This window comes from Acipenser ruthenus, chromosome 46 (genome assembly GCF_902713425.1).
Source record: "Acipenser ruthenus chromosome 46, fAciRut3.2 maternal haplotype, whole genome shotgun sequence".
Lineage (NCBI taxonomy): Eukaryota > Metazoa > Chordata > Actinopteri > Acipenseriformes > Acipenseridae > Acipenser > Acipenser ruthenus.
In genome coordinates, this window is record NC_081234.1 from 7,854,008 (window position 1) to 7,986,238 (window position 132,231).

The 132,231-nt window shown below is 40.0% G+C and overlaps 3 protein-coding genes across 3 annotated transcripts; 1 reads left to right on the top strand and 2 right to left on the bottom strand.

The window, feature by feature from the left end:
- Positions 1 to 1,426: 1,426 nt before the first annotated feature.
- Positions 1,427 to 58,911, top strand: LOC117397837 (lysyl oxidase homolog 2B-like). Its single transcript, XM_059013507.1, has 14 exons — positions 1,427 to 1,579; positions 6,390 to 6,793; positions 8,526 to 8,701; positions 22,879 to 23,090; positions 27,403 to 27,616; positions 33,469 to 33,652; positions 38,420 to 38,571; positions 42,512 to 42,679; positions 44,299 to 44,464; positions 47,456 to 47,696; positions 52,433 to 52,548; positions 52,843 to 52,979; positions 54,763 to 54,874; positions 57,067 to 58,911. Exons 2-14 carry the CDS (start codon positions 6,439 to 6,441, stop codon positions 57,135 to 57,137), a joined length of 2,304 nt encoding a protein of 767 aa, XP_058869490.1. The 5' UTR covers positions 1,427 to 1,579; positions 6,390 to 6,438; the 3' UTR covers positions 57,138 to 58,911.
- Positions 54,934 to 66,642, bottom strand: LOC117397763 (R3H and coiled-coil domain-containing protein 1; the record flags this gene model as incomplete). Its single annotated transcript, XM_059013575.1, has 9 exons — positions 54,934 to 56,655; positions 59,526 to 59,648; positions 60,310 to 60,405; positions 61,037 to 61,107; positions 62,423 to 62,598; positions 62,836 to 63,415; positions 64,031 to 64,168; positions 64,697 to 64,811; positions 66,576 to 66,642. Coding segments are annotated over 8 exons (1,356 nt in total), but the record flags the coding sequence as incomplete, so codon positions are not given.
- A 10,663-nt stretch (positions 66,643 to 77,305) lies between these two features.
- On the bottom strand, positions 77,306 to 90,976 carry LOC117397917 (golgin subfamily A member 7). Its single transcript, XM_059013610.1, has 6 exons — positions 90,869 to 90,976; positions 88,380 to 88,505; positions 86,811 to 86,963; positions 82,917 to 83,018; positions 80,385 to 80,444; positions 77,306 to 78,730 (listed from the first exon to the last, which is right to left on the bottom strand). Exons 1-5 carry the CDS (start codon positions 90,941 to 90,943, stop codon positions 80,397 to 80,399), a joined length of 504 nt encoding a protein of 167 aa, XP_058869593.1. The 5' UTR covers positions 90,944 to 90,976; the 3' UTR covers positions 77,306 to 78,730; positions 80,385 to 80,396.
- Between the last annotated feature and the right edge of the window lie 41,255 nt (positions 90,977 to 132,231).

Below are 132,231 nucleotides of genomic sequence, written 5' to 3' on the forward strand. Positions count from 1 at the left end.
AGAAAATGAATGGATAAATAGACTAGATAGCGCGAAGCCTGAAGGTTTAAATAGAAAGGCACAGAAGATCGTTACATCATTAGCTATATAGTGAATGACATCACAAAGACATTCGATTTAAAGAGAAATAAATGTGTGGTTACCATGGCATCAAAAAGCCTATAAATACCTCCAGTGTTTGTTTTCAAACACACTTTCCCCTGACAAAGGCATGTTAAACACAGCGAAACGTTGGGAATTTGGATCTTTGAGAAAAAAACAAAAAAAACAAAAACGTATAATGGTTTATTTTACAATGTCAAAAAACATCAAAAGAATTTAACCAAAAAATGTATTTTTTTTCTTACTGTCCTATAAAAAATAGACAGAACATTTATGTCAAAGACACAACGAAAAAAAAACGATGCATAATTCAATACTTTGTTGCATTGCTTTATTGGTGTTCTAAAGTTTACAGTGAAGTAACTGAAACAGCTTAAGAACTCAAGCAATGACAAGGGCATTTGCTGTACTGTTTTACCCCTTGTATTTCACTGTCACACATACCCATACAGCTTCAGCAGGTCTGTCCTATGAATGGCTCTTGAGTCACTGCTACTCTCTGTTCAGCTTTTAGTAAACCCATCTCTCTCTCTCTCTCTCTCTCTCTCTCTCTCTCTCTCTCTCTCTCTCTCTATTAGATATACAGTATGTATTTTCACTTGGCTAGCATGGGATAATTTGGAAAGTAGCTAAGCATGACTGAATGAATAGAATGCGTTTGAAGAATTTGAAAAGTGAGGGCGTCATGCAATAGGAAATTGCATAGTATCTGCTTGGAAGAAAGAAAAAAAGACGTTTAGGAAATGATTACGTTGCAGAGGCAAATTACAGCGCAGAGCGCGGAATAATGCTATACTGTTGTAGAAAAACACAATTGGAAAATCACTATCTGTTTTTCTTGTTGTCTTGTGGGTAAAAGATTTTGCGTGACAATATCCCCCACAGAAAATAGTTAGTTCTTATATATATATATATATATATATATATATATATATATATATATATATATATATATATATATATAAACGTATGGAAATGTTGTGAGCTCGCTGGAAAGAATACGTGCGTTATGCCTTAGGGGTGAGGATATCAATGACTGTATTTCATGTTATGTGAACGTGGTTATGGAAATAGCTTGCGGTAGCGCCGTGGTGTTTGTGGAATGGCTTGCTGTAACCGACTCAATGGCTTGTCTAGCTGTCTTCTGTTCTTGACAGGTATGCACTACATGCCGGGTGCCCGTCACAGATTTCCTCGGAATTCCGGCAAGGTCTCACGTTCCATCCACCAAAGAGCCGGTTGGCCATGATGAGCTCATTCTTCCTGCCGAGAGAGGGGTGTCCTAATGGGCGTGGTTTCGCCTGCAACTCCAGTGAAATTTCAGGAGGTGGTGAAAGTTTCAAAAGAACTTCAAGGCTGGAGAGCAAAAGTAAAGACGCTGCAGAAGCGCAACAGTTGCAACTCAAATGTTATGCAGCATTCAGGGCGATATAGGAGACTTGGGCAAGACAAGTGATCTGGCTGTATATATTTGAAGGTATGTGTGCGTGTTTTAAATCTTTGTTTCTTTAATAAAATAATAATAATTTGTATTTATTTATGGTATGTGCTCTCTTTAGCTTCAGCAATACACTACATGCATATAGTCATGCTGCCGAATGTATTACCCTTGAGATGAACACTAACTGCGATGGATCTAACTGGGAATAAAACATATTTTGCAAATGAACATCGCTTTCTGACTGCAAGACACACGTTTACTTCTTATTAAATGAACGACACGTTTATGTATTTAAGTTTTAGCACATAGCAAATACCGTTTCAAAACAGTTGGAGATCTTATATAACCACCCGTTTTATTAATCCTATACATTATTTTGACAGGGCAACATAATCCCCAATAATTAGAAGGGGAAACAAAAACGCTTTTAAAAGGCTGGATACCATGTCTTTATTAACGCTGGCATGCAACACTATGCAGTTACTCTAGTTCCACGCGTGCTAGATTCGATGTGCGTGTCGTCCTTTGTATAACTATGTCAGCCAGGAATGGCATTCAGTCCAGTTTATGAACAAAGAAAGCTGTCACCATTTCACGTTGCGAGTATAGCCCAAAGCAAAGACCGTGTAGCACAGAAAGTCCGTTCTTCAGTAGGGCCTACAGTACATCATGAAATGACACTAAACTCCGCAGAAAGCATTTGGCTCGCTTTAACACACCGCTGTCCCCCGACGCACTCACATTTCTTTCAACAACATCTGTTAGCTGCGTTTAATTTAAAACCGTTTGGGGCGGAAACTCTGTAGGCAATGGATTATCAATTATATCATGTCAGCAATCCTGGTTCACAAGGCAGGAAAAAAGGGTAGGTGGTTGTGCCGTTTGTATTAACCCTTCCCCGTGTGTGAAGCAATTTCCACGGCATTGAAACACGCTTTCACTCGTCGCTTCAAGTACAGCAAACCGCATCTGCGTTTGGCATGCGCAAAACTGAACGGCAATCAGATTGTGTTTTTACAAAACAGTATACATTATACCGTAATTAAAAACAAAATCAGGATATGGCCGGCAACGTATATAATCCATAACTAATAGTGAAGCAGACTGGGCTTGTGGGTGTTCGTACTCATCAATCATTACTGTTTCTGCGCTCAGGGATATTTCGCAAACGTTTAAATAATAACCGCAGCATATTTTTCCTTTTGGGAGGATTATTATTATGTTTTTTTATAGCATATACTCGAGGCGCAGTAATGCCCCGTTCAGGATAGCCGTGGGACATTTTTAGCTATCCAGATGAGTAAGACAACTGTCCCACTTTCCAGTTTCTACTCCAAAGCGACCCTGCCAGAACCTTCTCACGGCGCCTAATCGGAAACTGTTCTTCTAAAGGGGTGCTGACGGGGTTTTAACAGCCGTTCAGTGAGTTATCGATATATTAGATTGGGTTCTCTGTCGATTCCATGGTATTTCAACTGTTTGGTCTCTAATGAGTCATAAAGCTAAGGGTCCCCACGGTGTTAAACCTCTGCATTGAGTTTCCTCGTTAGGTTGGTTCACACTCTGTATTGACAAGCACTCCGGTTACATGTTCAAGTCTAGGCAAGCGGGATCTGCTAAGTGCTGTTAGATATTACACATCCATCCACTGGTTAGATAGTGCTTGCAGTGTTAATTAAATCCCTGTGAGGCACTGTAAAGTATATATGCAATATTTCATATGTATGTTGAATATGTTTATTAAGACATATTGACTGCAAACATTTAAGACAACTTAAAACATTGGTTGTTAAGTTATGGAATAATAATGGTAAATGTTGTTATTATATGGTTACATTTTCTATTACATATCAATTAACAGTTAATAAACATGTAATTGAAATAAATGGGTAATTGCATATAAAGAGTGTGCTACACATGGCAGTGTTTTTGTTGGTCCGTCACGCTGTGTATTGCTGCTATTTTACCAGAACCCCCAGTTTTAACTACCAGTTAAGTTAACTCAGTGTGAAACAATTATGTATCACAAAGCTTGGGAAAAAAGTCAGTGTGTGAGCTGTGTGCTGTAAAAATCCAGCTGGCTCAAGTTACAGTGGACAGCTAGGAAAAACTGCAGCTGACTTTGTTAAGTTTAATGCACTTTGGAGTTGCAATACACCAAAACTATCTGACCTTTGAACTTCCTGCCAACTCTGACTCAAGCCTGACCGTTAAAAACAAGCGATTAGTATTATTACTGAACGAACGCATAATTACTCAAGTTCAAACAAAGCCTGATTCTTCTCATATGGTTCCAGCCTCAGAGGTGATATGGGGTCTGGCAATGCAGTAAGTCACATATACAATGAGAACTCTGCAGTGAAACGGGGCAGGCTTGTATTGTAATGAAGAACTGTACATTCTAATGAGATTGTTGAGCCTTCCTGCCAGTGGGAGACACCCGTGTTCTAGAATTCCTCTGTTTGGTTGCTTGGATACCAGCTGACAGAACTCTCGGTGTTTCCCATTTATCAAGTACCATGCCAAAATCCTTTGTGTTTAGTGGATAGTATAGCTGTATATACTTTTACAACCTTTGCCCTTGTGGAGCATCTAAGATCCAACGTTCGACCGAACTTTCTAACAAAATGCATTACAAACAGCATCTCATTCTCACGTTGTTGGCCATTTCATTAAAACAAATCTCCCAAACGGCAATTCGAAAGGCCTGTGAAATGTGTAGCACAGGATGCATATTTTTATACAAATCTTGTGAGGTGCATCTCCCTGTTAGCAGGCAGTGTCGGTCATGACATGTGATCTATCAGACTGATAAAGATCAATGCCGCCTGGGCAGCCCATGGAGGCCTCACACCCTACTGACAGTGCTGTAGCCAACCTTTAGAAAATGGATACACTGTGTGCCTTGTTTACAGGGTGTCCATTTATCAGGGTTAGGAGGAAGTGAAATCAAATTAGACAGTGGAAGAGGAATTTAACCAGGCTTGAATTTTTGACCTGTGTTGAAAGTTTTTAAAAGTTGAAAGAAGTCGTACTATGCACAGCCACACAGTAATGTGACATCTGTTTGAGAATCAAGCCCTTTATTTTCCTGTGACCTGATTGGCACTAGAGCTGCATTGTTCAGCACCGAAGGGGTGTGCATATCTGAGGCTGTGTGTTCATGTATTTGCAGTAGCAGGGTTAGAGCGTTCAGTCACACTAGGAGACTGGCTCGGACCACCTACACACCGCGTGCTTCCTGCTGGGTGAAAGGGGTCAGCCACACAGGCTGACAATGATTCCAGTGACTAGACTGAGCAAACAGAAATCCATCTCAAATAAAACGTGTTACGAAAAATGGATCTGATGTTTAATGGAGTGCTAATCGAGGTAGATAGAGAAAAGGCATTTCATTTGAAAACTCAACCAAGCTCTCTTCATAGCTGTGTATTCCCGGGGGTATTTGCAATTTAAGAAGGAATGCATGTTAGTGTGCAAACGGAGGGTTTGATTCTGGGATGTACTGTCAGTGGCTTACAGTTAGAGCTACTTTGTAACACTTTAATAGTCAGTTAATGCCACTTCCACACAGATTATCTGTCGTCACCTTTAGTTCTAAGAGTAAGTCCCTGTCACACATTGAGGAATGATGCGCTAAAACCAATTAACCCTTTCCTAAAACACTTACTGTTCACAGACCCTGGTTAGCTCTAGCTAAAGCTACCTTAGGCAAGGTAATCCTGACTATTGATAATCAGGGTCTGTGAAACCAGCCAAAAGACCACATCACAAAGAGGGGAGTTCTGACAAGATCAACACCATGACTCCAGCCAGTGCCTAAGGAACCCGTTGAGCACAAATCTTGTCCTTTTCCTACAGCTGTTTCTGACTTCAACCAACAGTTTGGCAACCTTAGTCTATTTTTGTGGACAAGGAGCGAGTAATGAAAAATTGGTGCAATTTAATATCCTTCCATTTAAAATGGGTTTGCATGAAGCAAGAATTGGTATGCATTTTAACTGTTGTTTACTAACTAGTTTGTGGTTCTGTGTCCTGAGTAAAATGCAGAGCCAAGAGCCCCTTGGTGCCACTTAACACTGCTCTGTGTTTAGTTTCACTTGAAAAGGAAACTGTCGTAGGAAAGCAGTAATACCCGACTGAGCGCTTGCTCCAGAAAGAACCGGATTATTGCAGGAAAAGAATTTGAATTGCATGAGCAGCATGGAGTTGTGCAGGTTTTAAATAACCCTGAAGACTTCAAAATGTTAAAAAAAACTTGTTTTTAAAATACACAAAAGAGAGAAAAGCTATAAACAAATACCTTTTAAGTGCTTGACATTTTAACGTGTATGGTATCTCTCCAGTGCACCAAGTGACAAAAAACAGTTCTTGTATGGGTACCGTGATTCTGCCATTGGCTCACAGGGAAATTATGCAGACTGGTCTGGAACTGATCTTGGGGATAAAGCTGAGGATTTAGTTGTGTGGATGATAACTTGGAAACAAACCCCCAAAGGAAGGAAGGGAGGAAGCTTTCTGTCAAGTTGCTTGTTCTGGAGAGGGGGGGAGGGGGGGAGGGGGGGAGGGGGGGCGGGGTGTTTTGTGCTGCCGGGGGAACCTTTGACCCCCATGTATCATTTTTTTTTAACACCCTGTTCACAGCGTCAAGTTTCAGTCAAGCTTTCAGAAGTTGTTGGATACAAGAGTAAAGTTTTAGATAAACAAGTCAGATTTTAAACCGTATGCTTATTACGTTATACAGTACCTGCTGCCTTCTACTGTACATGCCAGCACTTTCTGTACTCAGAGGGCGGTGACGAGATTTAACAAAGTGTTTGTTTGTCTGTTTGTTTGTTTTCTTCAGGAAACTGGAAGCTATCCCCACAGTGTACTGCCGGAGTGCTGTCTGAAGAATGCACGCCTCTGCTCTCTGTCATGCAGCGGCTCTGCTCTTGCTCTGGGGAGAGTTGGGCTTTCTGTGTCTCGCTCAATATGAGAACTGGCCGTACCCTGAGGGCTACCCGGAGCCGGAACAGGAGCAGTACCAGGCTCCGCAGCTATCTCCCGACACCCCCAAAATCCAGCTCAGGCTAGCAGGCGAGAAACGCAAGCACAACGAAGGCCGTGTGGAGGTGTATTACAGCGGGGAGTGGGGCACGGTCTGTGATGACGACTTTTCAATCCACGCTGCCAAGGTGGTGTGCAGGGAGCTGGGCTACATGGAAGCTATATCCTGGGCACCTTCGTCAAAGTACGGGAGAGGAGATGGTAAAGCTGGCACTTTCCTTTTGTTACATTCAGGGTCATGCTAGTCCTGTACCCAGTCCTGGGCTTCAGAACTGGTTTGGAAAGACGGATGCCAGGAATTTGAGCAAGCATGAAGTCTCATCATAGTCTGTAGGTTTATTTATAGGAGTTATGCCGCTATAAGGAATTATTTATTTCACTGGGGTCTGATTGCTCAAAACTCTGAACTCATGTACAACTTGAATGAGTCATAACAATGTCTTGTTTCCTAATACAGGGATGGATATAAGACTCCCATTGCACAGCAGTTTGATCCATTCCCAGCTTTTACTAGGATTTTAATAAGACACACCTGAGCTTGTTACCCATATGCTGTGGCTAATCAAGCTCCTAGTAAAACCTAGAATGGGTGACACTGCTATGCAATCAGTGTCTTATTAGTATTATTCCCATCCCTGCCTAATAGCACATGCAACATTATCACTGTGTCATCGTTTTTTGTGTCGTTTTGCTTCTTTGCTTGTTTGTATAGTTTAATTTGGAGCATGCTGCTGAAGGGACATCCCTTGAAATCACACACTGCTTTATTAATTGACAACAGCTTGCAACCGTATCATAACAGCTGAATAGCCCGAACACCGTAAATCAGCAAAGAGCTCTTAAACACAGCACTCGGGATGCATTGCTCATTGAAGTATAGCTTTAATAAAACACAGATGACGCCGTGAGCTGCAACCATTTGTTCATCATTTAATGTGAGTGGGACAGCAACTAACTAAGCAGAGCTTAGCCATCTGTTAGGGACACGTCTGAGAGCTGTAGTGTTTTGAGTAATACTATCCCTCAACAGGATATAGCAATCGCTGAATTTTCTTTTCAGGACCGAGATCATAGTGATCTGCTTATTATAGATTAATCAATTACTGAGGGCCATGGCTCTTAGTTTGCAAACTTCAATTAAACATTGATCACTGATCAATTAATCGCCCTGTTGCCTGTTTTGGAGTCTCCCGCATATATGTCATAAGCACATGCATGTTTTCAGTTGAGTCGAAGTTAATTTGTTGCTTGCTTTTGATGCATATATTATATTACAAAGGATAATAATAATAGGCACATACATGTTTTCAGTTGTACTTGCAGATTTCTGTGTTGAGACACAGACTCCTGGGCTGGTAATTAAGAGACTGCAGAGGTTTAAAGATCTGTGATTCTGTAATGTGCTTTATGAATGTAGAGAATGCTCACTAATCGACTGACCAGTCTGGGTCCATTCCCAGACTTTCAGAAACAGTCTCCTCTGCTCTTGTAGGAAATGTTGCGCGGCACAATGCAGCACACCAGTTGGCCCTCCGGTTAATGCTCCAGCTTGCTGAAGGAGACCGTCTGGCTCCATAATTTAAGAGAATCATTCAAGACAATGAGCTACAGTCTCCAAAGCCATGTTCCTAAACCATCAGACTAAAGGGGATTTGCTGGTCAAATTGTTGGCAGCCATCGTTCCTGTGAGTTCTGTGATCTGATCCCACATGTTTTGAATAAGCATCCTAGGACTAGTTCCGCAACTCCTAATATGTCTGGCTCAGTCACATGAACTTGACACGAGAATCACATTTTCAGCGCACATCTCTTACTTACCATTAGACTTTTCAGCTGGGGTTTCGCATGATTACAGTGTTAAGCTGTAATAATGGTTGCCAGCTTTAGGCACGAATTGTTGACTCCTGTGCTCTCCCTCTCCATCATTCCACAGGTCGTATCTGGCTTGATAATGTCCACTGTACCGGTAAGGAGCAGACACTGGCCCAGTGCTCCTCCAACGGGTTTGGGGTGTCGGACTGCAAGCATACTGAGGACGTGGGCGTGGTCTGCAGTGACAAAAGAATCCCAGGCTTCAAATTCATCAACACTCTGACCAACAACATTGAGGTAAACCCTGAACTACTGCAGACAGTTACACTCACTAGCCCAGGACCTTGTTCCAACCAGGTCCTCGTTTGCCTAATGGAACACCTGCAATCAATACCCTGTTCACACTACCCTCAGAATATAAGTTTATCCCATTTTGAAATCTTGATTGTGAATGCTATGAAGGACAACCCCATGTTTATGACCTATGAGATTATGCTTTTGTTTGGGTATTGGTTGGAGCAAGACTCTGGGCTGCAAGGAATGGAATGGGATGAAAGAGGCTCAAGAGAGTGCCACTGAGTGTTGATTTATTTAGTGTGCTGATGCACAAAGGGTTGGGTAAAACAATGGAAATGCTTGCACAGCACTGTCAGCAGGGTGGAGAGCAGTGGTCATGATTTTTGGCAGGACATGAGGTCGAGGGTCTGATGATTTTGCTCCTTTGGGATTTAACTAGATACTAAATGTAAAACGAAATGATGTACAATTGTTAGGAGGCTGTGTGGTCCAGTGGTTAAAGAAAAGGGCTTGTAACCAGGAGGCAAAGTCTGTTCTCCAGAATAGCCTATAAACAGAGTCATCCCATTTGAGACTTTCTGACTCTCTCAATAATGCATTGCTGAAGTTGACGTTTCACTTAACACATGAGAAACAAAAAATAGAAAGCTATGAAAATCTGTGTATGTACAATGTACAAGTGCTAGGTTTGCCAGATGAGAACCCATGTATAAAAATAAAAAAACAGTAAAAATAAAAATTGAGCATAGGACAAGTTAATGAGCAGTTACCTCATCTCTGAGGCATTCAGGGGCTATCCGTGTGAATTAAGACCACGTGCTTGCTGTGATGAATTCCTGTTGAAAGGTTAACACAAGACCTTCTCTGTCTGATTGGGGAGTCCCTTGTGCAGTGCATGCCTGTTCTGCATTAGAATGTTTCAGAGAGATGCTTGTTTAAGATTCTTGGGGAAAAGGGTTTAGTGAGAAATATAAAACAGAGATGTCTAGACAGGGCTTCCCTATGAAGTCAAAGGGAGAGGTATGCATCTGCAGTGTTTCCACTTATCATGCAGTAACGTGGGCAGGCTTTTCTAATGGATAAAACAGTCCCATCCTTCTAGATCTGTGGATTTTAAAGGAGTGAATCACTCTCTGCTGTTTCTTACCAAGGAGCTAATGACGATGGCCTTTTGTGGTCTAGTTAGATTGCTATGAGCTGTAACTACCAAGCTTACGTTTGTGGAAATTCTCCTGAATGTTTGTGGGATGACAACATCAGATGCATCCACAAAGCGGTTTTGTGATTTATAAATTATTTGGTTGTACTAATAGGCTCAGTATAGTGCAGGACCATCCTCCGACTCAAGCTTGGGGGAAATGGCTTATGAGTTGAAAAATGTTTCCAGTATAAACACAAGGAATAGGAGCAATTGAAACACTGTTCTAGTGAACTTTTTCAGACATGTTTCTGGTTGGTTTTGTTACCATCTTCAGTGGCAATGGTTCTATACTAGGGGACAGTAATAGCGTAAAGGCAGCTGCAGTGATGGAATGGTAGTATTTTCAGAACCAATACAAACTGGTTTCATATCAGGGTGGAGGTGGTAGAGCACGGATGAACACAAACATGCTGACAGTCAGCTCCTTTATAGAAAACCCAAAGCACTAGCATCCAACAGCATTTCCAGCAATGACAACACAATGGATACGGAACACAAACAGTATAGCTCAGTACAGTCCTGGTGCTGGAGCACACTGTCTGGTTCTGGTTTGATAAAAGTGTATCAGTTCATAGAATGGTGGTACCATCTGTAAGATAAAGCATGAAGATGAGCCACTGTGGCACTACTGCTATGGCGGCTTTATATTCTGTACAAAACCATTGCCTTTACATTGCAGTATCGTAGACAGATTGCGCGATGATGATCATTTAGTTTTAGTGTATCTACTCAGTTGAGCAGATTAAAAACAATGTTTTCCGGACCAGTTTTTAACTGAGAATCCCTGCAACTTTCTGCATAGCTTTAAGTTAGAGAAGCGACTGGATTTTTCAATATGTGACCTTGGCTTAACCCTTGACCTCTTGCTGCCTGAATCCCAGCCCAGCTCCAGGGCTGTGAGGAAGCAGGAGGTGCGCACAGACTAGGAAACGACTCATCTCACCTGGGCTGGGCTGCCCTGGCTTAGTTATATCTAACAGACCGGCTAATAAATAGACAAGCCTTTGTTAAAGGCCATTCGAGAAACACAATGGAGAAGCTATTTTTCAGTGCAGTTTTACTGGAAGACCAGACTGTCCTTAAGTGATCCTTTCACATTCCTGCAGTTTCCTAATACTAATACCAAGAATACCAGGAACCACACACACGCACACACTAATGGTGCTTGGCAAAATGCAGATGGAAAAATCTCCACTTCCTTAGTAGAAGGCTCAGTGGGGTGAGAGGGGGACTGAGAGCGCTATGCTGAGGATGCATGAACTTGTTTCATAAATGCAACAGAATTCATTTGGAGATCTGTTTGATTTTCAGTACCTAGTCAAGTGCTGTGATATCGGCTTATTCCATTCATTTCAATTAGTCCTGCGGCAAATATTGGAATATTCAAACCAACTGCTCTTGAAATGTATTCGGTGGAAAAATGGACCGTGTTCATACTGGTGTACGAACAACTGATAAATGGCTGTCAGAAAGATGACCTGCAGATAGACCCCAATGCGTAATGAGGTCAGAAACACACATTCTGTAGAAGAGTGTTTCTCTTCTTTCTTTAATAGGTCATTTCATGGGGTATGGAGTTTACTCTCATGGGATTTTTTAAAGATTATAATATGTTATGAATTCTAAAAGTATAAAATGACCTGACTAGTTCAGGGTGTAATAAAAACATGTAGAATTGAGATGAAAAGATGTTCATATGATTTCAAATTACAGTATCTTGTTTACAAGCCATTTATTATTATTAGTTTATTTAGCAGACGCCTTTATCCAAAGCAACTTACAGAGACTAGGGTGTGTGAACTATGCATCACCTGCAAAGTCACTTACAATTACGTCTCACCCAAAAGACAGAGCACAAGGATTTGTGGGATTTGAACCGGGGACTTCCTGGTTACAAGCCCCTTTCTTTAACCCCTTTCTTTAGTGCATAAATCACCATTAGAAATATTGGCACTAATTATAAAGAAACGTTACCCATGCAATACAAGCTATTCCATGAGTCTGAAATTCCGTAAATATAAACACATCTTGAACTGTTTATACACTCCACAGTGTGTACATATAAGCTGCAAATTTCCATGTGTATGTTTATATCAATATTTATGTCCCAGAGAAGCTAGTTTGCATTGCAACAGTACATTCCAGACTTAGGCAAATATTTTCCTTGATTAAGTCTCCATCAATGCAGAAGCAGGGCTGGCCAGCCATGCTGAAATATACAATCAGGTCTTGTTTATATAGGAGAGGTGGACCAGTGCTGAATTATGTTACATTACGTTCTCAGATAACTAGAACCTTTCTGAAGCCATAATCAACAAGGACGCCTCTTTCACAGGTTTTATTTTTCATTTACTGGTAACGTGCATTTCCAAGAAGCCAAAGCAGGCAGTGGCTGGTTGTAAATGAGGGTCTGTATGCATGTGCATCCAACTCTATCAATGAAAGCAGTCTAGTTTTATCCTTTTTGTTGACCCAGTTAGGGCTAAGGATCGAAGAGAATGTTTATAGGGACCGGGTCATCTTTTCACCACTGGAAAGTTTGGGATCCAGTGCCATGGCAAACTCTGTTTTAGAAGTCTAGAAAGTGAAGAATCCAGAACAGTTTTTAAGCTTCCGCGTGCAGCATGGCATAGGTCCCGAGTTATTCAAATGAATAAAAGAAAACAACAGCATTGGTTCATTTAAAATGCTATAATAAATCCATCTAATCTTGCATTTCCAGGACTTCACTATCTTAGCAACTGCTATACAATACATGAAACCCTCTAGAGTTCTGTTTTCAGCCTTAGGAGTGAGTGATAAAACAAAAGCTCCACTAACAATTGTCATATTGGGCAGTAAACCTTTCTCACTGAAATGGTTCAGCCTCATAAACTATGCTCATCTTCAGATCGATCTTGAAAAATGTATTATTATTTTTAGTTTATTTAGCAGACGCCTTTATCCAAGGTGACTTACAGAGACTAGGGTGTGTGAACTATGCATCAACTGCAGAGTCACTTATAACAACGTCTCACCCAAAAGACAGAGCACAAGGAGGTTAAGTGACTTGCTCAGGTTCACATAGTGAGTCAGTGAGTGAGCTGGGATTCAAACCGGGGACCTTCTGGTTACAAGCCCTTTTCTTTAACCACTGGACCACACACAGTACTGCACAAATCCACTGCAGGCTTCTTGGGCAACACGAATATCCACATTTATGGTTTTGTTGCTGTTAAGCAAGTTTACAGAAACAGCAAAGTGCTTGGGACAGTAAACACCAAGCTAGTAACAGACCGAGTGGTTTATTTTTGTCCCCTCATCTGTTTGCTTGCTCAGGATACCCTGCACCCTTAATGTTTGCGTGAGACGTTTGGAAGGACGCAGTGCAAATGGTCAAAACCAGAGCCGTCTAAAAGAGCTGTAGTGATGACTAGGAACTTCTAAAAAGGCCATAGAAACAAAATATACCAGTCACTAGACACAATACTGTAATCTAAAATACTTAAGCTAAGAAGTTAACTTAGTAGTAGCAAGGAAATAAAAAAGCTCACTGGGCTTCACAAGGCTTAGTTTTGTTTTATAGCGCTTTCTCTATACTCTGTCACACGTTTTTATGCTTTTGCTATGGGAAAACTGTCATAGGGAACGAGCCATGGTTGGCCTAAGAGCCATCCGCTGTACAGTCCTGGTCTAAACATAACCGACATATCAATAAGACACATCCTGTTTGACTTTTCCCCAAATTTGTAGAAACATTTGGGGTTTGTTTTTGTGCTGTTCTCAGGGATTAAAATAAGACTCCTATTGCACAGCAGTTTAATCCATTCCAAGTTTTAATGCGAGCTTGATTAGCCACAGGGTATAGGTAACAAGCTCAATTGTGTCTTGTTAAATTCGTAGATAAACCAAGAATGGATCCAACTTCTATGCAACGGGAGGCTTATTTCCATCCCTGTGTTCTTGTAGACTAGGCCCAAGGACAATTAAAGTAAGCATGTCCTTTCAGTGGTAGTCTCTCATCCAGTTTAATTTGCAAAGAGGAGTGCAGTGGTTATCAATGGCTTCAGTGCTTTTGAAAGCTAGTGTAGTGGGTTGGAGGGCTGAATAATTTTGGGGCATTTTGACACAGGTCTTATTACTTAGTTCAAATGCGAATAACCCAGCTTGCTTTCCAAAAAGCTCCCCTATTATCTATTTAATACGGTTGCCTTAGGTGAAGATTAGACAGTAAAGGAAGAAATTCAAAGCATGTCCAGGAAAGCAGAGCACAGGGGAGAGCACAGGGGAGAGCACAGGGGAGAGCAGTACCGCACTACATGTGTTGCTATTACAAGAGGACCAATGAGAAAGCTGTTCAGAGAAGGAGGAGAACGCTGACGCACCTAACGGTAGCGTAATGATCCCTTTATATATACAGTATATACAGCTTTAAGGTTTAGGCTTTGTGGAGTCGGAGATCACCTCCAAACAGAGGACATGCATTGTGTGTGTGCGATTACAGTGAGTAGAGTTAGACTCACAGTGACTAAAGCACACTTCTGTTAATTGGCAGCGAGTTAGTGAGATGATGTTGAGATTGAACAGAAATGAAGAACAGCTGAGTTTAGCTATCGAAGCCCTCCTCCCCCACCTCCTCTTGTAAATGTGTCCCTACATGACCGCAGAGCAGCTCTGGGCTCTGTAAGGACTCTGGTAATTGGAGTAACTGCATGCAGTATCATTATTGCAGGGCATTCTAACAGACAATTAAGTTTCAATACCTACAACCTTGTACACCATTGTAGTTAGGAACGACTGTGCAATGAGTGTTAAGACCTCATGCTAATCCCTTTAATTACTTATACCTAGGCAAAAAATGCAGGGGGCCTTATTGTAATGTTACAGCATAGGTAGAAAGGTATGGCAAAGCATAATAAAGAACATGGGTAAACTATACAGCTATGGCCAAATGTTTTGCATCACCTAGAATTTTAGGATTGCGACACAACTTAAGAACCATTGGCCCTAATGTAATAAAAGTGCTGGTCAGTTCTTGGAAGCTGTCCAAAGGCCAGACAGTCACAGTATTAGGAATGCCCAGCTGTGCACACACACAGCCCAGCCCTGAGCCAGCTGCTTCTAGCAAGGCACGTGCTGAAAACCCACCCCTTTAATGTGAGCCCTGTTACTGCTCAGTGCAATCAGGTGTGCTCCTGCTTAGAGACTGCGGCAGGCATTCAGCGCCGTGTTTCCCCTTAACAGCTGCAGTCTTGCCTGTAACCGCACAGCTATTTAATTAAAATGTTACAGTGCGGTATGACTTATCAAGCTGGTGTTGAAACAGAAGGACGGTTTGTAATGATAGCTTTCACGGGAGGCGCATGCGTTTTAGTATTTCATCAGTCCAGCATTCTGGGACGGTTAGTGTGGTACCTGGGCTGCCATAGGAGTTCCATATGTTTATCTCCTTTTTACAATGTTTCTAGACAGGTTTACAATGCAATTAAATGCTTTACCATGCTTCAAATGGGATTTACTGTGCAGTCTCTATGAAGGCTGAAGAAGAGTTTGTTATACATCGACCTTTTTGCTTGAATGCATGTGAAAACAAGCTCCTTAATAAAGAGTTTATAGACAGATGGGTCGACTTTACTTGCACCAAAATGTATTCAGTTAAACATTTAGCTTTGAGATCGTGCATGCAGAATCTGCTAATGTAAAAGGTACAATATCCTAACATTGAATTTCTAGCCTGTTTAATGTCCTGTATGATGTTTCTGCTCAGATCCTTCATATTTCCCAGGTTTACTAACTACAGCACCGTGCTTCACCTGCGGGCTTCAGTGCACAGCGTATCGCTAATATGCTGCCCCGCCTCACTGCCTCAAGCCTTGCAAAGTCTTTACTGAAACAAGTTTCGCTGGCATAGTTAGTGAACATGGCAAACTAATAATGATCTAAGCAGAAGCATACAGAACACACACAAACAAAGATATTAATTAATCAGGTCATTAAAAGCCGGATGCGTAATTCCTTATTAAGTTATCAGAGTGTTCATTTTGACTTCACAAAAACTTTTTGTTATAATACATAAAGCACTCAGTCCCATATTTACTATTTCATAGCAAATGGACCATTTAGGAATGTGTGTGCTTTCCATGAGTATACCGTTACAAGACTAACACAGCAGGGCTGCAGTGTGTCTGGGGGGCGGCAGGGTGCTGTCAGTAGACTAGGGCAGAGAAACAATAGCAAGGTTTTCAATTAAACATCTATCACCATGAAAAGTTTAAAGTGTGAGAGCTGAGCGTAGGCAGCACACTGCAGCCTTGTACGTGAAACACTCTCTGGTGTTGGCTGGCATATCAGATTTATAAAACAGAAGTACTCTTCCCTTTGTCATTACCATCTTCAGGTGTAGAAGACGTTCAGTCGTCTGTTATGGAAAGGGCGAAATCATCCAAAACTTCAAAGCTCACAATTAAAATTCGAAGGTGAAAAAGTCAAATAGACAAACTTTTCAGCTTGTGCCTTCTTCAGCGTGCAGATTGACAATTGGATGTGGTGGTCTGTGTCTGCTGGACTTGGTTTCTTATAAGTTTTACGTTATGGAAAGGACACAGGTTAAAATCCACTGCCGTGTCACTGAGAGCATAAGGTGTATTGAGAAGGTCTTGTATATAGTTGTGACATCTGGAATACAGTTTTAAACCAAAGCCAGAGCATAATACAGATGTGGAAGAAGAAAGCTCACATCTCATAAATGCTTCATTATATTTTGGCAAATCGGTAACAGATGAAAGGCAGCAAACCTATTTATATTCTCCCACATTTTTAATTCTAGTTAATGCCAATTTCATTTATACACAGTCTAATCATTCTCATAATGTGTGGGGTTAAGTTTGAAAACCCCCATTCTCACGTGACAAACTAAATGTTGTGCAAAACATTAGCTGGATATCACTTGATCTAAGCCATTAGATAACCCTGATTTTCAGATGATCATATAACATACATATGTATATATATACAAAAGTTTTATATGTATATATATACAAAATGCTGTTTTGAAGGCAAAGGGTGGTCACACCAAATATTGATTTGATGTAGATTTTTCATCTGTTCACTCACTTTGCATTTAGTTAATTGATAAATATAAACTATTAATATGTCTATTTTTGAAAGCATTCTTACTTTACAGCATTTTTTCACACCTGCCTAAAACTTTTGCACAGTACTGTATATTTATACAATTTAAGATGTATTAAGTTTCCAGCTAATACATCTGATTTGAATAAATCAAACTTTGCCTCTAGGGCTTCCTAAACTTGGAACGTACTACCTCACCTAGGTTGTATCATGAGCACACAGCTGTGTAACAATTTAAACCCTTCACACTGGCCTTTTGTATAGTCTCTTGGGGTGAAAAGAGAATGTTTTTTAAATATACAACAACACTTTCAGGTTTAAAATACTGCACAGCAGTTCATTTTGACTGGCTGCTTTTGCAATTTTGTTATTAGCTATTTTTTGTATTTAGTTAGCTCTGTATTTCCCCCAGTTTCTTTGCAAGGCTTTCCTCTACACTGCAGTAATGCTGTTGGGTCTGATGGTAGACCCAAAAAGTGAATGGTGCCCATATGGAACCACTTCACTTAGACATGCAAAAAAAAAAAAAAAAGCATTACAAAACACTGGTGTCTGACACCTGCAAGGTTTTCAGAACCAGTGTTAGACCATGCTCTCCCGGTGCAGAACATGCTGTACAGTTCACCGTGTCTCTTGCATAACACAAACTGCAAAACACTGTCTGGCCACTTTATTAGGACCTGCCGACCGATTAGCTTTGGCATCGCCCTGGTGTGTTCTCCTGGTAAACCCTGGATCCCTTGATTACTCTGGAAGGCCGAACAATTTATATCGTTAAACCTTGCTGTGGATCTAGTCAACCCGACAATGCCACACTTGCCGAAAACTACTTTTAAGACAATGATGCACCCTTCCGCCGTTCCAGAACTGCATGTGAATGGTTTGAGGAAAAGGACAGAGACTTCAGGAATCTTCCAGGCCATCACTTACCAACAGAGGCCATCAATAGAGCAGAAATTGGAACTTGAGCAATCTCAATCCTCTGCCTACCTCTCTGGACCAATGGATTGGATTAAGGTTCCTCGAGATGCCTTCCAGCACCTTGTGGAGTCCGTGTCACGTCGCGGCAAGGCGTAGCTTCAGAACGCTCAATCAGAATTCTAAAGGTAGAATTCTAAGAAAGTCAGTTGTTCCGGCTGATGCCTTCTTCGTTGTCCCAGTGTCCCGATATTTAGAACCGGTCATAATAAAGTGGCCAGCCAGTGTAAGTTTACTGCTTGCTCCCACAGAACCTGCTGTAGAGATGAGATGTGTAGCGTGCTGCCTACTTCATGAGTCTCAACCCTGCTGTGAGGGCCAGTATAGGAGTAGATCCCCCAGCTGTGTGCTTTCATTCCCCATTCGTCTCAGACCAGGGGCATGGGGATCGGCGCACCACACATGGCAAAGAAATCCCCATCTGTCATTACAAAGCTGTACCGTCTGGGTATTCCACACAGGCAGCCATGCGTAATCTACAGAAGGAAAAGTTTAAAGGAAAAATAAAAGCCTGGTAGCTAGGAAAACTTAATAACACTGTTAGTGCACAGTGAGTCATGCCTCAGTTATACACACACTGGGAGAAATATGCTACAAATGGAAACATACCTTCTCCCTGATTTAGCAGTGCGAGCGAGTTTATTTTAACTGCAAACCTCAGTGGGGGAAGAAGGTAGTTTTTTTCCTTCCTGTGGGTCCAGGGTAACTATAAATAATGGCTGGAGTTTTCTGTCTGCTGTGTTAATGCCTTGCACTTTTAAGAGAAATGTTGCACCCACCGACCGTCGTCAGAAAACAGACCTTGTTTATATTCAACCTTGTTTAGTTGTGTCTGTCAGCTTCTGGGCCCCATTGTGATTTGGATGAGTCACGTAATGAAATCATCACCCTTCCGAGTCTGGGAAAAAATATAAGGATCAGAACAAGCAGTTTTGGTAAAGCAAAGTGATGAGAAGGTGTCTCAGTTCTGATTGAGACAGCAACAATAAATGCTAACAAAACTAGATGTGCGAAGAGGATGGTCCATGAATGTTTCAGAAATGCTATAGTTATACCACAAAGGAGCCGAATAACCAACTAAAATATAGCGAAGGGGTTGTTTACGGTTATCCTCTTGAGTGAAATAACTTCATCGATGCTCATTTTTATAAGAACATAAGATCATAAGAAAGTTTACAAACGAGAGGAGGCCATTCGGCCCATCTTGCTCGTTTGGTTGTTCGTAGCTTATTGATCCCAGAATCTCATCAAGCAGCTTCTTGAAGGATCCCAGGGTGTCAGCTTCAACAACATTACTGGGGAGTTGGTTCCAGACTCTCACAATTCTCTGTGTAAAAAGTGCCTCCTATTTTCTGTTCTGAATGCCCCTATCTAATCTCCATTTGTGACCCCTGGTCCTTGTTTCTTTTCTCAGGTCAAAAAAGTCCCCTGGGTCGACATTGTCTATACCTTTTAGGATTTTGAATGTTTGAATCAGATCGCAGCGTAGTCTTCTTTGTTCAAGACTGAATAGATTCAATTCTTTTAGCCTGTCTGCATACGACATGCCTTTTACGGATGTACAGGATGTACATGTACGGATGTACAGTATATGAAGTTTGAACCTAAATTAAACAACTGAATTGGGAGAACTACTTTCCTTTAGATCAAACTGCACTGAGCAATGTGGTGTAATCTGGAACGGTGCGATTCGTTGGAATTGCATGAACACAAAAATACCATGGATTACAAAAAACAAGATTACAAAATATTCAATCTGTACCATTGAATACGGAAAAGTTATTCAAAGTTAGACCACTCTACATTATTATCCCCGTTTTAACATAAATATAGAGAATCAGTGGCTCCATTTGTGATGAATTGGAGAACAGGGATACATGGGGGCAGGTGTCTGTCCGTACATATGTTTGACGCATGGTATACTATGGGTTACCTGGAGTTATAGATGCTTTAGTATCATTGGCAAAGCAGACAAATCAGCCTGCAATACAGCCTGTAAATCTCATTTAGGAGATGGCATGAAGTGGGCAACGTTTTGCTATGTTTGTTTCTTTTCTGCATTCAATTTACCAACTCAATTGCATCCCCCATGCGGCCATGATTTAAACCAATTATTGTGCTGTTGAGATCAAATCCAATAAATAAGTACAGCACCACCAACGTGCCTTCAACACTCATTGCAGTGTGTGGGAGGACTGGACCTAATTGAAATTTACTTGGGTATCCGCAATAGGCTGTCTAAGGAACTGTACAGTCTGTTTAGCCTGTAATTGAAATTGATAGTTCTGATGGTGTCATTAGTTATTAGTTCCATCTATACAGGGTCAAGTGTACTGTACACTTATTTCAACTGAGTTAGCAGCTGAACCACACATATGTAGCACAACTAGACACACAGTGTTGTCTCTGATTGCTCAAACGTGTGTCGTCTTGAAGTGTCTTTAGTTTTCCTTACACCGTAGTGGAAGTACATGCAGTAACTCTTTGCTCAGTGTGCCAGTGAGGTGAGATGAAGTGGATCAGGTGGGGTGCCCTGCACTGACGCGTCGGCAGTCTCGCTTCCAGCTGTCTCCTTCACGCTTGTTTTGTATGAAGTTCCACCAGGGGGTCAGTATTGTGTTTCTGTAAAGTTTGCTTCACTCATTTTTTGTTCTCGTTCGCTGGCTTGGAGTCCATCCTGCTTTTCTAACCGTTCAATATTTTGTGCCAAACCGGAGTGTAGTTTGGTTAGCCGAGGGATGAAGTCACACGTGTGGAGGCCATAGATTAGTGGCTAGGTTATGATATTTTTTGCTGAATGGGTGCATTTATATTGCTCTGAAGTGAGCTATTTGTTTTATTTGGTCTTGCTGAAGTTGACTCTTTTGAGCAAAAACTATGTACGTATATGCTCTCTAGCTTACCAACTATATATTAATCCAACAAAGTCTGCTTTCTGAGTTCCCAGAAGGCTAAACTATGGACAGATGTAGTAAAAAGACGTTTCAATCTGGACACATGAGAGATTTCAGTGCTGAGGTTTAACAGTTACACCTGTTAAACCTCTGAGGTGAGGTTTAACAGTTACAGGGGCAACATTGTGGAGTAGTGGTTAGGGCTCTGGACTCTTGACCGGAGGGTTGTGGGTTCAATCCCAGGTGGAGGACACTGCTGCTGTATCCTTGAGCAAGGTACTTTACCTAGATTGCTGCAGTAAAAACCCAACTGTATAAATGGGTAATTGTATGTAAAAATAATGTGTAAAAAATAATGTAATTGTAAGTAAAAATAATGTGGTATCTTGTAACAACTGTAAGTTGTCCTGGAGAAGGGCGTCTGCTAAGAAATAAATAATAATAAATAGTAACAGCTTTGCAGAACTCACTTTCGTCTTTCCTTTTTTGTATTAATTTGTTATAGAACAGGCCTGTCTGAGATCTGTGAGACTAAACACTGCAACCCTTTCTGAGAAACAGTTTCTCAATTGTGAACTTTCACTGGCTGCTGGATTCAATTAAACACCCCCCTCCACCCCTCCCTCCCCCCCCCCCCCCCCCCCACCACTGCTTGATGTGGACAGTAGGAATCTAATTTCATTTTAAATCTGAGCTGTTTCATTCTACTAGCCTTTGAGAATTCCACAGCCCTGGTGTTACTGCAGAAAACCAGCCATTAATATTGTAAAACTTTCTGAATCTTGTTAGAAGGACCCTGAACGTGCAATTGCCCAGTCTAATCCCTGTGCTGTCATGTACGGCAGGAATGTGGGGCTCATTCTTGGAAAGCACTGCTGGAATTATGGAAAACCAATGGGCTGAGTGACAGGGTTAAACCAGCCTAATTATCCTCCACGGAGCATGTTAGAGAAGCCAACTACAAACTTAACGCAGGCAGTGAACACAGTTTAAACAATGTACATTTACTAAGATTACATTGACATATTCAATGCATCCTTCCATAAAAATATACCAAGCACATGTTGTTCTGTGCAGTATATAGTCATTTAATTTATAAGCCAATATCCCAGCTCAAATTGCTCAGCACACAACAGAACCCTGCTTACCAAGGTCATGTGATTGAAATGGGGCTGCGGTTGTGTAGAGGCACTTTTAAAATGGTTACTATAGCAATGTATAGAACATCATGTTATTATAACCTTTGTATGCATAAGATAATACTATTAACACAAAATGAACGACATTTATTCATGTGAGCGAGTTGTCAATGGTTATTAACTTTCAAAAGAAAAAAAGCCCTCGCCAGTAACTCCAAAACCCAGAATTCAGGTTAAACTTTAAGTCCAGTAGACAAACGTTTCGGCACGAGTGAATGTTTTAACTGGTGTTTATAAACATTAAAAAAAAAAAGATCACACTGACATGACATGAATCAATGGTGTTCTTAATTATGCCTCCCAGACATGATTTTAAACTATAGGAACTGCTGGGGATCTCTTGGGGAAGAAAGCGGCCCTTCACCTCTCACATTTTTGGGCTTTCTGGTTTCTTATCATGGTCATCATCAAGGACAGTATTGCAAGGTATGCAGCCAGGCAGATCTTCTCTATGGTGATATCTGAACAAGATTAATGCAGCATGTCCCACTCTGATCCTAGGCTTTGCACGCACCAGCTCGGAGCACAAAGTTCAAAGAACCTGATCACATGTGCTTCCAGTCAGAGAGGTCATAAGAGCTTCTGATTCATTATCTATACAATATATCCAGACAGCATGTCAGATTATATAAGCAGGCAAGTTCATAGCTAACCCCTTATGGTCAGATATCATGCTGCCATTACAGCTGAAGATCGCGGGGTCACCGGTTCGCGCTCAGCCTCCTCCCTGTTACAAAAGCCTAGAATTCCGTAAAGGCCCAGTCCTGGATCTGACTGTCTCCTTGTCTCTTGCAGAGTCTGAATATCCAGGTGGAGGATGTCAGGATCCGGGCGATACTGGTCAGCTATCGCAAGCGGGTCCCAGTGACGGAGGGCTACGTGGAGGTGAAGGACGGGGGCCGCTGGAAGCAGATCTGCGATGAGAACTGGAGCCCGCTGAGCAGCCGGGTCATCTGCGGGATGTTCGGGTTTCCTGGGGAGAGGAAGTTCAACACTAGAGTCTACAAGTAAGAGGGGCTTGCAAGCTACTGCACTGGTGACATTATCCAGGCTATACAAAATACATTTGTATCTAGAGAGATTCGCTTATCGGATTGTGAAGAAATCTGGGTAAGGTGTTCTTTAGCATTGAGAGTATTGGGATCTGGGGATGATTTCTGTAGGTATTTCCACAAAGTGTCTTTCTCCATCTTGTCAGAATGCCTTACTTTACGTTTCTGTGTGTCAGCGCCCTCTTCACTGTATGCCATTCCGGGAAGAGCTTTGTTTGTGGTTGTGTCTACAGTCCTAGTCGACTCACTGTTGCTGTCGTCTTCGTCAGCCTTTTTAGTCTTCTTAATGGAGAATTTGTAATAGAAGAAGTTTCTAATGCTGTTTTCATCGCGTGAATAAGACGGCTGACTGAATCAGACAGGTGTGAGGATAAGGAAAATAGGATGTGATATATTAATGAATCTGTCTGATTCCTGATAGCGACCAAAAAACCACAGTCAGAGAAACTACGCTCGCTATTCGCAAACAAACAGATTCATTTTTCTGTTTAACCTGGGATACTTTTGGTCAACGCTGCCACTGCGTTTAGGGACGAGACGCTGCTAATACTAGACTCATCTCATTGTCCTGGGCTGAGAAATTCAATTAATCACAAAACAAACCACAAAAATAAATGATGATGGATTCAGCTCATTTTATTGTTGATGTGACTGAACAAAGAGGCGTTTAAATAACTGGCTCACTCAAGGCTGTTTAAATAAGATCATACATTCCCATCTCCTGCTGATGAGCCATTGGTCTCGGCCGGTGCAGAGGAATGGGTTTTAAGGAACACCAGGTTCCTTTCTAGCTGCCATTGGCTCAGACAGGCTCTTTTTATTCTAACAGTGTCAGCATGAGGAACGACTGTGGTTCAGACTTTCCACCCTGAAGATAAAACTTTCCGTGGCTTTGCATGCTGCACGGCTGCTAGTTTTATCAGACGAGCACAGGGGCTGCTGAAATCCCAGCTTAGCTAAGGGGGCTCTGTGTTAGTTTATGGAATGAGTCATGTTTTATAAGTCAATGGAATATACTAGGAAGTAGTTTGTGTGAACGTACTGTCTATTAGATCTACTTGTATCATTTGTTGTAGTATATATTTTTAAGTTTAAACAGTAGCATGGCTTGCTCATGCTTGCAATAACACTTCTCACAATCCCAGGAATGCATGCCTCATACCTGTGATCAACATCATTTGTTACAGAGGAATATATTAAATCCACATGAATTAAAAGGGCTGAATTCAAAATGAATTACTTCAGAAATCAGAGGAAGTGCATTAGACATGTGGGACTCAGATGGAATTCAGTATGATAAAGTAACTAAGTCCTGTGCAATGAAGAGTAAACTATTCTAGGGAAGGAAAGAGTTTCAATGAGGGGGCGTCATGAGTCAGAAATTATAAACAGAGCTGCCTGTGTAAGTTGTATGCTCTTCAGGGGCTATATATAAATACTGTATATTGAAATATTAAGAAAGCTGTTCCAAAGCCCAATCGTATTCATTTTTTACAGCTCTTGGCTAAAGACTTGTGAAGGATAAATGTTTCCAGATGAGCAAAGCATTGCAGGAAAAAACAGAACCGTAATCTCTTCAAACACAACGTTCAGAAAAATCCCATGCCTAACTGGCTGCTAGGGTTTAATGAATCACTCTTGTAGCTGTGTGCATGGATTCTGTCATTTTTTAATAAGGCTACGTAGACAGGCTGCCAGTCAGATATAGTGCAGTACTTCGATTTTGTTCAGTAAAGCAGCAAGGTGAAAAATTCAATGAGGCTATTTTATGGTGCCTTGGAATGGAATTAGGTATCTGTCAAAATTCCAGTACATTCTGTTCTGCTTACAGGTGATCACTGAACCTGCTGTAGCGCATTGCTCCAGTCTGCTAATGTATGACAGTAGCTGCTCCGCTAACAGAGCTACAAAGATAAATCTGTACATGTCAGTTTCCTTAAATGGTTAAGCAATATAATTTAGCATTAGTCCATGGCAGGGATGAACTGCACCCTCCCTCACCCCTAAGAGAAAGGGTGCTTCCTCCAGTCCAGGGCAGGCTTGAGGCACGGAGACTGAACTGCTCCCTCCCTCACCCCCCTAAGAGAAAGGGTGCTTCCTCCAGTCCAGGGCAGGCTTGAGGCACGGAGACTGAACTGCTCCCTCCCTCACCCCTAAGATAAAGGGTGCTCCCTCCAGTCCAGGGCAGGCTTGAGGAGAAGTTTGCCCTGTCAGTGCTTTCTGTGCTATGTGGGTTAACGGAGGACTCCAGTCTCTTTGGGTCAGATTGCGGGGGTCATTTTTAAGATCACTTTTCAGCTTTTCATGTTTGTCTCTTGTCTACTCATATAACGCTTGTGTACTTGAAGTTTGACCCAAGGGAGGCTGTTACACTAAGCTAACAGTCTCCTTCTGCTCCACATCCATATGGGGAAAAAAGGCCGGCATGAGAAATATAAATAAAAAGGACACATTTACAATAACAGGAAGAAATGTAAGAAAAGACTTTACTTTAAAAGTCAAAATATCTTTAAGTGCATGAACAACTTGAGAGACCCCATCCTACAATGTTAATAACAGAACAAGAAATCACTTTCTGAAGTTGTCTGCAGGGCGTGTAACTTGGCATGCACCAGCAGATCACTTTAAGCAGTCATTAGCCTCCCTTGGATCCTTCAAGACCATAAAGTACAGCTATCTGAAACTAGATCACGTTGCTGTTAATTTGTGTTAGCATGCGCTTGTCATGTCATGCTTGAGATCCGATAAGCTGTTTCTGCGTGTCATATCTATATTAAAAATCTCAACACTTATGTTTTTAAATACAATACAATCGTTTGATGGTGTTCTGTGCCAAACTGTTCTGTCATTTTAGAGGTTTTTGTTGCAGTTATAAGCCAGTTAATATAGAAACGTTTGCTTTTATTGCATTTGGCTGTTTGTAACTAATTTAATAATAACCTCCTGATAAGCCCCAGCAGGATTTTAATAGCACATTTTACAACTCTAGGGATTCCCCCTGGATTGTATCAAGCGCTTATCTGGTTATCCCCGCGTTACCCCTAAAAATAAGTGGTTGAAGAAATCAAGGTGGATTTTATCCAGCTGTGGGTGATACCAACAGGGTCTGAGTTGATAAGATCAGACCCTAAGACACAAGAATCTTAATCCCTGTTCAGTTAGAAACCTGATTGAAATTGAGATTATTGGTGCAGATTTCAAATGTAAAACAAGGAAACCAGGAAGCATGCATTACTGATTTGTTTCTGTGATGATTCCTGTTTGTTAATATTTCTGAGCATAACTGTATCATCCTGTTTCAGTATAGGGAGGAACTTCTGTTAACTGTGTAAAACTGTATAAGAATAATGTTAACTAACAACAGGTAGAAGAGCTAGTTAGGGGTACTGAAGTGCAAAAACTGTGGTTAATTTAGTACAGCTCTGTTTCACAGTCAAATTCACAGCTGAATTCAAGAGGTCCACCAGGGAGAAAGCATGTGGTTTATATTAGAGGGCTGGCGTAGTGGCTGAAATACACTCTAAACATGTATCCTCAATACGAAATGTTAATACCAGCAGGATCTGTTACTCCAGCCTGTGCTTAAAGAGCTGCTGGGGATCTGGGTTCGACAGACATTCCTTAAGTAACGTAAATGAAAAGTAACGGACTTGATAATTCCCAAACCGAGGAAAAACTTGAAATTCCTCCAGTAAAAATGTGAACCTCACAGTATAACATTGCTTCATAGAATTGCTAGTTAATTGAATCCACCACACTGTATTAAGTGCTTTTTAAAGCATTTGTAAAAGTTACTACAGTGCCACCACATGGCCACATGTTGTTATTGCGGTTAATTTTGAATTAATTTATTTTTGTCCCCTTCATTAGTGGCAATAACAGAATGAAAACCGGTGCTGGATAAAATAAGTATACATGCAACAAAGGGTATCTGCAGTCAGAATTGGTTCACCAGATTATGTTTTACTTTTATTAACGCAACATAAATATTAAAAAGTGAATACGTCAAATCAACGTTTCGGTGCCATTCACCTTCATTAGGATTTACAGACATACAGTCACCTGCCAATGTATTCAAACACCTCAAGTTGTGTTATTAATATCCTTTATATACCTACCTGCATGAAAACCTCTGGGTGCGAGAATTTCAATGTCCGGTCAGCAATACATTTGCAAAGTCAGTAATCAATCATTATTTAAAGAAAGAAAGCGTTGTTTTGAAGTGCTAAGCATCACACTGAGCTATTTTTCCCCGCTTGCTGTTCAGGATGTTTGCGAGGAGGAGGAAGCACAGTTACTGGGATTACTCTGTGAACTGCACTGGGAATGAAGCCCACCTCTCGAACTGCAAGATGGGCCAGTCGGTGGTGCAGAAGAACAGCAGCTGTGTCGGGGGCATGCCGGTGGTGGTGAGCTGCATCCCGGGCAGAGCCTTTGCACCCAGCTCCATGACCGGCTTCAAGAAGGCCTTCCGCCAGGAGGTAGGACCCCAGGAGATACAGCTCTGGCCCCGATAGAATTAACACATTTTGCTCCATAAAGTCGAATGAACCCTGCTGAATAATATTACGTTAACATAACGACTCGCATACAGCTTTGTAGTTTTACCAGATACTTAATCAAAGGCTGACAAAAATGGAAAAATGCAACATTTCAGAATCTGAAATAGTGACTGCACTGCTATTATAATATGGCTTCCGGTAGACTTTTTGCGATACCATTTTGAAGTTTCTTTGATTACATGATGTTTTTATTACACTGCTTAGACATTTTGCACATTTTGGGGTGGGGGGTGGGGTGTAGAATAGAATCAACCCACGCCATCTACAAAACGTCATGTCATGTATACATTTTAAATAAAAAAAAGCTTTTGCTTCATGGAGGTTTTTTTTTTTGACGTTTCTTGTGCCCCCCCTGTTGAGATCCACTGGGTAAATGTGATGGATTAGCTACTACAAGACTTCGTATCAGCTGCTCACGTATAGTTTTCTTTGAGTTGTTGTGATCACAAGTTTTTGAAGATTCTGATTAATTAAAGATTGCTAAATGACAAGCTTGGTTTCTTCTCACCCAAACTAAGCTGCATTAATAACAGTCAAAGTTGTTATAATCGTGGAAAACAGTAGTGGAGGCTTTGAGGAAATTGTTGATGCTCATAACATCGATATATATTGTAACTCCTGAATGTGTCCAAGACTTTTGCACAGCAGTGTGTATGTGTGTGTGTGTGTATATATATATATATATATATATATATATATATATATATATATATATATAATTCCGTCTCAATCCTAAAATTCTAGGTGATGTAACACTTTTGGCCAGAGCTGTACAAGCAGCAAAACCTGATTTCATTTTATTGTTTCAAAGTCAGTTTTGATTTTTTTTTTTTTTTGGATCAATACAAAATGTTATTTTATCCATCAAAAGCAACTTTAAAATAACAGCCATTTCTATATTTTCTCACAAATAAGTTTGATATCTAACATAGTTATTTTTGTAATGAGGTGCACGGAACAGGATTTAAAATGTACAGACAGGTCATCCAAATTGTCAGTTTCATCTTCGTCATACTTGAGTCTCAAATGTATTTTAAGAAGTAACCGTTTGAACAAGCTCTCAGCTCCTTGTGTATGTTAAGGGGTAACTTAATAAGTCTTTTTTTATTAAATAGTACAAACTCTTCTTAGGTTTTTTAATGAATGGCAAACTTTTTTAATCAGCCTCCTTCATAAATTCAGCTTGACTGGTTTCACCCCGATTAGCCTTACCTTAGGCAATGTAATCCACGATTTAAGTCTGAGGGAAACCAGCCGATTCCTATAGTTTTACCTAAGACTATGACTGAGTGTTTGAAAATTATGGATAAAGATCAAATATACAGCTTTCGTGAATGTTTGGCATCTGTCTACGAAATCAGGAGCAGGAATTCATACACAGTGCTTGGGGCGAATTCTGCAATTAGTTTCAAGTCCACAGTGTTCTCTGTGGCTATGGCACAAGTTCAGATAAGGCAGAAACAGTTCACAGCTGTCAAAGCAGTGAATTGCATAGTCACATACGGCCCAGAATACTCGTTTGAATCAGTTTCTTAGTCTTGACTATAGTACTTGGAAGTGAAAATGTGTTCCTCCCTACTACTACTATACTACTAAGACTACTACTACTGATAATAATAAGGAAATTAATGTAAATGTACATATGCATTTCAATGTATTCGTTTCTTAGTAAAATAAATAAATGCGTAATACATATTTTTAGTCAAGCCCTAGACTATATATCCATTCCCAGTGTACAAGAAGAGTTTTGTTTTTTTGTTATGGAATAATACGCGTGCATTAAAAAAATTCCAGGGTTAAGAGAGAGACAGAGAGTTTAAATTGTGCCAGGAAACTTTCAACCACAATGATTTGTAAACTGAGGGTAACTGGGTAACCAAAGCTATGCAGTGCTTATATATATATATATATATATACTTTCCTTCTTGGCGTTGTCATCGTCAGTGTAGGGCTTTCTGAAGCTCCACTGGAAAGTTTGGAAGAGATACAGTCTGCGGAACATGTGAATAATAAACTAAAAGTACTGTAGACAGCAGCAGCTTTTGAGAGTGGGGGCCTCAATTCCTAGCTAAACTTGAATACTGAGGGGAAAGTGACTGACATGCGCTAATAACAGTGTTCGTGGTTAGTTTGAGAAACATGGAGTTGTTATTTTTACAGTTTGAATGGGCCTCGTTTTAAAGAAAGATCAACGGAAAGTCATAGTAAAAAAAAACAAAAAAACACTTTGCACAAGCATTCAAGACTGCCTGGTGAATTCTTATTTTTAATTGTCTGTTTATTAAAAATGAGTTTCTCCATGGCTGCTAAAAACGTAAACGATATCCAACACTTAAATACCAGAATGTCAATGTGGAAGCTGTTTACCGTGCTTGCTAATTTTATTTTACTAGGCAAATGCAGATGGAAACTCTTGCTGTTCTAAACGTCCCCGAAATGCAATGCTTTCATAAGTAATAAAAATGAGGATTTCTTTTTTTGCTGGCAGTCTTGAGCTTCTGTTGTAACTCTCAGCCTCTCCTGAAGAATTTCACTGGTGTTCCAGACTAAACCACACCTTTCAGAACGCCCCCTCATGAGATGACATAACTGCAGACATCTGACATGCTGCACGTATTCTAGTTTTTTTTTTCTAGCTAGCTGTGAAAAAAAGGAATGTACCACATTTTCCACAGGGCTCAGCTGGTGTTAGAAATACTTGTTTTTAATAGGAATAAGATTGAAGAATCTATACTCATTTCTTCCCAGTAGATTCTCACATGCACTATTAGATGTTCAATTTTCATAATCTTGGCTCCAATTGTGCTTAGATCCATCACTTATTAGATGACACTGCCAGGAGGTGGAGAAATATAGATTCCAATTTTTTTTTTGTTTTGTTTTGTTATAAAACCATTTCTGCAAGCATCAAAAAACAAGAGATCGAAACTAATTGCTGGTTCAATAAATATCAAATTTCTCTTAAAGCCAGCATTTTCTAACATCTTGATTTCGACTGCCTAAATGCAATCCTCCATTCGTTTTCAGAAACAAAACTCCACGCTAATGATTTTCACAAGAAAATTGACTTCCGTAGCATTAAACCCTGTGCGCTGTGCAGTTTCAATCCTTCACAGTCACTTTGACGCTGCCACTGAACCATAATTCAACTGCGGAGCGCAGCTAGGAAACCTCTCAATCATAACAGTCTCCTAAAGCACAAAACACTCTTCCCATATGGATTCCTTCAGCAGCTGCTATACATCACCTTGCTGTCCCCCAGCCCTGTTTACTGGCCAATTCATTCTCAGTGTTTACCTTCCCACCTTGTTATTTGAAAAGCCTAATGGGACGACCTCATTATACCCTTTAGGGTGTACTTAGGTGCTCTTCCCCAAGGAGGAATTCACTGTTATAGATCAATAAGAATTATTGACAAACCAAGAAAGAAAACTGTCCATTCAAACTAGGAGTGTGAGTTTTTAACATACTGGGAATGCTTGTAATCGGTCAGAAAAGTAATTTAAAAGCCAATTAAAGAATGGAGGAAACGGTTTGAAAATATGGGCCTGTATGTTCTGGCTAACGTTTAAACTCTATTCACAACGCTAAATAAAACATAAGTCTGTTGTGTGTTGGCTTTCACACAAACCAGCCTTGTGTGAAGTTTTATGTAGGGTAACAAAACTACAAAGACAAAACTTAAAGATCAAAATCATTGCTAATAACGTTCCTTGTGTTTTATTTAAAACATGTAACAGCTACTGTTATATACATTCCCATTTGCCTTCCTTTTGGCCAGTTTGAAGTGGGGAAGCGATGTTGTCGCAAGGCTCATGGAATTCTACTCTTGTCGCTGTCTCTGATTTCACATGTTGAAATAACCAAGGAAAATAGTGTGGTTCAGTTGCAGGCTGCAAGACATTTCTGTCTCTAATCTCTCTACCACTCTTTCTTATTGTGTCCCATACTGCTTCACTCCTTCGTATCGTATACAGAATGACCCAGAGAGACTTTAAAAACGCAGGCACCTGCCAACCAAGCACCTCACTTTCCGATAGTAAAAGCATAGAAAAGTGTAATAAAACATGCTGAAAGCATGATAAAGCATAGGTAAGCATTGTGAAGTATAGTAAAACATATTAATAAACATGGCAAACCAAGATAAACTATGATAAATGCGTAGTATAACCATGGGAAAAGAATGGTAAAACTGAAAAAAAAAACCGTGGCAAACTTTTCTAAGGGCTTGCCCATCGTGACTGTGGAACTTGCAACAGAGTGATGGAGCTGTCATATATTACAATAGATGTAATGCCTTGATCAATGTATGCTAGCTTGTTTCTTGTAGTAGATTTGAAGACTCTGAACAGGCTAGATTAAGAATGAGATTGTGTGCGAGGGACAATACCATGGGCTTATTGTTAACAAGGGGAAATTCTAAAAGCCAGTTACAGTTGGTACCAGACAGAGAGGCTGGAGGAAGTGTTCTGGTGAGTGTCCAGACGCTAATCTCCCCTTCCCTTCCTCAGGACCTCCGTGGCTGGTCGAGTCAGGGCTGAACATGCTTGGCATACTTCCCTGCCATGGCTTTATTGTCTTTGGAGGAAAGCAGACTGGCTTAGAAAAGCCATTGAAATTGTGGCCAAGCCATTTTTAGACAGTGGGAACATAATCCCACCCATTATTGGTTACTGATTACCTTTGAATGCTGTCTGAACTGAACATACTGAATAATACCTCTAACTCACAATGAAATATACAGTATCTTCCTTTAATGATCTTCATAATCATTGCATATATTCTTGATTCGTTCCAAGTTGTGTAGCATTGGTCAGAGGTTATATCTTAGCACCCTTACAGAAAGAAACATTGTAAGTTTAGCCTAAAATAAATCCTAGCAGGACCAAGAGCACAGCCAGCAATGTAATCCATTTGCAAAGTAAGCCCGTTGTGTATTAATAGTTCATATCAATGTGATAAGATTGGTATGTCAAAACATGAAGCACATTGTTTCTAATGCATTGTACAAGCCCTTGTGCTATCATCCAAGGTGATTTGTCCTTCGCTGCAAGACGGCTCTCTGTTCAGATTCCGTTCTGTTGGCTCAGTGTTCCGTGACCATGGAATTCCCTTGCTGGCTGCGTTCTTTTCTTTATTGTTATTATCTGGGAAGCTCAGCTTTAGCAATACCTCCAAGTACCACGAACGCCTCTGCAACACTCCGCATCAGGTGAATGTAAGAAATATAGGAGTAAGAGATATCATATAGAATGGCATTTTTTACAGCCACTAGAGTGTCTGTCTGTCTGTCTGTCTGCTGTCTGGAATAATCATGCATCTTTTCCAGACTTTTTGTCATAGACCCCACTTGTTTTGATAATTAATTTAGAAACACTCAATCATAAATTGTAAAGGTCAGATTTACGATGGCCTTGTTTGTCTGCTTGACTAAGCGTCTTCTTAGTTTTACCTTTTAACGTACAGTACAGTGCTCGCTCTATTTCACTTTCAGTTTGCTTTCAACACAGTCTAATTGCAAACCTGTGAATTATTTTGAGCGTGAACCAATATATCCGATAAACTGTTGACTAAACAGAGATTTTACAGATATTTAAATTATGATGGTGTAATTATATACTGTTGTTTTAACAGCTTCAGAGTTGCTACGGCGTCAGTGAATAGAAGAAAGGAAAAAAGGCCCTTTTTTCACACTGGAAATATGGTAACCCTGTGCCTGGTTTATTGGATTTCTCCTCAACCTGTAAGCTGTGTGTCTTTGTTCTGCACAGCAACCCCTGGTGAGGCTGAAGGGAGGAGCCAACATCGGCGAAGGGCGGGTGGAGGTGCTGAAGAAAGGAGAGTGGGGCACCATCTGTGACGACAACTGGAATCTCCTCTCTGCTGGCGTGGTGTGTCGAGAGCTGGGCTTTGGGAGTGCCAAAGAGTACCTGACAGGAGGTGTGCTGGGACAAGGTAGGAGGGGCTGGGGGGAGGGCTTTCTGTCTTACCAGAAACTGTGGTTGCCATCATTGCCGGAGTAGTATGTTACTTTTTCATTCAATTACTGCTTCTGAAGTAGTTTAAAAAAAAAAACTAATATTTTCCTACCCTAATATTCAAAATCAACATTTATTGCAGACTGGTAATGTCGGAATAAAGAGAAGGCCGCTCCTGAGTGTTTTACCCACTGTAAAACTCAATTAGACATTAATTAAAGTCTTTAATGAACTCCTATTTTTATTAAAAGAGGTAAAACACCTGTTAATTTTTTTACAAAACTAGAACCAAACAGCAGCCGGCGTTCTCTTAAGCGCACTCGAGTTGTGCCTTTTGAAAATAAGGCCTATTATGTTCAGATCCATATGCAGCACAGTAGGGGTATTTTCGGAAATTCACAGTATTGGAATCTGACCGAGCTGCACGTTTCTTCAAGGCTAAAGATTTGCATTTTTACAGGTAGGCAGTTTTGCTTTCAGGTTCTTTAATTGAACTGGACTAATACTGAACCAGTGATATTCTAGTTCAGACACACCTGTCCCAGCCCATTCTTTTGACAGGCTGCATGATGTATGTTAAGTTTAAGGTCTCGATTATTTAACATCACCTCATGCAACAAGAATTAGGCGAGTTGTGACCAAAACAGGATTTGTAAACCTTCACCCTGACAGGCTAGCAAGAAGTGTTAACAGCACTGCAACTTCTAAACTACAGAGGAATATTTCCAAAAAACAAGATCACTTTACCACTTTTGTAAAATCAAATAAATCTGGAAGTGCAATTACTGAATCTCAGCTTCATTTCCTGTTTTGACTAAACCTGCAGCTATGAAACTTAAACCCTTTTTCGTACGAAGAAAACCTTTGATGTGTGTTACATAAAAGACTAGCAGCAAATTCTAAGTATGATAGCTGCTCTTGTGTTGATTGTTGTACAGATATACAGTATTGTTGAGATTTACCAGAGCACCTCAAGATCTGTCATTGATATCCTTTCCAGACCTACCTGCATGAGTACCTCTGGATGTGAGAATTTCAGTTTCTGTGTAATACATTTGCACACTCCTGTAGGAGCTTTTAATTTGGCATCTTAAACAATTTCTAAAAAGTCTCATGCATTTGACCATTTGTGGCTTTATGTTTATCGGATAAGCACTTTTCCAAGTCACCCCTAACCAGGGATTTCTTCCCCTGCAGGGTAAAAAAATAATGAGTGGTGAGTTTGTTATAGTTCCTTCTGCTCAGTGAAATAATGCACTTTATAAAAGGATAAACACAACCAAGACCTTGCCATAGAACCACAACCTACAGGGGTTTTCTCCTCGTCATTTGCCCTGACAACCGCAGTGTCAAAACAAGCAAAACATACATAACTGCATAGATTTAGCAGATGTCCTAAAACAATCAATCATGGAGCAAATTAAAAAAAAGCCAAGCTTTGGCTCAGTTAAAAGGAAAAACGCAACTCGACACTCTTTTGATCCACTCCTCCTGTCGTTTCAGAAAAACAGATGTTAGCGTCTGCTTCCCAAAATGATGATAGGCAAAAACAGAAACCCATAAGAAATGTGAGCGAGCTGTATAGTCTGCTTATGGAACTGCATGTTCTGTAGCTGTGTGAGGCACAAGCTTCTTTTTTCCCCACAGCAGAAATCAGTTAGGAGCTGTTTTAGTTGGACTGTCCATTTGAACTTGCCAGTTTTTTTTGGCGGGGCGTTTCTGTCATATGTTCTCAATAAATAAAACTTCCAAATGACCCGAAGTCATGAGCAATTGTCACACACTCAAGTTTGTGTTATGCACTTTCACCCAAGCTTAGGAGCAGCTCTTCAGTTCCAGCTGATATATGTAACTTTGGTTAGATCAGTGTTAGTATAGCGTTCGAGAGTTTCCTTTTAGTTTTGCTGGCACTAGATGGTGCAGCTGCTTACTGATAAGACAAACACTTTGATCTAGCCTATATTACACATGTCTGTGGCAGGCACTAGAACTGAAGAGCAACTCCTGAACTCCTTTTCCAAGCACTTGAACATGGACTGATCAAAACGAGGTTGAATAAAGAATACAGAAGAATGGCTGAGAAATGACTGCACAGCAACCCAAGAAAGAAGTCCTTGCTTACTTTAGCCTTGGTCCCCTCTCGTTCTCTCAGTTCAAAGGCAATGCATCTCTTCTAGAAACATAATCTCTTGCACTACGTAGGAATACGGCCAAATGTTTTGCATCACCCTATGGAATTAACTGAGTTTGCTTCATAAAGTCGAATGAAACCTGCTGAATAATGTGACGTTAACATATTGAATTCCACACCGCTTTGTAGTTTTCCAGATACTTAACGAAATCTAACATGAAATAGTGTACTACTGGCTTCCGATAGACTTTTGCGATATCATTTTGTAGTTTCTTTGATTACATAATGTTGAATAAATGAGCTGAATTATGTTCTTATAGTTTCTTTTTTTAATGATGTATCAATCAATCCTAAAATTCTAAGTGATGCAACACTTTTGGTCAGAGCTGTAGCTTCTTGCTTTGATTCAGCACTTTAAGAATGCCTGTAATCTCTTGGGGCATGCTGAGAGCCCCCCAGTGGTGGAGGGCTTTATTGTTCCCTCTGCAGGCTGATTGAGCTCCACAGCGGTCTCCGAGCTGCTCAGTACAGCAGTGAGTTGATAACAGCCTGGTTTGGCCTCGCAAGGTCAGGCAGGGAGGGCTGCTGATGTTTGGTATGTGGAAAATATGTAGCACAAAGGCAGGTTAGCTGTGCAGAAAGACTGGATCTTTGTGCAGCCTTCTTAACAACTGTCATGACTGTGATGGAAAGGGGACCATGTAGCACTTAAATAGATTTCAGGGTGCCCCACAGTACCTACCACTGTAATTGTGCATGTTATTCTTGCAGCTTTCCCATACTTTCCATACTTTCCCATACTTTCCCATACTTTACCATGGCTTGCCATTTTTTTTAATATGCTTTATACTGCTTGCCTACTCTTTACAATGTATTCACTATGCTTTCTCACACCTTGCTATGCTTTATGGTAAACGTTTATCTGGTTTGTCTCGAAGACTATATTTTGGTATAGAGAAAACATATGGAAGCACAATCATGAATTACAAGGGGAAAAATGCAGTGAATTGCATGTAATTATTAGAACAGCAACCGTGGTGAAATTCGATACATGGAAAAGCTCATACAGCATTTCCCATGTGCAATGTTAATTTAAAGTAAAAGAGAGTTTTATGTAACCAAATGTTCCTGCTGCTTTCTGAGCTTTTTCCAAGTGCATTAGCCTCCCTCTAACATAAAGAAATCCTCCTACAGATTCACGATAATCCTAATAAATAGCCTTTTTTGACTCTTGCGGTGGAGTGGACCTAGCATATGAGATCATTCCGTGGGGTTAACCATTGGTGTTCCGCAGCGTTTCACCCTTTTGGTTCTAATGTTTCCAAGACAACTCCAGTGTGCCAACCAATCAGAGGTGTTCTCATATCTCCATTGGTTTTATTTGAAAGCGTTCCAGCCAATCAAAATGAAAGAACTACATCAGACATTGCACGTCATGGACAGGAAACAGCCTGCAGAAAGTGTGCAGAGGCCTCTGTAGGGTAATGTTTTTGGTTCCCTGTCAATATGTTGGTTAAATTCTTAATGAACTGTTTTTAGAGTTTACAAACACTCTTTTGAGATACATAGTTGTTTGAAAAGTAGTTCTAAACAGATTTTGGTTTTGTGAACTTCGGAGTTAATTTATTTAATCTAAACAGGCGTTAAAAAAAAAGTCACAATCAACGTATTGCTTCAGAAGTTGCCAAAAAAAATAAATAAAAAAAGCTGCCTGACAGTTTATTCCATTTTATGGACCTAATAAGTCTGCAAGCAATGATTTACTGTTCTCCTCTCACGTCTCAAAAGCCAGGTTCACATTTGGAAGAACAAAGTGTTGCTCGCTGTAGAGAAAAATGTCAAGCCACCATCTCCAGTAAGATTTTATACATGTCTGTTTTCCAACCACTAGCTTGTGGCCAATGTGTGGACAGTCCTGTAACCAGATTGTTTGAGTGTAGAGCCAGCTAGTCCTGTAACCAGATTGCCTGAGTGTAGAGCCAGCTAGTCCTGTAACCAGATTGCTTGAGTGTAGAGCCAGCTAGTCCTGTAACCAGATTGCTTGAGTGTAGAGCCAGCTAGTCCTGTAACCAGATTGCTTGAGTGTAGAGCCAGCTTGATTCCTCCAAAGCCAGTTTTATAATCTAAGATGCATTTTGTACAAGAAAGGGTTTTAGCAGGACCGTCCCCTTTTCCCCTCAACTATCCCGGTGTCCCAACATTTTTCCACAAACCTTAATGTCCCGCTTTGCAACGGAGCCAGATAGCACGCCTTGAGTTAATTACATAAGCAATCAGCAATCTTAATAATGAGTAATATTTTTCGTATCGGTTAACATACTAAATTAAAAGCATGCAAAATGATAGAAATTAAGGGTAGAAATAGCAATACATAGGGTTAGAAAAATAAACGTGGCCACGAATTGGAAAGAGAAGGAGCAGTGGTTGTGTAGCAGTTCATGTTAAAACAGTAAGTGATAACAATCACTCTATTCAAATAAGAAGCATTCATCAATAATAAAAATAAAAAAAACCTGGTATAGTTTTAAAAGTATTTTGAATGTATGTGTCCCGGTTCTGAGCTTTGGGAATGGCCCCCCTCTAACCCCTTGTGTTGTGCTTTGTGTTTGTCAGGAATGGGCCCGGTCCACATGAATGAGGTGGAGTGCTCCGGCTTCGAGAAGTCCATCACAGAGTGCTTCTTCAACAAGGAGTCTCTGGGGTGCAGCCATGAGGAGGATGCCGGAGTGAGGTGCAATGTGCCGGCCATGGGCTTCCAGGAAAGGGTCAGTCTCGCACTGCATAGCACTGCTGTTACTTCACAAATAACCACTTCTAGTTAGAGGTGCCACATGATGTGCACACATTCCACTGTGGTGTTGTGCACTGCATCTGCACTGCATAAAATACAGCTGTTAGTACTAACTAGCTTAGTCATGTACAGCACAGACAACACAGCGAATAATCAGCCTCCTATGCTATTTTTAGGAGCAATGCCACTGCAGATTTTTGCATTGATCAGGAATCCTTTCCCCTGTGCATCCGACTGCAACGATTGAATTAACCCTTTAAGATACAAGGGACGAATGTACAGAACAGAAAATAGGAGGCACTTTTTTACACAGAGAATTGTGAGGGTCTGGAACCAACTCCCCAGTAATGTTGTTGAAGCTGACACCCTGGGATCCTTCAAGAAGCTGCTTGATGAGATTCTGGGATCAATAAGCTACTAACAACCAAACGAGCAAGATGGGCTGAATGGCCTCCTCTCGTTTGTAAACTTTCTTATGTTCTTATGTCCCACAAATTATGCTAACTTTCTTACTTTTGAAATGATGTGCACCAAACAGGGTTTAAAATTTGCTCTCAAATGTATTTTAAGAACTGTTTGAACAACCACTCAATTCCTTGTGGACCTTAAGGGGTCAAGAACAGAGTAGCAAGCTTCCAGACTGTTCATTAAGCAGCATTAGTGCTTGTGATTCTATGTCAATGGAATGTGTGCTTCTTATTGAGTGAGCAAACTCAACTGGCCCTTTGTTTTTACCATTATCTATAACCAGAAGTGTAAATAATGTAGGGTTATATTGAGGACAGAGCCTTCTTCCCAAGATCTCACAGAAGTTGTTTAACAAAGTTTGGTTGACTCATCATTCCATGCACTTCATTTATTAATTAATTTAGGAATTACTAAGAGTTTGTTATAAAAGACGTCTCTTGTTTGACCATATGGAGTCAATGTTTTTGAGTAGTTCACTCCGTTCACTTGGACATGTATTGGCAGAACTTCATTTTGAGAATTGGCTGTGCCACATTTTTTCAGATTGAAATATCAAATGTATTTATTGAACTAGGATAGATCCCTTGAGATATACATCTCATTTACATGGGGGTCCTGGCAGGAGAAGGTGGCAAGACATAACATTATAAAAACCAATGGCAAAAAGAGACAAAGCATTCAAACAGGGCTGAAAACACTTCAACCAATCATAGAAACAGAAATACAAAATAAAAGCATAAAAGATAGAGCAATTCCTACTTGCACGATCCTGGTCGCAGTCAGTATTTACAGGATTTGCAACCCCGGTCAGATTTAAAACAAACATTTACAAGTGATTTTAAAAGGTTGTGTAGAGGCTGTTTTTATGTTCGAATGCAATAATCCAAAGATAAGATGCTTGATATGCAAAGGCACGCTGGCCCATATTAGATCTCAGTTTAGGGATTTTCAAAGTAGGCACATCATTTGATCTTCCTGCACAGGCAGAGTTACATGTCTCTAACAGAGATGTAAGGTAACTGAGCATTTTTGGCACTAGGACCTATACAATTCCTAAAAAATTATGTAAGGAGTATATTTCACCCCTTAAGTGAGTTCGGTGATAAACCGAATATCAGCTGCATACAACAAAAATATAGCAGATTCAATTTGAATACCTGTAATACCAACTAGCTAATTACTAATTACTTAACAATACAACTTACTGTTCTGCATGATTAGAAATACTACACATTGTAACTCTAAATGTACCACTATAGTTATGGATGGGATATTAACTTGATTAGATGCTGATTTGTCTTCTAAAACAATAATTATACAATGCACAGGGCTGAACAATCACTCGCCCCAAATTCATAACTGCATCAACAGCGTAACTAAGAACTTAAGACACCTATAACATATTCTGAAATGGATATCACCTGGGATTTACTCAAGAACGACTTCACAGGTTTCTGAAATGGAAGGAATAAATCTGATTTCCACATGATCTATAACGCCTGTTTGGTCACTATAGTGCTGTCAGGTTTTATAGCGTTGGACACTCACATTACCAGTGGTACAGCTGGTCTTGTGACGATAAGCACCTACCAGACCTTCAGCAGCTGTATAAACTTGGATTACTTCTAACTAATACCAAGGCTTTTTATTTGTTATACTGAGACGTATTTTCAAAGCATTAACTCCAGTCTTTAATGAACTCCTATTTTTTTTTTTTAAAGGCAAACTGCCTCTTCATTTTACAAAACAACTAAGTTATATGTTTTCAAGTCCTCCTTGAGCACTTTCAACGTTTTTTTTTTTTTAAATTTCGCATGACGTGATTTTTTTTCTCCTTTCAAAAAATTAAAGAATGGAGGAAACGCTTTGAAAATATGTCCCAATGTGTTTAAAAATCCTGCAGTTTAACTGGCTGATTAATGTTCATTGCTATTCATCTTAAACGAATGCCTTGGTCACAGCTGTTTTAATGGGCTTATACAAAAAAATATATATATATTTTTATTAAATCGTTCACAAACTCCAGCGCGTTCATAATGCAGACAATGGCATAATAGCATTTCTGAGCTGGGTTACATTGATCTTTGACCTCAGGCATCAGTGCCCCCAGGTGTGCTCTTATTGGATGATAATGGCTGCAGTGGAATTTCCCGCGGCTCCATTAGGAATCCCTGGCAGGTGAAGTCGCTTTTAAAAAGGGTTGCTTCATTGTGTCACCACCCCTAGCCTCCTTTCTGCGCTTTGTTTACTATGCAGCTCATTTCCCCCCAAAACCCTTTTGTTATTATCTCATTGTGTAGCATAATAAGCTCAGCTTTAAAGCAAGGACAAGACGCACTTTTCATTCATTCTGAATGAAAACTGTCTAGTAACTGGAAAGACTTGTACCTTAAAATACAGGTCCATTGTGTACTGCTAGTAAGAGGTGGTTCATTTGAATCTCACTGAATCTCAGTGTGCCAGTACGGTTCTGAGTTAAGTGTCATTAATCTAGATGCCACCTAAAGCTAGGGTTGTCCGTTTTAAATGTATACGCAAACTATAGTTTAGACTAAACACAGTAACATCGGCCACTAAATTCACCAATATCTTACTTAAACTGTGCCAAAATCTAATGATCATTATTTCAAAATCTATCTTTATTATTTTAGAGTGTTACTTGCCTTGTGCGTACCTCTGCATACTGCAGTAACATTTTCTCAACTCGGATAACTTCATATTCTCTTCAGAGTTGCGGTAATAACCAATTTGCTGTGCTGAAATGTTAACTAAAGTGAATTCTGTTTTCTAGAGTCACACGGCAAAAAAACAAAATCGATCTGCTAATTTAAGGGCTAGAGCTTAGTGTTTCCGACAAGTTTTATCAGCCGCCTTTGGAGTGAGCAGCCACAGCTTCCACGTTTATTACGCACCTCTTATTCACTTCATTAAAACTGTGGCTTTTCAGCACAGTACAGGAGTGTGATGTAGCGGCACACAAACAGCCTAATTTATATGTGCTTCTAAAAATCCATTACATGGTTTTCCCTGAAGCCAGCTGCTGTTAACGGTATACTGTTTACAGCCCAGACCTCGTAATATTGAGGTGAGTTCATCTCCCTGGCATGTGCAATGGGAACATCTCAAACCCACGGCTGATTCCTAACATCTAACCCACGATTTTCCTCATCTGTAATGTCTGATTAATAAAAAGTCAAAAAAACGAATTACGGAAACCTTTTTATGTACATTGTTACAATTCCGCAGGGATGGAAATAAGACTCCCATTGCATAGCAGTTTGATCCATTCCTGTTTTTACTATGGGTCTAATAAGACACCCCTGAGCTTGTTAGCTATACACACTGTGACTAAACAAGCTAGTATTAAAACCTGGATTGGGTGAAAGTTTGGTTAGTTGATCAGGGTCACACATGGCTGGTCTTCATGGGTGTGTTTGTCCCCACAGGTGCGTCTGAACGGCGGGCGCTCCCCCTTTGAGGGCCGTGTGGAGGTCCTAGCGGAGCGCAACGGCACTCTGCAGTGGGGCACGGTGTGCAGCGAGGGCTGGGGCACCGTGGAGGCCATGGTAGTGTGTCGCCAGCTGGGCCTGGGATTCGCCAACCACGCCTTCCAGGTGAGTCTGCGGGTCTCGATAAAGCCTCTCTGCTAAAGGAGCACGACTCCCTGGACACAGCAGCAGCCACACAGGGGCGATTGTCTCAGATCAGCATGCAATACTGTATCTATGACTTGTGTGTCAATGTGCTTTGCACAAACTCTTATTCGAATGGCATTCCTGACATGTATACTAGGAAGTCAGTTTCAGTCGAGATGGGCAAGACTGTACATCTTATGGACTTGGAAAGAGGGCTGTTGGCCAATACGGTAAGTAAGTAAGTAAGTTAATATGACTTAGCTTATATAAGTAAATAAGCTTATATAAAAGCCTTTTCACTGCATAGCTGAACATGTTCGAGCTCCCCCCATAGTCTCCTCTTTCTTTCAAGCAGTCTGTACATTTTGAATCCCACCCCCCTGTTCAAACGCAGGCCCTGCTGGAGTCTGAGCCCCCCCCTCTCACTTCTTAATCGCTTTGACAGACCAGAATCTTGTCTGGAAAAACTTTCCCCGTTCTGCAATTTTAAAAGATCCTCCATCCAGAGCAAGCTAAAAAATAAAAAATAAGGCACTGCTACACAAAACATGAAAAATCTATTACATCTTTCCCACAAGGTACAAGTTAGTTCGGTAACTTTGAACAGATGTGGAAATGAGTTCCATATGAAAATAAATAAATAAATAAATAACAGAATCCAGTTTAGAGTGTAATCGGGTGTCGGTAGAGTTTTTAAATCCGATTGGAAGAGTATTTTCCTCTCATCCTGGGCGCTTACGTTTTTACTGCCTTAAACTGAGAATCAAAGTGTGTCACAAAATAAAAATCAAATGCAGCTGATTCATCGCATAAAACTGACTGAACAGCTAACTGGGATTTGTATTTCTTTGTGGAGTTTAATCAGTGACAATGCCCAGGACTACAATCCCACAATGCACTGCAGAGATGATGCATTTCGAGAGAAAGAGAAGTAAAAACTATTTCATATAAAAAGCATAAAAGACAAGTAATCGCTTCAAGATATAAATGAGTTTTAGTTGGTTTGATCACGACAGGTTCTATATTAAAAACACTGTGAGATTGTTGTCGATTGTGCAAACAAGGGAAACCGCATTTAATTAATACCTAACGACTTCACATTTCTTAGGGCAATTAGTATCGGCACACCCCTAACTGGTATAAAGAGGCAGTGCAGCACTACAGCTGGGTAGACCCTTATAACTTGCATAGCAAAGAGTTTCAGGAGAAGAAGTTTCCCTAGTGGTCATTTTTATACTGGCCTGAAAAGATTTCTGAAGGCATTGAGGAAGCATATCGGTGCTGCACATGTTTTAACGGCATAATGTCCTGCGCAACACTAATGTGCTTCCCCGCAGCTTTGTGGAGTCTTTCCAGAAGCATTTTTTGTATGGAATAATTATAGAAAGTATGACAAATAACAACGCCAACAGAGGATGATGGAGAACACACACAATAGGATATTAAACAGGTAAGACAATAAATATTATGCAAAATGTAAATAATGTGTCCCTTTAAGGTTGTGTTTGTTGGAGATCTCCCTTCCAATCCTTACCTTCGGCTTAGGACCCACAGAGATGATAAGCCTGCCCTGAGACTTTCCTGTGTGCGTTTCCCAGGAAACGTGGTACTGGCCCGGGGAGGTAACGGCAGACGACGTGGTGATGAGCGGGGTGAAGTGTTCAGGGACGGAGATGTCACTGTCTCACTGCCAACACCACGGCACCAACCTCCACTGTCCTAAAGGAGGGGCGCGCTTCGCTGCCGGGGTCTCCTGTTCTGAAAGTAAGTCTCCTTCTGCAATTCCTTCTTGACTCTAACCTTGATTATGTTTGTGACAGTCCCCTAAGCGGAGAGTTTGTTAGGTGCCGTGTAATTCAACCAGACTTCAATTTAGTCCTCTCTCTGGTGTGGGAGAGAACAGTGGTATAGTTTTAAAAAGCCAACAAGCGAAAAGTAGAAATGTGTGGGAGGGAGAAAAGTACTAACTACAGAGAAAGTCCCAATTAATGGAAGCAAAAACATGTTTTAAGATAATCCTTTTTAGCTGATAGTCAATAATAGAAAATGTAACTGACGCCCCAATCCTACTGTGGGGTTTACTATTTCCTGTAGTCACTGAGGCACTCATAGTGACCTGTTTACCAAAAAGCATATGGATTTAAAACAAATACAGGATATTAAACAGGTAAGACAATAAATATTATGCAAAATGTAGCTAATGTGTCCGTTTAAGGTTGTGTTTGTTGGAGATCTCCCTTCCAATCCTTACCTTATTATATTATTAAGATGTGATTCCAGAGCTGAAAGATCACAGGGTCACAGCAAAAAGATCTCTCAGGCTTGGCACAAATAATCAGGCTGGTCTCATAAGACAGATCCTATGAGACAAATCCCCCAAAGTGACATCATCGTAAGCGCTCCATTTTTTATAACATTACCAACCACAAATACGTCACTAAATCCAGTGCTGGCTTTCTAATCAGCTGCAGCTCTGGGTCCTGATGTAGTTTCTTGTGTGTGGGCGCTCTTTGGAGGAGTGTGGTTTTACACTGGTGTATTCGGTCTGTAGAAATAAGCATTGGCAGGGCTTCATCCAAACAGGGCTAGACAACAGCACTTCCTTTGTATAAATGTTAGTGGGCGCTTTTTTCCATTGTGCAATGATAAGGCTTCATTTAGTAAGGTCGTAATCACTTACTGTAATTATACCAATTTTTCCTTTAACTTCTACATGAAACCTTCAACCGGGATATTTAACTGAAATAAAGAGGGCATTTTTGACAGACTTAATATGGGATAGGTCAGCCCATTGTTATCCAAAGACAGCTTATCTGACAGCCCATGCAACTTACATCTATGGCCAAAAGTTTTGCTTTACCTAGAATCTTAGGCACGAGACATAATTAAAAAACAAAAAAAACAAAACATGAACAACACTATATGAACATAATGTCATGTAATCAAAGAAACTACAAAATGATGTTGCAAAAGTCAGAGTACAGTATTTTCAATTTTTGTCAGTTTTTCCATTAAGTATAAGGAAAACCTGCAAAGCGGTATGCAATTCAATAAGTTAACGTAACATTACTCACCAGGTTTCTTTCGACTTTATGAAGCAAAATTTGTTAATTCTATAGGGGGATGCCAAACTTTTGTCTATAGCTGTACAGTACAGTGTAACCAGCAGGTGGACATCTTTATACAACAAGTGTTGAGGGATTAACGTTCATAGTTCTATGGTTATTTCACTTCCATTTGTGAAATGCCTACATTACTCCATGCATTGGTGTGTCCTCATTTAGATCAGATGTTTCAATTCTACGTTACTATACAACGAAAGAGACTTTTCACCGTTCCAGGGCTTGGATGAAAAATTAGACGCACCTGCACGTAAAGCAGAGTAAGTGAAGCATGTGTGATACTGATAAAAATGAATAATCGTATTGAAAACAGGAAATAGTTTGGATGCCCACGTCTTACGTCTGCTGTTTTGCTGGGGTTGTTTTCTCTCATGTGTAGTTTTTTGGAAGTGTTTTTTTTCCAGACAGTGGTTTCCTCGTTAGCTGTAAATCATTCAGGATGCAGTGACTGCTTGAGTGCTGTATCGCTGTCATACAGCAATAGCAGGCTTTTGAGCATCCTGAGCTCTATAAACATGTAGTACCACAGCCTGGTGGGCTGTCGTTTGGTGCGTCCGTCTGACAAGCTGGGCACAATTTAGCAGCATCGGCCAAAACAAAAACATGTTTCAGCTGCATAGATATCCTTTTTTGATGTTTAAACTCCTTTAGAGAGGTCAAAACACTGAGTTTCTCAACGCTTTGTTATATTGTTGTTTCTGCTCATTGTTTGTCATGTCTGCTATCTATCACTATGGCTTCTGAAAAGACTCCTCAAACTGATTTTCTAAAGATATTGGTGTTGTACTAAGAACCCCATAGGTCAATCATAAAGAGCACAGATAAACTGGGAAGAAATGTTATATTAGGAACATGTAAATGGTATGAAATATTATTTTAATTGTCACATTTTACCCACCTTTGACATGTTATGACAGCTCCCCTTCCCCAAATCCTCAGTGTCCACCACACCTCTTTAGCAAAATCTTTGGTAGCTACCTACCAAAATTCACATCGTTTATTTATTTTTTGTTTTTCTTATGGCATATCCTGCAACTTCTCAGCTCAAGTTAATTAAAACACCCAGTAGATGAGGGCTGGCCAAAGCTGGCCCTTCCCCTGCTGGTCTTTGTTCCAGCTCTGTTCTAAACCAATCAAACCTCCATCCAGACCCTGGAGTAATTGTCTATATAATGTTACCTGTTTAACCTGGAGTGGAATGACTGTCCGGGCCTGTGATTGATTGGACACCGCTGCAGTAGATGGTGTGCTGTCTTGCTAAGCAGCCATTCTTAGGGTCTTATTCTGGTCTTCCCAAACCTGGTTTTCAGGACCCCAGTGTCTTCTGGTTTTAATCCCAACTGAGCTCTCAGTGACTTAACTAAACCCTTACTCAAACTAACAATTTGCTTAATTAGACCTTTTTAATTGTTCTCAGCTCCTAAAAAGTTGCAGATTTCAAGTGACTTATAACATTTTACAGTTAACTCGACATCTCCAATGGTTTAAGAGCTGAGAACAATTAAAAAGGTCTAATTAAGCAAATTATTGGTTCAACTAAAGGTTTAATTAAGTAACTGAGAGTTGGAAGTAAATCCAGAAGGCAGTGGGTTTGGGAAGCCCTGGTCTCATTGTTGCGGTCCTGTGTTTGCAGCCGCCCCGGACTTGGTGCTGAACTCTCATGTAGTGGAGGCTACGACCTACATAGAGGACCGGCCCATGTTCATGCTGCAGTGTGCCCACGAGGAGAACTGTCTGTCCAGCACTGCCGCCAGCACGCCCGCAAACTCCTACCGACGCCTCCTGCGCTTCTCCTCCCAGATCCACAACACCGGCCTGTCCGACTTCCGACCCAAGGCTGGGCGCCACTCCTGGGTCTGGCACGACTGTCACAGGTGAGCCCGGCAGGGGGAACAGAACCGCCATCCAGACCTTGACGTAGTTAATCACACAATATTATCTGTTAAACCTGGACTGGACACCCCTGGGTTAAGCTGTACACTACGGACATGTGTCACAGACCCGCATTAGCACTGGGTAGGTGCTTTAGGTAAAGAAGTCCCAAGTTAGTGCTAGGAGCCTGTATGAAACCGTAACTGTGATCATGCAGAGCAGGGATGGCCAACCCTGGTCCTGGAGAGCTGCAGGGTCTTCTGGTTTTCATTACACCAGAGTTTTCAATTACTTAATTCAACCAATTATTTTTTTAATTGGTCAACACTAACATTTTTTTTTTCCATGTCTTTAGCTATTGGTGATTTAAAGATAGCCAGAAAACCTGCAGCATTGTGGCTCTCCAAGACCTGGGTTGGCCACCTCTGACGTAGAGTAATGTTTCTACAGCAGTGTGTGAACTGTGCAATACAAATCATGCAACTAGTTCTCCACCATCTCCTGTTGAGACCTGGTCAAGGCTGAGGCAAAGCAAACTGTTTAAACTCTTTTAAAGTTAAGAAGATTCTTCAGCACCTGTTTCATGTTGCATCAAGAGGTGCAAGCAGTTATACAGCGTCAAGATTCAGATGTGTCTGGAAGGGGCAAGCTTGTTTGCAAATGGGACATCATAGACAAGGGTACCGTGTGTCTTAAGAATTTGCAAACCAACAAATGCAGTCAATTGTGATACAATGTCTAATGCCGCAAATGAAAGCACTGAGCAACTTAAAGCATATTTTGATGATACGGTTTTCTCCGCAGTACAGTAAAGAGGTTGAGCATCAGTTTGCGGTGGTACAATAACAACAACTAGGGCTATGCAGCAAGCAACTCCCTCTTGCATCCCTCTAATCATATGGACAATTTAAAATATATACCATCTGTCGGTAATTTCGGTATATGCTTATGGATGGTCATATCCTCCTAGATTTTAAATTACAGCTCATAGCTATCAGATGGGGAGTTGGCTTTTGAAATCTCTGCTCTAACTATAGCAACCTCTTGAACTATTGCAACGAGCAACAAGACGATTTCACAGTCGTTTGAACCTAATTTTGTAATCCTGGGCGCGCCGTATGATTGGAGTTGTTAACTGTAGTTCGTTTTTTTCATGTTCGTGAGCGGCGACGTGTTTGTTTGTGTGGTGGGTTGTTATGGTTAGAGTCAGATTCCTTCTGTTTCAAATCCTAACTGAAGTTAACTTAAACAAGTTTGGAGCAGTCACTGAACTGTAGCCAACAACGTGTTGTAACTGCAGTTAAAGACCTTAAAGAGAAAGTCAAAATCAGAATGTTCCACGTGCCCATCTGTCTGTCTGTCTGTCTGTCTGTTTATTTATCTATCTATCAATCTATCACTAGCTAGTTTGTATTCCTATATCCTGCCTCTTATTTTCTGACATTTCTTAAAGTCTTCCTTAAACATGTGTTAAATATTATATGTGGCATGTATATATATATATATATATATATATATATATATATATATATATATATATATATATATATATATATATTTGCATCCTGAGCCATTCGAAAAAAAGGCATAATACCACAGTAGTATCTCAGAGAAACTGGAGAAACGGATAATGACACAGAATGTCTGTACAGCACTGAAACACTACGTTAAAAAAACAACAACTGTACTGCTGAACCTCGTCTTCTTTAATATTAGCATCACAGGGGTATCCATGTATTATAAAAAAATAATAGATATCCTCTTCAGTGAGTTACAGGAAAACAATTCCATCTCTGGTTTCTGTGGCAGTTTATAAACTTGACCTTCAGTCTCGTAATTTATGACGTCACAGAAACCCTAGCTGGAATTATTTTCCTGTAACTCATTGAAGCCCATCTCTTTATATAGGTGTGTGTGTGTGTGTGCGTGTGCGTGTGCGTGTGCGTGTGCGCGTGCGTGTGCGTGTGCGCGTGCGCTACCTCTACAGGGGATACAGTGTATTTAAAATGTAAATAATACAGATTCAGTTTAATCAGATGTACGATTCCACATGCCTTGTGAACTAGCTTTCCTCTGTCTTACCGTTTTAATCTCCCAATGTTTCGGATAATATGCAGTGTTAGATATCTCTCCACCATTCCTAAATTGAACGAGATTTCAAATCGCTTTGGGAATATCTGTTTGAGATTTATTTGTAGTGCGATAGGCCATGCAGTTGTGAGGTAGTCAGTCCAGATTTCTTGTGCGGTCCTCCTTTGATGATTGTGTTTATGTGTTTTGAGGGGAGTGGGCTGGTGTGAAGTGAGATTTTGTGATACATTCTTATCTTCAGAGCTGGAAAGGAATTCCAAAGATTGTTCTAAAGCCTTTCCAAGCTTATGATGTTCAGAAACGAGTTCCTTGTGGCACAGTCTGTTCTGCACAGTATATAAAAAGCTCTTTCCTCACCGTTTTCAAGTCTGTTACTCGTACTGAGGACTGAAGTGCCCAAGTGGCTCGCCTGGTGTGCAGGGTGAGTCAGGCGGGAGCAGGTTTGAGCTGTTGTGGGGGAATGCTAGTGAGGAAACATAATTGGACACTCTTAAATTTGTAAACGCTGCCATATTATTAAAAGCCAACAGTGAAAGCCCAGCAAGAAGAGCTAATAATAGTTATATTTCAGACTACCGTAATGCTGTGCATATTTCCCTTACCGTGTCATTACAACTTAGGAAACTTAACTGTTATTCCACTTCATTTTTTTGCACATGCCTTATTTATTGAAACTATGTTTGGTGGAGATTCATACTTATCCAGTAAAAAAGTAAAGCCTGACTTCCATAAATCAACATTTAAAACATAATGTAAACATGAGAGAGAGAGAGAGAGAGAGAGAGAGAGAGAGAGAGAGAGAGAGAGAGAGAGAGAGAGAGAGAGAGAGAGAGAGAGAGAGAGAGAGAGAGAGAGAGAGAGAGAGAGAGAGAGAGAGAGAGAGAGAGAGAGAGAGAGAGAGAGAGAGAGAGAGAGAGAGAGAGAGAGAGAGAGAGAGAGAGAGAGAGAGAGAGAGAGAGAGAGGCTGAAGAACTCTTTAAGGTCAGACCAGCCAAACCAATATTATGTTTTTTTTATTTTCAAAAACTTTTTTTTATGTGCCAGCATATTTTTAATGAAAGGCACATTTGTGCTAAATAATCCAATGTGAGACGTAAACATTCCATTCCTAGGTTATGAGATGGCGCTGGCTGGTGCCTGAGACGGCCCGTTGGCATGGAGATGCACCTGCTCCCTAGGGTGTTGACCCCCCAGGTCACAGGTCAGCAGCCGGCTGGAGCAGTTGTTCAGTAGGTCCAGTTTAGTAGCTGGTTGACCCTGAGTCATGACTCCGAAGACCCCAAAAGGAAAGCTCCGGTTTCAGATCCCACCAAACCTTCTTAAGGGATTGTAGCCGACCAAAATAATTCCATAGATTTTTGCATGCCGTCCACATCCATTCACTGTAGAGATCTGAAACGTGTCTTTTTCTTTTTTTTTTTTTTTTTTATTTATTTATTTTTTTTTTTTATAAATTTAGTCGTCGCCAATTATTTTTACCCCGGTTTTCACCCCAATTTAGCATGCCCAATTATTATCTGTATCCCCGGCTCACCGCTCGCAACCCCCCCGCCGACTCAGGAAACGGAGTCTGAAACACGCGTCCTCCGAAACGTGCTCCTTCCAAGCCGTCATTTTTCGCACTGCAGATCCACAGCAATGCTACCAGACCTATAGTGCCGGAGGACAACACAGATCTGGCGGCTCCGCTGCAGAGCCACAGGCGCCCTATCGGCCACAGGGGTCGCTGATGCGCGGTGAGCCGTGGATTCCCCTGCCGACCTAAGCCCTCCCTACCCGGGCAGCGCTCAGCCAATTGTGCGCCGCCCCCTAGGAACTCTCGGTCACGGTCAGCTGTGACATAGCCTGGATTCGAACCAGCGATCTCCAGGCTATAGGGCACATCCTGCGAGGAGCGCCTTTACTGGATGCGCCATTCGGGAGCCCCTCTGAAACGTGTCTCATTAAGGACAGTGGGAAGAAGTAGAATGTGTTCTGTCGAGATCACAAGATAAATGATCTGAGGATCTCAATGTTTCAAAGTATCTTGACACAACACTTTTTTTTTTCTTCCCCGATGTCCTCGGTGAGCCACCATCCATACCTGTTTTAGCAAACATTTTAAAACATGATATCTGGTTCTACATTTGCAAGCCGGGCTTTCAGCCTTGAACTTTCTTGGCAATTTCATCTGGAGAGTCCCCACCCCTTTCAACAACTTCTTTCCTGTCAGTAACCAACCAGCTGCTTTGTCTAATGACTGGCATTGTTTGCAGCCAGTGAGATGCTTTAACCCCAACGACACTGCTGAATAGCAGTTTTGGAATCGATCATGACTTTAAGGTTCAAGATGTTGGTTACAAAGGAAGTTATCTGCGGGTTTGAAAAATACCTTCAAGATTATGAAAGTCTGGCGCGTGAGTCATATGCTATCATGGTGTAATTTAATTTGAATCCTTCCCATTAATGCTGGCTATCCGTTGTTAAACACATGTGACACAGTGGTCTTTGATTTCCAGATGCTCCAGCTGGTAACTGTCAAGCTCCTTTTAATTATGATTATTTTCCTCTAACCCCGAACTTCTCTAGACCTTATATACTGCATAACACTGAATTGGTTCTCAGTGAAGTGGCCGCTCTGTCTAAGAGTTGTTTGTCTCATTTCCAGACACTACCACAGCATGGAAGTTTTCACACACTACGACCTCCTGAACCTCAACGGATCCAAGGTGGCCGAGGGACACAAAGCCAGTTTCTGTCTGGAGGACACGGAATGTGATGAAGGTGAGTGCATTCCATGCAGTCTACAGCGGAGTGCCTGTGATGTACAGAGAAACCTCTATTGAGGCCAGCCAAGGGACCACAAAATGTGGCCTTAACAGCAAGCCTCATACGGAAGGGACATTAGAATTTGCAACAATGAATACCATTTTGACTGATTAATCGGTAAACGTTTTGGCTAATGCCTTCGAAGCCAACCTATTATCATTCTTCTATGAAACTTTATATACGTCATGCAGCACTGCACCTTCTCATGCTGTCTCCATACTAAACAGGCGTCTGTGGTTTTTTTTGTAGGCATCTCTAAAAGGTACGAATGCGCCAATTTTGGCGAACAAGGAATCACAGTGGGCTGCTGGGATGTGTACCGTCATGACATTGACTGTCAGTGGATTGACATTACGGATCTCAAACCGGGAGATTACATCTTCCAGGTATGCAATACGCTGATCCTATGAGTAAGATCTGGAGGATGAAACGGTGGCAGATATAAACACCACCACTCTTTAACTACAGCTATGGCCAAAGGTTTTGCATCACCCTATTGAAATTTCTTCTTCATAAAGTCAAATGGAGCCTGCTGAAATATGTTACGTTAACATATTGAATTACATACTGCTTTGTAGTTTTCCATATAAACAAAAAACAGACACCAAACAGATTTTTTTTCCGAAATCTAACATGAAATACTGTATAGCTTCCGGTAGACTTTTGTGATATCATTTTGTAGTTTCTTTGATTACATGATGTTAAATAAAATATCTAAATTATGTTCATATAGGTTTTTATTTTTATTTTTTATGTCTCAATCCTAAAATTCTTGGTGATGCAAAACCTTTGGCCATAGCTGAATTAATTCAGCTGGAGTTTATGTACTTAACATTACTACATACAATTAAGAAAAATAGTGAAAAATCATGTCATTTTAACACAGCACTACTTACATCCATCACTGTTTAAATGATAGATAATCCTCTTCTACCGTACAAAGGTAGCAGCTAGTTCCTGATAGATTGAAACATGCAATCCATTACAAACTCAATCATACCTTCTGAGATCAATCAACAAGAAACGAAACCAAGCAGACTGCTGTCACCTTGAGAAACGTTTCACTTCTTATAGTTTTATATTGGATACTGCAGGACACAGAAACAGGGAATTGTGTCAGATATTTACTTCCTGCTGGATCCTAAAAAGGTATATGCTTGTTGAACAGTAAACTGCACTATGGACTGTCAGATTGACGAGAAGTTTGGAGGCAACTTTCTATAGTTCATGTCAGCATTCAGTTTTCTTCAAACAGCATGATCAGCTTTGAGCAGTTTTAAAAAGTTCCTTTAAGTTTCTAAGAATATCAGGCAAGAAAATAAGCCCTGTATAGTTTATCATGGATCATGGATCAGATTACTTTGTCTACAGTTATTATGTTGTTCAATTATGGTAAATGTGTTTAAAGAAACATAATATAAATAAATATATAACCCTGAAACTAGGGAAATTGGAAGCGTTTATTTTCTCCAGTGCAGCATTCATCAAAAGAAAATGTTTATTTGAATTGATCTAATGTAAATACATGTATATTGGACTGATCAATACAGAATTCAGTTCCAGTAAGGTACTTTTAATGTTAGTTTAGTATTTCAGTAAATACTTTAAAATCTACTAGATTATCTTTCAATCCCCTGCGGCATGTAATAAAAAGTTGGGGTTATTTTGGGAGTCAAAGAGCGGTGTGTTTATGAATGGTTTAAAGTCTTCACGCACTCTATGTGGCGACACCCAAAAAAATAAACAAGTTCCCATGTTAATAAAAAAAAAACACAGCGTGCAATCTTTCACTGTCAAACACTAAATAAGGTCAGGCTTTGGTTTCAAATGTTGCTCAGTTGCACCACCTACTGAGCAAAACTGTCATTGTATTTTTCAGTCCATTTTAGCTCTGCATAGATAAGTGTAGATTAGGAAAACTGCTTTTAAGAGCAATAAGAAGCACACCAATGACTGTTTAATAGGTCTGGGAGTCACATTGTAGTTCTGTTAAATTATTTTCTTTTAGAATTTTGCCCCAATGTTAGTAACCTAATAAACAAAATATTCAAAGTGTTCTGTGCAACAATAATCAGTACATATTTTATTGTGCTTGTTAAAGTGTGCATTTAAGGGGTATTTGCAATATAATCCAGAAAATTTTGTTCTTTTTGATTTTCAACTTTTCAGACTGTTATAAACCCAAACTATGAAGTAGCAGAGTCTGATTACTCGAACAACGTGATGAAATGCCGGTGTCGATATGATGGACACAGAGTCTGGATGTACAACTGTCATACAGGTAATCTTTCTTTTAAATACATTTTAAAAAAATGAATGAAACAAACAGGTAAGCAGAGAGGAGTAGCATTGGGAATGTATTTATACACAAAAATCCCATCTCAACAGATGAAACACAACCAATATAAAAACAACACACCCTACGCTTTTGAGTTCAGTATCCATTAAGAGTGTTCTACACAAGGCTGAACAATTCTACTTAAAATTACCATAATATAAATGGAGACAATAAAAACAATACAGAATATAGTGCATACAACCCAGCCAGATGTTATCAGGGGTTCGATGAACCTACACCATCTCGTTTCACATGGTATTTAAAACACACAAGTATTAAAAACATGTCCTGTTTCTTATTGAGGATCCTGTTTTATCCCTGGTAATCTGCAGTGGAGCCAGGAAAGTGGCAAATGTGCCAAATATTTTTCACATGGAGATGCTTTTTTGATGCATTTAGCCCAAATCTTTATTTAATCAAAGTCTACCCGGATCAGAAATACTGTTTTGCAGTGACGTCTACAAACCATGTGCTATTTTGAAACAGCCCAGCGTAGTTAAAGACTACCCGAAATAATTACACAGCTGTCTGTAGCTAGTTTGTAAATTGCGCTAATTGAAATGATTACATCTACAATACAAGTATGGTAGATTTTTTTTATTTTTTTTATAAAAGTAAAACGATTTGTTAAAACCTAAGCCATGTATTTTATTCAGCTGGCAATAAATAAATTGTTTCTCCATTCATTAAAAGCTAGGACTATTGATGGCATTACTGTAATCATTATTTTGTAGCAAAAACACATTTATGTTTGTTACCTAGATGGCTAGAATAATACTGGAGACAGTCAGTGACATACTGTAAGAACTGCACAGTAAGAAACAGGTTAGGCTTGAACTCGCATGTAGATAACATTATTCTTGCATGCTGTTCTCACTAATCTATTCACCGATAGAATTCTTTTGCAATATGTGTTGTAATCAATACACCCTCCCTAATAACCTGTTAAACTTTTTGTTGAATCCAATCATGTTACTGCCTACTTACACAGTGCATTTGATGCTACAGTAGTTGTCACTGGTTGTATTCACAGTATTTAGGTTAACAGTTTGTCCTGAGTCCATGGTCCACTGCACACACACACACACACAAAAACGGATCTACCGCATGTTCAACTTCTTCGTTTGCAAGACGCTTTGGTAAATGTATTATTAGTTGAAAAGACTTTGATTTTACTGTCTTCATTAATTTGTTGAAACAGCTAGTATAAGACAGTACAGACCAAATTTCTCTTTAAATTATTATTTTTCTTTTGAGAAACAAATGGTGCACAGGTTTTGCAAAACGGCTAATAAATGTGTCCCTAAATTCTTCACCATAGGTATCAGTACTTTAAATAGAGATGCAAACTTGTAGATGCATCATCCCTTTGTTGATGCTTGTAGAATACCCTGTAAATCAAGGGTATGAATAAATAACAAACTAGTTACAATAGTAATGACTGCATTTTAAAAAGCACCCCTTCAATACGCCTCACTCAAACAATCTGAAACCAGACTTGGGCATGGATTTTGCAGCCTTTTGCTCCACTTTGGTTTCACTTGATGGATTTCTTCATGCAGTTTTAAAGAAACGTTATTTATTGCGCCCACTCCTGGCAACTGGTGTTGGTATGTCCAAAGTAAAAACGACATACGTGAACTTGAAATGGTCTATTTCACGCGTGCCAGTGGTGTCTCCTCTTGCATTTGCTTCCCTGGTTCTTTACTGCAGGTTTCTATGTCCTGAAAAAGAAAGATCTGTATTAAAACAAGGAACTACACGTTAACAGTACCAGATTGCATCAGAGGTTTAATGTACAAGCAACTTTCACATTTTACATTATGACTAAAGGTCCCAGAAATGTTGTTTTAGGTTACTTTTGCTTAGAAAACTGAACAGAATTTCAGCAGCTGTCTTAAACAATAACCAGACCCCAACAGCAAATTAAAACATACTACAACCCTAACTGCACAATACTACCTTAAATGACGTAAGGAAAAGGAAACGTACTCCCCATATCTATTAATATGCATGTTTCTCGAAGTTGCTTTCCAAGTTCAATAAAAGTATTCTAAACATCTGTTTCATATCTGCGATTGCCCAATTAACCCGTTTCCAGCTGTTTAACAAATGTTTTATGATATCTTTTATAGGGGGCTCCTTTAGCGCTGAACAAGAGAGTACGTTCCCCGGACTCGAAACCAACCAGCTTTCACACAGGTAAATAAAGAGGGACCAAGACGCTGCCTGAACGCGACGTACACAGGAGGCTCAAGCAAATCAACCCAACCACTAAAGAAAAAGAAAGTCATTTTATTTTTAAATCCCTTTTTTTAATGTTTTAAATGTTTGGTTTTTTTTTTAAATCAGTGCTGGACAGTTTCTCCATTTGGCTAGTTCAAGGTGCTCATTCCCTGTATTACATTAATAAAACATGTCCCAGCTGGGCTTGCATTGCCAGGTTAGGTGTCTGGATTAATGGAATGACCTAATCCTAGAAGTACAGTACAATTTGCACAGACTGCCCGAATATAGGGTGAAAAAATAATGAGAAAACAAACAGGCAACAAGGGATCGCATCTGAAGTATTAAATATAACGTGGGCATTATGCTTTACATTGTAATTCAATTTTTCAGTCACGTTTACATATGAGTTTAAAACTTTACAGCAGGTTGTACTGAATTTAATGGAAAGCAGTGGGGATCGACAGGCACTTTTTAATGCAAGCCCTGTTTTTGTTTGTGAAATCTGGATGATGTTTTATTTTTTATTTTTTTTAAACCACTGGGGTTTTTCCTTTCGATTTTTAAAGCATTAAAGCCAGTTCATGCTTGATAACCCAAGCAGTAAAAACATAGTTGCGCTGAGTTTTTCCTTACAAAATGTAATTTAGGAAAGTGGAAAATGATATGTCCAGTGCCTTGATAAGTCATACGATTTAGTACCAACAGGTAGTTGGTGCTATACTGGAATTCAATGTTCCTATCCAATGTAAAGTAGCACTCCAATAAGAAGCTGTGTATTGCACGCCAAAATTAAGTATTTCTTGCACTGGCAGTTAAACTAGTTGAAATAATTGGGACTTAAAGGCGATGGCTTCTTTTATGTTTCACATTGGGGTGATTCGTACTTGCCTACTTCTTTCATCTATATCTCTGAGCCGTGATATCAAGTCAGATCTACAATGTGCAAGGTATGTGTTGTACACACTGTAGCAACTCAGCCAGACTGCCACATGTATATCTCTATGCACAGAGAGGTAGTATTGGGCAGCATGAACATACAGCATGTGATATGTTGGGAGTGACAAGTTTACTACCCATTAAAAGGTCAACCACTGATTTACATTTGAATATCACCGAACGTGCCTCACAGAACCTGTAGTGTCAGCGATGAAACCTTTAACAGTAGATAAAAAGTCCCACTGACTGAAAATAGCAACCGTGTGCCACTAGACGGCAGCACAGATACCTGGCTACAACACTGCCCCAATCCAGCTACACCCCAGAAACAGCAGTCACCCAAACTATTCTCTGCAGTGTGCCTTTCCTCGCCGTGTCTCTCTTCTGGACTTCAAGATTAAACCGAAGGTCTACCTTCATTTAAGTCTTACCTACACCTATCCCTTTTTTCAATTTGTATTATTTTTTTTTACAATCTTTCTTGTATATCTGTTTTATTTTTTTTCCTAGTCTTGATTTAAATATCTAATCTGTTATTATAACAAGCATTTATACGTAACTTATTGTTGTAAAAGTCAGGGATTTATAGCTGTTTTGTCATTGTATTTTTTTTTTTTTTGGTTACATTTTTAAAAGCAGCAACTGGTATGCGTGTTGACAGATTTCTTTTGTTTGCTTATTTTGTAAATGTTTAAATGGTGCTCAATGTGATCCTCTGTTTTATGAGGACAAATGGTTATGTATGCACATACTTGAATGAAATCAATATTGTGCTTTTTCCCCTCCATAATAATAAAGGTATGATTTATGAAGCAGTATTTGCTTATTGCCCTTTATTTGTTTTTTTTTCATTTGGCTACACTGTAATATAAATCTCATGGAATCAAAAGACAAGTCTTCATTTTAAAAGGCGAGTTATATATTCATTAAAAAAAATAGAAAATAAGTTTAAGTCGACACTACTAAATTCAATTTCTTTGACACAAGGGGAGTTACATTAGACCCAGGTAGTTCCAACTGCCCTATAATCCAAACCATGCTACAATACCGAAATGCATGCAGTATAAAAACTTTAATATCGTACTTATGCATACAACACTTATGTTTTATTTCAAGGGTTACACAAACGATTTTTCATGACATATATGTATAAAAAAAAATCCTAAAACACAAAAAAACTAGCTGATTGGAATGGTACAGATTGTGATCAGTACTCCAAACTTATCTCAACAAGGTCCGGTCCCAACCGATTAGCAAGAGACTACTGCATAGCGTTTGGGAAATTCACACTCTTTTCTCGGTATACGTGGCAACGGACAAAATCGAAGGTACCGGAGGAGACCTGGAATATCTATTAAAACCCAGACGATAAATCCAATGGTTTGGTAACAAATACACACACACACACATGTGGGGGCTCTCTGCTTACTCTTGAAGTCTCAGAACATCTGTCTTCGGTTGCCTCTTTTCTGCAAGCCCAGCGCTCTGGTTACCATTCTTTTTGCCACCACTGTATCCGTGCGCGGCCTCAGCTTCACTGGCTGCATGAACTCTGGAACAACAAACACCTTTTAGGAGAACAGCCCTGCCTAACAATGCAAATCCATAGAAGCCCACCTTTTAATTCTCACAGCTTAAGCGTTAAGAACAGCTTGTTGTTAACCATTTGAGAAAGCCACTGAAAACGTAATCCTCGCTGGAGACTGGGCATGATTACTCCGATTTGAGGCAGCGTCCCTCGTTGACAACGAATTACCGCTGAAATGGGTTTCTTTTTTTTGGGTCTTTAAAATTATGGGTGATCATAGAAAAAAAATAACATAATTTTACAACATGCGCAGGCTAATTCACTAGCCAGAGCTGTGAGGTTCATGAAATGGGAAGCAATATGTGGGACTAGTGGTGAGCATATATCTCTTTCTTAGCTGCACACCCATTTTTAACTGTTTAACAGACAACTGCAGTTCTGGTTAAAATTAGTTATCAATACTAACGAAGCTGAGAAGGCAGGAGAACCTGGTATGGTCGGCGTCTTTTTAATGCAATTAATGTAACGCTAGGCTACCAGACCGGAGCTTGAAATTGATGGGTACCTGGTTCCATATTCTCTACCGAACACAGATCTAGCACAATGTCGCCCATTTAATGGAGTTGGACTCATTCTTTATTGCTGGTGTGCAGCGACACGCTCAGAATGACAGTCAGACACCAACCTGCACGTCTTAATGCTTTTCCTTTGGATTGCTTGGTTGCTTTGGATAAACAGCGTGCCTTCAGCAGGGGGTGTTGTATGGTGAGAGCCTGCGATGCTAAACAACCACAACAAAGCACAACTAATGAAAGGTCAGCAACATTTTAACCAAATGAATATATTTTATATTTTTTATCATCGTACTGATCAAGGTTTAGATGCTAAATAACAAACGCTATGGTCCATTTTCCATTCATTAAATTCAACAAACTCTGGAAACTGGCCAATCCAGTGACTTGAATCCAGCCCAAATGTAAAACTAGGTAAAAGCTGTGTCATTATGGGTGTTGGGTATAATGTGAAAGAGTGGGGCTTTTTGCATCACGCAGGTCACTTTGGACTCAGAAGACAGTCAGAAACGAATGGCCAATACATCAGAAAATGATCAAGAAAGTCTGGAATTTGCCTCTGAAATATTAATGAAAAGTTGGAATATCTATCCCTACTACATGAAAGTTGATGTAAGTTCTCTCTCAGGTGCCACCATTATATTGACACCAATCCTTCACAAATTAAAAAAGCTAGGCATCTGGCAACAAGCCCAACATATTTCTGTCTTGTTGGTGCTATAAAGCAATAACAGCAATCCTTTACAAAACCAGTGGCCAAGCATTACTGTGTGATGTTTAGGATTTTCACATTGCCTAGATATATATATAAAGCAAAGACCAAAGCTTAAAAAAACATACCTGCTGTTTCACTTGAAAATACTCCCATGGCATGAGTGTTGTCCACCCACATAATTTTTAATCCTCCTTCACTGTATAAAAACAATCAAAAACAATGCGTCAGATTCCAATACAGTGACAAAGACAAGGTGAAGCACAACCGGAAATTAATGAAAGGCTGCTGGTTTAACTGGAGAGGCTGGGCACAAACCAGGACGCCTGCCGTGCAGACTGATTGGATCCGTTTAAACAAGCAGTTAAACAGCTGGATTCACAGACCCTGGTTAGCACTATATCTTGAACCAGCCACTGTTACTTTAGGTAAAGTAGTCAGAGATCAGCGCTAAATCAGGACCTGTTAAGCTTGCTGATCTAAGACTTTAAAGCAGAGATTTTCCTCCATCCTAATTGCATTAGTAACATCATCACTGGCAGGTTCATTCAAAACAGTAACAAGCATGTATTAATGGCCATCAGGGATGAATATAAGGCTCTGTGGCAGGATGGCTTGCAGTGGTGAGGTGTGGTGACGTCACGGACCAGGAAGTAACAGAACCACAACAATGGATGGGCGGGTGAAACTGAACGCAACGGCGTTCAGCTGATTTTATTAATAAACAAAACAAAAGATTTAAACAAAACAACAAAACAGAAACCAAAGGGCACGAGGGCCAAATTAATCTATCTCCCTGTACCTCCTCTCTGTACACCCCAACCCTGCAGCACGGACAGCTGCAGGTTCTTATACTCTGGCCGAGGGGTTAACTAGCTGTTAATTATCTTATTACCCCTCGGCCACAGTCTGCACGCATTTGGTAAGGATGCATGACTGGCAGCTAGTTAAATAATCAGTAGCTGATCAGTCATGCATCCTCACGGGGTTTTTAAATTATAAATATAAGAAACAATACCAAAAGACGCTGCGCTTTTATCCGCGCCGCAAACAAATACAAATAATAATAAATAGGGGCGAGATACTCCGCCACAGGCTCCCATTGCACAGTAGTTTTATCAACATCAGTTTTTGTTAGGCACACTCAGTGTATAAGGACTAAGATCAATGAGCCTCAGGCTTATCGAATTAAGCTCACAGTAAAACCATCAACAGCTCAAACTGCTGCTAGTGTGTATATGTATAAAATAATTGAATTCTAAATTGTATCTGTTTGTGTGATCCAGAATAACTAAATACTTGACAAGGAAAGAATGGGGAATAAAAGGTTTCGGACACTAATGTCAGATGCTTCCGCCCTGCAGTGCATGCTAGTAATACACACAGGGTCAGGATCACCTAAAGGGCTTTCAGCATTTTCAAACAATTCATGATAAATGTTAACCGACACGCACGGACAGTGGCTGCGGGGTGCGTTGGCTTCCAGCTATACCAAGACTAGCACACTCTCTGACCTGAAATCTGCAAACGCGTCCAGGATATCTTCGGTTTTCAATACTGCTGGAAAGTCATATATTTCAATAACGTGGCCAAATTCCGTTGGCTCAATCCTTGGGTTTCCATAGCAAGAGTAGTCACACTGGGCATGCTCAATGGAGACTTCGTCTGCTTCTTTCAGATAAGCTGTGATCTAAAATAGGAGATCAAATGAGCGAGGTCAGCTAATAGGGCAGTCACACATACACATGCATTCAGAACTTGCAGGTATCATTTGAAGACAAATAGTGTAGTACAGTGGATACTCTTGTGGTCTTCAGTCAATTGCAACAGACCAGTAAACAAATCTAAAATACTACTATGTATTGATCTGAAGAAGAAAGTCTACGGTAATATTTAAAAAAAAAAAAAAAAAATCTAATAAAAGAACCTCTTTAAGAAAATAGCCTTCGTAATCGTCCTCGCTGTCCTCTGCATGCTTCGAGGCTGTATCTGCTCTCCTGTCGTGGTCTTCCTGTTTATCATCTAAAGACATGGCAATGAAGTAATCAGCCGTCTGTCCGTACTTTTTCATCCAGCTGCTATTGCTGTGAGCGGGCACTGCGGTCTCCTGCTCGCTGACTGACTGGTCCGTGCTGTCCGACACCGTGTCTTGATTGGAGTCGCTGCTGTTCGGAAAGTCCTTGATCCACGTCGAAGATTCCCCGTCCGTTTCCGCGGACAGTCCCGACGTGAAGGAATCCTCGGAGGTGCTCGGGCTGTTCTCGGAGGTGTCGAACTGGGGCTTATCCATTTTGTTTCTGTCGTCCGCGATTCCGTCGCTTTCCTTCTCCACCTTCTGTCGCAGCGCCTTGGGAACGTAGATGGCTTTATCGGGCCGCTTGTTGGTCCAGCCCCTTGAGTTTCTTTTCTCTGGCGGCTTGCTGTTGCTGAAGCGTTGCATCTCCCTGGCCTCCCTGTGCTTGTGGTTTAAGTTGGTTTGTTCTTCAGTGTCATCTTCAGTGGGCAACCTATAAAATCAATAAACAACTTACTTATTTAAAACTTCAGTATTAGCCTTTCCAGATTTTCTTGCTAGTGCTAATTGTGATCTCGGGCTCAGACTAATTAAACGCTATGGAATCTGGAACAGCTCCAGCTGCTATGCAACGGGAGTCCTACATTATACCCTGAAATAATGAGCAGAGTTGAAAGGCAAAACTACAAAAGCCTGCATGCAATCTGGAAGCCTGTAAGATTGAGTAACAGAATTTGTAATCATTTAGAATACTAGTGAACATAAGACATAAATTAATTATTGTTTTGTTGGAGAGCCCTTGAAAAGAAACTTTTAAAGTGACACTAACGTTATTCGGCTAAGTTAACCCCCACATGGAAAAATTAAAATGGGCATTTTGGAAAACTTCAGGACCAAGTGGCCCATGAGTTAGACAGGTGGTCATGAATCCAAATGTGACCACAGGCCACCAGGGCGGCCAGCCAAAAGGTGCATGGGCCGCCACCAGGCAATTTTACTTTTGTTAACTTTTGTAAGATTTTCAAACATGTATTCTTCATGAATTAAAATATTTGCATATACAGGGGAAACAGTAAAAAAAGGTATCACAGATTGCACCACCCTCTACCTGAGTTCAGAGTGGCAGACCGCAGAGCGTCGACTCCATCCCTCCCCGACAGAAAAGGTGCTTAAAGATTCGTAGTTCTCTGCAGCTCTGTGTATCAGGTAGCGAAGACGGCTGGGGAGCGGAGGAAAAAGCAACACGCTGGAAAAGAAAACGGCATATGAGAGAGAGAGAGAGAGAGAGAGAGAGAGAGAGAGAGAGAGAGAGAGAGAGAGAGAGAGAGAGAGAGAGAGAGAGAGAAAGAAGGGACTGCCAGACACGCGCAGGCACTGCTAAACAACGCGTGTCCAAACGTCTTCTTATCAAAGTAAAAACTAGCTATGCTGTATAAATAATGTACGACAGGTTGTGACAATAAACTACATCAGAAAAATAAATACAAAAGCAGAGGCAATTATTAGCACAAAACAAACAAACAAAAAACTGTCCGTAGCAGTACTGTCTGTATTTTAGCTGCGGTCACTTCCTAAAACGTACATGATGTATTGCAAAAGTCACGCATATGCAGTAGACTTACAGTATAAAAAACATACAATACAGTTGCACAGCTATCAGTGTTTTAAAGGTAAATCAATTATAATACAGTTACTGCAGTAAGTAGTATGGATACATGCGAGGCGCCTTATCATTATTATCATCATTAGTCCTAATAAACAAGTCTTCATTTACCTTTTCTCGTCGTTTTCCTGTAGAAAGTTTTCCAAGTCCTCCACGATTTTGTGGACAAACTCATTTTCCTGCTTCGGAAGGTAAGTGCCGTCTAAACACGCAAACGCCAGGATGCCTAAATGAAATGTTAAATACGAATTATAAAAATAAAAAAGCAGAAACTGTTAAACTCTCGACAGACGGCGCAGCACGCTTGTCATGTTGCCGCCTGTATTATTTCTGTAGTTCTATACTGTATACAATCTATACAATGCTTTATCGCAAGGCAAATATAATCGTGTGCAATTCTAGAGTAGTATGCAAAAAAAGAGACTTGAGTAAAAATGGCAATAATATTATAATTAATAGGGTTCTGTACTCTTGACCGGAGGGTCGTGGGTTCAATCCCAGGTGGGGGACACTGCTGCTGTACCCTTGAGCAAGGTACTTTACCTAGATTGCTCCAGTAAAAACCCAGCTGTATAAATGGGTAATTGTATGTCAAAATAATGTGATATCTGTATAATGTGAAATAATGTATAATGTGATACCTTGTAACAATTGTAAGTCGCCCTGGATAAGGGCGTCTGCTAAGAAATAAATAATAATAATAATAATAATAATAATAATAACAAATGTTAAGAAATAAATAAGAAATAAATAAATAAATAATAAGAAATAAATAATAATTATTATTATTTAATAAGACATTTCAGTATTGAGAAGAAGCGGCTTTGACTCAAACCTGGTCTTTACCGATGGTGAGTTGGTCGGTACTTTAGTACAGATTTTAGTATTACTACTGTAATTTAGTGTAGTACGTTGGTTAAGGATGGTTGGTCGGTATTTTATGCAATGTTTGTCAAACATAGATTTTAATAAACCATTTTAAACGAATTGGTCTGAGTTATTTTTGTTGTAATGTAACGCAAAAAAGATGACGGTGTTTTATTGTTAGTCCAAATCCTATTGGATAGAAGCAGACGACCAAAGCTCCCACAACAGCCCTGCCCCGGTGTGACTGATTCTGTAAGGTTACCAAGTCCCCGAAAATATATGTTTTTATAAGTTCAAAACTGCAGCAGTGTACTCAGCAAGTTGACAGCACAACAATTTGTTCTACAAGCTTATAGATTACTTGTTTAATAATTCTGATTATGTGTTTAATAAGTAATATTCTATACTGTACCATCAGCCAAGTTAGCTTTTTAAGCGAGTCCCTATTGTGATATATATATATATATATATATATATATATATATATATATATATATATATATATATATATATATATATTGCACATAATGTTACATTTTTAAATTATGATTGTGTTATTATTTACTTATTTCAACTGCTTCTGAGTTTAACTGAAGGAAGAAAAGAAAAAAAAGTCAACTTAGTAACCCCAATTCCCTATTCCTCCGATTAAAGAAACGGCCAACTCAGTGGCTAGACATACTGGACCTGAAAATGTGTAGCTAGACATACTGGACCTGAAAATGTGTAATCAAACGACTGGCTTTGTGTGAAACGCAATTCGAGGTACATTTTAAGACAACCTCGCTTATGGTGTTTTCAGATCCTCGTCCTCCATACAGCGAAGTTACAGTAAATGTTTAGGTATTTAAACAGCTTAGTCTTACTCCATATCGATATAATTTGATTTAAAGCCCCATTGACCGTTGCTGATAAAGTACCGGTCACGATAAAGCTTTCACTTTCCATAGCAAAACATATTTTATTAACCACGAATCTCCACGACTCTCTCAGCACAGAACTGTGTAGTATCACAGTCTGTAAACCCAGAGACACCTCGCTCGGTTTAAGTATCTCGAACGACATATCTGTATCAAATTAAAGCCGTTTGTAATCATGGCAATATGAAGTAGATTGGAATTACCTCCTGTCACTGTGTGTTTTCCTAAACGACTAAAACGTGTGCTCGTCTTCTTTTCGCTTCCCGACTGTCATGTCAACACAACCAGCTGGTTCAAATCTACCATCAAGTAGATACATTGGCCCGAGTTATCGCTGGAGTGTCTCGTTCTGCTCTTGTGCTGCAGTGGCTCCACCTACAGGGCTGGAGGAAAAACTTCAGCCAGCCGTGCAGGGTGATAATTAGAGTCAACTTGCTTGTTATTAACCCGCTGGGTTTGGCTCATTTATATTTGAAAGATTCCCCTTATAGAAACATATGCCACAGCACTGCACACACACGTTGCAAAAAATAACAAATACACGAAATACACTGAGCTTTCAGTAATCAAAATGCAATAAATAGTTATACAGTATGATACTGGAATATAGTATTATTATAAACAAACCACATCCATAAAAAAAAAAAAAAAGTTTATCATGGCAAATTTGCAGTGTAATTTCAGTTTACCCACAGAATTGAAATCAGTCTTACAAAAGCATGACAACTATAGTCTTGTACCTTCATAGGTTTTTTGAAACCTACGCTAGGAAACTGGATTTTAAAACCTTAACTACACCTAACATGTTAACACGCCAATGGCATAATCGTGACACCAGGTGGCGCTGTTGGTTCATTTTAAACCAAGTTTGTTTCCTTGCAAAATATAAAGACATGCCGGAGGGCCAGTTTAATTGCTTCCCTCTGAAAACACCAATAGAGTTTGTCAGCCGTCATATCCAATCACTGAAGTAAATGCAGCTTTACATTTTTGTGACGTGTGTTGTACATCTATTTTCTATTTGTTTGGAGATACTCGGTATGCACACCTCAATGTACGAGAACAGTGTTTACATCTGTATTGATTTCTATCTTGGGGAATTTTAATCGGAGCACTGATTTGTTTGCATGAGCTGTAAAAAGCAATCAGACGAAAACATTTCAAACATGTAAAAACAGCCAAGTCACCCTCATTGTTGGAAACTATGTATCGTGGTCAATTCTTGGCCCATTTTGTAGGGGTATACCTTTACAGCTGCACATAAGTACATTCAATTGACTAACGTTTCAACTAGAAGTCTCTTTCAATTGAAAACACTTCCAGTCAAAACAATGTTGTTACATTTGTAACATTTATTTTAGTATTTCTAAATTGAGCACTAATTCGTTGTTTTTGTAGCATTAGATTTTATTGTGTGCGTTGACAATATCCTCTGCAGCCGTCATCTTCCACCGGTAAACAGTGGCTTCTCACCGCATTTAAACCTATACGTATTTCTTACGGTCTTTAAAAGCGTTGTCTTAATTTCGCAGTGGCAGTTGCCGTGTAAGCAACACTCAACGGCAGAATTCTGTAATACTACTGAAAGAAAGGTTTCGATACAAGTCTGAACATTTAAATAGTCAGGTTCGGTAACCTATTGAACAGATTTATAGTTAGGCTGCAGTATAAAGAGTTGTGGTTGGAGCGGTTAGCTTTAAAATCTCATTGGTCGTTTGATACAATCCTCTATTCTTTATGTCTATAAAAGGGCAGAACCGTTTGAAAACGCCATTGAGATACCATTGTAATACCAGTTCTTTACACTGAAGAAATAGCAGCACTTTTAATTGGTCCACAGCAGAGTTTTAGAAGATGTTGCACATTGCACACTGTCTCATACGAATACAGTGCCATGGTACTGCAATGTTATCAGCAGTGTGTGTTGGTTCATGCAATTGTAATACAATTTCAGTGTCACACCAATGGTAACCTCAAACCATGCAACTGCCCTTGTGTTAACATTGCCCCTCAGTAAAGAGCCATTGACAATGAATATCATTTGGAAAGGAAATTGCTCCAGCCAGCAATGCTGCAATCAGCATATCCTCTAGCCCTGTGCGTTCCTTAGAGACTCCCAGATCGAGTGCAATAATATACGGCTGCAGCCGTGTCAACAAAAGGAGAAAGCCGCTATGTACATGAACCTTTATTGCCGAGGATTTATAGAGTGTTTTATTTTTCTGTTAACTTGACTCCCAGAGAAAGAGGCTATTGAATGCTTTCGGTCTGCCATGGGAAGCACTAACATCAAAATCGATTTCACCAAATACACTGAGACCTGACAGCAACGTTTACAGACCAGAGGCAAACACATTGTGCAGAGGCTGGGGTTTTATTCCAACTCTGAAAAATAAACACGTGAGTTGAGACACAGCAGGCATGGTTTTATTTGAGGTGGACACTTAGTTATACAGTGGTACCCGTATGTAGACTTTCTAAACGATTTAGGGCTGTTTATAAACAGCCCTAATTAGATAAACAGCGCTTGGAAACGTCCACTAATAACCTCTCAAAAACAGTCTTTAAAACAACCCTTTGAAACGGTCTGTAAGGTTTTGTGATTAGGGTACAGTGTAAAGCAGGGATGTCCAATCACATCCCCGAAGGGCCACGCCACTCCAGGTATAACAGGTAAAGTTAGAACTGCTTTACGGTCTGGATAGAGGGTTAATGGGTTAGAACATGGTTGGAACAAAGACCAGGACCGGAATACCAACTTTGACCACCCCAGAAATAAAGCGGTTTCAACCAATCATTAGGAGGAATTGCTAGTTTTAGTTTACTGATTTAGTTACATAGTACGCAGAGATAAAAAATTATGAGACGTCAAGTCAGCTAGACGGCCAGCAATTCTTTATCGTGCGTGTTTGACATTTAACATAGTTTTACATCAGAATTGAGTGTTTTGGATTAAGTTAGAGATGAATTACTCACGTGAACACAAGCTCTGTTACAGAATTACAAGTACATACAATAGAGAATACTAGAAATAGTACTTACCTGTGCTTTCACAACTCCACACTGGACAGCAACAGTCACGGTGCGTTAACTCCAAAAGTTTCATTATGACATCACACCATTGATGTGGTCACTGCATTGTGATCAAATACGTTCTGATGACGGTAAAGGGCAGAAAACAACTGAAAGGTGTCTGAAAAATATCAAAAAGGATGGTCAGTTCTATGGCTCTATGGATCCAAGAAGATACCTGAGTCTAGTGACAAACCTAATGGAACCCAGACAAATGGGACACACATATCCCAGACAAGAACTCTTCTAGAAAACAACGTCAAAGGAGTAAGCATTTGTGCAAGCACGGCGTCTGAAGACCAGTTTGACATAGGTGCAAAGGACAGTTTTCAAAGAGGAATGGGTATGAAACTAACAATCAACAATCGACAGTAAAACCTCACTTGTTAGTCCCTTGACCAGCTTTATTAGAAAGGTTTTACCGTACAAAGAACAATAACCGCTCCTTCTTTGAACCAAGTTGTTCCTTTCTAGCTTTATAATGTAACAATGGTTTCATTCCTCTCCGAAGGCGTGGCACTACCTTGGCAAACTCTACTGAACTCAACTGCAGTCTTGACCCTTGAGATGGAGTTCTGGCTGCATTCTGTATATACTGTGCTTGTTGCACACATGGCATGGGTAGATTTATCATTCTATAAGTATGTTCCTGAAAGACGGATAGAGATATAAATATATAATGTATGTATCACAGTACAGGAAATACTTTTATTGGGGGAGGGGGGTGTGGGGGCATGTTCTGCTAAATTCTTAGTGGATATGACCCATGACCGTTGATTAAACGAACAGGCTTAAGTCCCATTATACACGCTATGAATAATGATTTCAGATCAGTGTTTAATGTGAACTGCGGCCATCCAGTAGATTTTCTTTGGCAGTTCTTTCCTCCAGACATATGCTTTCTTTTGAGGAGAGGCTTTTGAACAAAAGCGTACAAAATGCATTGAATGCGGAGAAACGGCACATGATTAATTATGAATATTCGCAGGCTGGCCTTGAGCGCTGTTCTGTGTCGAATAAAAGAGGAGGATGATTAATAACAGCGGTCTGTGCGGAGCTATATCCTTTTATTGTGTGTTGCTTTAGATTTCAGAGACGAAGGTGAGAAAGTGCAACCGTGGTTAACGCAGGAGGGAGGACAGTTTCCTTTAAACAGCTTGTCTGTAGTTAAGATAATATGCCAGCTTCCATTCAATCGCTTATGGTTTTTGCCGTTGATCTTTTTTTTTCAGACTTTCGTTTTGACTTTTACCTGCCACGAGCACACTATAAATTCCTTAAAGAGTACGTAGCTGCTACAAATGTCGTTGTATTTATTGGTTCCACTTTTCCCTTGTCTTTTTATGTTGTTTGCCATCATTGAGTGGTTCAGTGCGCCGCTCCCTCCTGAATCCCTAGCAAAGACCGACAACTTTGCACAGCCAGGACGCGACCTGCACTCTCCTGACTGTATGACCAGCCAAGTTCAAAGGCCATTTTGTCACATGATTTGAATTAGAATTTCCAAGAATACCTCACTGACAGGTAAAGACAGACAAAGGAAAATGAGAACTCAATATAGAATCAACAGAACCGAGAACCACATACAAATACGAGGGAACGATGAGCAAAGAAATAATATGTCAAGGTAACTTGCTCTTTATGGTAACAGTCCCTGAGACCATGTGCTTTTTAAAATCGACAAACGAATAATGTGACTTGTGCTCATGGGAAAACCGTGATGTCATTAGAAAGCTATGAGTGTTCACATCAGAATGCATTAGGAATGGGTTTATGCTGGAGTCTATGACTAGAAACTTAAAATAACCAGAGCTGGAAAATAAAGGGAATTAGAGATTCCACACACATCAATATTTCTGGCCCATGTTGTGCATATTTCCCAGAAAGGGTTCACGCTCGCATAACCAAATTGAGGTCCTGTGCATCAGACCTTGAGGAGAATTTGAAGCATTCCCGTGGCCCACAGATCCATCTGCTTTCAATGAAACCTCTTCATCTTTTTCCTCGGGAGAAAAATCAATATTTTGGAACAGACCTGCGAGACGTTGAGCTGGAATGCACTGCTGTGTGTGGTTTGAGATCAGAAAGGAGAAGGTGGGTTTGTTGAGGTGCTTGGACTGGAGGAATCTCCCAATTCACTGAGGGGGTGTCAGAGACTCCAACGAAGCTGACTGTGTGTTTTTCTCATTCCTTTCAAACCATGCTAATAAATAAAACTATCCTTGCACTGTTGCACTGCTAGTATATCACTGGAGATACAAATGGTTTTAATCCTAACTTGTTACTTCTTATCTCGTATTGTATTCTAGTAGATTTGCACTTACTGTAAACTACACTGTATTTAAATATCGTTTTTGCACTGTGATCTTGCCATGTAACACCTGTAAATCGCCTTGGACAAAGGTGTCTGCCAAATAACCTAATAATAATAATAATTGTAATTTATGTTGCTAATATTTGTAAGATTGGAGAGAGACTGCGGTCGACACACCATTCAGACATGCAGGTTTTATTTACAAATATTTGCAATGAAGTGAAACATTCAGAATAAAAAAAACTGAACAAACAGAACTAGTAAAACGAAAGCTAGGAAATAAAAGTTGACCCAGCAGCCGGCTCCGCGTTACCTCTTCTAAAAAGAGGGTCCCGCTCCAGGAACTGCTAAACCAAAAAGATCAAAATACAGATTACAGAATTCAACGAGGGCCATGGCCGTGCTTTAGGGTTCAGAGTTTTGTGGATTCTAATCCCACTCAGTTTATTTGTGTTTGAGAGGAGCAGTTATCTGGCCCTACACACAGTGGTAACCCATTGCTCCCCCTGGCTCACGCACGCAGCTGTGAGGGTTCTCCACACATTCGTCTCTGTTTGCTGAGAGTAAGAAAGAACAAAAGAACAAAGGACTGGCTTTCCAGCTCCTTTTTCAAGGCATGTGGCCAGGGTTGATTGATACTCAATCAATCAATTAACGCCGGGCCACATTCCACACTTATCTTAATTAGGGAGCACAAACCCAGATTTAAACAGATAAACCCCATTTACATGTGCAGGGCATCTGCACTGTCATAGCATTACACCTTGCATCTGAAGCTACTTACTCTTCAAGAAAAGTAATGTCTAGTAAAATTACCCATTTATTTTATTTAGGCCAATGAGATCTAGTTATTTAAGCCTGTTGTTTTTAGGGTCTTCATTTAAAAAGGGGGGTCTGGCTTGTGCTGATCATGCCTGTCTGTCTGTCACACTCTAAATGGTGAACACAATAGGAGCCTTGAGTTTGCACCAGAATTCACCAGACTTGTATCACACACTCTTAGCCTCCTATAGAAATCTCAGATTGCATTTGGTTCTAATCCGACAAAGTCTTGATTTCATACAAATAGTTTGAACCTTTCCGGTACTATGCGATTACTGTGCGATTTTGAGGACCCCTGTTCACCAAAGGCAGAAAAGCAGCGGCCAAACGTTCTCATGCAAAGTCTGAACTGATGCATTGGAAATGTACATTTCCATAAGGAATTTGCACACGAGTGCCACTTAGCTGTGAAGCACAGCCTTTGGGAGTAAACAGCATTTCAGCGGCTCAATCACAGTGTTTCCAACTGCGAGTTCCACGGCATGAACCCCACCCCCTACCCCCGAGATGCGATTTTACAACTGAGCACAGCTGCCTCTCCTCTCTGTCTAAACACATCAGCGCAAAGTAAACCGTACATGCAGAGAACACGCATTGCGCGTTTTTATACAGAAACACTGACACATCACTTAAACTGACACGTTCCTGGATTATAAATAGGGTCGGGGGGGGGGGTCAAGATATCATTCCTCGCTGGTGTTTTTAATAAAAATGTGTTAAAAGACGCGTCGCTGAAGTAAAAGCTGCCCGTCCGGTAGCCTCCAGCTATATTTCAAATGTGCTAACCAATGCTTTCAAATCAATTTTCTTACCACTTATTAGCTTTATTAACATTATTACGGGTCTACCTTTTATCGGGCTGAGGTTTTCTTTATGTTAAAGATAGGCACATGTTTTAAATACGCTATAGACAAATTGCTGCATCCTGGTGCCTTTGTTCACGTCACAGTCCTATTAACAGCTCTAGCAGCTGGTACCTGGTGGAAACCACTGCAATGTTTAATCTATAGCGCTGTCTGGAAATATCCAAGGTCGTACCTACCTACCAAAATCACACATTTTCTTCCGTCTGGAAAACTGCTTATTCAGTTGTGCTGAAACTTGGCACTAACGTTGTTTTAGCATGCGTTATTGAGAGCATTGGATTCTGCGGATACATGGGGGCTGCCTGTGTCTATCTGGTGAATTGTGATGAAACAGGGTTTTCGCATTGCAAGACTCTGGATGGCTTCAGATGGGGTCCTAACACCTAGTGCCACAGGGGCTACTGTGGTCCAGTCCTGCAAAAAAGGTTAATCATCAAAATGAAAAATGAAACCATGGCGCACCTACTGGACCACCTACCTAATGGAGGCGCATGACAACACATGGCTGGTGTTTAGATAGACACAATAGGCTTGAACTGAAACTGGTATAAAAAAATCCTAGAGATTAGATTGTGCTGAATCTGTTATTCCTTACTCCATGTGTGTGTGTGTGTTTAATTAATTCTGTATTACATGTAACAAGACGTTTTGTGTTGGTTCAGGTAAGGTGCCTGTTATAAAAGAACACCTCTCGTCAAATAATTGCAAGCAGTTCCTGTTGATAGAAGCCTGACTGCACAGTACTTTAAAAAATAAAAAAGTCTCACTTAACAAGGATAAATAATGCATGACGAGACCAAGCAGCCGGTAAACAGAAAATGTTCCTCAAAATGACGCTTTCCCAACTGGCTGTGCAGTATCTTTCCAGCTTTACATCTGTATTGTGTCTTAAAAGTTTTCACACAATTATTTTTATATATATATATATATATATATATATATATTGGTTGAAACAACTCTTATTGTGTTTTATGGAGTGTGTGCAGAGCAGCGATCAGGGCACAGCAAGAAAATGGATGAAGGAAAACAAACCAGTAATGATCGCCATAACTCATCCGCCTGGCAGGTCTCATAAGCAATGACATCACTCAGCAGGATATTTTCCTTACAGGTCTGCGATTGCTATTTCTGCAAGAAGGGACTGCATGGAAACGGCTTTCTTTTGTTTAATGTAATCACTTAGTAACACCTACAAATCATACAGTAAAGCCAACATGTTCTATAAATATACAAAGGGTTAAGGGTTACAGGTAAAATATATCTTTTTTTAAAGGGTATATACTGTACATTAGATTTGGAGTAAACACAAGTATAATAGTTGTGCTGTGTGTTTGAAGAAAGGTCCATTCAGGTTTATGCTAAAGTTTTTGGTTTAGGGATAGAATACTTAATACAACAGTGGGCCAGAACATCCTATTTAGTGTTGCTTCAAAAAGCATTTAAAAAGTAAGTCAGTGACAAATATTATTTATACATGGTGGCCGATAATAATGCATAGATTGCATATGATCTATGAAGCCAGAACTATAAAATATTTTTTTTTTTTTTTTTTTTTTAAAAAAGGTTTTTGATACTTTTACTGTCCCTGTATTCACTGATCTTGGGATTGTTATTTTAAGTCATTTCAGGGTTTTTTTTGGTGCTGGGATCTTGATATTTTTTAATTGGAAGCATTACCCTTCCAGCATCTATTTAAACAGAGGGAGTTCATATGAATGGTTATATGCAATAAATGCCTGCATAGAGATCTTTTAATTACCCGAATCTTCTTTACCAGGTGCTTACAAACATGTGGAAAAGTAGTGTCACTCAAGAGCTAAATAGCAAGCAGATAAATGTGTAAAAAGTACTTACAATTACAGAGTATTAGTAAGCATCGAAAAGATTAGCTAATTATCCTTAAACATTACATTGACATATTGCATATATTAATCACTGGGAAACCATCTTTAAATATTCAGAGGAGTGGTTTTCTTCGTAGTATACATCAAAAATAATATACCCTAATATACCAAAAAGATACATACAAAGACAAAATTTGTGATCAAGCCTCTCTGTGCACCATACAGTTTCATACAGTATTATTCGACTGAAATACAAACACATGTTGTGGTTCTATAGAAAATCTCTCTCTAATCTTCTGGAAGGTAATTTTGGCAGGGGTACAAGATTTACATTTTACTACTAAGGCCTTTCACTACTTCAGTACAGGGCTATAATATATATTTTCTTTCTTCCAATTGAATATGAAAGAATAAACAATCATACTTATCAGAATTAAGTCATATTCATAAGCAAGTGAAATCCGTGTTCATCCCAAGTAACATAATGGGGATCCTGATAATGTTGAACTAACAATCTGTTCTATCTTGAATTCTCCGTTTATAAATCTGCTGGTTTTTATGATACAAACACATGCAAACCCTGAGGTCAGTTTTTTCCCCTCTATAAAGTGCTTGTGATATTTTTAGAAAGAACTGCATGTTTTTGATCAAGCGCGGTGTTGGCATCCCTTTGATATAAAATGACCGCCGAAGTTTTTTTTGTGTTTAGTTTGTTTAACTCTCTTTAACATTGACCCTGTTCGTTCACATTTTTACACTTGGTCTACAGGGAGAAATACAAGGTTTTCTTTTAATTCAGGTGTAATCTATTACCATGCCCCGCACAGACCATCATTAACAGTGTCTAAGATAAATTCAGCTTTGAAGTGATTTGTTTGTGTAGTAAAAGGGACTTAAGCTTTGCACTCTGAAAAGCAGGAGTGACCTCTAGCATCAGCATGTTAAACTGGGGGCATTTTTGACTAACCCCTTAGTTTGATCTCATCCCAAACTGGTAATGTTCTGTTATTGCAAGGCCACATTTTTCCCTTGCCCTGATGATTGTGTAGACGCCAGTTTAGCATTTTTCAACATTTTTTACTTTTGATTCAAAACACAGTTCTTTGAAAGACAACTTAAAGGCATTCTGAAGACCACGCATGCGTTGCCCGACTCCACATCATGCTTTTACACAATGTCTTTCTTTACCCACAGAAATAACTGATGGTGTTTAAAAGGCCATTGAAGTTGAATCTAGAGAACTCTAACGAGGACACAAACCAGAAGGCACCAACAACTATACAATAAAGTTTTTTTCTGGTATTACTGGGACCACAATGCAAGACATTAACAGTGGTGTATTAGATTTCAAACGTATTATCTAACTGTACCAAAACCTTATTTCTGGTTTTGCAACTAACAGGCGTTTTACACTTTGGACTAAAAAGCTTTGAAAATCACCCCCAATGTTTTCATTAGACATGCAACTGGGTACGTGCAATAGGAAGCACCACAGAAAGGTCCCTGGAGTTTTGTAGAGTGATAATAACGTCAGTATGCACATTTCGCTCTGTACAGTGGTGATGATCATCAGGTGTATTTCTGTAGGATCCCCCATGGATGGGTAGCCACCCACTTTTTTTATTTAGTTAAAGGCATCAAAAGATGCTGGGTTTGTGCAAACTACTTTGCTCTTTGATCACTGGAGCACCTACTTTAGCCACTGGCCTCACACTAGCAGGCATAAGCAAAACTCCACAACTCTTCACTTTCATAATGTAAACTGGCAACTTTAGATTTTGAAAGCATTTTCAAAAATGCAATCACTTTGCCATTACTAAACCCAGAGCTCTTTCTGCGCAGATTCTGCTCGCTCCTACTGTACAGTACATCTGATACACAATGCCAAAGCTTCCTTCAGTAAAAATGATTTAAGCAATTTTCCCCTTCCAAAACACCTACACAGTGCGGCACTTGTAATGATTCATTCTCCATTAAAATGTTAAGGCACCCCAACAAATGCATTGTGCTCCTCGTTTTATCAAGAATCATATTGTATTTCCATTTATTGTTACACAATACATGTTATTACAGGTCATAATGAATAAGTTAACATGCATTTAAAAAAAAAAAATATTAAAAGGTATTGGTTTGAATGATAAATATGAAAGACACTGCCTGACATAACTAGGGCTGAATATAACTAGTTTCACTACTGTGCTTTAGGTTTCTGAAGCGGTTGCTCTCTCTGTACATATAAAATCTCTCTATACACACACAAACACATGTGCATACCATCCATAACCTGATCAATACAAATCAATTATCTGACTTACCACAACGGAGCAACATAATGTTACTTGTTATCAGTAAAAATACTATCAATATTGTCAGATAATGGAATTTAATATATTTTGATATCATAACAATTTTTTATTCTTTTTTTACTTATTTTAGACGAAGATGCAATACCTTTTATTGGACTTAATTATTGTTTAGTCCAATCGCACCTCCTTCTCTTTGTCTCTCATCTCTGGACTGATACGGCTACCATTTGATCTACCAATAACTTATTTTAAAAGACAGGCACATTTTTTATGAGTTCATCTTATACACTTGTGATCTCCACATAACAGTCCTTCATTAGGCTGGTCCAACTGAGAATGCAGAAGCTACTACTTTGCGTTGTACCAGACTTCAATACCATTTAAATCCTGATTCGAACATCAGCCACTTACTGTAATAGAGTACCTGTCTTACAGCCACTATATTGTAAGCATGTGGTGGGAATCAAATTACATGGATAGGCATAGCAAAACACCACACAATTCACTGACCTACAGAAGGCTGAAATTTAAGACAGTTATCATACCTGAAATTAACTCTTACGCTCTGCACTATCAGAGTCACACATTTAACACATAATTCACTGTCACTGTTGTCCTACCAATATCACTCTGTTCTATAATGACATAAAAGGGGAGGTGGAGGTTAGTTTGACAATTGTATGGCACAGCTGGCTTAACAAAAATAAAACCTAGGTATGTGGTCTAGAAAAGAATAGAAAATAAGTAGAAAACATAAATGTATAAATTGAAAAACTTGATTGAAAACAAAAAAAAAAATACATGTAGATCACTGTGTGTGGATAATTTCTTTGTTTGTTTTACCATGCAAGTTCTTTATAAATAATTGTATTTGTAACCAAAAAAAGAAATAGAAAAGGAAACAAACAAAAAAAACCGCTATATCTGAAACTACCTACATATAATACAAGGAGGGGGGAAAGAGGAGAGAAGATTGTTGAGACGCAGTGTGTTGTGTCATTGGGTGGCACCAGGTGAGTTATTCGATGGGTCGCGACAAGTCAACCAATCGGGTAGGAGGTAGGAGAGCAATCACTGTGAAGAACAAGAATCAGGAACAGACAGCCCCCTTGCAGCTTTTCAACATATGGCTTGCTAGGACAAAAAAAGACAAAAAAAAAATTACATTAAAGACATTGTAAAGACATTGCTAATTCTTTACATATTCAAAAGAATGCAGCTTCCGCGACGTTCATGATTTGGCAATTCAAGATTTGGGTTTATTCACCTTTCTGTATGACAGTAAATGCTATTCTTTATTAAGGCCCTCAATTCTTCACGATTTAAGATATCTAAATATCACCCACAGCTATAAAACGGTAGGACATGTCTCAATACTTTAACAAATGTTGCAAATACCTTTTTGACAAATGTTTCTACTAGCTGTCTTTTTCAATGTTTAATTGAGTAATCTTTACAAAGTTTATTTTGGTACTACTACAGAGACCCAATTAATGAGGGAGGGCTGTATTGTTAACTAAAGCTAGGTTTTCATGTGCTCCACGAAGCCTCTCTGTAAAAGAAGATCTCAGCTTGTTCCAATATCAAATTAGGACGAGTTCCTTCTGCAGTCTACAATCTACTTTTGCTCCTCAAGGTCATGGTTTGACACTGGCCTTTTTGCACAATTTGCATATATACGCTCTTTGGATCACTTCATGAAATCGCTTTGGGGAGATTCTGCCCGTCAGCCGCAATCTTAATTGAACAAACAGAGCTGGTTTCTGATCCCTTTCAAATCCTCCCAGGCGGCAGATGTTTTAAACAGTGAGGTTGTTATTTTATGTATGTATGTATGTATGTATGTATGTATGTATGTATGTATGTATTTTAAGTGGGAAAAATGAATCGAGATGGATCATCTATTTTACAACAGCTTTCCGGGGGAGGTGAAACACGTCATCAATTACAATGCAGAACTGAAACATTAATTACAAGAGTCATTTTTAAAACATTTAAAAATCTATATATAATGTTAACTCAATGAAGACAAATTCATGGTACCTACTGACCATCACAGGCACACTGGAATATGTTAATTTTACATCATAAAATTAAAAATAAAAGACTTGAGAACTGACTTGGTTAGCTCAAATCAGACCTGTGAGATGTCAGTCCTCACCTTTCAGACGCGTATTTGCAGTTCACAAAATAATCCAGAAAAATGTTTCTGCGTTCAATTCCCCTCCACCCCTCGTATAGGAACTAGTTTGGAATTTCACAGTTTCAGTTGATCTGTGCGATAGATTAGCCTCCTGTGTAATTGCTCAAAACCACAGCCCATCGGAAAACATGCTATTTAGCAATAATGTCTGTGAAATGAGTCATGACAAAGTGTTGTGCCAAGTAGATGCAGCTGCGAATTGACAAAACAAAGCCTACGTCGATGGCACGCAATCAAGGTCTGTCGGGTTACAAAGGGGAAACAGCGGCAGGTATTACATAGATGTCTCTGCATTTGAATGTGCTGCACAGTAATTCACACGTGCTTTGTAATAATTCAAACAGTGAGTCTTGTGGAATCAGTTATACCCTGACTTATATTAACATGTAAAGTATTGTGGGGTTTAAAAGATGATCACCCGTAAGATACACATTCACAGTGCCTTTAATGATACAGAATGTAAACCATTTTTCTTTTTTTTTTTTTTTTTTTTTTTTTTTTTTAACTGAAATTGGAAAACCAGAAGGGACCAAAATGCTATTTTTAATCATCCCACCTCAATCTAATGCGTACTTATCTGCTTACCTTTGATAGCTTTTATCTTCCATTTCCTCCATTCCTGTCTTCATAAATGGTAATTTCAATCTGTGGGGCAGCAGTGTTAAGGAACATATCAACACTTTTTTTTATGACAAATTCAGGCAAGGTGGCGTAACCTTTAAGGAATGTACACAAACTGGAAAGCCAACAATTTCTGGGCTCTGATAAAAGTATAATGAACTGACGAGGCAGAACCCACTTTAAAATACAGGTCCATTAAAAAAATGATACGACTGGGAAAATAACTATAAATGCACTGAGTTGCATCCCCACAATCACTTACTGAGGTGCCAAGTTCATGTGGTAAAACAGCAATTGGTAAATACAGTGCAACAACATGTAATATAGATATGTTATATTCTTTAGGGGCACAAGTCTGTTTCTCTGTTTCTCATGTTCATTTAAACAAGCTTGGATAAAATCCAACCAGATCGAGGACACCCCCATTTAGATACATTGTAACGCAACTTAACTGCCTTTCCAAGGTGTAACCAATTAAATAAACAAGGTTTCACAGACAGCCAAATAGCTGAAGCACATTTCGCACAGAATCGTATGGACCAGAGCTGGCCAACTTTTTCGCTGTTGGGAACACTCTGCTGCTAACAGGGCTTGACGGTGTCATCTGGGCTCCACGTAGAAATTGAGTCAATTACCTTAACGGCTCAGGCTTATAGCACAACCAAGCATGTTGTAAGAGTGAGGTCAAAGACAGCGCTCGAGGGGAGAAGAAAACTAAAAGCCGTGTTTCCCACGATGTTAGATATTGTCTATACATAAATAAATATTTGGGCAGGTGGAAGACATGCACAGCTATGGCCAAAAGTTTTGCATCGCCCTATGGAATTAACTAATTGTGCTTCAATGAAACCTGCTGAATAACGTCACGTTAACATATTGAATCACATACCGCTTTGTAGTTTTCCAGATACTTCACGAAATATCACGAAATAATAATACATGAAATATCGTTCTACTACTATGGCTTCCGGTAGACACTTGCGATTTCATTTTGTAGTTTCTTTGATTTAAATAGCATGATGTTAAATAAAAGAACATTGTGTTCATACAGTTGTATTATTTATTTTTTAAACAGTGTCTCAATCCTAAAATACTAGGTGATGCAAAACTTTTGGTCCTAGCTGTATATAGCGATGTGCAATCTACTCTGCCTGTGTTCTTTTCCTTGTATCGTGGTTTCTAGCAAAGCCGAATGTCCTTACATAGACCTTGGTCTTGGCTTCTTACGATTTTTAATTTTTTAAGACAGTCAGTGAATCTGATGTCTTTCAAGAGCTAGCTACATTAGACTCACATTTTAAATATTTACATGCTGTTGAACTAAAAAAGAAAAAAACCTGCTTCAAACTCCATATATAGCCCTTGCCCTCCATATAAACCTGCTGGATACAGACCAGCACTATAGGCTTTTGATACGAAACAGAATATGCAGGCAGACAATGTATGTATACATTATTACTTGGCAGCAACAGCAAACAACTTTAGCAATATTCAGGGGGCAATTAATTTGGATGTCAGGAGCACAACACACTTGGAAGCTGGTGTAGTAACATTTTTATTTTTAATCCATGAAACACTATAAATCACTGTTGTTACGAGATGCCCTCATAACCAACCACAAAGGAAGTCGAAGCCGATGGAAGTCTATATACCAGCTGTGGGGTTTCAGAATGCCAGTTGTTTCTGCTTTTCATTACACGTCTTTATCTTTAGTTAGCTGTACAATGTGAATGAGGCCTCTGCTCAAGGATTATGTGTGTGGGGGTGGGTAATGCATTAGATGCATACTGAGAAAGCTCCCGTCTGCACAGCTGGTACCATGTCATTCATCTGCACTACAGCCAATCCAAGTTTTACTATAACCTTACTTAACGGTCGACTTGATCAACTTTATCGACTTTTTTTTTACAGCACCAGGGTGTCTACTAGGATTTGATTAACCACCTATTCTTGGAGGTAACCCCAGGATAACCAGGGTGAGGTGGTATGAGTGCCGTAGCTTAAGGGGTGGTTTTAGGGGGTTGAGACCCTTAAATATCAACCATGTGCAAAAATCTTGATTCATCACCATCACCCCGCCCCAGGACCAAATCCTTACTACGCCAGCGTCATTAACCATCATCAAAAAAACTCCATCCACCCAGGAAACGAAATCCTGGCTGGTGTTACACAATCCAGGGCGATTCCTCAGTGCTGCAAAATGCTCCAAAACAACCCAGCTGTGGTTTATCCCAGGTTAATCGAATCAACATCTCAAGTCACTTATTGTGCAGTTGAGATTCTACTCTTTGTTTTTCAATGTTAATTCAGCACAGCAGACCGGCGATGGATATGCACAGCAGTTTGATCCATTCCTGGTTTTGCTTTGATCCTCATAAGTCACCATGTACAAGTAACAAACTCAGATGTGACTAATTAAGTTGACAGTACACCTTGGACTGTCTCAAAGCGCTGTGCAACAGGAGTTTTCTATTCTCTTGCAGCAGTAAAGGATACCACACGGAGTCCTCGCTCAATGGGGTCTGTGATGAGCATGCCTCGGGGAGCGTAGACCTTATCATTCTGCTCCTGGATGTACTTGGCAATCTTCTTCAAAACCTGCAGAGGAGACAAAACCTTTTAACAGCCTGCTACATTCCTGAATTCTTTTAAAACAGTAATATCTGTAATTTCAGTAATCTCAGTGGAAATAGCAGGGTTAAGGCTGCTGTCAAAGACTAAACACACAGCGTGTTTTGTTGCTTTGCTTTTGCACTTTATAAAAATAAAAATTGTAAAATATTTTATTTTATTTTTTTTATTTTTTTTTATTTAAGAGGGTATGCATTGTTTTATTGTGTAATTAGAGAGGATGTGGACAACAAACTAAAAATACACAGAAGTATGTGCTACATGTGTAGGCAAAGATGCTCTCGTTTGGCTGCAAACAAAAATTTTTCCCTGCAAGTGTTCTCCCTGGCAGAATAAGAGGAGGTTTTTTTTTAAGTGCTGGTAGTATTGTGCATCTTGGCAATTAAAAGAAAAAAGTCTTGGGTGTTCTAACTTGATTTAGGTGTTATTCCTGTTTGATTAAGTTAATCTTTAAAGATCACGTCCTACTTTGTTCCACAGGTAATTCATACAGTTAGATTTGAAGACTGGAGGGTACCTTCTTTACTGAAACGAGCAGATCCTCTTGACTAAGAATTAGATGTGAACTGATAAGGTCTCTCTGTCATGAAACAGAACTCCACTCCTCTCAGAGTTTGGATCTTTAAAAGGACCTCACTTTAATGGAGACACCTACTGCAAGCTGGTTTTCAAATTAGTAACTGGGTTTTAATCTCCTCTGATAAATTTCTCATCGGAAAGCATAAATTAGAGAAACTAGTTTTGATTTTTACTAAAGATTTTTTTTTTTTTTGTGCTAATAAATTCTTACCAACCATACAAATCCATGTGCATAAAAAACATACAGGATCAATGTAATTGACCTAAACAGATCTAGAAAATTAAAACAGGACTTTGTACCAAGGTTATGGAAATCAAACATTTACTGTACCAGTGCATACAACTCTGCGACTACTTCTGTCTGTAAAAATAGGGAAAATGCCACGTAGGGTCCCGTTCTAATGATCTGAAGTCAAACAACTGCAGTATTTAGTTCAAGCATGGTTTAGATCAATTGAATAGACGCCCATATCTGCCAGCACGAATGTTTAATGTTGCACAGCATATTTCTAAACAATATGTACCATTATATTTATATAAATGTAACCTTTTGGGAGCTTACTGAATAGAGAATCAGCCAAAAACTACATTTAGAACAGACTATCCACTTCTGGTTATTTTCTCATGCTGGAAACACTGACACACCAGGTTATCAATACAGATCATTCACCACAGACTGGAATATTACACAAGCGTTCTTTATTAAGAGGGAGTCGTCACCCCCACTCCTCCCCAACTCAAACACATATCACACTGACAGCAAATCTGCACATATCACACATCACACTGACAGCAAATTTGCAGTTTGTTTCTGTTCAGTTCTTCTAGTAATCACTAGTACAGACGCAGACATAAAAAGGTTATTTTGCGTTGTACGATACCTGTAATCCAATTCGACCGAGATAATTATAGTTGTGAAGCCAATATCTAACAGCTCATCCAGAAACTAAAAAGCAACAGAAGAACAATTTGGCAGCTGTATTTGGTCAATAATACTCGCCTGGAATATAAAGCTTGGGCAGGTATGTCACATGGTTGAACCTTATGGATGCTCAGGTACCAAATAACAACTTGAATCTGAGTTTCAGAAGAAAAAAACTGAAATTCCCTTTCAACACTCTTAACTTTCTCAAAAGGTAAAATAATGATTACATTTTAAAAACTACTTCTTGATTCCCTTTAAACCCCTAAATTAGCCGAACGAATCGTTGCTCTGCTCTGTCCTGGCTTCAGGCAGCGGAGAGTTTCGAGTTACGAGTTCAGGGGGGGCATCAACGTGGGTTATCTCTCTCCATTGGTATGTTGTCAATTATCTTCAACAAAGAAGACGGCTGGAAAACAGCCAAGGGCGAGGGGGACGTCTTGGATCAGTGTGGCGCTTAAATATCCACACCTCCTTCAGGGCCAAAGAGAGAAAGGGGAGAACCTAGATCTCCACTACCAACTAATCCACCAATCACTGACAGATTTTCTCAGCATCGAGATTGGGTGACCGGTCCCAGAATAAAGAGTTCCTTTCAAGTGCTCAGCTATCCCCCTCCTTTCTGTCTTGAATATAATCCGTGAAACTGCATCTTTTAACGGGGCCACTGCTCTCGTCTGCGTTGTTTCAATCTAAATTGACCACAGACTGAATAGCATCTCTTTCTAAAAGTTTTCGTTCATGCATGTCAGATCAGGATATGAGGATTTAGGATTACGTTTCTCAGGATCTGCATTCCGTTTCTGAATGTTGGGGGTCTTCAAGGAGATGGATTTATCCAAACTTTATCTGGTAAAGCAAAACACACCATTTTCATTCTTGATTGTCATTAAACCATAAACATTTTTTTATATCGGAATTAAATCCACCAACGCACAATGTACTTACACTTGGACTTACTACAGCTTATTTTATTCAAATGATCCAACTTGTTGCTTCCTGTCAACCTCTTAATTATGTATCTTAAATCATGTATCTCTCAAGAGTTTTGTAATGTGATCAATAAACAGATGTGAAATGCAAATACATTATACATGTTTCCTTGGGGACAAGGTATTTAAATTATAGTTTGTTGGATGTTTTTTGTTTCTTAGTAAAAAAGTACACAGAAAGGCTTTTTGCAAACTTAGGTGGAGGGGTGAGTGTGGGGTTACATTCTTTATAAAAAAATATTCTTTACCCCTTACTTAGCTATTGCGAGAACAGAATTTTGGACTTAAAAGCGACAAAGGAGGACATTCACCAAGAAATAGCTATTACCATGAAAGTATATCATAAAGCAGTATGAGACATGTGACTCAGCTATGCAAACCCCACATAGAAGATTACACTGAATGAAATACATACTCGCAACTCAGTTTTACTCTACAACTTTAAGAATACCATTTACATAATATCTTTATTTTTATATAGCGCCTTTCATAGTGGACCACCATCACAAAGCGCTTTACAGAGGTAGGCTGTGAACTGTGCATTATATGCAGAGTCACTTTCAATAGGACACTGATTTAACATCTCATCCGCAGGATGGAGCACAAGGAGGTGAAGTGACTTGCTCAGGGTCACACGCAGCGAGTCAGTGGCAGAGGTGGGATTTGAACCGGTGACTTTCTGGTTACAAGCCCTTGACTTTAACCACTGGACCACACTGCCTCCTCCAATTTATGTGAATGTAAGCTCTATGAAACTGCAGAATCACAGCCCAATCTAATAGTATAGGAGAGATAACCCCACTCAAAACAGCAGACTAATAAACTACACTAATTTACTAATATAATATAATTACTAATATAATAGCCTGCTTTTTTTTTTTTTTTTTTTTTAATGCGCTGCACTGTATTCCCTGATGGAAGTAGCTCGTTATTAAACACTCTTTAAAAATATATCACGTATAAATTAAAAATGGGTCTTCTGGAATCAAGAAATGGTTACGGAGGTATCCAATGGAGACGGCTCGCTCTTCAAGTCAACGCTGAACAAATCGCTCTCCGTCTTTCAGTTTTGTGAACTGGCAAACAAAGAGGGGGTGGGGGGGGGGGGGGGGGGGGGGGGAGTCTGTGCAAGTCTGTTAAACGGAAGTGGAACGAGCTTCATCTTTCCAGACGTCTGCAGCGCCAGTTCTCAAGATTTGAACCTCTGCCCTCACCGACGCCAAGGTGCTTCTTGAGAAACGCCAGCTCACGGGGGGGTGCCCTTACCTTTTCATAGTGCGTCTCCATGCAAAGGAAGATGGTGTAGGCAGTCAGGCAGGCCAGGCAGCCTTCCAGGTAGGACTTGCCCCCAATCTTCTCCGCTTCAGCGTACAGATTATTCAGAGTGCGGACCGTCTCCTCGAACTGCTGTTTGTCGATCTGAACGAGAAGACAAGGTGAAGTGCAGCAGGAGATAAGACAGTATCATACCTGACAATCTTCTGGTAATTCATCCGCAACTTGAAACACTCAATCACAAATCTGCAGGCAAGAAACCAAGGGGCTGATTTGATTAACCTATACACACACACCGAGATAAGCCTCACCATTCACGGTTATACAGAATAGTGAATATTTAAGTATCTATGTCCTGAAGTCTCAATATAGCTTAAATAAAATGTATCTATGATATCTGAGGAGGCAGACATAACTTACATCTTTCAACAAAAATACAAAATGCACAGTTACTTGTAATTTAGGCTAATGGTTCCTTACATAGTGCCTACATAAGTGGAACCAAGCCAGAGCATATGAATAAGAAGGTGATTAAAAATTCATACCAGGAATCTTCGACTGGTATCGTATCTATATTAAAAGTATTTTGTAATAATGCAGAATGTTACTGATCAGTGAAAGAAATGGACATTGGCATTTTTTTTATGTCTTTAAGCAAAGTGGAAGGAATTCAGATCATTTTGATGTGTGGTACAGATAGTCAATGGCGTGTGGCTGCCGGGTTTAACAGAGCATTTCCTTACTGACTGCATGTTTTCATGTTTGGTGAAGCTGTTTAAATATTTTAACAAGGAGGACTCTACTTTCACATTGCCCAAGTATGCACCAGATTCATAAAACAAATCCTTAAAATCAACAGAGGAGCAAATGTTTTAGACAGAAATTCATTCAACAGGACCAAGGGGCACAGTACAATAACGAAATCCGCAAATCTCTGGGAACCGAAGAAGCTCATGAAAACTAAAACCAGCGATTTTCTTTTGCTTTAAGTTTTGCCAACCTGAGATAAATAAAAGGAGGTAGGGATCTTGAAAGCTTGGATAAAGAAATCAGCACCTAAACATTAACCTTCGGGAGTGTTTTGACTAGGTGTTCAACATGTGTCTCCCCTTTTGATTTTCCAGCTCCCCCCACTGTAATATTCTGCAATCCGGTATGTTAGGAATGTATAACAAGAAGAGAAAGCAAACTTTCATTACTGGTAAAAGAGCGTGAAGCCAGCTAAACTGGTGTGAACTGAAATGCTCTTTCAGTCACGGGAAAAAACATTCAACTTCCCAAAGTCAAAACTACTGTGCAGCCAGAGCAGTTTATTTTTATAAACTTGCTGTCTTTTTTGCAGACAAATTTGGGATTTTACTTTTTATTCCCTGAAAAGTCAATTGACTGTTTCTAGTATTGCTCAGAAAATATGTCATAAGCACAATTACTGTTGGTGACGCAATTAGCGATATACATTTTTCAGTACAACTAATAATCAAGACAAAAACTAATTATCGATAATATCATGACAATTGATTACTGTTCCAAACCGCTACCCCTGATCATTTGTTTTCTTACCCGGTTCTCCAGCTCTGGCAGAAATTTCATCTGGAACTGGCAGGTGGTTCCTGTGGAGTAGTCTCTCTGGACAAACACTTTGGAAGCAATGGCTGCTTGCTGCCTCATGTCTTGCAAACTATGAGTCTGAAACCGACAAGGAGTAGTAGTCAGTATGCCCTTTTAAAAGGAGGAATAAGCCAATTTCGGTGTTATAAAGTTTGAAATAAAACATCAAGGGTCAAGTTTAAACAATGATCAGATAAACAAGCATGACAGTAACTGACACACACCCGCCTGTCAGTGCTGTAAATTCAGAATTAGAGCCGTCAGTATGACGAGAAGGTTAATGACCATGAAATACCAACAGTATGTTCAGAATAGCATGGGATAACAAACGGTAATGAATAGTTTAATGGAAACTGGACAAGCAGTATTTATATTCCAGGCGATAATGATAAAGTTAAACAAGAAGACTTGGCCCCTTTTTTGGAAACCTGTCAGCACTACAGTAACTCGTTTATTTTTATTTGACATAGTTTTCAAGCGCACCATTTTTTTTTTTTTTTTTTTTTTTTTTTTAAACTCAGCCCCTTTTGTAGATATCACATCTTTACACATCTTGATTGTACATGTCCCAATTGTATAAATACATAAAGGCACGCACGCAAATAAAAACAAATGCATAAACTGTGCTTAAGTTATTTCGCAAAGTACTTTTCAAAGTGTCCTCCTTTTGGAGTCTGTTCTCTCCAAAATAACTTTTGAATCAGGAAGCACCAGCGGCAGAGCCTTAACAAAGCTGCCAGTGTTCACGGGTAATCTACTGGGTCATGGTGAATTCAGTGGTCATTTGACAGTCAAAGTCTGTAGATCAGTACTAGGATAAACATGGGCTTGTCATGTTTGAATATCGGTTCATAATTTCGACAAATCGAGGGAATGAAAACAAACTGGACAGCCAGCACGTTCTGGTGTTTGATGAAGTAGCTCAGAAAGATACTGTGTAGCAACCCTGGGATCCTGTTTCACTACGAATTCTGGTTATATCTAACCAGCGTTCTCAGTCATCGCTTTTGTTTTCAAGACTCACAAGAAACACAGAAACGAAGCCAGACATTTCACGGTAGAAAGTGCAGTAACTAAGATAATTAACGATCCAGCAAAGTCTTGTAAACAGTTTTTGTAATCAGCCGCACTTTAGGGAATATCGGTTTTCATGCTCTTCAGCTATAATCAATGGTCTTTCCTGCACGAGCCAGCTTTACTCATTAAACAAACACAAGACTCCTGCCAGGTGCAGAAATGGGTAACTAGCAGATTCCACCCGGACCCAAACTGCCTGGAGCCCTGAAAGCGAGCACAAAAGAGAGTGTGCCTCCTGTTGACTTGACATTTGGGACTCTCTAATTAACAATGCGTAAATGACTATTATTTGTGAATTTGGGGGGAAAACAAAATCTTTGAAATGGTTGAAACAAAATTTGAACTCGTAAACCAAAACTAGCATGGTCCTTAACCCCTTAAAGCCCAGCGACATGCATACTATAGGATATGCTACAAAAAAAGTCTTTGTCTGTTACAAGGGTGGGCCAGGCTCACATCTCCTTCACCCGGCTGTGTTTGACATTAACACCTTGTTGAAATGTGTTATTAAAATGATTAGAAGCAATGGGGTCAAAATTACAACTGCTGTGACAAACAACCGATTATCAACTGCCTACAGACACGGGGAAGCACGGCGGTTTTTCATTTTTAATATTTGTAATTTTCTTTTTTTTAAGGAAGCTGAGGTTATTAGTCCCTGAGCTTAATTTTTAAAAAGGGTTTTACGCATTTGTCTGCTTGAAATGGTTTTTTATGTATGATACGAATGAATGTCTATTTCTTGTACCAGTTTTTTTTTTCTTTTTCATTTGGGGTGTGTTTATAACATTTTTACATACAATTTAGCTTTGTTCTGTGTGATTTGCCACTAGACACATCTCCCATTACAAAAATGTCATTTAATTATGCGGTTCTTGAATTACGTGATCTAAACAGTACAACCTCTGTGTAAACCTTTCCATCACGTGAGGCTTTGTTGTTATGCTAATATCACTGTTTAGGAAGGAAATGTTTACAGCTACCATATATTTAACGTTAAAAACAGACAAGTCAAAGTTCTAACATTAGTAACATGTCACTACGGTCGTTTTAACTTTAAAGTTCAACACACATTTTAATTTAACAAGTGTTTTTGGTAAACCTTGCGTTTTCAGTAAGGTTTGTCAACCCTCCTATGATTATTTTTCCATTTTTCTTCGAATAAAATCAGAAAATAATCACAGTAATACACAAAAAATACAACATTAATTCCGTGTGTTTTTAAGGCCAAATGTTACGAATAAAAACAGATACTTCATCGAAAGGAAATTGCTTTCCGAATAAACTATTTAAAAAAGTCTTCCTCGTATTCCTACTTCTGATCTAAACAAATAAAATTCAATACTTTATTAAATACCCCTTACCTCCGCCATGTTGAAAGTCCGTCTGCTTCCGCTTTGAATGGTGTCTTGGATTAGAAGTCCGGAACGGGGACGCATGTTCAAAATGACCGAAAGTTACGTTCCGCTTGTCAATGCAGTAGATAAAATAAAAAAAAATGTGTGGGTTTATACTTTTTTTTTGTCAGTTAGACATTTACTGTGACACCCTCGCAAAAGTTACACTTGTGTGTAAATACACACAATTAGAATTTCACTCACTGCGTTTGCTAGCAGATATTCGGAATAGCTGTGGTAAATCTTTGTAAAACCAAATAAAATACCTTCCTTATATAATGTTGTGAAGTGGGTGTTTAAGTCATAAGTGATATGTGGTATAATCATAGTTCAAGACTGCCAATGTATTATGTGAAGGTTTTGTGAAGTGGACTAATGTCCACTGGGTTCTAGGTTAAGCATATTTTATTTGGAAGCTTTGCAATAATAAATAATAAGAAGAAAGAATCAGAAGCAAGGCAAAGCTCCATTCCATTAGTTCAGCCTAATTTAAGGCACTGTTCTATTAGAAGTGGTTCCTCATTAATGGACCCATCAGCCATTTCCTCCTGTTTGTCTTGCAATCCAAGCTACTGAGAATGGGCTGCCCTTCTTTCATGTAAAGCCTCGTTTATTTGGACGATAAACACATTATCTGCACTTACCAATTACCCTCCCGACCCCCGGGATCCTGCAGAATGTGGAAGCAGTGGGCGAAAGGCTCGTCTGACAGGAAATGCCAGTGTTATTGAATGATTTATCTGCACACATTAAGGCCATCGGGGTGCAATAACTTCAAATATAGGAATTTCTTTAAATATTTACCTTGTTCCCTTAATACCTTTTCTTGGGGAATTGGGTGGGCCCCTAATTCAGGGCTGACAGACATTGAAAATAATTACAATCTGCTAACTTTGTGCAATAAGTTCCTTTGGTCTCTGTGTCATACTTACCGGATAGGTGGCCACGTCAAAAAATGTGCACCATTACATTTAGAATAATGGGAAACCCCTGTCAGTCTCCAAGAGAGGGCAAGGATTAGATACCAGAGAGAAACAACTGTGCTTCCCTCCTATCCAGGGCAGGCTTGAGGCATGTTGATTGAACTGCATCCTCACCAAAAGAGAAACTGTGGTCCCTGCAGTTCAGGACAGGCCTGAGGCATTTAGACTGAACTGCACCCTCCCTCTCCCCTTAAAAAAAATAACTACCTTAATAGTCCACATTCTTTTAAAAACAAATGACAATAACTTTTTTTTGAAAACCTTTTCAGACACTAAACCTTTAAGAAAAGTTGATGCCGTATAGGTGTGGAACATTTTGATTTTATTAACATCTTTTAAAGAAAAAAAAAAAAAACTTGAGGAAACGCCACTGTGAATCATCTTGCCCTGGCAAACGTGTGTGTATCTGTGATTTACATGCCTTTTAGTCAGGGGAAGACAGAAGTAATGAGTCCAAATTCCTGGTGTGAAACTGAAAGGCTTGCCTAGGTGAATTAGTGTCCTGAGGTCAGCAGGGTTGTTGAGAAACAGTTGTGTTTTTTAAGGCTATAAAAAAAAAAAAATTCAAAGCGCCATGTCAGTTACAGAGCAGCTGGAAAACGTGGAATTGAATATGTCAGGATAGCTGTAATATAAATATCATCTTTCTGTAAATCTGAGCAATTCTAATTGCCACCAGACTTCACGCCATTCAAATCACGTGACAAAACTGCCTACATCTTGCCGGTCCCACCAGCGTGTTGGGCAGTTCAAAGGTCGCATTGTCACATGGTTGGAAGGCTATTCAGTCCGGGCATTTAGAATTCTCCAGCCAAGCTCAGAGCCAGATAAAGACAGATATAGAGAACAATTAGAACGCAGCAACAGAACCCAGAAGCATTCCGAAAGACTCCAAATCCCATAAAAAGACAAGGGGAGAGTTAACTAATAAATCCAATGACATTGGATGCGACCAGTGTATAGCGTTGTCTTTAGAGTACTACCAGCACATCTGTCAACTGTTATGTCCTTCTTTCAAGACTCAGTAATGAATAGTTCAAATAATGAAATGATGAGATGGCTTCATGTCCATAAGTTATAGCTTCCTGGCTTAGTCAAAAGACAATTAGTCAAGACATATGTTCTTGAAAACCCTCCAACAACCTGAATGTACATTGGCAATTTGAATACAATGAAACAAGAAACCTCGGAATACACTTTTCTGTCAAACTGCGGTTTGTGACATAATCCAGGTTTACTTATATTAATCCCTAGCTCTAATTCATCACGCACAGGCCATTATCAGAATGCATCAGCATTGTAATTGGAAACAGTAATTTTGACTTTTTGAAAATGCGAGCTCTGTGCAATGAATATTTCTCAGGAACATGAGAACATAGAATTCATTATTACTTGAGTGATGTAAAAAGATCTTCTTGAAAATCTACTTTTGTGCATTACACAACATCTCCTGTTCCTTCCATTGCATCGTCTGTTAAGCTTGATTTCTCGTGTGATTTCTTCTGGACTGATACTAGCTATTGTCATTGGAGATGCATATCCCTGGTGACTAGGAGATAGTGGATACCCCAGTCAGTTAGTCACACGTTAGGCTTTTACACATATCCAATTGTGAAGGAAGGTGGGCGTGCCATTCTTTAGCATTGAGAGCATCAGGATCTGGAGATACAAGGCGTGGCTTTCTGCCTTTTCTTATGCAAGTACACACTGCCTGGCTACTTTATTAGGATCTGTCTACCTGATTGGATTTGGCATTTTCCTGAATTACATATGCAAATGAGGTTGATCATGTGACGTGACATGTGATCCCTGCTGCTCTATAAAAGCTGCCTATAACCTAAGAATTGTTGCGGATCAAGTTCCCCCAGCAATGCTCGTTACATGCATCCACCAAAGCAGAACTGTGCACTAAGGGTTTGCAGAGCATGACTTCAGGAATCTTCCCTGGTCAACCTGGATCTAACTAACCATGTTTAGGATAAACTTGAACACCGCATTCCTCATCACAATCCTACCTCTGCACCAGTTGTGTGACATGTTAATCACTGAATGGATCAACATCCCTCGTGACACCTTCTAGCACCTTGTGGATGCTATGTTGTGTCAAGACTGTGATCAGGGCAAATGGTGACCCAACCCAATATAAAGTACAGGTCCTAATACAGTAGCCAGTGGCTCTAGAGATCCACTTATCTAATTGGGAAGAAACTTGGTAAGGATGTTCTTTAACCCCAGTCTTTGAGAATCTCAGGGTCTGAGGATAGAAGGACGTTTGTCTTTACGAACGCACCATGCATTTTTGAAAAAGGTGAGTGCTTTCAACTCTGAATCTGTGCCTCTGATCAGCCATTGAGACTGTACTGTACCAGGAGCGAATGTACTCACCCTGCCGGATCGATCTCCCGTTGGACAGGTCCATTTATATTTGTTTATAAAACGATTAAAGGGGATTGTTCTCCTTTTTCAGAAAACACGCGTTCTCATTAAAGAGCACGGCGTGGTCGCAGTCAATCATTTTGAGTGCGGCGGTGCGTGATTTGGCCTGCTTGAGAGTGCTTTCAAGATGAATGATGCTCTTGTTCTGCACTCACAGAAGAAACCTGTGCAAGAAGCGGGTGCATTTCACCTGCCACTTGCTCAGCGCACTGGAACCCATTCATCACAAACCATATGCCTTTATTACATGCCCAGCTAATAATTACGGACTGATGGAAAATGAAACCCTTTGCCGTTTTAACGTATTGCCTGCCTGACTTTCTGGCTCCTGTTAATTTGACATCTGTAATGGGGTGGCATTCTTGGAAGTTTAAAACACCTACAATTCCTCTCTAATATAATTCACCAGTGTCCTACTGTATGCAGGACTTCAGTTACAAGCCCTGTTTGAATTATGATCAAGGCAACGTCTGGTAAATGAGAGCAAGTGAATTGAATTTAAAACCAGGGTTCTGCTCTTCCACCTTTTTCTCCCCTTCATATAATTTCATATTGTTTTTCTAGATGAATGCATATCTTTCAGTTGACATAGTTTTTGCAAAGATTGTTTTTTTCTCATAGTTTATTGCTATTGTAAAATATGTTTCTGTGCTCTGAAGTTTTAATCAATGTTTTATTTGTCTTATCTCTTTTATTTGATTTAATTCTTGAGTTCCATAATGATGTAGTTCTATTCTATTTTGTATTGGTATCTCAGTAAGGCTAGCTCAGTGCAGCGACAGGGAGCACAACCCACTGCTCCCAGTCCTTCTCCTTGTCCCCCAGATCCTCTTTTATAGTCTGTGGCCAGGTGTAATTGATCATCAATCAATCAATTAGCACCTGGTAACATTCCACACACGTTTTAGCAGGGAGGAGATTCTAACCACAGCCATGCCGTATTCAACAAAAACCTTTTTCAAACAAAAAGAAACAGTATTTACAATAAATACATGTGCAGGATCCCTGCCCTGCCACATCATCATCATCATCATCATCATCATCATCATCATCATCATCATCATCATCATCATCATCATCATCATCATCATCATCATCATCATCATCAATATTATTATTAAGTAGGCTGTGTGGTCCAGTGGTTAAGAAAAGGGCTTGTAACCAGGAGGTCCCTGGTTCAAATCCCACCTTAGCCACTGACTCATTGTGTGACCCTGAGCAAGTCACTTAACCTCCTTGTGCTCCGTCTTTCAGGTGAGACGTAGTTATAAGTGACTCTGCAGCTGATGCATAGTTCACACACCCTAGTCTCTGTAAGTTGCCTTGGATAAAGGCATCTGCTAAATAATATTATTATTGAATATATAGGAGGGGGTGTATCTGTAACATCCAGTACTTCCAGCATCCAGAAACAGTAACTGAATTGCTGCCTTTCCATTTTCCTTTTTCCTTCCAGTATTCCAACAGAAAAGTCCATGGACTGTTCATGTTATTGAGTATTGCAAATAATAATACTATTTTTTTTTCTGGCTAGGATTATTGTCTTCTCTTACTTGTGTTTCAAATTGCTACCAGGCTGAAGCCACTAGCATTCTGAATTAGCTTCCAATGATTTAACAATTTTTGCCTTCTGTTTCAACAGCAAGAAGCACTTAAATGTAATTCATTTTTGATATTGGTTTCTTATGGTCAGCTGGAACCAAATTTGATGTCTGTCTGTCATATATCTGTTGGTGATTTAACGTGCAAAATGATATGTACAAATACCAATCAGACTTTTTGATTGTCTGGGATAGGCTTTTAAAATGGATTATAAGAATCATAAAGGAGTGATAATCCTTATGGAAAAAACATATATTTTTAATAAAGAAAAGTGTGATCCTTATATTTTTCATATATAGAAATCGGCCCCCTTTTTATGTATTTAAATAGTCTGTAATCCATATATTATTTGCTTGCGATTGTAAGTCGCCCTGGATAAGGGCTTCTGCTAAGAAATAAATAATAATAAATAATAATAATATTTATTTTATATGGATTACAGACTAATGAAAATATGTGGTGCACCATACATTTTTAACATATAAAATAAATATATGGATTACAGACTAAAATATATATTTAAATATCCCATATGTTTTAAATATATAGAAAAGGGCCAATTTCTACATATGAAAAATATAAGGATAATACTTTTCTACCATATATTAAAAAGATATGTTTTTTCCATAAGGGTTATGCTTTAAAATCAATTTCTTATCTCTTACTTGTGCTAGACACATTGGGCCCCATTCACTAGTTTTAAGGAACGTTTTTAAGTACGTTTTTAGGGTTAGCAAATCTATAGATTAACCGGTAAATGTGTAGATTTACCAGCTCAGCGGCCAATGTATAAAATAACTAAGGAGATGGTAGTAAACGATCTATTTTACAAACATCCATGATCACTGTCTGGCAACAATTCACAATACAAATTAAAAAAAAAAATCCTAAGGCTGGAGTTAAGAAAAATAAATAATAAATTAGTTAATTTATCCAAGTATGTAACAGAAATATTTTATTTGTTGTTGTTGTTTAAAAATTAAGCTCCCTGACGTTACTTTATTCTAGAATTCACCTCAAATGCTGTAACAGTATAATTACCATCTCCTTTTTATACATTGCCTGCTGAGCTGGTCAATGTACACATTTACCAGTTAATCTATAGATTTTACACATGATCTGTAACATATATATATAAAGCATTCTTTTACCAGTGCTTTTAAGATCTGAGAACTATCTCTAAATCATTTGAACGCATTGCAAAATTGATTCATTAATCCAAATGGGCTGCATCATTTTTAAATACTACATGATACATGATATATCTCTGCTGTTTCCAGTTAACTAATCCATTTCTATGTGCTATGGTCTAATCAGTCAGTAATACCAATCTACACCCTGAAAAAAATAAATGTATCAAGATTTTGGCACAGCAGAAATGCTGAGTTTGCAAGAGGTGAGAAAATGTGATTTTAAAGCCAACTCATTCTTAGCGGTTGAACATTTGGTAATGTGTCTTAAAATGGTCATTGTATGTTAGGCTTGGCCAGACTCTTACACAATAAAGTTTGAACCACCTTAATTTGACCTATGAGAAAACAATGACCTCCAGAATGGACCTTCACTGGACTACACAACACATTTATTTATTAGATAGGATCTTGATAGAAATAATCAGTGCTTATCTTCTCTGCTATTATACAAAAGAACCCTGTTGTCTAATGTTAGTGTCACCTTTCACTCATTTTCACAGATTATAACGCCAAGCTATGACAATCATAATTGCTTGTTGTCAGTTTCTATCACTCGCTTTAATAGTCATACAACTAATTTCCATCTCACTTAATAGAAGCATTATAATATTTGCTGTGCAAGCTGCAGTCTTGAAATGAAGTTCAGAAGCACCATAGATTATTACTACAATATGTTATACATGTGCACAGACTGAAAATAATTGAGATTAAGGAACGCTATTGTAATCAGCAAAACAGGCCTATTCCTTGTCTCAGCACTTTATTTAATACTTTAATTTGTTAAGGTTGTTTGTGAACTCCTCATAGCGTATTGTCACTATTTTTACCTTGAATCTTCTGAAATGATATTGAAAAAGGGTTAGACTGTAATTATTACAGAAGGTGGTTCAATCTACTATACTTTCAGCTTCTTTTGCAGACCTCTGGCTGTTAAGTCTGTGGGACCCCCTGGCTGGGTGAAGTCGCCAGTCTTCTCAGGGGATTCTGGAGGGAGCGCCGCATTGGCTGTGGCGTTCCCACGGGTTAAGGAGGCAAAACCCGGAAGGGGCTGTTTCTCCTCATCACAATATAGCAGACCCTGCCGACCAGGCTTCCAGTGAGCTCAGGTGGTCACCCGCAGGGCTGGCCTTTGTTCTCCAGAGGGCACCCGCTCTCGAGTTCCTGAAGAGGAAGCTGGCTTGATCGTGGGATCGGAGGACGCCCACTGACCTTCAGTTCTCTTGAGCTGTCTGAGGAGTTGCTGCGGTGCGGAGGGGGGGGGGGCAGGGGGGTGAGGGGGGGCAGGGGGGGGGGAGATTGGCCATTCTAAATTGAGGAGAAAATCAGGGGTAAAATAATTGGGCCCTGTCACAAAGACGGCCGGAGTGGGTGGCGTCAGACCAGACAGGAATTCAAACACAGACAGTGGTTGTGATGAGCTGAGTGCAATGGCTGCACTCAGCGTTTATTAACAGAAAATAAAAGGGTTTCAAACACAAAAACACAGGACACGGCACTTGTAGCCAAAATAACAGACAGACAAAACGGACTAACACTAAACAAACGGTGCACGGATAGACAAACAAACACGGTGAGAACAAACTTATCTTTACGATCTTTTATATTTACTTTACTCCTCTCTCTCTCACCCGTTCTCCTCTTCCGAACACCCCACCCCCAGTGAGTGAAAATGTGTCTCTATATATACTGTTGTGCTGGGATTCAATTACTAATTAATTATTCACTTGAATCCCAGCACGTGAATTAATTCTGTGCAACCCCGTGCTCGCATATTATATTTTAAATGCACGTGCGTGATGTGCAATCCCGTGCCTAAATACAAATCTACACTTTTTAAATACACGTGAAACACAGACCCGTTTATATCCCGTGTACCAATCTATACACCAACATTTACACACGCAACACGCAACACATAACACAAATGCACACAGGGGCGGGGCGCTTTGCCACATATACCCCCCCTTGTGCGCAGCACACATGGTCTCAACGGCCACCTCCCCCCTTAAAAATCCAGCAGTCCAGGACAAAGTCTCGGGCTGGGAAGGGAGGCTTCAGTGGGCCCATGGCTGGCCATGCTGTCAGCACCCCTGCCGGTAGTGGCACGGCTGACAGCCTGTTGGTCCCGTCCTGCAGCGAAAAAGCTGCGGGGGCAGGTGGTTCCCCGACCTCCCCCTTCTTCGTAGCCGGCAGCTCCCTCCTGTGGGGCTCCGGCCACAAGAACTCCTGCAGCGAAACTGCTGCTGGGGAAAGTGGTCTCCAGACCTCGTCCCCCTTCTTTGTAGCCGGTAGCTCCCTTTGGTGGGGCTCCGACCACAGTACTGCCGGCAGCGAAGAAGCTGCAGTGGGTGCAGGTCTCCGGACCTTCCCCACGATCTCCGGCAGCGAAACTGCTGCAGTGGGAGCAGGTCTCCGGACCTCCCCCACGATCTCCGGCAGCGAAACTGCTGCAGTGGGAGCAGGTCTCCTGACCTCCCCCACGATCTCCGGCAGCGAAACTGCTGCTGGGGTTGGTGGTCTCCAGACCTCCTCCCCCTTCTTCGTGGCCGACAGCTCCCCTTTCTGGGGCTCCGGCCACCGTACTCCCCGTGGTGGAGGTATGGGAAGCAGAGACAGCTCCTGCTGTTCTGCTTCTGGCAGTGGCAGAGGCAGCTCCAGCTCCTCTGCTCCTGGCGGTGGTGGAACCAGCAGGCATTCACCCTCTGCTGGTGGAGGTGGAACCAGCAGGCATTCACCCTCTGCTGGTGGAGGTGGGACCAGCAGGTATTCACCCTCTGCTGGTGGAGGTGGGAGGGGCAAGCAGTCCTCCCACTGCGGTGGAGGTGGAACCAGCAGGTATTCACCCTCTGCTGGTGGAGGTGGGAGGGGCAAGCAGTCCTCCCACTGCGGTGGAGGTGGCGGAGGTAGAGGCGATGGGGCTGATGCTGGCCACTCAGAGGGAGGCTGTGGCGGTGCTGGCTCCCTCTGCTGTGGCGGCTGGGCATGTGCGCGCCGTGCTGCCTTCAGCAGCATAGCTAGAGGCTGCTGGGGGACACCAGCATCCTGCCCTTCTCCCCCCAAAAAATGTTCAGGGGGTTGAGCCTGTAACTCCTCCCCTTCTGGCTCTTGGGACGGCACCAGCAGGTATTCACCCTCTGCTGGTGGAGGTGGGACCAGCAGGCATTCTCCCTCTGCTGGCAGCTTGGGTCCTACGGCTGTGGAAGCCCCGACTTCCCTCTTTTTGGGCTGTGGATGCACCGACTCCTCCCTTTTGGGCTGTGGACGCACCGACTCCTCCCTTTTGGGCTGTGGACGCACCGACTCCTCCCTTTTGGGCTGTGGACGTTCGGGCTCCCCCCACTCAGGCGTAGGACGTTCGGGCTCCTCCCACTCAGGCGTAGGACGTTCGGGCTCCTCCCACTCAGGCGTAGGACGTTCGGGCTCCTCCCACTCAGGCGTAGGACGTTCGGGCTCCTCCCACTCAGGCGTAGGACGTTCGGGCTCCTCCCGCTTGGGCTGTGGACGCTCGGGCTCCTCCCGCTTGGGCTGTGGACGCTCAGGCTCCTCCCGCTCGGGCTGTGGACGCTCAGGCTCCTCCCATTTGGGCTGTGGACGCTCAGGCTCCTCCCATTTGGGCTGTGGACGCTCAGGCTCCTCCCATTTGGGCTGTGGACGCTCAGGCTCCTCCCGCTTGGGCTGTGGACGCTCAGGCTCCTCCCGCTTGGGCTGTGGACGCTCAGGCTCCTCCCGCTTGGGCTGTGGACGCTCAGGCTCCTCCCCATAACTGCGGAAGGGACAGTGGGCGAACAGGTGATCCTGGTCGCAGAGGAGGCACCCCGACGATGGCTTGTTACATCGCCGTGGATGCCTGGCCCTTAGGCGGCACTCCTCCTCCCTGTCCTTCACCTCTTTATCTGTCTCCCGCTTGGGCTGTGGAGGCAAAACCAGCAGGCATTCACCCTCTGCTGGTGGAGATGGGGACAGCAGGTACTCCTCTGCTGGTGGTCCTGCTACCTGGGCTGCTGTTCCGTTTATCGTTGCCTCCAGGTAGCTGAGGAGAAACTCCACACCTTCCTCCAAGGTGTTTGGGGTGTGTTCCTGCTGATAGGCCTCCCATCTCTCACTGTCCATCATCCACAGGGCCCGAACGACTATGGGCAGAGCCTGGGCCTCCAGCCCAGCATTCTCCAGGAACCAGCCCCGCAGTTTGATGGCGTCTTCTGCCATTGATTTTTTTTTTTTGTTTTGTTTTTTTCCCCCAAAACAATATTTGTAATTGTTTTTTTTGTTTTTTGTTTTTTGTTTTTTTTTTAATCCAGACCCCTTCTGGTCTCCGAATGGAGGCGTGGGTTCAAACCCCACTTCTGACACCACGTGTCACAAAGACGGCCGGAGTGGGTGGCGTCAGACCAGACAGGAATTCAAACACAGACAGTGGTTGTGATGAGCTGAGTGCAATGGCTGCACTCAGCGTTTATTAACAGAAAATAAAAGGGTTTCAAACACAAAAACACAGGACACGGCACTTGTAGCCAAAATAAAAAGACAGACAAAACGGACTAACACTAAACAAACGGTGCACGGATAGACAAACAAACACGGTGAGAACAAACTTATCTTTACGATCTTTTATATTTACTTTACTCCTCTCTCTCTCAACCGTTCTCCTCTTCCGAACACCCCACCCCCAGTGAGTGAAAATGTGTCTCTATATATACTGTTGTGCTGGGATTCAATTACTAATTAATTATTCACTTGAATCCCAGCACGTGAATTAATTCTGTGCAACCCCGTGCTCGCATATTATATTTTAAATGCACGTGCGTGATGTGCAATCCCGTGCCTAAATACAAATCTACACTTTTTAAATACACGTGAAACACAGACCCGTTTATATCCCGTGTACCAATCTATACACCAACATTTACACACGCAACACGCAACACATAACACAAATGCACACAGGGGCGGGGCGCTTTGCCACAGGCCCTCAAAAATAAAACCCCCAAAATGTAATAAAAAGTTAACCCCCCCCCCCTCACTTTTTCATTCCACTGTAGACCTAAACCGTCAATAATCCAGTGAATACACAGTTTTGTTTTTGCAATTATCCAATTAGTCAGAGTGCAGTTTACGTTATGAACAGTTTGTTTATTATACAGGGTGCTGGACTGTCTGTGAACAGTCTAGCGGTCAAGCTGCCTCTGATTTGTAAAGTGTCAACCCTATGAGAGAAAAGACACCCAATCAAGTCATTATCGCAAGTCGGACACTCCATTAAAGAGTTTTCTTATTCTTGAAAGATTCAAGGCAATGAGCGATATCTTTTTTAAAAAATTTTATCTAAAAGGGCTTCCCTTTTTCGTGTAACCAGATGTTAAAATGACAGAGAGATGCTGACGGCCCCCTTTGAGAGCATCTCTCCTATTTTAGTATTTATTTCACTTGAAGGATTTAAAGCCCTGCTCCCTGACACAGGTGTCAGCTGTGCAAGATTTGTTGTGTTTGGTTACCATGGGTGGGGTGTTAAATAGATTAGTTCCAGGCAATTGGGGGGAGACAACTCAACATTACACTAATATGGGAAGCTCTGTGATTTTTAACACATGTTGCTACATCCATTGGCACACGTTAAACTGTCGTCTGGAAACGTATTTAATCAAAGCCTCTAGAAGACACGACTCCGAGGCATGATTAGTTGTTATCTTTCCATAACTTCAAACACACTCAGGGGAGACTACAAGCAACTAAGGGGCCATAACTTTTAAGGCGCTTGCACAGCTCCAGTTTTTTTAAAGCAGAAAATTCTATGTTAAGGGTGCAAACAACCTGAGAGGGCTTAAGAGACCTTGCATTCGAACATTTACTTGTTTGGTTCCAGTTTGGTCAATTTGACAGATGTTTTTAGTTAAAGACGGAGGATTGCATGTAACACTGATGAATATATTAGCTGAAACATTTTGTCTTCTTGTCTTAAAGTATGATCCCAGACAGGTAGCAAAGTAAGTAGATTCACATGTATTCCCCCTTTACATTTCTATGATGTTTGCTATGCTGTCTGAGTGGTTTTTACTGCATGAAGTACTATGTTAAGGTGCTTTGACTATCCAAGGGCTGCTCTTCAGTTTTTGTTGCCTGCCATAGACAGCTGTAATGTAGGCTAGATCAGCCAAAGTAGCTTTATATACTGCCAGCAAAACTAAAAGAAATATATCTATGGCAGCCAACTAGAACGAAAGAGCAGATCCTGAACTCATAGTCAAATCATCTTAACACAGGACCTGTCAAAAACAAAAACAATGCAATATTAATTACAATAAGTATCATTAGGCATCTGAGGTCCATGGTCACTCAGCAATGGACCTGGCCATTTAATTTGATCCACTAGACCTATATAATTCAGCAACAATCTTAGGAAAGCATAGTGATAGTGGGTTGCCCATGAGAATGGCTTGCCCCTCAACGCTGGGGTTGCATTGACCAACCAAATATTCTCTTCAAAACCATTGATCAAAATCCTGCGTCCAGCCATCGATAAACCCACCTCCCATTCATCCTCCTCTCTTACCTGCCTCTTTCTTTCGGAACAAAATCGACACCATTTATTCTATGCTCTCCTGCCACAAACCCAGTATAGCAGTTGACCACCTTGACTCCCCTCCGATTGCCCCTCCTGCTCTCTCTTTCTTCTCTCCTCTCTCCATTACTGATGGAGCAAGCCAACATATCGTGACAAGCAACAGACAAGTGCTACAGTGGCCCAAATCTCGCGCTACAGTGGCCCAAATCTCACCTTCAGCTGTTTCCACTCAAATCACGTGCATTTTGGGTAGGTTATTTTTTTAGGCTGGTCAGTGTATAACATATTTGAAATTCCCTTATTTCTGAATTTTCTTCTGTGGTCAGAGTAGCAATCATACTTATTAAACAGGCACAGTCTCCATCCTGCATGTTCAGCAAATTGCAATTATGAAGATCAGATGGCTGTACAAGCAGCCTTGGCTTGGACTTGCATCCCAGATGAGTTTGACAGACACAGGCTGTCTTACTTGATTGGATTTTTTCTCTACAATGTTCAGCAGAAAGCAGCTGACACCTCGATTTATCATAAGCCCGATGCAATATTCAGAGAGCATATTCTCAGGATTTGGAAAACAGACAGTGTTCTGTGCTCCAGATTTATGGCTGGTTCACAAAAAATTTAAAATACTGGTGTTTTGTGAAGGTTTTGTAATTTTTTAACGCTGGCATAGATATTCTATAAAATGCGTTTTTGAAAAATAACAGCGCGTTTCCGTTTTAGGGCTGCATAACTGTTGGAAGATTAAACACTTTGCATTTTTGCACTTCCAACGAAAGACCGCAAGAATTTTGAACAGAACGGGTATCAGAAAAACTTTTGATTAAGTGTGATTTGCTTTTGAATTGTGAAGCTCTTTGGGAAGGCTCTCCAGTCCAGGGAAGGCTTGAGTCATGGAGACTGAACTTCTCCCTCAGATAAAAATAGCAGTAATACAAATAATAAAAGAAGAAACATTAACTGTCTTTGCATGGCGTTACAGTCACAATCATATTACACAGATAAAACAATTTTTAAAAAATGGTTTGCTTTAGTATATTAGCCCTATTAGCACTGCTATACCACAATGTACAGTGAGGTACAGTATATTGACATATCCTCTATCTAATGTTATTGCACTGCTAAATAGTCTCTTCATTGTTACATTATTATTATTATGTAATAATAATAATTGTTACATGCTAGATAAGCCCTGCAGAAGAACCATGGCTGGTATGAGATGTAATTACTCAAATTGCCAGGTGTGGCAGTAACTTCCCCACCAACTAAAATCTGCTCAAATTCCTACCAGGTATAAGTGGGGTGGATTTATGGTCTATACTGGATACAAATATAACTGTAGGGACAACACTGTCAATGATAATGATTTTTTTTAAAAAAAAGAATACAGTCAGTTTTGAGATGAGCTGATAAATGCCAAAGACAAGTTCTAAATCCATTTAAAGATCCTACTGGAGAGAAAGTATGTGGGACTGTGCAATGTAAATGAGCTATTCCCCTGTGATTAAACTGGACATTATACATGAGCTACATTGCTTTTAAACCCATGATTAAAGCTCAAGGTAAACAAACAACAATAATACAGAACTAATGCAAGTGTGACTATAAAACAGTTCAGCGTGTTTAAATATCCTCCAGTGCTGGCTAATTGAACCCTATAGAAGAGTACCTCCTCATGCGTTGTGCTTTAATCACATCCTACACCTGACGTATGCATATGAAAGAATGGGAAATCATGGAAAAACTGCAAAGTTGCAATTATCAAATTATAAAGGCGTTTGCTTAATTGTACAGCTAAGCTGTGTTTTACTACTGCTTTATTATATACTTCAAATGAACCCCACATGGCTCTTTAATTGAATCGGCGATCGCGACCCTAAACTCCCTAAGGGTGACAGGAAGCCTTTCATATTTACAAGTTACCGAGTTCATCCTGCAATTTAATTATTTTAACGCAGCCATAAAAAAAAACTCCACAGATTTTGATAGCGAAGCCCTTTAATTAGACACTCAGTGAGATCCCAGACTTCAGAAGCCAGGTCAGGTCAGTGCTGGACATGACAATTACACCATGTGTTAGTGAGTTTTAAAAGCTGTTTGTCAAACTTTGCTTGCCCCTTTTGAAAATCAAGCGGACAGGGATCTGAATTCAAATTTATGGCATCTTCAAAGCTATACGTTATACTGGCTATGCCACAGCCATCATTTTGATTGAATCTAGACCGGTGTCACTAAGTTTCAATCAAAGTTCCAATCTACCCCCTGATAGCTCGTACCTCATTCTAAAAGAAGCCCCCAAAAATGTTATCTTACACTTAACTCGCTTTATTATCGAAACTTAGAATTCAGTTTATTTATTTTTGCGTAACAACTGATTGTCACCCATATTTTGGCCTACGCACACAAAACTAAAAAATAAATCAAAGCCAAGAATCTTTAGATGGACATGATGTAGACTTAAATGTGAAAATCCTCAAAAACATTCCCAGTGAAAAAAAATTGAAAAAATAAACTGAAAATCGACTGCCCTACACAAACAGTACCTGCGACGGGGTCTGTAACATCCGCCGTCTTTAATATGATTGGTCCGTTTCTTTACTGGAACATCACAAGGCACAGGGCCTAACCCGTTTCAGCTGCAGCGTGTTTATGGCTGTTCCCGATAACATACGAAGGCACTAAACTGAGTTTTTTGCTTCATGCTGCTATAGACACTTTGGGTTTCCTGTTCAGTATAATCTTAAATAGACAGTGCTGGAATTCACCTCTCCAGCCTCCAGGCACTTTAGAACATTATTGTGTAGCTGGAATGCATTTAAGCACAAGACTCACTAGGGCTCACGTTACACTGGTGAGCTCCTGACTGGGTATTGCTAGCAGCTCTGCAGTTACTGTGTAACCTGGGTTCTCTTAAACTTAATAACATCAAGCCAGTGGAGCAAGAAGGATCAGATTTCTTTTTCTTTTTATTAAAATGTTGCGTGTCCAGGTGTTTTACCCACATTTTTCTCCCCAGTTTAAAAGGTCCAATTATGTTCTCTCACCGCAGCAAGCTCCACCGCAGCTCAGGAGAACCGAAGTGTAGAGGGTATACTCTGATCCCACGACCAAGTCAATGCCCTCTTTACAGCCAGGAGTTCCACAGGGCATGTCCGCAGGCTACCAGTCTCTGGATGACAAGGGCAGGTGTCCACTTTGAGCTTACCAAGCGCCTAGTCAGTACAGTCCTCTGTAGAGCGCTAAGGAGAAAAAGTCCCTGACGATTTTTACTCTATAACCCACGGGACCGCCAGAGCCAATGCAACCCTCCCTCCGGAATCCCCAGCGAAGACCAGCAACTTTGCACAGCCAGGATGCAAACCTGCGCTCCCCTGACTGCATGACTCACCCTGCACACCACACAGCCGTCTATAGATACAGCCTGTCGAGGACCCCAAGGAGCTAGAAATAAACAACTTAACAGACATTCAATTCACTTGGGATCTGGCTAGATTTGAAACACGAATATTAAAAAGCATAAACGTTTTGTGAATTAGCATGCCTAACCGCCTTATAACCTACAAAATCCCACCCGGGTTCAAAATCTTTCTTTGTCAGCCAAAACAAACCCCTGAAAAACAGTGTCCCATCCTCAGTAAGGTGGTCTCATTCATTTCTAGTAATTGCTGAAAACACTAATTGACCCAGGACACAGGACCAATTACAAGGTACAGTATGGATAATAATATAGATCACTTCCTTTAGTTTTAACATAACCTGCCTTCTGTACTGCTGGCAATGAACTGCCAAAAGAATGTCTTGTTAAGTAGGCAATGAAATTTCACTTTCAACAGCACTTTTTCTTCATAAAAGAACCACATCAAAAAACCCTCTGGGAGAGCTCTTAACCGAATGCGGTAAATCGCGGGCACAGCAACAGGAATACAGCAGTGACGTGACAGAACAGACTGAAAGGAATGCTAACCGTAGGTGCCCCATAAAGAAAGAGGACCCATACTGTGATGCAGGGTTATAGCGGCCGCCAATATTTGATTTATTGTTTACTGCTGGGGAGATTTCCAATAATCGGAATTTTGTACCATCAATGATGTTTCTGACCTGTGCCACAGCATGGTTTTAGATGGGTGTGTGGACCATCTTTCAGAAGCTCTGAAGGTTTGGATCTTGTCAGACCTCTAGAGCTAGGAAATGCTGGACGTCTACAGATATAAATTTAAATATAGGGTCATTAATGATTATCTTTTTGGCAACATTGGAAATGATAATGATTTTGCTCTGAAAAAATAAAATAACGCAGTCTGTTTTGGGATGAGCTAATAAACTTCAAAATACATTTTAAACCAGTTATAAATACATTTAAAAAATCTTACAGGAGAGCAAGTATGCAGGCTGTGAAATGTAAATGAATTGTCATTAAAATGTTCACTATACTGGGCATCATACATGATCTGCATTGCTTTTAAAACCGCAACTATATATCAAGGTGAACAAACAGCAATAATACAGAACTAATCTATATTTGTGTTGCACTTTCCTTATAGGTCTATTAATGATGTTGAGGGACATTTTGAACAGAACGCAAGCCTCAATCTGTGCTAGGGGTTCAGGCTTTCAATGTGACTATAAAACAGTTCAGCGTGTTTAACTATCCTCCAGTGCTGGCTAATTTAACGCTATAGATGAGTACCTCCCCATGACTAATTTAACCCTATAGATGAGAACCTCTGATTTTGCTGGAAAAACTGCAAAATTAGAATGATCAAATTACAAAAACATTTGCCTAATTGTACAGCTAAGTTTCATTTTGCTACTGCTTTATATACATGTGGCAGTCTAGTGCTAAGGTCGTAGTCACGTCACTAAAAATGTGTGTCTATTTATATCTCTGTTTTTATTGTGTGTTTTTCAGATGTAACAGAAAGCATTGTCTGAAGCACGGGTGCCCCCCTTGGCACATTGGCTTCACAAAGTTAAAACACAAATTTTTCATGTCTGTTTTGATGTATTAAACACATTATTTTATGCATGAATTCTAGTCAGCTGTTACGGAGACCAGCGACAGTCTGGAACCATTCTTAATTCAACGCTTTTAGAACAGAGCCCTTTGGATTAAAAACCTTATATTTAGTTGTCAGTAAAAGCAAGGGTTCGTTTCTATTTGAAAAGGTGCGGACAGATCGTGCCCTGCATTGTCTCTGAGTAGAATGGAACGAGTGGAGCTGTGTAATGGCTTTTGCAAGAGCCTTCACAGGCTTGGGGAGAAATCTCAGGAGGCCACTTTAGCGGAACGTTGCAAATAGATCTTAATTGCTTCTTCATTTCAGTGGGAAAAGAAGCAAGAAGTATAATTTAGCGAGACCAAGTCACCAACTCGCCATGTGAACTTTATTGGTTTGTTTGTTTTGTTTACTCAGTTTATTTAGGACTCCTCTGGGGCAAAACTTCCAGATAATCAGGGACAGAAGGATGGCTAAGCCGTTAGCACAGTTAACATCATTTTCTATTTATTCAAACCAGCAATACCTCAAAAATAACACCCTTCTTACAACTATGGCCTGAATTAAATTTGTCTTAGCTATATCAATAGCTTCTGTATGGCGGTGGCATCATTTTGCATTAATACTGTCAAGTATGAGCCACAGGACATGGTCTTGCTATATGTATTTTATAATGATATTTAGTAGATAATTCTGTATAGCAAAGAAGGTTCTTGCCTACAGTGGCCCTGCATAAGTATATCTGTATTTGCAACTTCAAGCAGGGTAGGGGTGTCTCATGTGAGAATCAAGCAATTATCCAGCTACTTTCCCCTCCTTAACAGCCTGAAGTGATTAAGCCCCTCGGCACTCAATAATGGCAGATAATAAAGGTCTAATGGTTAGGTTTGAACAAACAAACACCTAGGGCCCTCAGACAGTCTCCATTAGTCAACTGATTTCCAAATCAACACAAGAAAATAGCATCAACTTGACCTATGAACCTGTCTCTGCGTTTTTGTTCTGTTTTGTTTTTCTTAGTAACTGAAACCTGTGTTGCTTCTAAGTGTTTCCTAAAAGTTATAGCCGCGGTGCCCATGTGTGACATTCCTCTTTTTCTTGGTCCCTGTATGAAAGTAGTCCTCAGAGATGGCTCCGGTCAGGGGGCAAGAGTAGCAAGACAATCCCTCATGAGTGAGAGTAGCACAGGGTTGCTCATTTAAATGGAATTTCTTCATCTGTAAAAAGCAATAAAGAGGGGGGTTATTGAACTGGAAGACAAAGAGCTTATCCGTCTGTCTGACCGAACCCCAGCAGAACCGGAATGACAGACAGGAGGTGGCGAGGTCAGGCTTGAGGTGTGTTTGCATCCAAACTGTAAGAGGAAGTTCTCATGGTGTCTGCCTGTGTCGTGCCTGACTAGCCAGTGCTTTTGTCCCTCACCTTTACAAGCTTTCATTACTTTAATGATGCCTATACAGATTGTAAGCACCACACACTATATTAATATATATTGACATGACTGCACCCTGCTATCACTTCCTGTGCTGAACGTCACTTCCGCTCTGAATGTGAGGCTGATCTGCAGTACAGGAAGTAAAACAACGATGATTACCAAAAAAAAAACATTTGAGTTCAAATCTTTAAAAAGGGATTGATGAGAACAGCTATGGCCAAAAGTTTTGCATCCCCCTCTAGAATGATCTAATTTTGCTACATAAAGTCGAATGAAACCTGCTGCATAATGTTACGTTAACATATTGAATTACACACCACTTTGTAGTTTTCCATATACTTAATGAAAAAGTGACAAAATCTAACATGAAATACTACGGTACTACTATTATGGCTTCTGGTAAACTTTTGATTTTGTAGTTTCTTTGATTACATGATGTTAAATAAAAGATCTAAATTATGTTCATATAGTTTTTTTTTTAATTATGTCTCAATCCTAAAATTCTAGGTGATTCAAAACTTTTGGCCATAGCCGTACGTTCGGAAATTTGGTTGCTCGCGAATACGAACACAAAATCTGGTTTGGGTACAGCCCTACCTGATACCCATTGTACCCTTTGCGCAATCATCTAGAGGCTCCAACACAGCACTCAACAAGTAATGTCAAGCCACATTCTGTATATTAGATTTTATAAATCTGTTCAGAGGGTTACTTCCGAACCATAAAGCGCACGATGATGGTATACATAGTAATACCTAAAAAATGCAATGTTCCAGTCCAACACATCTGGAGTGCAGTGACCAGATTATACCAAGATCTGAGAGCCTTCTGTGGGAGAAAACTTGAAGATGGCTGGAAATAATTAAACCCCAACCATTATTATTTATAGATCTTTTTTTTCTTTGTGATTGATGTTGATGTTGTTCTCTCGCAAGTGGACATGTAAAGCTGTCTGCTCCTCCATGTAAAGAACTAAATGAAAGCAATGGGGTGCCCCCCCCAGCCTCCCTGTCTCCCCCCCTCTCCCACCGCCCTTTACAACAGAGCAAGTCTTTCAAGCTGTCTGATTATTTACTCCAAGCTCGCATTGTTTTATAAGGAAACAGATTTGCAAGGACTCTCTTTAAGCAAAAAAAAATATTGGAACAAAAAACATTTGTAACTTAATTGGACATCTATTAAGAGAGGCCGCTTCAGAAACAGGGTCCTACATAATTGCTGAAAGTGTTTTGGTGAGGCAGTTACATGAAGAATATTTAGTAGCTAACAAAATCATTAAAAAAAAAAAAAGTACCTGTCGTGCATTTTCTATCACTATAGGTCACAAATATGCAGTTTTGAATATATTTACAGCAAACATGTATTTTTTTGTTCAAAACTGTGCATTTGAGAAACACACAGTGAACGTATGTGCACGGCAGAGAAAATGCATGGAACAGTTTATTCAGCTACAATCACTGTAATGCTCTCTGTATTTGTATTATGGATATTTATTATTAATATCAGATTATTATCCCATGAGTAGGTACGAGACTGACCCTTGTGGTGTTAAGGAGGTGGTGCACCTGATACTTCAGGTCTATAGCTTCTTGTCCAAACAACTGACTCTTTTGTACAGTGGCTATAAGGTATATGCTCCCTAAGCACTTCTTACACGGTCTTGTTATTACAAATGTACTGCACTTCCATTGCAGTTTAATTGCTATTGTTCTTTATTAATTGCAGTCCTGGGATTGAGCCCAACTACCCCCACATAATTGTGAATGAATCCATCCTGTTTATACTACTGTGAATGAATAGCATGTCTTAGTGATGAGGCTCCTTGGTTTCAAACATGCTGGGATTGTGCAAGCCTCTGGCTCTGTATCTGCGCAGGCTTTGATCTCGGTGATTAGAGGAAATTGCTTCCCTTCCGGCATTTTGTAAAACATCTGATTATAGCGGCGCTATAAGGCTATCAATAACTACTCAAAAAGACATCAGTACAATTCTTTAGAAAACATTTAATCTAGAAGTCTTTATTAATCAGAAGAAATGTTTGCCAAAAGAAGACATTGCTAAAGAATTCTCAAAGCATCCTTTAGTATTTCTCAGACAGTGTTTTATAGTTTGGAGAAGGAATTTTCACTCTGCTCCTAGTGGTTATAAGAACTACAACAGCATGAAATCCCACATAGAACTAATTTGGCATTTTTACATTCACTGGGGACAGACTGTTGCAGGGGGGCAGGTTAATTACACTCTGGTGTACCAGCTTCAGAAATTATACATGTTTGAGAGCTCTGTTGAAGCGAAAGGATCTTCTGAGTCACCAGGATGTGATGACTGATACAAAAAAATATGATATACAAAGTGGTTCTAAACAAGAAAAATACAGAACTGTGATATTTCAGAATCTGCCCTTTCAGACACATGCATATATACACAGTGCATTGCATTTTACTGTAACTTAGCTTCTCAGGTTGTTATTTGTGACTCAGTCAACACAAGCTCTGTTGAATATTAAACGCACTGTACCATCATGAGAGGAAATACAATACAATGAACGCAATCTTCAGAGAAATTGGCTTGATTGTGTTGTTTATGGTATTTCTGCAAACTTTTCATATTTCATCAAGGCTGAGGTTGAGCCGACATGTTTCAAGTCTTCAAATGCGGTCCAGTGAATTGCACTGCCCAAATGGGACTGATGGCCTGGCTAGATCCTGGAACATTCACAGACCCTGGAACATTCACAGACCCTAGAACATTCACAGACCCTGCAACATTCACAGACCCCGGAACATTCATAGACCCTGCAACATTCACAGACCCCGGAACATTCATAGACCCTGCAACATTCACAGACCCTGCAACATTCACAGACCCTGGAACATTCACAGACCCTGGAACATTCATAGACCCTGCAACATTCACAGACCCTGGAACATTTACAGACCCTGGAACATTCACAGACCCTAGAACATTCACAGACCCTAGAACATTCACAGACCTTAGAACATTTACAGACCCTGGAACATTCACAGACCCTAGAACATTTACAGACCCTGGAACATTCACAGACCCTGGAACATTCACAGACCCTAGAACATTCACAGACCCTGGAACATACACAGACCCTAGAACATTTACAGACACTAGAACATTTACAGACCCTGGAACATTCACAGACCCTGGAACATTTACAGACCCTGGAACATTCACAGACCCTGGAACATTCACAGACCCTAGAACATTCACAGACCCTGGAACATTCACAGACCCTGGAACATTCACAGACCCTGGAACATTTACAGACCCTGGAACATTCACAGACCCTGGAACATTCACAGACCCTGGAACATTCACAGACCCTAGAACATTCACAGACCCTAGAACATTTACAGACCCTGGAACATTCTTCTCAAGAGATCCTAATTCCATTTTCCACCCATTTGGTTCACTTTCCGATCTTCATATACAGGGCGATTCCCAAACAACAAGAATGCAAAAAACATTATAACAGAACATGTTCAAATTAACTCTTGAATTATGATAATCAGCACGAAACTACACAGCACACTGCTGGTGTGTGACTAGTCTTTAGTCTGTCCAGATACTTTTCATGACTTACATACAGTAAGGAGGTTATTGCAAAGCTTGATAACTTACTCTGTTAACAAAGATCTGGAACTAATAAATGCAAATCACAGTTTGCAATTTTTAACTCCTCTTAACTGAGTAGAAAAATGCATGAATCTGAAAACGAAAAACAGGGCAGATTTATTCAGCACTTAGGAAAACTGTAAATTGAGCACACTTAAGCATGATTCGCACAGGACTAAAAAGCAGGTGTCCTCAGAGTTGATCAAAAGCAGAGGATGTCTAGTAACCTCCCAGATGTAACTCAAAGATTTGAACTGCAACACAGACATTCACCGGGTTTTGAAAATACCAGGAGAATAGTCACTATTTTCCTGTCCTCCATTTTCTACTTTAAACCTTAAATTAAATAAATACATTTTCACTCAATAATGTGCGTGTGTGCAAAGAATTATTCTTATTTGCTGCTGCGATAAGTTTATTTGTGCAAAACGTGTCAATTTGTTGGTAAATGCAGCACAACCTATCCCTAGGCATACATTTTTTCTCCAAGTTGCCGGGCATTGTTTGGGAGAACGAAGGTGTGGGTTCATAGGTCATTCAGTGGGTGGGGTCAAAATGGGGTCATTGTCCATTGGCTGGAGGGCAACGTTTGGGGAAAATTACGCCTTTATAAAACCAAACAAACAAGCATGAAACAATATTTCAATACCGGCAAATTATCACTGATGTGACATGTCAAATAAAGCTAAATACATTTCTTTACAAGTAAAAAAAAAACAAAAAAAACTTAACAATTCATTTGAACTAAAGGTTTACAGTAATAAAGTGAGGGGGGGCATTTGCCTCCCAATAATCATACGCTGCCAAATTGTTTGTTAAATATTAACAAGGTTATGATGGGCTTAGCTTGAAGTTGACCTGTAGAATTGCTTCTAGAGTTTGTGGTTTGTTCCCCTTACCCCACCTGGACAAATACATCATTTAAGGCTCTGGTTATTGCCTGCAACCTTGCAGGGTCAAACTCTTAATTCAACAAGCTGCCAGTTTAGACAAATGGTAATAAACTTCAGATCAAATTCCTTTTGGCACTGAGCTAGGAACAGAATGTAAAGCATTGTTTAGCAGTCTGGACAGACCACTGTCTAAAGATTGAGGATTGCAGCCTATCACAATTACATTGAATTCTGTGCGGGTCTTTTAATCAGCTTTGTGCCCCAATGATCAGAACCAACTGTGTTTATTTGCCATTTTCTTTTATTTTAATAATCTTTCCGGTCCTCAAAGAAAAACCCCAAATAAATGCTAATTCAAATAAATGGTTTGAACGAAACCAATTGGGTGGAATAATCATTGTGTTTATTTCCTCAAACCACCTCAAATTAAACAGGCCTAATTCAAAACATCTTGTAGAGAATATTGCTTTGCCGACCCTAAATTCTGTCTTTTATTAATGACAGAGGAATTTGTTTTTCCCGTAATTTTTCACTTAAAGGGCATAAGTGGAATCTGAGTAAAAGTATGTTTAGAACAAAGGAAAGTAGCACTTTTTTACAAAGAGACTTGTATGATAAATGCACGGAATAGCCTACCAGGTGTAGTATCTAAAACACTGGGAACATTTAAAAAATAGACTAGATTCTGTGCTTTTAAATTAGTTCCCCCTCCCCAGTAGGGGAGAATGGTGTGCTAACAAGGGACCTTTTCTCGTTCCCAAATTTTCTTATGTTCTTATGTTCTTATGTTCGTCACGATTTGAAAACAAACTTTAGACTACGAGAATTACCTTGCTAAACGCAGTTGGGACACAACTGATTGAGAGTGTCTGTTTCAAACAGACCCAGGACTGAATGCCAGACAGGGGGTGCTGAGGTCAGGATTGAGGTGAGGTGCCTTTGCCTCCAAGCTGTAAGGAGAAGCTCTCATGGGTCTGCCTGCCTGCCTGCACATTGCCAGACTCTAGCCAGTACCTTTGTCCCTTTTTTTCACCCCTTATTGTTCTTAGAAATGCATCATCTCTGCAGTGAATTGTGAGATTATAATCCTGGGCAAGGTGTTATCTCTGATTCAAATGTACAAAAACGAATTGTCATGATTTAACTCGACAAAGAAAAACATATTCCAGTTTCCACATATGCGATGACATTTGAAGTGTTATGCTCTTTATACACTTTGAATTAAGTGGCTCTAATTACAGTGCATTTACATAGTAGTTACATAGTAAATGCATGTGTACTTACACATAATTGCAAGGGTATTATGCATAGTTACAATGTACTTAATATGTAACTTTTTATTTGCATGATATAACCTTAACCCTAAAGCCGGGTCCACACCTGAGCGATCAGTTGCGAAACCCAATTGCTCCCAAAATCGCACAACTCAGTTGCAATTGCTGTGTCCACATCTGAGTTACAAGTTTCATTTTTTTTTGATAACTGAGGTGACAGGTTTGTTTTACATTTTTATTGCATCTACAAGGTGAAGTAGTTTTATTTTGGTTTTGACAGCTGAGTTGACATGTTTTATTTATTTTTCTGTCCCGTGTCTGCAAGTTTAGAATTGTATTTATTTTATTTATTTTTTGACAACTGAGGTGACACTTTTTTTTTTTTTTGGTCAGGTCGTAACGTGTCCAGTAATTAACGAGGAGGAGTGGACTGTTATTATTTTTTTCAACTGTTGTTATTTTAAATTTTGAAATGCCATCTTCCCTAAAGAAAAAACAAAGCCACGTAAAAGCTGGACGAAACCGTTTAATTTTACCACCGACATTTTTTAAATGAGCGCTTCTTTATGACAGGATGTGCAAGCCATGCAGTCAGCATTACAAGAACCAATCAGAGTTTGCGAATTGCCACGTGATCGCCTGTGTCTACAGAAGTCGCTCAGGAGCTTGCTTGGAAAGTAGAGCCCGGCTCCACTTCAAGCAACTGGTTGCGTAACTCTTTGCAACAGGTTGCAGGGACATCCACATATAAGCGACTTGGTTGCATGCAACAAAGTTGCGCAACTGATCACTGAGGTGTGGACCCAGCTTAACCCTGACCCTAACTCTAACCCTTTTCTGATGCAATTGTGTACTTAGATATAACGTGCAAAAAGATGTTTAGTACATTGTAACTATGCATAATAACATTGTAATTATGTGTGAGTACACATGTAACTACGATGTAAATACTTAATGTAAAGTGTAACGGAAGTTGACAAGCAAAGCTGCTTTGTATCCCTGTAATGAGACCATTTACAAAGTTGCTGAAAAGACTGCAAAGAGATTTCAGTAAAACACAATTACAGGTTTGCTGTTACGAGGGCCCAAATTACAGGGGAAAGTGGTCTGACCCCTGGAACGTGTTAAGTGATGAAACCTTAAACTGATGTGTCTGGGTCAATGAAAGCAAGCAGTTGTAGTTATCCACTTACTCACAAGAGGCGTGGCTGTGTGCTGCTCCACGAGTGTGCAAGAATGGAGCAACATCAAGGTTAAGGCAATAGAACAAAGCCATGCCAGCTCAAATTGGCACACCAGGAAAGCTGCATGCTGGTTGGCATGGCAGCAGCTCAGGATACATTTGCCTAATCTTAAAATAAATGACTCTTAATTGCAGGGTAACTTTATTCTGTTGCCATTTAATTTGATTGTAATTAGAAGCACTTTAGAATTGCTCAAGGCTTTATAAGCCGGTCTGGTGTAAACCAATTGTGTTTCATGCATACTCTGTCAATTCAGTTGGAGCAATTATCAGCTTTTGGATTACAGTGGAGTAAATGGAAAGGGTTCTGTGGAACATTGGAATCAAATCTGCACAAACCACAGGGAAGGTCTGCATCATAAAAAAGGGATTTTTTTTTTTACCACAGTATTACACGATTATGTTCAATACATTAAAATATAATTAATTGGTGTGAGTTTACCATAATTAATCCTTCTCTGCACAGAACAGCAGACCTGTTGACTGTTCACAGGTATTTTAAGCAGATGCATTCTCCCCTATTGAAACCTACTGCCCCTGTAACACGGATATGCTCATAATTGTCAAAGGTTATAAATTTCATCTTCAATCTCTGCTACAGCTCAGAAACGGAAAAACAATCCCAGTTTTTATCTTGTGAGCATTAGCAGCACAGTTTTTTTTTTCCAGAAAGGAAAGAAAACGCACTCTCTCAAGTTCCAAAGCCAGAAATGAACAGCTCGGACATTTAATTTAGACGCTCGCAAATAGTTGTTAGCTGTTTCTTTTACTAATTTTATGTTTTTTTTTTTGTTTGTTTTTTTTTTAATCCTTTAAGAAACAAAATAATAATAACTTGGAGAATCTAGCTTAAAATTAAGTAAAAGCTTTAACCCTACAGCCCTTTAGTACACTTAATATTTTAACTATACTGCTAACAAATAGCAGAGCATAAGGAAAAAAAGGGTTGTTGATTAATAGTGAGGCCAGTACCAGTAATGATTTAAAATATGTGCTGGTTCCACATGAATTCAAGTTATGGAAAAGGTTTATTAGTTTTGATTACATGTGAAATGCACTCCTGGATTCTGAGAAATAAAATAATTGCAATTTTGGATGCCAACCTTTAACAAATTGGCAGACGAAGGTGCTGGGAGATTAAATGGCATAGTACACCTCTGCTATAGACTTTTATAAATAAGATCCATTGTAGTGAACTAAATCCTGCACATAATGGACCAGATTCATAAAGCTAACTTTAGCTGCTTGACTGAATGTGTGTGTTTAATCAACTTTTTGCAGCAGGTTTAGGGTTACCAGTTCCCCCCGTAGACACTGGGATTGTCCCAGTTTTCAGCATTCATTTTTTGTCCCGTTCAGAAACAGTAAAATTGTTAAATTGTCCAAGTTTTGCTATTGTATTCACATTCAGTGTGCTCAGCAAGTTAACAGCAAAGTAATGTGTTAGGTTGATTTGGTGCCATTCAAAAACAAAATCAACAATCTGATGGATTATTTGTAAAATATAAAAAAATGTAAATGAAAAACATTATTGCTACAAAATGGATGTGTTGTTGACTAGATCATGGGGTCTAGTGTTATTAACACCACATCTAAAAGGTCAAAATGTTAAAATAATTACTAAAATGCCTGAGGATATAAAATGCAGACACCCATTCGTCCAGACCACCCAAGTGACCCGTATTTCACTGGTCAGACCTGCAGATTGACATTAAAACCTGCAGAACCGCGACAGCCATTGTACAACCCACAAAATAAAACTTCCATTCCATTTAAAGTCAATCTTGGCTGGTTCCCGGCCTCAGTGCTCAGCACAAGACTAGAGTCCTCGTCTGCACAGTTATCAGCACAAGGCCAGAGTCCTCGTCTGCACAGTTATCAGCACAAGGCCAGAGTCCTCGTCTGCACAGAATCAGCACAAGACTAGAGTCCTCGTCTGCACAGTTATCAGCACAAGACTAGAGTCCTCGTCTGCACAGTTATCAGCACAAGACTAGAGTCCTCGTCTGCACAGTTATCAGCACAAGACTAGAGTCCTCGTCTGCACAGTTATCAGCACAAGACTAGAATCCTCGTCTGCACAGTTATCAGCACAAGACTAGAGTCCTCGTCTGCACAGTTATCAGCACAAGACTAGAGTCCTCGTCTGCACTGTTATCAGCACAAGACTAGAATCCTCGTCTGCACAGTTATCAGCACAAGACTAGAGTCCTCGTCTGCACAGTTATCAGCACAAGGCCAGAGTCCTCGTCTGCACAGTTATCAGCACAAGACTAAAGTCCTCGTCTGCACAGTTATCAGCACAAGGCCAGAGTCCTCGTCTGCACAGTTATCAGCACAAGACTAGAGTCCTCGTCTGCACAGTTATCAGCACAAGACTAGAGTCCTCGTCTGCACAGTTATCAGCACAAGACTAGAGTCCTCGTCTGCACAGTTATCAGCACAAGGCCAGAGTCCTCGTCTGCACAGTTATCAGCACAAGGCTAGAGTCCTCGTCTGCACAGTTATCAGCACAAGACGGTTGTGTTTGTAGAGTTGAGATTGTCTGTGCAGTCTCTTTATGCCAGAAAACACAACTTAAGAAAGGTGATATTTAATGACTTCAATAATGGCAGTATTCAGAGATCATTGTAGAGATCTACTGAATAAAATCACATCCCATTATTAAGTGTGGAAATACCAAATATCCCAGTATTGTGGACCTATAACATGAAAAAAAAGGTTTAAGATTGAAAATATAAAACAGGTGTACATAGAGAAAGTGTGATTAAAGCATCCAATTACAGCACAGTGGAAAACAGGGCCCTTAGCGCCTTATAATATTAGGAAATTGATGGTTAAAACTTCAAAGCAATTTTTTCATCTTAAATAAGCCATGAAAAAAAAAAAAAACCTTTAGGTAAATCTCCTGTGACATGGAAGAGGTTAAAATGCTGCTGAAATTGAGCCAGTGTTGAGAGGGGGAGAGAGGGAGAGCTGAGGGGGGAGGGGGGGTTCTAATTAGACAGCTAATGAGATGCAAAACCAACAACGCCCCCCCCCCCCCCCTCCCCAGCCTACAGCCTACAAATGAGCCTCCACAGGAGGGTGGGAGGAAATAAATAGAAAAGACGAATTAATTTGTATTTTATCCTGGAGATTAGATTCACAATGACCCGTCAGAGCAAGTCCTTTTCAGGAGGCTGACACAAACGGAGCCTATAAAAGAGAAAGACGCTGAACAGGGGGAGAGATTCAGGGGACTCCTATGAATGGGAAGCTAACAAAGATGCCATTTTTCCAGGGCTAATGTGGCCAGACAAGCTAAGCAACCCCCCCCCCCCAAAAAAAAGAGGGAATACGGGCGCTGAGTGACAGATAATTGAAAAGACAAATTGTTTGATTGTGTTCGGCTCAGGGAGCTGCTTTAGATAATTATGGGGAAATGTGAAACGACAGGTCAAAGGTCAAAAGACACGTCTGACCCCTTTCTGAGAAACTTTGGGAGACTGAGCAGCCCCATGGGCTTTAACTCTGTGTGCGTCTCCGGGAGCCCAGGGCTGCGTACAAAACCCCTATTTTGCCCCATTCTTTACATCTTTCTACAGTGACCTTTCCCCCACTTTACGAAAAGATTTTGACCTTTCCAGACTCATGTTAAAGAACAGTAGGTAGATCTTTGCCTGTGGTTGTTTGTCCATCTTGCACGGGATAAATTAAACAGTTTGTCTAATGCCCCATGCAATATAACTTATTTTTCGATGATGCTTATTTTAGAACTCCTAGTAACAAAGTTTTATGATTTGGACAGCATTGAGGTAGACTTGGTTGACTGATTCTAATTTTGGAAAAATCATTTTGCTGAAAGTGTGCTGTGTCAATGTGCTCCCTTGACTGTGCGACTCACTCTGCACACCACACGGTTGTGCCTTTACCAGGTGAGCCCCTCTGGGACTCGAACAAAGGCAATCTTTCTGAAAGGAATGACAAATCTAAATGAAACCAATAAGAATATACTTGCTTTGCAGGAAGGTGCAGTTATATGTTATGTTTACAGTTTAATTTATTTAAAATGTTGCCTTTCTGCCTTTTAAAAATAATTTCAGCTGTAACGTACAGCACAGAGGTAGAATTTATACAAATGTACAATCTTTAACATAGTAAACTTTCTTCAAAGATTTGTTCAACACTGCTTTTGGTTTCTTGCAATCTGCCTCGTGTTCTACTTTCTGAGTTACCTTGTGCATCGATGCACTTGAATAAACATAACGATGGCTCACACACAGGCTTCAGATGGTGCAAAAGCAAGCGCAATACAAACTTGTTTTCTGAATCATTTGATCAGACCACAACACAGAGGCATGCAAAGAAATGGAAACCCATTCTACAGCATAGGCAACCCCCTTGTTATCCAAGCAACATTAACACGAGCATTCATGTGAAGTTAGAAAGGGTCTTTGCTTATACTGCTAGACATAAACTAAATAAAACACCACAGGCAGGGAATACCCACACATTCCTTTATACCGCGTATTGCCCCACAGCTTGAGTATAAGGGAGTTGGTTTCTATAGGGATGGGGGAAGGTATGGTTAAACTCAAGGCAACATGCCTTAATCATTAACTGCAATGTGCTCCTGATGAAACCACATTTGGTACTACACAAAGCCACAGCCCTGGAGTTTTGCTTAAAGCCTATTGTGCTGCAGGGCTGCGCTTTGCTGTTCACTCATTAAGGCATTTGTTAAACGGTTTATTGCATGGCTATAAACATGCTGCAAGATATGGCAGCCACAAGCTAAAAAAATAAATGAATACTAATAATTAAAATAAAGAAAGGTTTTCAGCTGAAATGTATCTTGGTGGCTGCATGGGGATCTGATTTCTATAAAGACACTTTGGTTGGCCTAGCCTGGGTTACATATATCTATGGTAGACAACTAAAACTGAAGAGCAGCTAACACCTGCACACAAACTGAAGACAAAACGTAAACAAAAACCCACAGTATCTGAGTAAATGTAAAAAAGAACTTCTCGGAATAATTGCAAACATCTCCCTGTGTCAGGAAATCGGGAGATGGTATAAAATTGTGTTTGAAATATTAAAGAAGGATTTTAACTTTGTGCGCAAGTATACACATATAATTTGGATTTTTCTTAAGCATCTTTGTGAGTTATTCCGGCTAGTAATGTCCCATTGCACTACAGTGTATCCCTACAGGTCAGATATATAGATGGCCCGATCGGACAATTGCTTCAGTATGGAGTTAAACCAGCATGATAGAGCTATTTAAACAGTAACCCTTCCACTCCCTCTAAATGAAAAAAAGAAACAAGCTAATCATTTGAGAGGAGTGACTATGTGTTAGCGGCGAGCAGGCAGATTACTCACTCAACGAGAATCAGCTGTACTCCAGCGTGCCACCAACAGCCTACAATGAACTCACTATACTCCTTCCCCTCGGGGCTTTGTGGATGGAGCGCCGGAGAAGTCTGTTTAAAGCATGTCTAAACTTTGAAGCCGCCATTCAAGGGAGAGCCACGGACATTGTAAATGTACAGACAGGGGGCCACGTGCGGTTTTTTGGGCACCTCTGTTATGATGGACAACAGATGCAGACACAAACCAGACGCTCACTGACACAAACCTGGTGTTCTGGGACTTATTCTCAAAGCTTGGTTAACTTGCGTTGATCCAGCTCTGTACCTAAAAGCCGTAAAGCACATTTTGTGTATATTTACTTAAACAGCATTACTTAGCTGAGAAAAACAGAACATAGGGTTTTTTTTTTTTTTATGGGAAATACAAAAATAAATATAATTTATACTTTTGAAAACTGGAAAGTTGAACAAATGTACTCCAAATGTACTAGCTGTGGGTTTAACCTGAGCTTTATAACTTATATGTAGGTGTATGCTGGTACAAGTTTGGCAATGTACACTGTGCTTTTTATTCTATACCATGTTCATATTGCATAGAAGGCTGTGTGGTCCAGTGGTTAAAGAAAGGGGCTTGTAATCAGGAGGTCCCCGGTTCAAATCCCACCTCAGCTACTGACTCATTGTGTGACCCTGAGCAAGTGCATAGCTCACACACCCTAGTCTTGTATCTTGTAAAGCGCTTTGTGATGGTGGTCCACTATGAAAGGTGCTATATAATGATTATTATTACATTAACTGTGCTGTAGTATTATTCATCTATGCCTCATAATAAAGGTAAGAAAGTGGACTGTAAAGCCTTGCTTAGCAGGTGTTTAAACAGCAGCTTGGTAGGGGGATACAATCCTCACCACCTGAGGACTTTTTAACCCTGTCAAAAACACATCAGTGGCCCAAAGAGCTCTCTGAATGATGTCTGTGCAGCTGGCACACCAGAGTGTAACCAGTCCACCTATCCCATCTGCTGATAAGAAATGCATCAGTAAGAAAAACACATCCAACAAATCTGGTATCTATTACATTCTCTAGAGGCAGAGGTTTGCACTGTGGCAGGGGTGTTCAATCCTGGTCCTGGAGGGCCATTCCACTCCAGGTTTAATGAGATAATGAACTTCTTCAGGGTCTGGATGGAGGTTTCATTGGGTGAATTAAACAATTTAGAACAGGGTTGGAATAAAGACTAGTAATGGAAGGCTGAACTTTGACCACCCCTGCCTGCACTGCGGTGTAACACATATACAGCTGGACAAAGAATTTTAGGAGACATTTGTTTAAAAAACAAAACTAAAAAAAAAAAACTAAACTTTATAAACATGATTTGGATATTTCATTTCACATCCTGTAATCAAAGAAACTACAAAATGATATAGCAAAAGTCTACCAGAAGCCATAATAGTACTACAATATTTCATGTTAGATTTTAAAATGTCACATTTTTCAATTTGTGTCAGTTTTTCGTTAAGTAAATGGAAAACTACAAAGCGGTATTATTATTATTATTATTATTTATTTCTTAGCAGATGCCTTATCCAGGGCAACTTACAATTGTTACTAGATATCACATTATTTTTACATACAATTACCCATTTATACAGTTGGGTTTTTACTGGAGCAATCTAGGTAAAGTACCTTGTTCAAGGGTACAGCAGCAGTGTCCCCCACCTGGGATTGAACCCACAACCCTGTGGTCAAGAGTCCAGAGCCCTAACCACTACTCCACACTGCTGTAATTCAATATGTTAACGTAACATTATTCAGCAGGTTTGACGCAAAACCATTGGCCATAGCTGTACTCTAAGCTGTATTTAGAGCTCTACTCAGGCCACTGTGGTGTTTTAAACCAGGGTGTGATGACTGAAACTAAGTGAAGAAGAAAAATACATATAGAGAAATGTTTTGATGAGAAACAAGCGATATCTCTTTTTGATATAAATTGAGGCATCTTGGGCATATTGCAGTTAAAGATTGGAATGATTTTTTTTTAAGTTGAACTGCAGTTCCTGACGACTTTCTGGGTTTTGGAATTCTACAGTGATTCCATGTAAAGGTGTTAACGTCACTTTGATGTGGTTAAAATCAGAAGTAATTTTAAAGTGCAGAGGAGTAGCATTTATATTAAACGCCACGTTGCAACCACTGATGCTTTTTATCACACATAGACTTGATAGATAAAGCTTGGCTGTGATTGAACAGACACCTGTGGCAAGTGGTCTACAGCATTGTCTTCCTTGCCACATGAAAAGTCAAATCTTTGCTATTTCCTCTGGGCATTGGGAACTCAACCAAACCCACATAATTACTGGTATCTGACCCAACATGCTGTTTTCAGATTATACAAAAAGCCATGCTTGAAAGAACAATATGTTTGCAGCCAAAAGAAGAAAATAAATGACCAAACTTTCCATATCAACAAAGGCCTGACATGTTTCCCTTTCTCTGAACTGAACTTTTTTTTTCTGTTTTGTATTTTGAAGCGACAGAAAATTGACATTTCTTTTGTTTTTGATTTGGAGCCCTTAGCGGTTGGAGCTAAGAAAATAATTGCATAAATCTTACCAGTTGTGCCTTTCCATTCTCTATATTGGTCTCAAATGTGAAATTTTGAAAGAAACATGATATAGCAAACCACAGATTTTCATTTTAAAACTTGATTCTTATGCTGTACAGATTTAGAGAGATCTTTTTTTTCCTCCAAGAAATCCCTGTATGCATGCAAACATGTAGGGCAGGATTTTCAAAAAACAGTGTTATTGTATCAAACTTCTGGTGTAGTAACAAGAGCTTAAGTAATAAGTGATTTTCAAATGAAATGTGTTAATTAAATCAATCCGTTAATGCTTTGAAATTGAGTCGATGAGGTTGTTAATGATCGCATTTCTCATTAAAAAGCTTAATTGTCGTAGGTCACCTACATCACTTCCTGTCTCAATGACTAGATACGGGGAACTCGTTAATCAAAATGCATGTTAACGAGATTAAGAAAAATGAATGGAAGCATAATTCGCTGTTCTGGAAACTACTAGCGTACACTCTCCCACCAGTTAGCAGCAGCCAAATGGAAATAAAAATAATGGGAATATCTATGTTGTGTATTTGTAATTTGTGAACTTCATTTAAAATTGTGCATTTTGAATTGTGCATTTTGTAATTCAGAATGTACATTTATTTAGAACACTTCATATAAAATGCTGATTTACCATTATCTGGCGTGTGGGTAAAAATCGGACGGCATGGATTAAAAAATAAATAAATAAATACAAATTAAACCCCACGAGTCATTTAACCTCCTTCGGGGGGATATTTTGCCACAACTCGCTATATACAATTTTTTTAAGGTGCATTTTGTAATCTTTTTTTGGTTAAAAAGAAAAACAAATGCCGTAAGCAATCTACGTATATTGGTTGGAATTTATTTTCTTAGTAGCAGTTTTCCACTTACTAGGTCATCGGAGAGTGAAACTGGCCACACCCCTGCTCAACCAACTAGTTGCTTCCCCTATTGAAGACACAGCGGAGGTGATTTTAGGGTGTTTAAATTGTAATTTAACTACCTTGCATTTTTTATCAAATATTTTACACCTGTTTCTTCTCCCCGAATGCCCATTTCAGATGTTCCCTAACTTACTGAAAAATCAAGACACATTCTGTTTCCAAGATTTGGATCAGGTGCATCAATATTTTAAGTGAGGTGCAATGTGTTTATTGTGCAGTAGGTGGCGTTGGTGTATGTCCTTGTACTGTAGAGATTCAGACAGAATATGCTGAGGATGCATGGTGGTTTATGTGACCCTGAGCTTCACTATTTATACCATTTGCATTTTACCTATGTTGAATTTTGTTTTAACTTTTGCCCAGAATTACAAACTTATTCTGAAACCATCTTCTACTATTACCTGCCAATATAACCACTCTGTAACGGAGTGATGGTCTGAGCTTACCCCCACCCACAATCACATTGTTCAACTCAGGAACACAGGGGCTTTTAGAACGCAGAAAACAGCAACTTGGTTGGTGCCTATTAACTGTTTTATAACTTATTATTGCATTTTATCTCTAAGGTCAAATGTAAAACTAGCTTATAACTCCTTACAATGCACATAGGGCTTTGGTTACTATACAGCACATTTAGGAACTATTCAAAAATTACCTTTGACCTCTCCTTAAGGTTAAATGTAAAATGTGCTTATAACTCCTTACAGTGTGTAGATAGGGTCATGGTTACTATGGTGTTTAAAGTTATAAAGCATCGTGAGATAATGAACTAATGCAGTATTTTGAATTGAAACTGCTCCATAAAACTGATCTGTTGATGATGCTTGGGCTGCAATGCTACAGCTTGCCAAAATTTCCAACTGGTACTGAGCTTGGAAGCCGTAAAACTGCCTGGCAGTTCTAGTTCTTATTGTTATTGATGTTTTATTTTTTTAAATTCCTGTTTTGTCACGTGTAACTTTAAAAGTTTATACGCCATCCTTAGGGGATGAGTAATGCTTAGTTGTAGTGATTGTGTGAGTAAAATGATTAGAAATGGAACCAGCATAACAGATTTGTGAGCTGGTTTTATCCCCTAGTTTAAGTCTGTATTTCAGATTTATTTGTACCATTTATTGTTGTTGTGGACTATTTGGCTGCTGTCACTGTAGTTGCTGTTCTGTCTCGGTGGCAGCGCGCTGTGTTTGTTCATTTTTAGAAAGGGAAACAGTGATGCTAGTTGATTGCAGTTTTCTAATGGAAAGAACAAAAATGCAGCACTCTGATTGGCTGAAACACTTCACAGCACGGCGACGCAGAGTCGTTATCGGCATGAGAAGGGATGTTGGTGTTGTTCAGTTGTGCGTACCATGTGAAAGATTTCTGGTGCTGCTCCTGTGTGACGGTATATTGCTTTATTTATGGGGTGCTTACCTTAATGAAGCTGCCGTAGCTTTACATGTGGGACAAGTGTTTTGTTCTAGCCATATGTTGGGTAATCTTCCAAGAGAAGGGGTAATACTAATGTTCAGTTTTTACTGGTAAGAGTTAGGGACTAGAAAATAATAATGATAATAATAAGCAGTCAACACAGGATAATGGAACAGTTTATCAATCATCTGTTTGTAAGCAAAAACGGTATTCATGCAGGTTAAACAAAAATGTGTAAAGGAGACGAAGCATGTTTAATGTAAAATACATGCATGTTTATTATAAAAAGTATGAATGGAATGAATAATAAAGATTATTTGCGTGTAAAATCATTCCAGGTGTAAATGTTTATTCAATAATTCATCGTTTGGAGTAGACAGGGCTGGGGTTTATTTAATGATGTGTCTTTGGGTCATTCGTCATTTTTGTGTTCAATGTTAGCCTGTGAGCATCAGTTGTAATTTGTGTGAAGTATTCTTCCAGTGCCAAAATAAATATTTATACCTGAGAACACTAACAAGTGGCTGTTTCCTGTGTTCCCAAAAACCACCGTGTCCCTGAGTTCCAAAATGTGATTGTGGGTGGGGGTAAGCTCGGACCATCACCCTGTTACAGAGAAACAACTGTTTTGCAGAACAAGACAAAAAAAAGATAACAAGTAATATAACAAGCGGACCGTTGCCTTGGGAACAGCTTTTTAGTGAAGCTTGGTTGAGTTTATTTGTTTATTTGGTTGATGGGTACTTTGAATCAAGGTGTATGGAAAGGTTAGGAAGCTTCACCGTGAATGTTCTAAATATTTTTCTTGGCTGCCATTTTGTACTGTTCTGTACTATGAGCGCATGGCAGTTTATTTCAAAATGGTGGCCACAAAAACTGTATGTGTTATGGACATGGTTTTTATCATTAAAATGTACAAGTATCCACCACAGTATGCTTTGTTTTTCAATGCAAGTGTTTGTTACACAAACCATGTTCACACTACTGTCCTCTGGGAGGCCAGTTGGAAACCATCTCTCAATCCATGCTCTCTGGGAATCTCAATTAAAACCAGGCTTCGATTTTGGCGCGGACATTGAATGCCTACATTGCAGGCTGTGGGGTGTGTTTGACAGATTCCTCACAACTAAATCCTGTCGGGCAAGTCTTAAGTGGCTCAGGGCTGTTTTCCATGTATGTAGTGGGTTTGGAGTTTGGCTAATCCACTATATGCTCTGTTGTGTCCATGGGCCATATATTGTAGTCATTAGCACGCTGGTAAATGGAGAGGCAATGCTTTTACAGGACAACTAACATTTTATGAGCATGACCTCCTGATACTCAAAGCTGGAGCCCCAAAACTTATTGAGGGTTGAAAAACAGTGCAGATGATGGTACAACACATTCCAGTTTTCAGGCTACAACCACATTTGTTGCATCTTCCTGATGTTACCTGCTGCCGATATTACGGTGTGTACTATGATCATGAACATTTATGATCTGCTCAATAATTAGGGGAAGGATTCCTTGTTTCTTATTAGAATTATTACATTATATTTTCTGTATCCAGAAAAAAAAATCGATCCAACCTTTTACTACTAAGATCCAATCAGCAAGAAGTTTCAGTCCTAAAACTCCTCCCAAACACCAGGGGAATATGGACGCATTCACCCATAACTACAAAACACTCATTGGTAGAATATGAAATAAAACCACAAACGTCTGACAAACCAGAAGTCTTCAATAGAAGTATTTCGGCTAGAAGTCTTTCTCAATGCTGTCAGTTGATCAAGTCAACTGAAGATCGACGGTTAACCTCAATTCTCACTGCCAATTCAACTGCCTATTTCCCCCCCACTGATCCCAAACAGCATATCTCATGAAGCTACTGACCCTTGTAGACAAGGGTCCGATCTGAGACGTTGCTGCCTCGACACAGAGTGGAACCTGGCCAGTAGGGGTCACTGTAGCATGACGAGCTTAACTAACCCAACTAACCCAAATATATTGCCGGCTAAATCTGTACCTAAACGCCTATGGACACCGGAGGCGAATAAAGTAGCACACCGGGAGCGACACGAATACAGCACAAGTGCATGCAAACAAAACTAAAACTAAAACCTATAGCTAGTCATGAAAACAAAAGACTGTCTCCTTTTGCGCCTATAACCACTGGCACTGGTATCATAAAGAGCATTGTATTTTTTGGCTTTAATAATTAAATTCTCTTTTATTTTTTATTTCTGTGGTAATATTCTGCGTGAGCAGCCACTAGCTTTGACCGTATTACATTTAGGCCCATTGTGCCACGAACAGCGGGTAGCGCTAATTGAAATAAAACACATTTGTTACTGTATTTGCTCGCTTCATTGGCGCAGCTCGCTTCGCTTGCGGTGTGCATTACTCAATTTGAATCAATAGTTTTAATTATTTGTTTTATTTGCTCGCGTCGTTTGCGTCTGGTGTGCATAATCCTTTAACATACAAGCCCACGCACATTCTCACGTTTGATTTGGCATTGTGTGCTGCAGAGCTGCGCTTACACCGACTTTTATGTATTTAGCAAAATCTGGACTTTTCTTTTGGTAAAATCTAGTTAAGAATATTTACATTAAATCCGGAAATAAAACCACCTGTTTTAAGTGCTTCTTTTTTTTTGCCCCATACCTGGAAGCCGCCATTTCGGCTCTATTCACTGCAGTTTCACTGACACGCCCGCCACTTCAAACGTAATTTATACGGTTCTACAAGTCCTAGAGTGATCGTTAACGGCTAATTTGAAAGGTAAGAACTTTGACGAACTAGCTGGCATTTATGTATTTATTTAAAATGTTCTATCCTTTAAAAAAAAATACCCCTTTAGTCAATCGTGCCCCCCCTTACTGACTCCCCCGACCCCCCACTGTGCGCACCACTACACAACTCGGGAGCAAAACCAAATCCGAACCCGAGCGGCTATGTGAAGTCTCATCTCAAGCATAAACAGGCAGCACAAATAAACTGTTCATGCACAGCATTCTTGTAAGGCTACAGATTTCTTTTTTTTCTTAGTAACTCATCTATGAGTTATGTGAAAAACATTTCTGTTATATCTCCAGATTAATCTGTAGTCTCCATTATTGTATTAGTTCCTATCACCTTCTCGCTCATAAAATCGAAATCTGCCAGCGTTAGTCACAATGTGTTGCAATGACTGAGGCAAGTTATTACAGGAGTCTATCTCCTACAAACTGCACGTCGAGCGCTGAGGAATGCATTGCAGTAATCTGTTTTGCATGTAATCTAGTTAAAATGAGCTGGTTTTAATAGTGGGATAAAGGGGTAACTTCTGTCCTCCATAAATAGAAACGTGTGTGTCTCTTAGAACTGGACAAGCTGACAAAAAGTCTTATACAGTAAATTGAGGACATCTTCAAAAATCAGCCCAATGTTGTTGTTTTTTTCCCAAAGCCAGGTTGCCCTTTTCAGGCAAGATAATTTTTTTTATATAATTGAAAAAGAATGCATGCAGGTTAAACCAGGATACTTGATCTTTAAAACGTAATATTCTGATTAAGTTTACCCTAACCAGTTTTCTTTCACAGAACTGTAATACATAATAAAATCTAGCTCATCATGTAAAACTACGTCAAACACAAAATTAGAGCATTCTGTTATCAGCCTCTTCTCCGTTTGTTTTGTGCTGTTTGAAAAGCCCTTGTGTATCTGAACTGTGTGAACTGCTGTCCTCCTAGTGTGAATTTGGCTTCTTGATTGTGATCGGTCACATCTTCATTAAAACAATAGCTTAGCTGATCAAGATACTGCGGTTGAAATATTTTGTATATTGGGAGCTGCATTCAGAAGCGACAAGATTGTAAGTCAATTCTATCACCTGCCACGACCAGGTTGTGATTCCTTTAATCTCTTCACCCAATTAAACTGTCTAATGGACACTGTGGTGGGGTGGGGTGTCAGATCTGACCCCCGTAATATACTTTGAACTCACAACATCATTTTTCTAATCAGATAAGTTTTGAGTCAAGAGTTTCCCAGGCTTTTAATTTAGTTTTTAATCCAATCGTAATATATAAAGCTTGGATAAAGTTAAAATAAAAGCCAATTAGAGCTACAATAATTATATAATAATATATTCGACTTCATATAGGGCAGAATCCATTCTAGGTATTTTTATTAATTGCTTCTTATAATTGCAAATTTAACTACTAGTCATTATAAATGTGATTTCACATAGAAATTAATAAAGACTATGGGCTATATTTTCAAAGCGTTTACTCCAGTCTTTAACTAGCTTCTATTTTTTGGATGGTGAAAAACACGTGTTAACATGACAAAACTAGAAACAGCAACGAGGCAATATACTACAGTCTCCCAAACACCCTCAGGTTGTTTGCTTCTCATTTGGTAACTTTAAGGTGAATTTTTCTCTGTTAAAAAAAAAAATAGGAGTTAATTAAAGGTTAGAGTAAACGCTTTGAAAATAAAGCCCTGTGTGTCAAAATTTCTCAAATTGATTTAGCAAATTAGTTCCATGAATAGCAAACTAATAAAAAAAAAGGATATTTACAGAACCGCTTTTGTCCAAATCCGTACCTGGAGGGGATCAGTTGTCATAGACTTAAATAAACTAAACTAATCTCGAGTATACATACCGTACGATAATGACTACATTGAGAAGGCAGATGAAGTCTGAATTGCATGTTTTGACTAGAAAAAGAAAGGTTTTAACAGAGTTTGTATATACGTACATACATATATATATTTACATGTCA

Excerpts from the sequence above, each read along its gene's own strand:
- LOC117397837 (XM_059013507.1), top strand. The coding sequence starts at position 6,439 with ATGCACGCCTCTGCTCTCTGTCATGCAGCGGCTCTGCTCTTGCTCTGG. Across the intron at positions 52,549-52,842 it reads GGACACGGAATGTGATGAAG|GCATCTCTAAAAGGTACGAA; the intron begins GTGAGTGCATTC and ends TTTTTTTTGTAG. Across the intron at positions 52,980-54,762 it reads CGGGAGATTACATCTTCCAG|ACTGTTATAAACCCAAACTA; the intron begins GTATGCAATACG and ends TCAACTTTTCAG.
- LOC117397917 (XM_059013610.1), bottom strand. The coding sequence starts at position 90,943 with ATGCGTCCCCGTTCCGGACTTCTAATCCAAGACACCATTCAAAGCGGA. Across the intron at positions 86,964-88,379 it reads TGCCAGAGCTGGAGAACCGG|ATCGACAAACAGCAGTTCGA; the intron begins GTAAGAAAACAA and ends CTTCTCGTTCAG. Across the intron at positions 80,445-82,916 it reads TTGAGCGAGGACTCCGTGTG|ATTGAAATTACCATTTATGA; the intron begins GTATCCTTTACT and ends GCTGCCCCACAG.